Source organism: Pelophylax lessonae, assembly GCF_965119305.1.
Source record: "Pelophylax lessonae genome assembly, chromosome: 11".
NCBI lineage: Eukaryota > Metazoa > Chordata > Amphibia > Anura > Ranidae > Pelophylax > Pelophylax lessonae.
This window is the reverse complement of record NC_138778.1, coordinates 74,120,327-74,264,505: the sequence shown is the minus strand read 5'-3', so window position 1 is coordinate 74,264,505 and position 144,179 is coordinate 74,120,327. Positions and strand designations below refer to the sequence as shown.

Here is a 144,179-nt window from a genome sequence, read left to right as displayed (position 1 = left end):
TCCCCTCCCTGGGTGAGGTTATGAGCTGGCTTTTGCCACATGCTCTTAAGGGGGGCTTGTTGGAGTAACTGCAGGCTGCGGGGGGTTGAGCAGGGTTTCTCACCACCCTGGGGGTTGGTCATTAGGGGGAAGGATATCTTCTGGGCTCCCTGCTGCAGTTGTTGGGCTGGGGGAAGCGGATGGTTTAGCATCTGTGCCTCATGTGGCCGGATCTGGCCAAAAATAAGGCCGCGTCTTTGCAGCCTACTGGTCCAGAGCTATGTGGGGTGGCCCCAATAAGGGTAGCTGAAGCCACCACCCTCTGTTTGGGCATCCGCCCTCCCCTCCGCTGCCCCTGGGTGGTCTGCTTTGCTGGGGCTCGCACCCAAGCAGCTGGGAATCCACGAAAATTTAGTGAAGTTAGCTGAAGCCCCCTGCTCTTCTTTTGGGCATCTGCCTGGCTGGGATCCATGCACTTGCAGCTGGGCCTCCACAAAAATTTAGGCTGCGGCTTGCGGCCTACCAAGCGCCTCCCTTGAAAGGTGTGGAGCTGTGGGAGCGGATGTTTTTTTTGATGGCAGCCATGCTGCCATTATTGTGTAGGCCATCTGTCCCTTTTTAGTGCTGCAGGACCATCAGGGTACCCTGCCTGTGTGTCCGCATCACGGCGGGCGCCCCCCTTTTAAGGGGACTATTTCCTATTATGCGGGCCTCTATAGAGGGGCTCGGAGGGCGACCCCCTCGTTTTTTTGGGGGGGTCCAGTAGGTGGTCCTCTTTGTGGGATCACAGTCGGCTGCTCTCCCCTGATTATGTTTTCCCAGTGAATTTAGTTTATAGCGCCCCCCCCCCCCCCCCGCCCTCCCCTGTCTCATCTGTCTGATCAGAGCCTGAATCTGTTTTGGCCGCTGCGGATGCGAGTCACCCTACTGGGTCTGCGTCCATGCACCCCGATTGCTCAGATAGTGAGGCTGATTCTTCTGTTCCTCTAGCAGCGCATGACAAGGCGCTGGTGGATGCACTGATTGTGTCAGTGCGTGAAACTTTAAAAATGGAGGATACAGGTGGATGCTGCGTCGGAGGTGCCAGTCCCTTTTGGCACCCACATGCCCTCAAAAGCAGCGAGGGTGTACCCCTTTTCTGCTTACTTTGACAACATTGTCCAAATGTGGGGTTATCCAAAACGCACTCTTGTGGTCCCTAAGCGTTTTGCTATGCGTTATTCTTATGAGGATTCACTGTTTAAAAAGTGGACAGTCCCACCTCTAGTGGGCTCGCCGGTTTCCAGGTTAAATAAAGCTTAATTCTTAATTCCTGTTGAGGAGTCCCTGACCTTTAAAGATCTGGCTGATAGGAGTGTGGAGGCTCTGGCCTGCCATATGTTCACTGTGGCTGCTTCGGCACTTAGGCCGGTGTTTACTATTGCCCTGGTGTCGCAAACTCTGACCGAGTGGGCTAAACTTTTACGCTGGAACCTGGGGAGGAAACAACTTCCCCCTGCCTTTTTGCGGAGCTGGTGGATCAGTTGATCCAGGGGCTACAGTTTATCTGTGATACCTCTGTGGATATGGCTCCTTTTAATTTCTAGGCTGTCTGTATCAGCCGTGGTCCTTCAACCTATTATCTGGCTGAAATGCTGATCTGCGGACCAGACTTCTAAGAAGACCTTATCTGATCTCCCCCTTGTTGGGGATCACCTGTTTGGAGCTTCCTTGGATGACATCATAAAGGGTCTCACAGGGAGGAAGAGTACTCTTCTTCTGCAAGCTACCAAGGACAAGGAGCTCCATCGTAGACATGGGCCATTCTTCTTGGCTCTTAAGAGCCCATTTCCTCCCTCATGGTCTCAAGACATGGGATCAAAGCCCTTCAGGGCCTCCACCGGGAGTTCCAAGAGGACCTGGTCTGGCAAGCCACAAGTGGGCTCTTCCAGACCTGCAGATAAGGCTTCCTCTTCATGAAGGGGCGCTGTCACCCGTATCTGGGGTGGGGGGGGACGTCTTTGCTGGTTTCCGGATCCATGTACCTCCCTGGTACAGGACAAGTGGGTCCACAAAGTCATTCTGTCCAGCTACAAGATCAAGTTTGGTCTTATTCTCCGGAAAGGTTCTTCCCTTCCAACCTGCTCCTGTCCCAAGATCGCTTATGGGTTCTCTTTGGGGCAGTTCAAGAATTCTTACTTCAAAGGGTGATTACTCCACGTCCGACTTCAGGATGTTTTCAGGGGTTTTACTCAAACCTCTTTACAGTTCCCAGAAAGGAAGGCAAGGTACGTCCAATTCTGGACCTCCAAGGTGCTGAACTGCTTTGTGCAGGTACAGAAGTTTTGATTGGAGTCTATTCGCACAGTAGTGGCATCCCTACATCGGGGATTTTCTCGCTTCTGTCGACACCAAGGACGCCTACCTTCACATTCCAATATGCGCCGGTCACCAGCACTTCCTCCGCTTTGCCGTGGGCGAGGAGCATTATCAGTTTGTGGCATTACGGTCTCCCCTCGGCTCCTCGGGTTTTCACGAAAGTGTTAGCCCCAGTGCTAGCATTGGTGCGCCAGTGGGGGATCGCAGTACTGGAGTACCTGGACGATCTTCTGCAAGCAGAGCCTCTGAATGCTCTGATGGACAACTTGGAGATTACTCTGCGAACTCTGAGGGAGTTCAGTTGGATTCTGAACCTTCAGAAGTCTGCTCTGGTTCCGTCCACAAAACTGGACTATCTGGGTGTGACTCTGGACTCGGCCTTAGCCAGAGTGTTTCTTCCTCTGGAAAAACTTGAGACATTGCAGGAGGAAATTTAGCTTTTGTTGTCCAGCAGACGGTTCTCCCTCCAGGCTTGCATGACAGGGAAAATACTCCCCCCCCCCCCCCCCCCCTTGTACTGGACGGTTGTCACCACTGATGCCAGCCTGTCCGGGTGGCAGGCGTTCTTTGCAAAGATTGTGCTCAGGGGTTTGGACTCTGGAAGTCCAAACTCTGGGAGTCCAGCTTGCCGATTAATGTACTGGAACACAGAGTGATCAGACTTTGTCTGGATAATAGGACCATTTGTCTTCATGGGTGTCCAATACGAATTCAATCGGACAATGCCACGGCCATAGTCTATGTCAATCACGGGGGCACAAGAAGTAACCTGGCGGCTCGGGAACTAGACAGCATTTTAAGGTGGGCAGACCGATTCGTTCCAACCCTCTCTGCTGTACACATTCCAAGGAAGGTACAGAGGTTTGTGGCACAGTCTCAGGATCCTCTGGCCAACGCCAGACGCATTGGTGGCTCCTTGGTGTCAGTGTTGTTTGATTTACGCCCCCCCCCCCCTCAAACTTTTACCAAGACTCCTGTGCAGGATCAAGGCAGAAGGAATTCCGGTCATTCTAATGACTCCAGACTGGCCTCGCCGCTCTTGGTACGCAGATCTTGTACGGCTGGTCGCCGATGCTCCTTGGAGACTTTCTTTCAGGGAAGATCTGCTTCCCAAGGGCCAATTTCCATCCTGCTTTACAGCTGCTGGCTTTAACGACTTGGCTGTTGAAGTCAAGTGCTGAAGGATAGAGGTTTATCTGAATCAGTGATTCCTACGCTGGTAAAGGCTGGAAAATCTACCTCTAGGAAGATCTACCATCATACTTGAAGGACTTACATTTCGTGGTGTGAGTCTCTTGGGGTTCTTTCTCTCTCCTTTTCAGTGGCTCAGATCTTGGATTTTCTCCAACGGGGGGGTTGAGCAGCGCCTGGCCTTGAGTACCATCAAGGGCCAGGTTTCGGCTTTGGCTGTTTTCTTTTAACGTCCATTAGCCATACATTCCTTGGTGCGTACCTTTATCCAGAGAGTTCGACACTTGGCTCCTCCAGTGCGGTCTCCATTGCCACTGTGGGACCTCATTTTTGTTGTCGGTTCTCCAGAAACCTCCCTTCGAAAATATTCTGGAGGTTCCCCTGCTTATGTTGTCTCAGAAGGTTGCCTTTTTGGTGGCTATTACTGCTGCATGCAGGGTGTCCGAGCTGGCGGTGTTGTCTTGTCGATCACTTACCTGGTGGTTCTTCGTCTCTGTCTGTTGTTCCTTACAAAGGTCGTCTCTGGTTTCCATTGGAATGAAGACATTGTGTTGCCTTTCCTATGTTCCAGGCCTAAACATCCTAAGGAAATTGTCTTGCATTCACTGGATGTGGTTCGGCAATCGGGGTATACCTGGCAGCTACGGAGTCTTTTAGGAAGTCAGACTCTTTTTTTTGTCCTCACAGATGGACTTCAGAAAGGGTTGGCCGCTTCTGATGCGACCATTTCCAGATGGATCAGACAGACAGTGATTCAGGCCTATTCAATTAGGCGTCAGGTTCCCCCTTTCCCTGTTAAGGTGCACTCTACTCGGGCGCTTAGTGCCTCCTGGGCCTTCCGTCATCAGGCGTCAGTGATGCAGGTTTGCAAGACGGCCACCTGGTCGTCTGTGCACACTTTCACAAAGTTTTATAGGGTGGATATGTTGGCATCTGTGGATGCTTCTTTTGGCCACAAGGTTTTGCAGGCTGCTGTTTAGAGGACCTGGTACTTTTTGAGGGTGTACTGTATTGTTTTTTTCAGGTGAGCTCCAGTAGTTTTTAAGGTTGAGCCCCATGTTATCTGGTTTAGCCTTGGGAATTTTTTCTTGCTGTTCCCACCCCTCATGTTTGACACTGATTTGGGACATCCCAATGGTAAAGAAGATAAGGAGCTGTGTCTGTCAATGAACGAAAGAGAAAATGGGATTTTTGAGTTACCATAAAATCCATTTCTCTCATGTTCATTGATGGGCACAGCACCCACTCCTCCTGTGGAGTTGGCTTTCTCCTGACACTGCTTGTAACAAAACTGAGTGCCTATAGTTGAGGGTGGGAGTATACCCCCTGGGACTGCCTAATAGGCGTAGTCAAGCTTTTTCCTGCCTAGTGTTCTACTCCTGTAGGGGGCAGTATAACCCATTGGTCAAGAAGATAAGGAGCTATGTCAGTCAATGAACGTCAGATAAATGGATTTTACAGTAAGTCAAAAATCCCATTTTTTTTTTTTTTTAATAATGTGACCTTTGCACAATGGCAACATTGCTCCCCTTTTGCCCATGTAAAAAGCACAGGTAAAGCTTAGGTTCATGAATGAAAAATGCCCTATAAATGGAGGATGGATAGATAAATGTAGGTTTAGTCTCCTCTATTCATAGAGAGCAGGAGAACAGGAAGCAAAAGTACAGCTTCTCTCAAAGAAGGCTGAAAGGGTTTAGTTGGCCCTTTGGATGTATTACCCCTGTAGCACCAGAAGATCACAGCTGCAATGGTATGGAAGAGGCAGGGGAATGAAGACATCAACAAACATAAAACAGCACATGGGACACATTTTCATTCAGTGTAAATAACTTCCCTTAACTAAACTTAAGCTTTAAAAAACATGTTAAGGTGAGTGGACACCACAAGGCCTCCTCCTTTGATTTTGGTAACCGTGAAGAGCCCAAATCTTGCAAGAGGTCTCTACAACACTGATTTGGAATCCCAAACTTTCTGAAAAAAAGTTGGGGGTCTGTTTTTTTTTTTGGACTTTTTTTTTTTTAATCTACCTTTTTTTTTTTTTTTACGTTGGGGGGGGGGGGGGGGGGGGATACAAGATAAGCGGATCTTGCATTTCCACATTTTTTTAAAGTAAATCTTGCCAAAAAAAATTCAAATTTTTTTTTCCTGAAGATATTGAAGACATTTTTATGGACTGGACAGTGAAGAGAAGCAACAGTCTAATGTGGTCATGTCTCTGTTACTCTGTTCTCTCCTATTAACATGCGCCTTGCACAGCTTCTTCCTCTGGCAGTCTTAGCTCTGTTGCCCAAAAATTGCAAGAGGGTGATTCCAGGTCAAATTCTGGCACTTACGTTGCTCTAATAATGAATAGAGTGGCTTTAATATGTGACTTTCATTTCTGCCTGAAGGTCAGCTTTAGAACACCACAAAACTGCTTCAGGACAGGTAAATAGCCATAACTGGTGATTTATTCACATGCCAGTTATAAGAAGTTTTTTTCCCCAGACATTGGAATTGACATGCACCATGCAAAGCACTGTGGGGGGGAAAGCATTACTGCCAATAACAAATGTGATTTGGCCCTTTTTCTGTATGAATAATACAGTGTTTTTTCAGCATACTCAATAAATTATGATGTAAATGTGGATGTTGATTTGCTTGTTAAGTCTTATACTATCATGCTGGCACAATTAGTGCTCTTTGTGTGCAAACATTGCATAGTGTACCGCAAGCATAATCATTTGCCTTTTAGTAAACAGAAATGTATAGCCAAACTGCTGTTAATGCTCTCCAGCCCACTAGATTTAGATTGAAAAATTTTAAAAAGTAATAGGCATAGGACAAAACAAATAAAAGCCTTTAAGAAGCATGCAGACTTTTATTGTGTCCAATTAATAATAAAATAATCTTTCATGTACCTTTTTGTAACCACTATTATCTGTTTCAGGTGTGGCTTTTGCAGGCTCCAGTAGAAAGTTCACCATCTCAGGAATTCCCCAGGACGAAGCTCCTCAGTCATCCGAAATATATGCCAAGCTGGCTCTTCTCAGACTGTCAGCACAGCGGGTATGGGTAGCACTTTTTTTTTTTGTGATCAAGGCTAATAAATGTGCTGCAGTTTTATGCATTACATTGATTTTGTTAACGTTTATATCCTAAGTAGATTTTTTTTTTTTTTTAATTCTGTTTATTGAGATTTTCTCGAAAAATAAAAAAGAACATAACAAAGCCAATTGGGGCATACCCCGGCGAAACAATTTAAACATCTACACACTATTGAAACATATACGAACACCAAGACAATCTCAGCCCCGAAAAAAGGGGGGCCAAGACCACCAAAAAAAAAATAAAAAATTTGCACCTTCACTAAAAGTCAGGAAAAAATGAAGATTCATAACATGATGGATCATAACATTAAACCCGCTCCCCCACCACCCAGAACTCACAGGCCGTCACAACATTCCCTCCCATCAGAAATCCAAAAACACTACCACATGTGGGGTTCTCACGCAAAATGAGGGACAGGGGGGATCAATCCTGAATATCAGTTGTCAGAGAGGAGTTCACCCACAATTGCCACACCTTTTCAAACTTTCGAGGACAGCCTCTAGACATGTAAGCTGTTTTATACAAAGGCACCACATCATTAACCAGTCCCTTCCAGAAACTCAGTGCAGGAGGGAGTGCTGATTTCCACTTCAGAACTATCGCTTTACGGCATAGAACAGTAGAATGCCCACTAAGGTGCGTACCGCCTTGGAAGCCTGCATAACGTTTACCAGGCCCAGAAGGCAAGAGGCTACCGTCAGCGGAACTGCATGCTTCAAGGTTGGACACAAAGCTTGTCGCCTCCCGCCAGAAGCCCCCAACCACCGGGCACCCCCAGAAGATGTGGGAGAACCCTGCAGAATCACTGGGGCACCTCCAGCAGGAGGCCGAGGTCCCCGGGAACATACGGTGTAGACGTGCAGGGGTCAGATAAATTCTATGCAGTATTTTAAATTGAATCAACTTGTCCCTAGTTGCAATCAGAGCCCCGAAGGGACCTTCCCAGATCTCCTCCCAGTCTTCCTCGTCCAACCCGCCCCCCTCCGCATCCCATGCCGCGCGCAGGCCATCCAGACCAGTATGTATGGAAGGATGAAGCATCTTGTACGCGGAGGAGAGAGGCTTTTCTAGGGTACGTAACGGAGCCTCTAAGTTGTCACGCTCGAGGCTGGCAATGGGCCGCTTAAATTGGGTATGAAAGGCGTGTCGAAGCTGCAAATAGCGAAAAAAGAAAGAATTTGGTAGTTGAAATTTATGTTTAAGCCTATCAAAGGTAAACAATGTCGCTCCCTCACAGATGTCTGCAAGGAACTTCACTCCCCTGCCCGCCCACAAAGCGGGATCTGGGATAGAGCAAAATTCGGAAAGTTGAGAGTTAAACCATAAAGGGGTGTCGGGCGACCAGAGTGCCCATTTTTGGTTGGGCACCGCAATAATGGTATGCCAAGCCCTGACCACCGTCCGCATGGAGACGGTCAAGGAGGGATACGTGGCCCACGGTCGCCTGTATAAAGCATTCCGCAAAGTCTCGTATGAGCCCACAAACGCTGCCTCAAGGACCACGGACGCGTTGGTCTTATCTGCTGCCAACCATCCATGAGCCTAGACCAGCATAACCGCCATATAATACTTGTAGAAGTTTGGACACGCAAGTCCCCCCTGCGTCCATGGTCTGCATAACACTTTCTTGCTAAATCTGGCTGGACCCGGGGACCATAGAAATGTGGTAATAAGTGAATCGAGTTGCTTAAACAGAGACTTCGGTAACCAAACCGGGGAGTGTCGGACAATATAGAGTAGTACCGGAAGAATTTTCATTTTAATCAAATTAATCTTCCCCATCAGGGAGAGAGGGAGACAGGACGTGCTTACACCACTGAAGTTTGGGTCGCAGATTAAGAGCAACAAAATCATGTATATTAGAGGATATGCAGATCCCTAAATATTTAATAGAGCGGGTGAGTTTCAAAGGTAAGGCAGGGTCCCACTGAGCCTCCGTTCCCCCATCTATGGGAAGGACTAAGGATTTGTCCCAGTTGGTACGTAGCCCTGAAACAGAAGCAAACCGGTCAAGAATTAACAGTATTTCTCTCAGAGACGGTCCTGGATCTTGTAAAAAGAGGATAAGGTCATCTGCATACAGGGCAAGTTTCTCAACAATAGAACCCACTAGTATGACCCGTCCTCCAGGAGAACCCCTCATCACCACCGCCAGAGGCCCCATAGCAAGCGCAAATAGCGCCGGCGATAAGAGGCAGCCCTGTCGCGTACCCCTCCGAATGCGAAAGGGCGACGACAATCCCCCCTGTAATTTAATACAAGCCGATGTTCTGCAATAGAGAAGCCTAATCCATTGCAGAAACACCGGGCCAAAGCCAAAGAGATCAAGCACCTCCAACAGGTAATTTCAACGCACGATGTCTAGGGACACCAAGACCCTTGAGTCCGAGCCAAGGGGGGGAGCTGAAGATGAGTATACACCTGTCTGATATTAATGTCCGTGGATTTACCGGGCATAAAACCAGTCTGGTCCATACTAACCAGGGAAGGCAGCGCTCTCATCAGTCTGGTGGCGAGAACTTTCGTGAGGATTTTGAGATCGTAGTTAAGGAGTGATATGGGTCTGTATGAGGAACATAGAAAATGGTCTCTACCCGGCTTAGGGATCAGGACTATATGTGATTGGTACATGCTTAAGGTGCGTTTCCTGCAAGAACAACACATGTGGTTTGTGAGATTGGAGATATTTGAACATTAAGGACCTTTTGACCTTATCATTGAGGCCTCTCGCATTGCAAGAGACCAACCTCATCGTAGTACTCATGGGGGGTGCCAAGGAGCGCGCGCATAGAAAGAAGGGGGCAACCGACACACCCCAAAAGCCACGACAAGAAGCATCCGGAAGGGGAGACAGGCTCAAAAAAACAGAATTCACAAACAGTACGTGAAGGTGCATAGACACTAACCAAAACAAAAGAAACAGAAAAACATAGCAAAGAGCCATGGTGCTGCAAAAAAGAAAAAAAAAAAACGGAAGCAGCAAACACCCTACTGTCCAGTAGAACCCCAACAACTGTTACTAGGCAGTTTAAACCCAAAACTGGAAAGAACTACAAGCGTCTAGATGGCCACAGAACCCTGGACCGAAGCCAGGGAATGTCCGTAATAGGACCCTAGACGTGTCCCCCAAAAAAAAGGGGGGGGGAAGGAGAGGGGAGTCCGGAGGGCTATCCAAGAACAGTGCCGGCCAACGGCCTTGGACAGTCCAGTGAACCAGATAAGGCAGTCCTGGAACAAACAGGCAGGCAGGGGCTTTCACCAGCCCTTGCTCCAGGGACACATGGGCAAAGAGAAAAAATATAGAAAATCAGGGGTACTTGAAGGAAGGAGGGTCAGCAGTCATCCAGGATCAGGAGGCCTCCGCCAGCCACAGTCCAACAAAATAACCCCCAGGGAGGACGGAGGAAGGAGGGTAGATCAGGCATCCATAAAAGCAGCAGAGCAGGAATGGTGAGACTCACCGCAGGGTGAGCAACCAGGCGTCCGCATCGTTCAGGAGAATCAAAGAACTTGACTGATCCGGCAAGTTGTACACGGAGGCGACTGGGGTAAAGCATGAAATATTTGATTTCCTTATGTCGGAGCCTCCGCCGCACATCATTGAAGGTCTTTTTCTGGAGCTCCGCAGAGAAGTCAGGGTAGAGGTGGACAACAGCATTTTCATATGGCAAGGTAGCATGCTTGCGGGCCTCACTGAGTATGCGGTCTCTGTCACGGTAATTGAGGAACCGGACTAAAAACGGGCGAGGAGGGGCCCCAGGGATCGCACGACCCGTGGAGACTCTGTGGGCCCGCTCAACAACATATGTGGGCATCAGGTCCGTGAGATGTAGTAAATTTTTGAAGAATTGTTTGGCAAATTCAGCAGGCCTTTCACCCTCAGCCCCCTCAGGTAGTCCCAGCACCCTAACATAATTGCGCCTCTGGCGATTCTCCGCATCATTCGTTTTAGCCATCAGCATCTGGACCGTATGCTGGAGGGAAGACAGAGAAGCAGAATGCTGTATGGTCAGGTCCTCAACCGAGGAAATGCGCTGTTCAGTATCTGTGAGTCTCCCCCTGATTTTGTCTAAGTCAGCCCGGATAAAATTACACTCCTCAGCTAAATGATCTATGCGGGCCAGTAAGGAGGTTTTGCTCTGCTCTATGGCCAATAAAATCATGGCAGTGTCACTTGCCTGGCCCGGGATGGATGCGGATGGCAGGGCAGCCGAGTCCGCCGGGAGCTCCATGTTGGTAATCAGAGCACGTAGGCCTTCCAAGATGGCATCCGAAGGCACCGCCGGCAGGGAAGCTGGCTTCTGTTTCGTAGCGGCGGCCGAAGATTTGTGCCTCCCAGGCATTCCGGAAGTAGCCCGCTAGTGTCACGATCCTCCACCGGTCCGGTAAGGGGGAAAAAAAGTGGGTTTCAGGATGTAAGAGGAGAAGGATTACTCAGGGTCCCTGGAGCTTGAGGCAGGCACGTCTGGTCTGCTTCACATCCGGTCACGCCCCCCCAACCTAAGTAGATTTAAATTCAATATATTCATAAAAAATCCACACTTGGTCCACTAAAATAAAGAATAAAACTCAAATAGAAAAAAAAAGCAAGACAAATTATACCCTCGTCTTGAGCCACAATAAACTTTGCCGCATTACCCTCCAAAATTGTACCAACACAAATTTTAAATAAAACAAGTGTCCATATAAAGTCCTATGTACAGTGAATGCGGAAACTATTCCCAGCGCTTAACTTTTTCCACATTTTGTTATGGTACAGCCTTATTCCAAAGTAGATTTAGTTTAATATTTTCCTCAAAATTCTGCAAACAATACCCCATAATGACAACATGAAAGAAGTTTGTTTGAAATCTTTAAAACAAATTTATCAAAATTCTAAAACAAAAAAAATCCCATGTACATAAGTATTCACAGCCTTTGCTCAATACACCTTTGGCACCAATTACAGCCTCAAGTCTTTGAGTATGATGCTACAATCTTGGCACACCTATTTTTGGGAAATTTCTCCCATTCTTCTTTGCAGGACCTCTTAAGCTCCTTCAATTTGGATGGGGAGCGTCGGTGCAAAGCCGTTCTCACATCTCTCCAGAGATGTTCGATCTGGTTTAAGTCTGGGTTCTTGCTGGGTTACTCAGACATTCACAGAGTTCTCCCGTAGCCACTCCTTTATCTTGGCTGTGTGCTTAGGGTTGTTGTCCTGTTGGAAGATAAACATTTACCCCAGTCTGAGGTCCGGAGCGCTCTTGGAGCAGGTTTTCATCAAAGATGTCTCTGTACATTGCTGCATTCATCTTTCCCTCAAACCTGACTAGTCTTCCAGTTCCTGCTGCTGAAAAACATCTCCACAGCATGATGCTGCCATCACCATGCTTCACTGTAGGGATGGTATTGGCCAAGTGATGTGCAGTGCCTGGTTTCCTCCAGACATGATGCTTGCTTTTCAGGCCAAAGAGTTCAATCTCTGTTTTATTAGACCGGAGAATTTTGTTTCTGATGATCTGAGAGTCCTTCAGGTGCCTTTTGGTAAACTCCAGATGGCCTGTCATGTGCCTTTTACTGAGGAGTGGCTTCTATCTGACCACTCTACCATACAGGCCTGATTGGTGGAGTGCTGCAGAGATGGTTGTTCCACAAGAAAGTTCTCCTTTCTCCACAAAGAAGCGCTAAAGCTCTATCAAAGTGACCATTGGGTTTTTGGTTACCTTCCTAAGGCCCTTCTCCCCGATCACTCAGTTTGGCCGGGCGGCTCGCTCTAGGAAGAGTCCTGGTGGTTCCAAACTTCTAACATTTACAGATGGAGGCCACTGTGCTCATTGGGACCTTCAGTGCTGCAGACATTTTTCACATATCCCCAGATATGTGCCTCAATACAATCCTGTCTGGGAGGTCTACAGACAATTCCTTGGACTTCATGGCTTGGTTTGTGCTTTGACATGCACTTTTAACTGTGGGACCTTATATAGACAGGTGTGTGCCTTTCCAAATCATGTCCAATCAACTGAATTTACCACAGGTAGGCTCTAATCAAGATGTAAAAACATCTCAAGGATGATCAGTGGAAGCAAGATGCACCTGAGCTCAATTTTGAATAAAAAGCAGTGCATACTTATGTACATGCAATTTTTTTTTTCACCTTTTATTTTTAATAAATTTGCAAAGATTGAAAACAAACTTCTTTCATGTTGTCATTACGGGGTATTGTTTGTAGAATTTTGATGAAAAATTGGATTTTTGTACTTACCATAAAATCCATTTCTTGGAGTTCATCGACGGACACAGCACTCAATAAATCATAACTACTTGGTTATGTTGCCTCCTCCAGGAGTAGGACTGGGCAGAAAAAAAAAAACACCTGGCTATACCCATGGGCCATTCTTAGCTTGGTATATAACCCCCCTCTCTGCTCTAGGTAATCCGTTTAGTAGCAAGCAGTATTAGAAGTATCAAAACTCCTTAGAGGGGTGGGTGCTGTGTCTGTCGATTTTACGGTAAGTACAAAAATACAATTTTCTCTTTTGTTCATCAACGGACACAGCGCCCCATAAATCATAACTACTGGGATGTCCAAAAGCAGTGCCAAAAGGAAAATGAGGGGTGGGGAAAATAAACCCATGGCTAAACATAAGTGCCCTTAACCAGGACACAGGAGCCCCGTCTGAAAAAGAAAGGTTTAAAGAAAAAAAAAAACCTCAAGAGGAAACGGCACCTCAAACAGCAGCCTGCAAAACTTTGCGGCCAAAAGAAGCATCTGCAGATGCCAAAGTATCTACCTTCTAGAATTTCGTGAAGATATGCACCGACGACCAAGTGGCCGTCTTGCAAACTTGCGATATTGATGCCTGATGACGGAAGGTCCAAGAAGTATTCAGCGCCCGAGTAGAATGCGCTGTGACAGGGAAAGGAGGAACCTGACCTTTAATGGAATAGGCCTGAGTCCCCATCGGTCTGATCCATCTGGAAATGGTAGCCGAAGAAGCGGCCAGACCTCTTCTTGGTCTGTCCGTAACCACAAAAAGTGGGTCCGACCTCCAAAAGAACTTCGTAGCTGCCAGATTTACCTGAATAAAATGAACCACATCCAAGGTATGCAAAGCAAAGTCTTTGGGATGAGCCAGCTTGTGACACAAGGAAGGCAACACAATGTCCTCATTCAAATGGAAGTCAGAGACAACTTTGGGCAGGAATGATGGACAGAGACGAAGAACCAATTTATCCCTATGGACCATCAAATAGGGACTGCGACAGGATATTTGCCGCCAATTCCGATACCCTGCGGGCCGAGGTAATAGCCACTAAGAATGTCACATTCTGGGATAACGTAGACAAGGGACTCTCCCGAATTTTCTCAAATGTAGGTTTCTGGAGAACTGAAAGCACTTAATTTAAATACCATGGCAGCAAAAGAGATCGTACAGGTGGAGCCACATGTCGAACCCCCTGAATGAAGGTACTTGATGGTACTTGAGGCCAACTTCTGATCAATGCCCCATTGAAGAAAGGTTAATATACGAGCCACAGAAAAGGATTAAGCATGAGTGCCAATCGACTCACACCAAGAAATGTACACTTACCACGTACGATGGTATATCTTGCTGGAGACTACTTCCTCACCTTCACCATAGTAGGGATCACTGATCCAGACAAACCTCTATCCCTCAGTACCTGGCTTTCAATAGCTATGCCATTAAAACCAGTGACTGTAAAGCAAGATGGTAGATTAGCCCTTGGGACAACTGGTCTTCTCTGAGAGGAAGCCCCCAAGGGATGTTTACGGCCACCAGGACTATTGGAAGATCCTCGCTCTTGATTCCTCGCAGGAAGTGTGGAAAAAGCCTGAGCCAAATATAAAACTTGGCTTACTGTGGCCTTTGGGCGCCTGTGGCGTCTGCCAGAGGAACCCGTGATCTTGCCACGAACTTCGGTATCCTCCTGTGGAGCTGAACCTGCTAAAGGAGCTGCATGTAGGACTCTGCAAACCGAACTGTCTTGAACATGGATACCACCAGACTAAGAACCTATATCCAAATCCGGAGAGAGAACTATCTGTGTGACAGCAGCCAGTGAATCACGGCCTGTACTTCCTAAAATTTAGGACTACCCTGGTCAGAATTAGATTTCGACCTAGGTAGTTAAATTCCCTGGACAGGGATAAGGGGGGAACTTGAGTAGTTCGGACATTACCTGAACCTTTGCAAGAATTAAATCCACAGAAGGAGACTCAGGACCTAAAAAACCTGAAAAGAACAAACTTTGCCCCCTTTCTGGGTACCCCCAAAGGAAACATTTCCTGGATCTCCTTGGACGCTCACAACGAAGTCCACAGGGCCGGAAACCAGCAAAGATGCGCCCCCCACCCCAATAATGGGAGAGGGCAGACCTTCATGCTGAAGGGCTCTTGTCTGTGGGTCCAGAAAACCTAGCTCTAGGTTTACCAGACCAAGGATGCTTGGACCCTCCAGGGGAAGATTTTAAACATCTATTTCCTTTACCTGTATTCTCCGTCCCAGAAGCACAAAATAATTTTCTATGTGCTGAGAAGGAGGGCCCCCATCTGCGACAAGGCTTCTTCCCTTTCCAGGAAGAATATGGTAGGAGGGTACTCTTCCCCCCCTCCCCTGGGATGTACTCTTCCCCCCCTCCAGGGTAGCTTTAAACAGGCGATCGCCTTAAAAGGACAGATCAATGAGAGCTTTCTTAGAGGCTTGGTCTGCAGACCAATTCTTAAGCCACAGCACGCGCCTTATCACCACTGCTGAAACAAAGTTTGGACAGCACAGGAGCTGTATTCAAAGCTGCATCACAAATAAACTGCAGCCCATGGACCAACTGGTCCGCTAAATCAACATAAGCAGCGGGGACCTGCTCACCCCCCAGGCCCTGGTGCAAAATCTTTGCCACCAGTTTGGGTCCGAGACACCAGGGCTGAGCCAAAGACTGGCTGCAATGTCTAATCAGCCATAGTAAACATGCTGCGTGCCACAGCCTCCACTTTCCTGTCAGCCGGGTCCTTAAAGGACGGGGATTCCTTTACTGGGATCATGGTAGCTTTGTTCAACCTGGAAACAGGAGGGTCCACCACTGGTGGACTAGTCCACTTTTTTAAAAGTGACTCCTCAAAACGGTAACGTACAGCAAAACGTTTGTGGACCACAAAGGTTAATTTAGGTTGTTCCCATTCCTTACAGGAAAACCTGTCAAAATAAAGCATATAAGGAAACACCTTTTGGAGTGCGAGGTGACCTATGCATGCCAAATGACACAGTCACGTCTGTGGCTACATCAACCACATCCTCCAATGTTAAAGTCTCATGCACTGCAGTGAAAAGTGCATCTATCAGTTTAATTCGCTGCTGTGACCATGGAGGAATCATCCTCACTATCGGATGGATATGGGGGTGTGATATTATAGCCCACCTGGACGGGCCACTTCCACGGCGGCATCAGGATCCGAATCCGATGAGACGGGCTGAGCAGGGAAAGGCGGGGGATGCTTCCTCCTGGGACTTTGCCCATACGCCACTTCCACCCGGGACACTTAAGGACTGCAGGACCACCTTCAGTTCAACCATAGGGTTCCAAGGAACCTGCCACCTCCATGAGGGGGTCAGTGGGGGAGATGTGACCCTGAGGCTCCATAAGGAAAGGAAGACCTTGCAGTACAAAAACCCATCTTTCTCTATCGTTCATTGACAGATGCAGCTCCAAATTCTTCTTAACCATTCGGGTATGCTGCCCCCTACAGGAGTAGGACACTAGGCAGGAAAAAACTTTACCACGCCTATGGGGCAGTTCCCAAGGGCATACACCCACTCACTCTGCTATAGGATTCAGTTTGTTTTTGGGGTTAGGTACCTCAGGCCTAAGAGATTGGTGGGACTTTATGGGCAAGGTGTAGATAGTAGAAATGAGTACAATACTTAGTAAGAATTTGTTTACTGTATGTAAAAAACATATATATATATACAGTATACAATGGTAGTGGTGAGGGGTTGTAGACCCCTGAGTGAGAAGGGTGAGGAAAATGATAGAATAGTGACAGTGTGTAAATAGTGACTTAGGTAAGATAGGAAATTTCTCTATTTCGTTTAAGAGAGTTTTCCTCTTTTTGCGTCCCAACGCGTTTCGGCTCGCTCCTGGAGCCTTTTTCAAGGGTGTAAGTCACATAGTATTCCTGAAATAGTCAGATAGATACTCTCAGTTACATACATTTTGTTTTGCCGCAAGTAGAGATGGAGTTCCCTCATGAAACAGCGAGAGTGTTTCGCTGTTTCATGAGGGAACTCCATCTCTACTTGCGGCAAAACAAAATGTATGTAACAATATTTTATGGAGATACCATTGCTTGATATACCAATCAATAGGTATCACCAATTTGTAACTGAGAGTATCTATCTGACTATTTCAGGAATACTATGTGACTTACACCCTTGAAAAAGGCTCCAGGAGCGAGCCGAAACGCGTTGGGACGCAAAAAGAGGAAAACTCTCTTAAACGAAATAGAGAAATTTCCTATCTTACCTAAGTCACTATTTACACACTGTCACTATTCTATCATTTTCCTCACCCTTCTCACTCAGGGGTCTACAACCCCTCACCACTACCATTGTATACTGTATATATATATATATATATGTTTTTTACATACAGTAAACAAATTCTTACTAAGTATTGTACTCATTTCTACTATCTACACCTTGCCCATAAAGTCCCACCAATCTCTTAGGCCTGAGGTACCTAACCCCAAAAACAATACGACAGGGACGGCGGCAAACCACACACTAATCTATAGGTGGATAATGATCAAACAACCCCCAGAATAGGATTCAGTTTGTTTCTGCCTAGTCAGGAGTAAGGACCTAGTTTCCTGCTGGGACTTCTTCTACATGTTTTTTTTTATGTACAAAGGGAACATTTGGTGTAAATTTTATTTAGCTAGTTATGTTCCAGAGAGAACTACAATTAACAGCCAGACTGGGCATTCTAGATCCTTAAGGTCTCCCAGTCTGGCCAACGAGCTTGTGCAGGTCACAGCTCCGCACTAGGCCTCACCACGATAGAGCCACAATGGACGGGGGCTGGCCTGCCAGTGAAACACCATGCCGGAACGCACATAACCTGGTGCGAACTGAGTCGCAGAGTACCCCTTGGCTGTCAGCACCCCCACCCCAGGTGGAGAGGTAGTCTGTCCGGAGTGGGGCCCGCCCGAATGTCGTGGTATGGTGAGTAGTGTCCCCCATGTCGCTTGAGGTCTCGGGGTGGACACGGGCCCCTCCCCAGGACGGTCGGATCCTCGGGTACCCCCCATTCCCCCTGGCTCTTCTGTATGTGCCAAGGCCGATCTCCCCGCTAGTCATAGGGGGTCCCTACCTCAGTCGGCGATGAGGGTCCTCTGGGGGAGTCGCACTGATGCTGCTATCGAGTGATCTGCTGGGGGGGTTAATCCTGGTGGGGGGTCCCTGCCAGGATTCCCCCAATTCCAAATAATTGCTGGACCACTCAAGGATCCTGGAGGCCGCATGGCATGCCGTGGATGCCGCCATTTTCTTATAGATCGCTCAGCAGCCATTTTTTAGAAGTCCCCATTGAAATGCATGGGCAGCCATTTTGTTGTGGTTTACCAATTGAAATACATTGGGCGGCCATTTTCTCAGTGTCCGTGAACGCTGTACAGCAGGGAGTGGCAAAGCCTTTAGTCTAGTGCTATATAACAAAAACTATCAGCGCAAAAAAATATCAATAGTGAATGGTGCAATAAACAAAATGATATAAAGACCGGCTGCACACACTAAAAGTGTCTAAACCACACAATGTAAACTAAATAAACCAAAAAGTAGTGTTGCGCCAGTCATGTGCACACAGTGTAATAAAACTCAAAATCAGTGTCCATACATGTTCCAATGTCCATACAATCTACAATTTACTCTATAGTGCTGACCCAGGTACTTCCTCTTCCTGTGAGGATAGTTTCTGCACAATTCAGACCAACTCTTCTATCCTTGATATCGGGCGGTGGTGAGTCTATTGGGGGTCCCTGTAGGTTGTTCTCTCACCCTGCTATTGTAGTACTTAGTAACTGGGACTTTTAGTACCGCTGCGGCAGCAGTGTGGGGCCGTTTTTGTCGCAGTATTCTTAAAGTGACACTGCACTGTCCCCGGGTCCATATGGAGTCCCAGGAGCAAGTTTCACCTGCTGATCCATTCCTTGGGGTTGTGTGGACTTCTGGGTCGCAACCCCTGTCTGCTTTAAAGGCGGTTTTGGAAAACCTGGTGTAAAAAGTGGATTTGGTCTTAAAGGAGACAACTAGTAAAAAGCGCCCAATGCCCTCTCCTGCATCCTCGGATTCTGAGATTGATATGGCCGATGCAGCGGCGTGCTACACTGAGGATTCTGCGTATCGCACTCTGATGGTGAGAACAATATATCCTCATCTGCTGCCGTGCAGGAAAACGTGCTGGTGGAGGCACTTGGTGTCAGTACGGGAAACTCTAAAAATGGCGAATGATTCTGCAGCGTCAAGGACACAGGTGTCATTTGGCACACGCAAATCCCCCGAAGTCAGGCAAGGTTTTTCCCTTGTTCTAAACTTTTTGACAAAATTCTCTGAACAGTGGGGGCACCTCAAACACGTTAGTGGTCCCTAATCGCTTTAAGAGGCGATATCCCTTCGCGGACCAATAAACGGACCGTTCCACTGAAGGTGGACCATCCAGTCTCCAGACTAAACAAATCTACTGTGGTCCTGGTGGAGGAGTCTCTGGTCTTTAAAGACCCTGTGGATAGAAGGTTTGAGACTCGGTCTCGCCACCACAGTATCTCACAAAAGTGAGTACACCCCTCACATTTTTTGTAAATATTTTATTATCTCTTCTCCTGTGACAACACTAAAGAAAAAACACTTTGCTACAATATAAAGTAGTGAGTGTACAGCTTGTATAACTGTAAATTTGCTGTCCCCTCAAAATTACTCAACACACAGCCATTAATGTCTAAACCGCTGGCAACAAAAGTGGGTACTTCCCTAAGTAAAAATGTCCAAATTGGGCCCAATCTATCAATATTTTGTGTGGCCACCATTATTTTCCCAGCACTGCCTTAACCCTCTTGGACATGGAGTTCACCAGAGCTTCACAGGTTTCCACTAGAGTCCTCTTACACTCCTCCATGACGACATCACGCAACTGGTGGATGTTGGAGCCCTTGCGCTCTTTCACCTCCTGTTTTAGGATGCGCCACAGATGCTCAATAGGGTTTAAGTCTGGAGACATGCTTGGCCAGTCCATCACCTTTACCCTCAGCTTCTTTAGTAAGGCACTGGTAGTCTTAGAGGTGTGCTTGGGGTCGTTATGTTGGAATACGGCCCTGCGGCCCAGTCTCTGAAGGGAGGGGATCATGCTTTGCTTTGAGGGGACAGCACATTTACACTGTTATACAAGCTGTACACTCACTACTTTACATTGTACTCACTACTTTACATTGTAGCAAAGTGTAATTTCTTCAGTGTTGTCACATAAAAAAAAATAATAAAGTATTTACAAAAATGTGAGGGGTGTACTCACTTTTGTGAGATACTGTACATGTGATAGTGGGCTCAATACTTCAGTCTTCGCTATCACTCTGGTGTCCAAGACCATAACAGAATGGGCAAAGTTACTAAAATGTGACTTGGAAGCAGAACAGCTCCTTTTGGCCCTGGCAGAGCTAACAGACCAGATGGTCAAAGCTTTACTGTTTATATGTGATGCGTCTTTAGATGCGGCCCCACTTGTAGCCAGAGTATCCAAAGTAGGGGGTAACCATTAGACGCATGGTGTGGTTAAAAAGCTGGTCTGCTGACCAGGCTTCTAAAAAGGCTCTATCAGATCTCTCCTTCACGGGGGACCGCTTATTTGGGTCTTCCTTGGATGAACTGATCAAAGGACTCACAGGTGGGAAGAGTACTCTTCTTCCTCAATATGCTAAGGGCAAGTCACCGCGTAATAGACGGGGCCCTTATTTCACAGCACACAGTCAGCCCTTTCGTGCCTCCAGCATGCAGGAGAAAGGATCTAAGCCGTTTGGATCAACTGGGGGTTACAAGAAGACGTGGTCGGGTAAGTCAAGAGCAGGCCCTTCCAGATCTGCAGACATATCTCTGTCCGCATGAAGGGACGTCTGTTTCTTTCCGGAACCATAGACCTCCTTGATTCAGGACAAATGGGTCCATGAACTGATCCTATCGGGTTACAAGATCGAATTCCGATCCAGACCATCGGACAGATTCTTCTCGTCCAATCTACACCTATCTTCAGATCGGTTAAGGGATCTACGAGAGGCAGTACAAAATCTGCTGTCACAAACGGGTGATTGTGCCGGTTCCCTCTCTGGAACGCTTTCAAGGGTTTTATTCAAACCAGTTTACTGTTCCCAGGAACTAAGGAAACATGCGTCCAATTCTGGACCTCAAGGCTCTGAATCCCTTTATGCAGTCACAGAGGTTTTGAATGGAGTCTATTCGCACGGTAGTGGCGTCCCTACACCAAGGGGACTTTTTGGCCTCGATCGATCAAGGACACATATCTGCACATCCTTATTTACGCTGGACACCAGTGTTTTCATCGCTTCGCGGTAGGAGAGGAACAATATCAATTTGTGGCGTTACCCTTTGGTCTCACCTCCACCCCCAGGGTCTTCTGCAAAGTGTTGGCTTCGGTATTGGCATTACTGCAACAGCGGAGGATTGCCATACTAGGGTACCTGGACGATTGCCTCTTAAGGACAGACACCCACTCTGTTCTGGTGGGCGATCTGTCAATCACAATACGGACTCTACAAGAGTTCGGTTGGACCATCAATTTCACAAATTCTGCTCTGGTCCCAACCTCCGAATTGCTTTATCTGGGACTGACTCTGGACTCATCCTCTGCGATGGTGTTTCTCCCCCCCCCCCCCCCCCGCAGAGTATCTGCATGGGTGGCGCTATCCTGCCGTTCACCTTATCTGGTGGTCCACAGAGATAAAGTGGTACATCGACCTAATCAGTGGTTTCTTCCTAAGGTGGTTTCTAATTTCCATTTGAATGAAGACTTTGTGCTGCCTTCACTCTGTCCTAAGCCCAAGCATCCCAAGGAAATTTGCCTTGCATTCTTTGGATGTGGTTTGGGCAATTAGGGTTACCTGGCGGTTACGGAGTCTTTCAGGAAGTCAGACTCTCTCATGAAAGGACCTCAAAAGGGTTTGGCTGCGTCTGCTGTGACCATATCCAGATGGATCAGGCAGATGGTGGTACAGGCTTATTCAATTAAGGGTCAGGTTCCTCCTATCCCTATGAAGTCGCATTCTACTAGAGCGCTGAGTGCCTCTTGGGCTTTTCGCCATCAGGCGTCCGTAACACAAGTTTCCAAGCGGCAACTTGGTCGTCTGTGCACACGTTCACAAAATTCTACAAAGTAGATGTGTTTGGCATCCTCCATTGCTTCTTTTGGCCACAAGGATTTGCAGGCTGCTTTTTTTTAAAAGAAAATGTTTTTCTTTCTTTGACAGGACATGTTGTTTCTTAGGTGAGCTCCAGTTGTTCCTAGTTGAGCTCCATGTTACCAGTTGTTCCTGGTTGAGCTCCATGTTACCTGGTTCGCTAAGTTTGGCCTTTGGGAATTACGTTCTTTTCTGCGTTGTTTTCCCACCCCTCATGCAAATACTGCTTTGGGACGTCCCAATGGTTAAGAAGAATATGTAGCTGTCTGTCAATGAACGATAGAGAAAACTGGATTTTTGACTGACAGTAAAATTCTTTTCTCTGAAGTTTGACAGACGCAGCACCTGCCCCTCTATTTCTGAGTGGGTTGGGTTTGTTATTTGTATTATTCTGATACTGCTTGCAACAAAACGGAATCCTATAGCAGAGTGAGTGGGTGTATGCCCCCAGGGACTGCCCCATAGGCGTGGAAGCGTTTTTTTTCTGCCTAGTGTCCTACTCCTGTAGGGGGCAGCATAACCCAATGGTTAAGAAGAATATGGAGCTGCATCTGTCAATGATCTTCAGAGAAAAGGATTTTGCCTTAAGTCAAAAATCCAGTTTTTGCCACCACCACAGGATCCCCCCAAGGTTCAGGATACTTATCAAAAGAGAGAGAGATAACAGGGACCCCCCCCCCCCAAGGACTTACCCTACCGATCGGAGGAGCGCTGAGGATTCAGACCCAGCATCGCCATCGACACCATCCCTGTTCATATGTCCCGGGCACAGAAAGAGGAAACTGAGGAGGAAGAGGAGAGGCTTCAGTCATCTCCCGGACTAAGGGAAATTGGCCACTGTGATATCAGGCTACACAAACATGGTCGCCAGCTAGAGACCAGCCAGACTAAGGAAAAATGGCCACCATCAGCTACAGATGCTGAAACATGCTGCCAGGATCTTTTCTGCGCCCTCTGCAATGCTGCCTCCTCTGCAAGGGGACCCCCCCCCCCCGAAGGTAGGACACACGTTAGAGTAGACTTCGCTGCACACTATGCACAGGTGTCTGCACTGGGACAACCCTGCACTATACCCACACTGCAAACAGTAGGGCATGCACCTAGGGGTCTCCTACACTGGGACCCCTCCAACCTACCATGGCAGGATGCACATTATCCAAGGACTCTTACAGAGTGGGGATAGCGGGGGAGACCCCAGGGGTCGCCGCTGCATCCTCTGCCCTGGGACCCCCACCAGACTCCAGGTCCAGACAGGGGTGAAAGGGAGTGGGGGGAAGCCCAGCTCACTGAGGGATTTTAGAATGGGAGGAGGGAACTGTCCCTGGAGGTTACCTGCGCCCACCCCAAAAAAAAACGCTGGGGGGGGTTGGGGGGGGACTGTACTTACCCTTCCAAGGTGCGGGTAACACTCCAGACAGAATCCTTGCCACCGAAGTAGGGGAGCTGTCAGCAAAGGGACCTCTGCAATTCAGACCCAAGCCCGGTCAAATGCAAGACATTTAACTCGCGGGCCAGCCTCTGTCCGTGAGGCTTAGTCGCGGCCGACCTAGCGCATAGCTGTGGTCTGCACTCGCTTGCTGGCTGAAGGGGGGACCACTGGATCAAGATTATCCAGCCCGTCCCCCAGCCCCGCAGTTGATTGTAAATCTCCCAAGAGAAAAAAACAAAAAGAGATGTAAGGAAGGAGAAAAAATTGCTAGAGCCAGAGATCCCAGCTGGGAGCCTAGGTCCTTACTCTTGACTAGACAGATTAAAACTAATTACCTAGAGCAGAGAAGGGGGTTATATACCAAGCTGAGAACGGCCCATGGGCGTAGTAAGGTGTTTTTTGTTCTGCCTAGTCACACTCCTGCAGGAGGCAACATAACCCAGTAGTTATGATTGATGAAGCGCTGTGTCTGTCGATGAATTAAAGCGAAAAAATTAATTGAATCCATTTTGGAATAAGGCTGTAACATAAAATGTGGAAAAAGTGAAGCGCTGGGACTGTCTTCCGTATGCACTATAATGCAAGAAAGTGTCTTACTTCTAATGCTGAAAGAAGACACTTAGAAGACGACTCCCATAACACAATTTTCACCACCAAAAGCACCAGAGACTCTTTCCAGAACATTGGAGAATTCAGGAGGTCAAGCCACGCTTGTGTATGGAAATTCCCATACTGGATCCGTGAAACCACTATCCATACTTTTACCTTGCTTTTCTCCAGTTTTTCTACAAATTTTTGGCCTTTACCTTATAGCAACTCTGTCAATAGTTTAAAATTGCTCAGTCAAGGTACGCTGTAAAAGAGTGTAAATACTCACTCCTGCTATTCGTATGCTGCTGCAATCCTAACAAATTTTCATGTGAAATGTACAGGGAAACCATCACCTTCGGGAGTGTCAATATCCTGGGTCTCTTGTGTCTCAAGATCCCTGAAACACCAAGCAAGCTATTGGGTTTATAAATTCTTACCTCCTGTCCCTCACTACTGGCCTGTTACTGTAGTGAAAAGCATCACTGGCTATTTGTGAGGCAGGAGATGGGAGGCCAGAAACCAAAACCATGGTTGTTCGTATCTTTACCCTAGAAGTATGCTTGATATGCAACCATCTGGAGATGCCTGGTAAATAGTGTGACAGTTAACTTGATGTTTAGTGTCTACAGGTACACTTTAACCACTCCCCACCCGCCATATAGCAGAACGACGGCCAGAAAGTAGTTAAGTTATCCTGACTGGGCGTCATATGATGTCCAGCAGGAAAAGCCGCTTGCACACACGCGCGAGAGTGCGCAGATCGGTGGTGCAGTGTGTCACTCTGACACACCGCATCTCCGATCCCAGTAAAGAGCCTATGCCGTTGGCTCCTTACCATGTGATCAGCTGTGACCATTTACAGCTGGTCACATCGTAAGCAGGAAGGGCCGTTTATCGGTTTCCTCCATTAGCACTGACAAGGCGCGGGTAGAGGAGAGCCGATCAGAGACTCTCCTGACGGGGGGTCTGCACTGATAATCAGCAAATTGATTATCTGTGCAGACCCATCAGGGATGCCAATCAGTGCCCATTAGTAATGCCTGTCAGTGCCTCATCCGTGCTGCCTATTAGTGCCGCCCATCAGTTCCCATCGTTGTCGCCTATCAATGCCACCAACAGTGCCCATTAGTGCCCATCAATGTTGCATATCATTGCCACCTATCAGTGTTTACATATTAGTGCCTCATCATCAATGCCACCTCATCAGTGACTATTGGTGCCCCTCAGTGCAGCCTTATCAGTGCTCGTCAGTGCAGAAGAAAAAACTTACTTATTTACAAGATTTAAAAAAAAAAAAAAAAAAAAAGAAAAACTTTTTATTTGTTTAGCAAAAAAGAAAAAACCCAGAGGTGATCAAATACCACCAAAAGAAAGTGATATTTGTAGGAAAAAAAATGATACGAATTTTGTTTGAGTACAGTGTTGCATGACAGCGCAATTATCATTCAAAGCGTCACAGCGCTAAAAGCTGAAAATTGGCCTGGGCAGGAAGGGAGTGAAAGTGCCCTGTATTGAATTGGTTAATATGTGTTAACTTTGAAATGAACACCCTGAGACAGTCCTATTCAGGTATACTTATCATTCAGGAGAAAAATGTACCCCTTGTCTGCCTGCACTGCAGTCTTAGAAGTAAGGACTTCACACCACACATAATTACTGTCAGAAGGCTGAGCCAATTCTACTATTAATCATTTGGTTACCTTTTTCCAATTCATTTTAGGATCGGGACTTTCTAGAAGATGAGCAGCTTTTCCTAGAAGCTTTAAAGAAAACGAACTCTCAGACTATCCAAGGATGTTAAATGAATGCAAGATGTCAGCTTGCCTTGTATCTCAAAGAGAAATCCCTAGTATTATGTATTTATATTTTTTTTATACATTTTTTTTTATGCCTGCTCAATAAAAAGTCATGCTATAATTCAGCATTCTTAAAGAAGCCTAAACTGAATTTTTTATCAGATTGGGGGAACATTATAAAAAAAGGTTATTAGATTAGCCTATAATGTATACTGCTATGCTATGTAAATGGTTTGCACCTGCAAAGTAGGGCCAGAGATGGCTTTAACCACTTCCCACCCAAGGATGTTCCTGTACATCCTTGGGTTTCAGTGGCTATACCGGGATAATTCCTGCACCTACAGGCATCATCCCAGTACCGTTGTTTTCAGACGGCAATTCTTTACAATGCAGAAGTGATCCGAATGGCTAATTAGCCACTCGATCACTTCTGCGGGTGGCGGAAAGGGGTCCCACCCCCCTCCCGCCGCTGCTCCTGGGCTCACCAGTCCCATCACGGAGGCTGTACAGCTGCCCTGTACAGAGAGAGAGGAACTGATGTAGTTCCCCTCTCTCTGTAACCCTGGAAACCGGGAGCGATTAGTAATTAGTCACTTCCGGTTCTGCCCCTTTGTTTACCTGGCCACCAGCGGCCAAGAAAGCAGCAATCAGACCGATCTCGGTCTGGTCGGCTGCATAGGGGGCCAGAGAAGAGATTTGGGGTCTAATAGACTCCAAATCTCTCTATAAGGAGGACCTGTCCCGACCTATGCTGTCACAAGGGATGTCGTTTATCCCTTGTGCTAGCAACAAAGTAAGTACAAAAAAAGTGTAAAATAAAAAATTTCCCCATGCTTCTTCACAAATGCGAATGCATACGTTACTCCCACACACATATGTACACAGTGATCTCACCACACGTGAGGTATTGTTGCGAAGAGCAATAATTCTAGCACCAGACCTCCTGTGCCACTCTAAACTGGTAACCTGTAAAGGTGTTTAAAGCATCGCCTATGGAGAATGTTAAACACTGTAGTTTTCCTCCATTCGATGGGCAGACACAATTTTAAAGCTTGACATGTTGGGTATCTATTTACTCAGTGGTAACATCATCTTTCACATTATACAAAAAAATTGAAAAAAATTGGGCTAACTTTATTGTTTTTTTTTATTTTTATTCACGAATGTTTTGGGGGTTCTAAGTAATTTTCTAGCAAAAGAAAGTAGATTTTTACATGTAGGAGCAAAGTTTTAGAATAGGCTTCGGAAGGAGTTGGTTCAAGTGGCTCTGAAGGCAGAAGGTTTTTTACCTTAATGCATGTGTACAGGCACCCCCCTTCTCTTATACTTACCCAAACCGGATATTGATCCAGCAACATGCACATGATAGTGTAATGTGCCACTCGCGCCACTAGGTTTTTATGTTCTTTTAGTTTTAAGCCTGAGGGATAAGCATCTGTTTCAAAAAAACCCTAAGGGTAAATAAACAATAGAAAAAAATATACAAACAGCGCTAAATCCTTTCATCCAATATCACTGTATATATAATTATTAACTGTGTATATCTTCTAAAATATATTTGTGCAAAGTAGCATTTAAATTATCAGTAGTAAATTATTATAAAGTGCTTCAGTTTTGTGCTTACAGCCAATGTAAATGTGCTTAGTATGCGCAATCCATGTGCAAATTGCCAATAATATAAAGTGCAAGGTATAATGTGCAAAATATAATAACATATAGTATAATATTGAATTCAAATCACTTATTATTCAATATACAGGCTTCATACACATTTTAACCAATAAAATTCCATGACTTTTCCATGACTTCACGTAAATATTCATGACCTAAAGTTTCATGAAATGTCTATGTAAAATCCATGTCACACCCAGCATATTTTTACTAAAATAAATGACAATCTTTGTAGTGTACAATACCTCTGCAGTTAGGGTTTCGTTTCTGGATACAGCGCGACTAAAAATGGTCCCTTGTTTTACAGTGGATGAGATGGAAGCACCACTGCCGCAGCTGGGAGCGGGTGTCACTTCGAGCGCACGGGTGAAAAAGCTGAGAACTCTGATGTAGGGGGGACTCTGGTGACCAAAGACCACTTTCCACAGAGTGAATGCACTAAGGAAGGGAGGGGGGGGGGTCCGGATACAAGAAGGAACCTTTATAACAGTGCCCCCTTAAATCAGTGACCCCCCCCCCCTCAGACTGGCCGGGCAGCACTGTCACTGACCTCCTCTTAGGTGCACCATGCTCTGTTTTTTTCCTGTAGTCTCCTCTCCCCAGTCCACACATAGACATCTGACTTCTCCTGTGATCCCCATCCCGACAGCACTCCCACTTTTGACTCCTCTCCAGACCCCCTCAGACTGCAGACATGATAAAAGACAAGAGATGGTCAGAGATTACGGACATGATAGAAGAGATGGTTAGAGGCTGTGGACATGGTACAGGAGGTGGTCAAAGGCTGCGGACATGGTACAGGAGATGGTTAGAGGCTGCGGACATAATACATGAGGTGGTTAGAGGCTTGCAGGGGGGTTGGAAGGCGCAGGGGAGCGGAGAGCACTGGGGGGGGGGGCAGGCAGGGAAAACCAGGGGGGATGTAGAGCACAGGGGGAGGGGGGGAACTGGAGAGCACTGTCTGGGGGGGGCAGGAAATCACTGAGGGGGAGCCAGGGGGGGGGGGGACTAAGAGCACGGAGGGGGCTAAAAGAGCACTTAGGGGGGCCAGCAAAGGAAGTTGTATAGGAGGGGGATGGGGCAGCTGCATATAGAGGAATTTAACTTTCCATATTCCTAGTGCAGCTTCTGAGAGGAGGAGAAACAACATTCAGTGACATGAGGAATATGAAAGTTCAATTCCTCTCTATGCAGCTGTCCCATCCCATCCCCCTCCTATCCAGCACACGAGACTCCTCACTGACATTCCACAATAGACTCCTCACTGACATTCCACAATAGACTCCTCACTGACATTCCACAATAGACTCCTCACTGACATTCCACAATAGACTCCTCACTGACATTCCTCACTGACATTCCACAATATACTCCTCACTGACATTCCACAATAGACTCCTCACTGACATTCCTCACTGACATTCCACAATAGACTCCTCACTGACATTCCTCACTGACATTCCACAATAGACTCCTCACTGACATTCCACAATAGACTCCTCACTGACATTCCACAATAGACTCCTCACTGACATTCCACAATAGACTCCTCACTGACATTCCTCACTGACATTCCACAATAGACTCCTCACTGACATTCCTCACTGACATTCCACAATAGACTCCTCACTGACATTCCACAATAGACTCCTCACTGACATTCCTGACATTCCACAATAGACTCCCCACTGACATTCCTTCTGCCGCTGCCTTCTTCACACAGATGCGGGCGGCCCGATGGACACCGGCCTGACACCCCCCCCCCCCCCCCAGTGCGGAGATGCGGGTGGCCCCGCGGACACCGGCCTGACACCCCCCAGTGCACGCGCCCCCCCCCCCTCGCTGGTACGTCCCTGAGAGCGGGACAGTATAGCCACGATTTCTTATTTTCAGTTTCAGCGGATCAATCCGCCGCAGAGTTCCAAGCCTGTCACAGTCTATTCATATTGAAGAGACCAGTGATCAGGCTTCAGCTGTGCGCTGCGGCAGATTAATCCGCCTAAACCCGAAACACAGAAAATAGTCCCACTTACTGTCCCCGCTCCCACAGAATACAGGGGGCCCCAAGACAAAAATAAATAGTTGCACAACACAATTCCATGACTTTTCCAAAACTTAGTAAGTTTTCCCATTTTCCAGGACTTTTCCAGTCCTGGAAAGTGTCATGTCAAAATCCCACTTTTGACATGACACTTTCCAAATGAAATGACTTTTCCAGGATTTTCATGACCGTACGAACCCTGTATATATATTAGAAGGTGCTTTCTTGAGGTGATCTGGAGTGGGTGTGCAGGTGAGGAATCTTGTGCTCCCCTCTCAATACAGCCCGCACTTACCAGAGCTAAATACCCCTACAGGGGTGGCCAGAAACGTTGAAAAAAGAAGAGGGTTTTTTTCTGTGCCTGCCCTTGTAGCCTGGCTCCTGCTAGAACATTAATATCTTGTTCCTGTTTCAAGAAGCAGCTTTCATTGCTCAATGTGATGTCATCACAAGCATTCTTCCTTTATATATGACCTGGGATTACCTTCTATTACCCTTGGGATACCGATGTCCATTGATGTTTATGAGCCTAAATTGCACCCCTGAGAGATGATCTGAGAGAAGGACCACAGCTAAGGTTATCAGGGTCCAGGACCCCTGCCATACGGGAGTGAACCCAAATATTAACTACAAGCTGGCCACTCCTGTAGGGGTATTTAGCTCTGGTAAGTGCGGGCTGTATTGAGAGGGGAGCACAAGATTCCTCACCCGCACACCCACTCCGGATCACCTCAAGAAAGCACCTTCTAATATATATATTTTTGGACTTTGCACTTAACTACTTATGGACCTTTTTAAATGTTAAATATTAATTTAATCACCTATTGATTTATCAATTTTCACCGTCCAATTTTTTCCTTGATATTTTCTTGCTGAGCCACAAGTTTGTGGATACAGTGAATCTTCACACCTGTTACTTTAATATTTTGTTCCTTCATATTGTTGCACAAGTTTGTGGATTTTGCCATTTTTCACATTTGTCACCTTAACACCAGAATTGTAGCATTTGCACTTTGTCTATATTTAATTTATATATTTTTTTAAAAACCCACCAATATTACCATCAGAATAATCTATTTAATCTTATCCAGAAAATTTTGCACCACCACTCAGCACTTTATTTATTTGAGCAACTTTGATATATTTATTATCAGCATCTACCTGTTTAAAATTACCACTTGTCACTTTATTGCACTATTTGCACGTGATATATATGCCCTTTGTATATATGGTTCATGTGATACAATTTTTTTAATTACTTGTGATGAATATGTTGGTAGCAGGATTTGGATGACATTTTATTTACATACTACACCTTCATTGCTATAACATAGGCAGCGCCAATCACTTCACACACCCCCTAAACCTATTTACTATATATCCCTATTAGGGCTATATTCTGAAGTGGGCCGCAGCCTGATCCTTAAATCTCTTTCCTTAGCGCGGATTCTCTCTCCTTTTTTATACTATCTTATCAAAATTGGTTAAGAAACAATTTAACTTCAACAGTCCACAGTCATCATATTCATGGTCTATGCATGTGTTTCTCCAATGCAATGCCATACAACAAACATGAGTAATAAACTTACCCTAGGTCTAGCTGTAGACACTGGAATAAAGCTCTCAAAAAGGATCCCGAAAGGGAGAGGACTTCCTTGCTTCCAATGTTGGGCAACAGAGGTAGTAATGGAAATAAAGGCTGTGGATTCTATGTGATGGTTCTGGAGTTCAACAGAAATCCACCAAGCCCCAAAGTCGGGGGACAGGGAAAGAGGGAGGGGGGGGGGGAGGAAGTGGAGAGAGAGGGGGTTTGTGCCAGCACAGGGGAGACAAATCCCCAAAGGGGGGGGGGGGTATTCTAGTGTAGTGCCACTTAAATGAAGGCCTGGTGAGCGGCAAGTCACACGATCCCCAGCATTTGTCCCTCAAGGATCCCCACTAAAGGGCAGGCAAATAATGGGGAAACTTCGCAGGAGCTGAAAAATAAGAGAGGGGAGAGTATACAGATATCAACTATTGTCATCAGAAGAGAAGAAAAGGGTCCATCAAAGAAGGTCTCCATTATAAATGCTTACCCAGTTCCCCAGGTGTCAGGAGTGCAAGCAAATACTCGGATGAGCGATACATTCACTCTCCCAGGATCAAATGGTAGCCAGAGCAGTCTGGGAATAGGGCCGCTCCTTATATACTCACCTAAATTGGACTCACCTGTAAGTTGGGATAGTCAGTTTGTTTGGAGGAGAGACTAACTATCCCCATCTGGTCAATCGAGGGTGGAGATAAGCAATGGAAGCGGTGTATTCTAATCGAGATATTCCCCCTCCCCCCAGTATGTGTGTGTGAGAAGACATATTCACTCTATTTAATGAGGAACATCCCACAGCGCCTGCTAGGACCCCCCGGCCCAGCGGCGTCCGGCACCACCGCACAACAATGTGCTTGGTCATGTCAAACTTCGCCGGGCCGCCGACACGCAGAAATGCACTCCTGTATGACTTTCGGCGGAAGTGAAACGCAAACAAGGGAAGGCGCGCTGGGCGCGTCATCACTTAGCGCCAGCAAGAAGGCGGGGCCTGCATTTAATATGCCGAAACCATGTACGAGGACACCGGACGGTCTTTGCGTGACGGTGGGACAAAACCGCAAGGAAAAGGGGTGCAACAGCCATCCACGGCCACCACACTGGCCCACTCTGTTGGTTGATGCCATATACAGCATTTGGATGTGGTCGTTCATCAATTCCCCCCTGCATCTTGCACCTACTAAGAATCACATTAAATATTAATCACAGAAAGCTACACCCGGGAAGCCAATCCATATAGCCTCAAGGGATTCCCCTGATAGTGTGTGAGGATCAAAAATGCGATTCCTACACAAATCATCTCAGTATCCAAATTTTCTATATGGATAACAATGGTAGTAATAGAAAGAGAAGAAATAAAATATGTAGCGCTAAAACATTATGAACAAAGTCCATAAATAAAGTCCATTTCCACCAGTGATATTGCACGGCACCAATTTGCAGTAAAGTGAAAGGAATCCACCACCAAAAGGAGTGTTCAAAACACGCTTACCAGATAGTTATGTATATTGGGCCTTGAACTATCATAGAACTGCAACACACTCGGTGACGAATTGGACCGGACCTCTTCACAAAGATGAATCCCAGAATTGATACCTTGACTGTATACCTTAAGGGAGCCACTCAAAAGAAGGAAATAAAACCCCTCATAGTGCAGTAATTTCCATAAACTTTATTGGATGTAAAGCAAAGATATATAGCACTCACATTTGAGAAGGGTATAGTGTGCAAATCACACGCCGACCTGCGTGGTTCCAAATCAGTTAGCAAGGTTGCAGCCAATGTCCTCTACTGCATGTAGGCGTCCAGCAAGGGCGGCCCGACGTGGCATTTCGTCACATATGACTGACGTCTTCAGGGGCGTGGCCCCTCTGCTGAAGTACACCTATTTATGTCCATAAAGACGATCCAATTGGCTGGCTACAGCCCGGAAGCGGAAATCACCATCATGTGTCCCGCGACCCGGAAGTCTAACTGGCTAGCTACAACCCGGAAGCGGAAATCGTCATCATACGTTCCGCGACCCGGAAGTCTAACTGGAAACAGGAAGCGGAAGTCGCTGTCATACGTCCCGCGACCCGGAAGGTAAATAGAGCTCTGTATACAGGAAGGGAGTCACAATTCAATGTGTTCCGCCCTCCCAGAGAAAAATATGTCACCAAGAGTTTAAAAAGGCCGAAACTGATGATGACAAATAAATAATAAAAATTATTATGCACAATACAATCTAATCTGACCCCAAAATCAACTCCTAGAGGCAGATTATCTGTCGCAATATATGACAATGGCGCCACCTTGTGTTCAGATTTGGAACCTACAAGTACTACATATCGATTAAAACAACGCTAAAAAAAAACACTAAAATCATACCCAATACATTAATTACAATACACATATCAATTTAAAACAGCTTCATACAACCCAAATATAAAAAAATATAAATAAAGTGAATGGGCCATCAAGAATTTGCTATAAAAGCGTTAATATCCCACTCGATGTACAGTCCGTATGGTGTGTAGGATTTTAATCGATAAATCCAGGCTGTCTCCAGTTGGGACACCCCACGAGTAAGATTGCTCCCCCTCCAGTTAGGAGTAAATTTATCGATCCCCAAGAATAGTGTGCCCGTAGGGTCCCTATTGTGACACTCGTCATAATGACGGTACACACTATGCTTGGGGAAACCGCTTAAGATATTAGTGATATGCTCATTAAGGCGTACCCTCAACATCCTCGTGGTGCGACCCACGTACTCCATCCCGCACGGGCACCTAATAAAGGTATACCACATATCTCGTGGTGCAAGTGATGAATGGTTTTATTTTATGTGTGAGTTGGGTCACGCGAGTCACAAACATTTCACTTTTCTTTCGGCCCGCAGTATTGTATTTGCAGACGCTACAGGACCTGCATGGGAAAAATCCACACATATTTTGAAAAAAGGAAACCCGTTTGGGGGGGTTCCGAATATTCGGCGCCACCTGCAATCTCAATGGGGAGACACCCCTAAAGATCACAGGTGGCTTGTCGGGCAGAACGGGGCCCAAAACACTATCAGTTTTAAGGACATGCCAATGCTTCCGTAACATATTTTTTACTGAAAAATGTTGGGTAGAATAGGTAGAGAAAAAAGCGTGCTGGTAGGTATCATCCTTGGTTTTTACCCTAGGTACCAGTAGATCATCCCTATTCCGTGCACTTGCACGTGCAAGAGCCACATCCAATTCTACCTCTCCATACCCCTTCTCCAGGAATTTGGATCTCAAAGAGGATGCTTCTTTAAGGAAGTCCTCATATCTGGAGCAGTTTCGTCTCAACCTCAAGAACTGACTGACAGGAACGGATCTCAGCCAAGATGTTTGATGACAGCTGGAAATATCAATAAATCCGTTCCTCTCAGTAGTCTTGAAGTAGGTCGAGGTGATTATTTGCCCTTCTACCACCTTAATGTTAAGATCTAAGAAATGGATTTCCTCCCTACTCCATTCAAAGGGGAGTATGATGCCTTTATTGTTAACATTTAGGTTGGCCATGAATGACTCCAGGGATGCTTGATCACCGTCCCAAAGGAGGAGGATGTCATCGATGTACCTGCGCCAAAGCACTAGCTCCCGCCCAGGTACATCACGAACGACATCCTCCTCCCATTTGGCCATAAATAGTTTGGCCATACTTGGCGCATATTTAGCGCCCATAGCCACTCCTCGACTTTGACGATAATAAGTCTGATCAAACCAAAAATAGTTGTGACTCATCGCAAAGTCGAGGAGTGACATAAGGAAATCTCGCTGCAGGCCATACTTAATATCCTACGAGAAAAATATATCACAGCGCAAACAATAGTGTATGATAGTAAAGTGATTACGTTCTACTCAAAAAAACTCATAAAGTGCACCGTGCAATAATGTGCAAAAAATGGGGTGTAGTGCACTTCCGGTCTACGTCCTAGCGATACGTCACTTCCGGTGCGGTGGAACGCACGCCGAAACCACGGGGCGTTCTAGCGGCACCTGCTACCAGGAAGGACGAGAATTTTAACCTATATGCCTTTAACTTAGCAACGAAATGTGAGTTTATTTTCATTATTTGCACAATAAAAAACCTTCTATCGGATTTACACTATATGAGCATCCTTTTCTCCAATACATGTATCGGGGCATTTACATCTGTGGAGATACATTCGCCTTGGAGGAGTTGTAATAGCCGGTTCCTTACTAGGACATAAGCCTTGTCGATCTCTATTGCTATACAGCATAGGGGTCACCATTGTCCGGTAAGTGAACACCCAAAGGGGGAGGTCCGGCACTGGCTCACTGCACCACAAAAGATTGCATGTTTTGTGCACTTTCTTCCTGGCACTCCAGCACCTTTGTGAGACATTTTTTGGGACTGTGTACATCTTATCATCTACTGAGATCTTAAACAACTATTACATCTGGACTGGCACTTTATATTTATATATTTTAATTATATTTATATAGTATATGTTTACATGGTTTCTACACCCCATTTTTTGCACATTATTGCACGGTGCACTTTATGAGTTTTTTTGAGTAGAACGTAATCACTTTACTATCATACACTATTGTTTGCGCTGTGATATATTTTTCTCGTATTTATGAATTTTGGGTTACCACTATTTATGAACAGCTGCATTCTAGAAATTTTAAATATTGTCATTAGTTAATTCACTTATCTTTGCGCTGTATTTGCACTGCACTTCATACTTAATATCCTGTTTCAGATAGTATTCTACCGCCTCTCTCCCGTCATCGTGTGAAATGATCGTATACAACGATGAAACGTCGGCGGTAGCCAATATATACGAGTTCTTCCAGTTTAAACTGTTCAACTCGTTGATGACCTGCATCGAGTCCCGTAGGAAAGAAGGAGTCTTTACAACAAGAGGTTGCAAAAAGTTATCAATATATCTCCCCACCCGGGCTGTAACGGAATCAATCCCGCCGATAATAGGTCTCCCGGGTGGGTTGATCGGATCTTTATGCACCTTCGGTAAATAGTATGCCACAGGTGTTCTCGGTGCCGAAAGGTACCAGAAAGAGTTTCTCCTTCTTAGTGAGCAACTTATTCTGGAATCCATACTCGACCAAGGCACTCAATTCCTTTTTATATTTGATAGTAGGGTTTCCTGGTAAAACCTCATAGGTACCCCTATCAGACAGTAGTCTACACATTTCCTTGTTATAAGCGGTGGAATCTAAAATAACGCCTCCACCGTTATCGGCCGGCCGTACCGTTATATCCTCCCTATCCTTAAGGCGATCCAAACCCTTCTTAAACATGAGATTGGTGCCAGTACTCTTGATCTTCAGGGAATCAATATCCCTGGCCATCAAGTCTCTGAACACCTTAAGCGAAGGAGCCAATGTACCAGGGGGATTGACGGTGGAGGCATTGGAAAAAGTAGTAGACTTAACTCCCATGACATATTCTGTCCTGGGGTTCAATGGATTAATGAGCAGATGTCTCTTAATACTCATTTTTCTAACAAACTTATGCAAGTCAATGAATGTATCAAATTTGCTCAACTGTTTAGGAGGAGCATATTTCAGCCCATGGTTTAAGACAAATTTCTCTTCGTTGGATATGTATGCCGTACTTAAGTTAAAGAGACCTGCATCTTTAAGAACCGCCTCTTTTTTCTGTCTAATCCTCCTCCCCCCTCTAGTCCCTTTTACATTTTTTCCTCGCTTCCCTTTGGGGGTGTCCTGACGAAAAAAAACTGATTAGAGTTTTGGTTGTGGGCACCACCACGAGGGAAGAATTCACTGTTAGGGGGACCATAATTATACCCATGCTGTGTATAATCTTGATGCGGATGTCCCTGGAAGTTGGTGGTATGAGGGGGCTGCACCCAGCCACCCCCATTATTACCAAACCTCTCCAACTCAGGAAGAGGCCTTGTCATGTACCTCCCAGGTGAATCAGCATCTCTGTTTAGGGGTTCAAATCTGTTATTATTATATATCAGACTGTTATGTTGAGGTGGCGGTGGGCGACCTTTACCTCTACCTCTACCCCGACCTCTCCCACGTCCAGCGGACACCCATTGGGTGGTCTGGGGTTTAGGCGAGGAGGGGGCTGGAACTCTAGCAGTAACTTCTTTAGGTCTCACCACCAAAGGAACGCTAGATACCTCCATGTCTTTGTTCATAATGTTTTAGCGCTACATATTTTATTTCTTTTTTGTTATAACGTGGGAGAGGTCGGGGTAGAGGTAGAGGTAAAGGTCGCCCACCGCCACCTCAACATAACAGTCTGATATATCATAATAACAGATTTGAACCCCTAAACAGAGATGCTGATTCACCTGGGAGTTACATGACAAGGCCTCTTCCTGAGTTGGAGAGGTTTGGTAATAATGGGGGTGGCTGGGTGCAGCCCCCTCATACCACCAACTTCCAGGGACATCCGCATCAAGATTATACACAGCATGGGTATAATTATGGTCCCCCTAACAGTGAATTTTTCCCTCGAGGTGGTGCCCACAACCAAAACTCTAATCAGTTTTTTCGTCAGGACACCCCCAAAGGGAAGCGAGGAAAAAATGTAAAAGGAGGGACTAGAGGGGGGAGGAGGATCAGACAGAAAAAAAGAGGCGGTTCTAAAAGATGCAGGCCTCTCAGGCCTCTTTAACTTAAGTAAGGCATACATATCCAACAAAGAGAAATTTGTCTTAAACCCTGGGCTGAAATATGCTCCTCCTAAACAGTTGAGCAAATTTGATTTATTCATTGATTTGCATAAGTTTGTTAGAAAAATGAGTATTAAGAGACATCTGCTCATTAATCCATTAACTCCCATGACATATTCTGTCCTGGGGTTTAAGTCTACTACTTTTTCCAATGCCTCCACCTTCAATCCCCCTGGTCCATTGGCTCCTTCGCTTATGGTGTTCAGAGACTTGATGGCCAGGGATATTGATTCCCTGAAGATCAAGAGTACTGGCACCAATCTCATGTTTAAGAAGGGTTTGGATCGCCTTAAGGATAGGGAGGATATAACGGTACGGCCGGCCGATAAGGGTGGAGGCATTGTTATTTTAGATTCCACCGCTTATAACAAGGAAATGTGTAGACTACTGTCTGATAGGGGTACCTATGAGGTTTTACCAGGAAACCCTACTATCAAATATAAAAAGGAATTGAGTGCCTTGGTCGAGTATGGATTCCAGAATAAGTTGCTCACTAAGAAGGAGAAACTCTTTCTGGTACCTTCGGCACCGAGAACACCTGTGGCATACTATTTACCGAAGGTGCATAAAGATCCGATCAACCCACCCGGGAGACCTATTACAGCCCGGGTGGGGAGATATATTGATAACTTTTTGCAACCTCTTGTTGTAAAGACTCCTTCTTTCCTACGGGACTCGATGCAGGTCATCAACGAGTTGAACAGTTTAAACTGGAAGAACTCGTATATATTGGCTACCGCCGACGTTTCATCGTTGTATACGATCATTTCACACGATGACGGGAGAGAGGCGGTAGAATACTATCTGAAACAGGATATTAAGTATGGCCTGCAGCGAGATTTCCTTATGTCACTCCTCGACTTTGCGATGAGTCACAACTATTTTTGGTTTGATCAGACTTATTATGGTCAAAGTCGAGGAGTGGCTATGGGCGCTAAATATGCGCTAAGTATGGCCAATCTATTTATGGCCAAATGGGAGGAGGATGTCGTTCGTGATGTACCTGGGCGGGAGCTAGTGCTTTGGCGCAGGTACATCAATGACATCCTCCTCCTTTGGGACGGTGATCAAGCATCCCTGGAGTCATTCATGGCCAACCTAAATGTTAACAATAAAGGCATCATACTCACCTTTGAATGGAGTAGGGAGGAAATCCATTTCTTAGATCTTAACATTAAGGTGGTAGAAGTGCAAATAATCACCTCAACCTACTTCAAGACTACTGACAGGAACGGATTTATTGATATTTCCAGCTGTCATCATCCATCTTGGCTGAGATCCGTTCCTGTCAGTCAGTTCTTGAGGTTGAGACGAAACTGCTCCAGATATGAGGACTTCCTTAAAGAAGCATCCTCTTTGAGATCCAAATTCCTGGAGAAGGGGTATGGAGAGGCAGAATTGGATGTGGCTCTTGCACGTGCAAGTGCACAGAATAGGGATGATCTACTGGTACCTAGGGTAAAAACCAAGGAGGATACCTACCAGCACGCTTTTTTCTCTAACTATTCTACCCAACATTTTTCAGTAGAAAAATATGTTGCGGAAGCATTGGCATGTCCTTAAAACCGATAGTGTTTTGGGCCCCGTTCTGCCCGACAAGCCACCTGTGATCTTTAGGGGTGTCCCCCCATTGAGATTGCAGGTGGCGCCGAATATTCGGAACCCCCCCAAACGGGGTTTCCTTTTTTCAAAATATGTGTGGATTTTTCCCATGCAGGTCCTGTAGAGTCTGCAAATACAATACCTCGGGCCGAAAGAAAAGTGAAATGTTTGTGACTGGCGTGACCCAACGCACACATAAAATAAAACCATTCATCACTTGCACCACGAGATATGTGGTATACCTTATTAGGTGCCCGTGCGGGATGGAGTACGTGGGTCGCACCACGAGGATGTTGAGGGTAGGCCTTAATGAGCATATCACTAATATCTTAAAGCGGAGTTCCACCCAGAAGTGGAACTTCTGCTTTAGGGAGTCCTGACCCCCTGACATGCCACATTTGGCATGTCATTTTTTTTGGGGGGGAGCGGGTACCTAGTTTTGACAGGTACCCGCTCCCACTTCCGCTCGGAGCGCCGCGGCGCCCTGAACGGATGTTCTCCTCTCCCCCTCCCTCCCTGCAATCTTCTGGGACACGTCAGAGGTCCCAGAAGATTGCCGGCCAATCACGGCGCGCAGCGCGACTCGCGCATGCGCAGTGGGTACCCGGCTTTGAAGCCGCAAACTGTAACAGCCGGGTGCCCACAGCAGTGATGCCGGCGCCGAGGGAGAGGATCGAGGCTTCGGGCGGCCGCATCGCTGGACCGTTGCACAGGTGAGTGAATGGCTGGAACTCCGCTTTAAGCGGTTTCCCCAAGCATAGTGTGTCCCGTCATTATGACGAGTGTCACAATAGGGACCCTACGGGCACACTATTCTTGGGGATCGATAAATTTACTCCTAACTGGAGGGGGAGCAATCTTAACTCGTGGGGTGTCCCAACTGGAGACAGCCTGGATTTATCGATTAAAATCCTACACGCCATACGGACTGAACATCGAGTGGGATATTAACGCTTTTATAGCAAATTCTTGATGGCCCATTCACTTTATTTATATTTTTTTATATTTGGGTTGTATGAAGCTGTTTTAAATTGATATATGTGTATTGTTATTAATGTATTGGGTATGATTTTAGTGTTTTTTTAGCGTTGTTTTAATCGATATGTAGTACTTGTAGGTTCCAAATCTGAACACAAGGTGGCGCCATTGTCATATATTGCGTTGTTTTATTTTATTTTATATTGCGACAGATATCTGCCTCTAGGAGTTGATTTTGGGGTCAGATTAGATTGTATTGTGCATAATAATTTTTATTATTTATTTGTCATCAGTTTTGGCCTTTTTAAACTCTTGGTGACATATTTTTCTCTGGGAGGGCGGAACACATTGAATTGTGACTCCCTTCCTGTATACAGAGCTCTATTTACCTTCTGGGTCTCGGGACGTATGACAGCGACTTTCGCTTCCTGTTTCCAGTTAGACTTCCGGGTCGCGGGACACATGATGGCGATTTTCGCTTCCGGGTTGTAGCCAGCCAATTGGATCGCCTTTATGGACATAAATATGTGTACTTCAGCAGTGGGGCCACGCCCCTGAAGACGTCAGTCATATGTGACGAAACGCTGCGTCGGGCCGCCCTTGCTGGACGCCTACATGCAGTAGGAGGACATTGGCTGCTACCTTGCTAACCGATTTGGAACCACGCAGGTCCGCGTGCGATTTGCACACTATACCCTTCTCAAATGTGAGTGCTATATATCTTTGCTTTACATCCAATAAAGTTTATGGAAATTACTGCACTATGAGGGGTTTTATTTCCTTCTTTTGAGTGGCTCCCTTAAGGTATACAGTCAAGGTATCAATTCTGGGATTCATCTTTGTGAAGAGGTCCGGTCCAATTCGTCACCGAGTGTGTTGCAGTTCTATGATAGTTCAAGGCCCAATATACATAACTATCTGGTAAGCGTGTTTTGAACACTCCTTTTGGTGGTGGATTCCTTTCACTTTACTGCAAATTGGTGCCGTGCAATATCACTGGTGGAAATGGACTTTATTTATGGACTTTGTTCATAATGTTTTAGCGCTACATATTTTATTTCTTTTTTGTTATATACATATGCTCAGTGTATGATTTGAGTGTAGCTGCTTTGTCAATTATTTTAATGTGCGTTCAATCGCTTACTTTTTAAGTTTTTTAGCGCAACTATACCCATATTTTAGTAATAGAAAGAGGTATGTTACTCCTCCCAAAAACATCACTTAGAGTACACAATCACATGCATAAACATTACACTATTAAATGACATATTGAAAACACATAATTTTTCATTAGTGAATCAATAAAGGAATTGCATGAGGTTATAGGCAGAATGAATACAGACATAACATAAGGAAAGCGGAGCTAGGTCCCATATCAGAACTCTCAAGGATAGTATACGAGTCTAATTTTGTAGCAGACAGTTCGCTTATATCCCATTTTATCCCATGTTACATTCGATACAGGCTAAAGGCCAAATATCTAGGTATATGCTTAAACATAGAAATTTTCCACATGGGGAGGGGACTGTTTTTTTTTTTTTTTTTTTTTTTTTTACAGAGACTCTCAAGGGGGATATAACTGCCCTTCTAAAAGTAATACCGGATATATACCACCCATTACTTTTAGAAGGGCACCGTCCCTAAAAAGGACACAGTGAGTTTGTCGGACACACACGGGGAGACCCCTGTACCTTCCCTTGTGGGTCCTGTAAGTACATTAACCATCGAACCAGTATTAGTTTACCAAATGGCAATATTTTTACACTGAAGCACTTTGCGAACTGCCAGACTATAGCAGTGGTATACATGTAGCAATGCGAATGTGGATGTTTTTTTACGTGGGAAAAATGATGCAAAAACTCTGGCAGCTTATATACCGCCATGTACTCTGTATGAAACCTAAAAATCTCGAACTTCCGTTCAGACGGCACATCATACAAGTACGTGGTTGGCTCCCAAGCTTCACTTTTTTGGTTTTGGACCGAATCCATCCCAGTTCGCGTAGCGGGGATACCAACAAAACCCTACTTCAGCACGAACTGCAAAGGATTCTTAGTTTAGACCCCACATCACCACCAGGCCTAAATGAGGCATGCAATTTCAAACCCTTCCTCCAGGGTTTTTCATCAGGGGATATACATGACAAATCTTCTCCGTAGTTAGTAAACGCAATAACTTTTGCGCAAACCAATCAAAATACGCATATTGAGATATTTTTTACCAAAAATATCTAGCAGAAAACAAATTGGCCTAAAATGTAAAAAAATTTAGATTTTTATATTTTTTTGAGAATTTCATATAAAAGAATGTGAAAAATATAATTTTTTTCAAAATTGTCACTTTATTTCTTTATAGCGCAAAAAAAAAAAAAAGAAAATCGCACAGGGGATCAAATACCACCAAAGGAAAGCTCCGTTTGTGGGGAAAAAAAAAAAACATGTCAATTTGGTTTGGGTACAGTGTCGCACGACCGCGCAATTGTCCGTTAAAGTAACGCAGTGCCGAATCGCAAAATAGGGCCTTGGTCATTGAGCAGCCAAATCCTCCGGTCTTAAAGTGGTTAAGCATATACCCAGATATTTGGCCTTTAGCCTGTATCGAATGCAACGTGGGATAAAATGGGATAGAAGACAACTGTCTGCTACAAAATTAGATTTGTATACTATCCTTGAGAGTTCCGATATGGGACCTAGAGTTCCGATATGTCATTTAATAGTGTACCCAAAGTGATGTTTTTGGGAGAAGTAACATACATCTCCCTATTACTACCATTGTTATCCACATAGAAAGTTTGGATACTGAGATGATTTGTGTAGGAATTGCTTCTTTTGATCCTCACACACTATCAGGGGAATCCCTTGAGGTAATATGGATTGGCTTCTAGGGCATAGCTTTCCGTGATATTATTTAATGTGGTTCTTAGTAAGTGCAAGATGCACGGGGGGAATTGATTAAGACCACATCCAAATGTTGTATATGGCATCAACCACCAGAGTGGGGGCCGTGGATGGCTGTTGCACCCCTTTCCCTTGCAGTTTTGTCCCCCCGGCACGCAAAGACCGTCCGGTGTCCTCGGACCAGGTTCGGCATATTGTTTGCAGGCCTGCCTTCTTGCTGGCGCTAAGTGATGACGCGCCCAGCGTGCCTTCCCTTGTTTGCGTTCCACTCTCCGCTGGAAGTCATGCAGGACCGCATTTCTGCGTGTCGGCAGCCCGGCGACGTCTGACGTCACTGTGCACATTGTTGCGCGGTGGCGCCAGACGCAGCCATGCCTGGGGGGGTGCTAGCAGGCGCTGTGGGATGTCTTTCATTAAATGTGAATATGTCTCCTCACACATACTGGGGGGGGGGGGGGGGGGATATCTTGATTAGAATACACAGCTTCCATTGCTTATCTCCATCCTCGATTGACCAGATGGAGATAATTAGTCTCTCCTCCAAACAAACTGACTATCCCAACTTACAGGTGAGTCCAATTCAGGTGAGTATATAAGGAGTGGCTCTATCTCGACTGCTCTGGCTACCAATTGATCCTGGGAGAGTAAATGTATCACTCATCCCAGTATTTGCTGCACTCCTGACACTTGGAGAACTGGGTAAGCATTTATAATGGAGGCCTTCTTTGATGGACCCTTTTCTTCTCTTCTGATGACAATAGTGGATATCCATATACTCTCCCCTCTCTTTATTTTTCAGCTCCTGTGAAGTTTCCCCATTATTTGCCTGCCCCTTAGTGGGGATCCTTGAGGGACAAATGCTGGGGATCGTGTGACTTGCCGCTCACCAGGCCTTTAAGTGGCACTTCACTAGAATACCCCCTTGGGGATTTGTCTCCTCTGTGCTGGCGCAAACTACCCTCTCTCTCCCCTTCCTCCTCCCTCTTTTCCGGTTCCCCAGACTTTGGGGCTTGTTGGGTTTCTGTTGAACTCCAGAACCACCACATAGAATGCACAGCCTATATTTCCATTACTACCTCTATGTCGCCCAGCATTGGAAGCAAGGAAGTCCTCTCCCTTTCAGGAGCTTTATTTTAGTGTCCACAGCTAGACCTAGGGTAAGTTTATTACTCATGTTTGTTTTATGGCATCTCATTGGAGAAACACATGCATAGACCATGAATATGATGACTGTGGACTGTTGAAGTAAAATTGTTTAACCAATTTTGATATGTTCCTTTACATTTATAATGTTTAAATCCAGATTGATTGTTTGTATGGATATTTTTGATCACGGACATTTTTTGTGCCTTCTCCCCTGAAGAAGAAACTACAATTGTTTGGATTACTGTTTCCGAATCACCATCTACAGGCTCCACACATGCCCTTTTGTTGATTTGGTAACTGTATAATGGCACAGTTATTGGCACTAATCTGTCTGATGTACTAGTTTGTATGTAGGTTTTTATAGGACCTGGAGTATTTCATGTACCCAGTCCCTTTCATGTGATTTTAAATTATGGTGTATGATATGAAATAAACTTTTTGAATTTTTACTTTAAAACCTTTTTTTCATTGTGTGCATGGTGTAATTAAACCCAATTAGGGACCAATGTTTTCCTCTGCTTTTATGTCAATATGGACCAAAATCTCTGAGAAATGTTTCCAACACATTGTTGAATCTATGTCACAAATTAAGGCAGTTCTTAAAAGGCAAAAGGAGGGTTCAACCCGGTACTAGCAAGGTGTACCTAAATAAAGTGGCCAGTAGGTGTATATTCCTTCAATGTTACCCAACTTACTTGTCTGTTTCTGAGATTAGGATCTTAAGGATAAAAGCTTATCGATCTTGTACCATTTTAGTTTCTGGGGCCTAAAGTAAGAATACCAGTCCCATCATGGGCAGTCCAAAATATGCTCAATGTTGTAAATGAGGTTCAGTGTTGTAAATTAAAATAATAATTACTTTGTTTAAAACAAAAAGTAAAAAATAACTGATGTATCACATCACTAAAAGATACACGTTTAATGTATACTAAAAATAGACCAAACAAGTCGTATGGAAGATATAAAATTGAACTAATACAATCTTACATTTCAGTTTAAGAGGTTGATGTTTGAGATGGAAAATCTTTGTATTTACATTCCCATTACATAGTATTTCTGAACTGACAACAGGCATTTTTACAGTGTAAGGTTTTTTAATGGATGGACACATTTTCAATACATGCATAAAAATGCATGTGAGAAAAGAAAGTTCAATATTAGGTCTGAATGATGGTGATCACATTGACCTATTTATCTTTTCATTATGGCACATTGGGAAAAAAATAGATTTTTGTACTTACCCTAAAATCGTTTTCTCTGAAGGTTATTGACAGACACAGCTCCATATCTTCTTAGACCATTTGGGTTATTGCTCCTCTCATCAGGAATAGGCACTAGGCAGGAAAAAGCTTTACCACGCCTATGGGGCTGTCCCTGTAGGTATAACCCCACACACTCTGCTACAGCACTTAGTTTCGATGCAAGCAGTGTTTAAAATACCTAAAACCCCAGTTCACTCATAAGTAGAGGGCCGGGTGCTGCGTCTGTCAATGAACTTCAGAGAAAATGATTTTTTGGTAAGTTTCCAGTTTTCTCTATCGTTCAATGACGGACGCAGCTCCATATCTTCTTAGAAGATTGGGACTTCCCAAAGCAGTATTGCAGGAGGGGTGGGAAAAACAATGCAAAGAAGAAAGTAATTCCCCAAAGGCTAAAATTAGCCAACCAGGTAACATGGAGCTAAACAAGGAAAAACTGGAGCTCATCTAGAAAAACACAAACACCCTCAAAGAGAACAAACAAAAAAAGGTTTTCTTTAAAAAAAAAAAAAAAAGCAGCCTGCAAAACCTTGTGGCCAAAAAAGGCATCAGAAGATGCCAACACATCTTTGTAAAATTTTGTGAAGGTTTGCACAGACGACCAAGTTGCCGCCTTGCAAACTTGCATCACTGACGCCTGATGGCGAAAAACCCAAGAGGCACTCGGCGCCCTAGTAGAATGCGCCTTCACAGGGAAAGGAGGAACCTGACCCTTTAGTGAATAAGCCTGAAAAAAAAAAAAACATCTGCATGATCTATCTGGATATGGTCACAGCCAATCCTTTAAGAGGTCCCTCGGTAAGGACAAAAAAAACATCTGATTTTTGGAAAGACTCAGTGGGCGCCAGGTAAACCCTGATCGCCCAGACCACATCCATAGAATGTAAGGGATGCTTGGAACAAAGTGAAGGCAGCATGTGTTCATTCAAATGAAAATCAGAAACAACCTTAGAAAAGACTGATTAGGTTGGAGTACCACCTTATCTTTGTGTACCACAAAATAAGGTGAGCGGCAGGACAACGCCGCCATTTCAGACACTCTGCAGGCAAAATTGATAGCCACCAAAAAGGCAACCTTCTGAGAAAGCAGAGAAATCTCCCGAATGTTCTCAAAAGGAGGCTTTTGAAGAACAGATTATACCAAATTCAGATCCCACAGCGGTAGCGAGGATAGTCTCGGGAGAGCCATATGGCACACTCCCTGAATGAAAGTGCGAATCAAGGCATACGTAGCTAACGGGCATTGGAAATATATAGCCAAAGCCAGCACTTGGCCCCTGATAATGCCCAAAGCCAACCGCTGTTCAACCCCTTTTTGCAGAAAGGCAAAAAACCCTAGCTACTGAAAACAAGCGAGGGTGCACCTTCAATGATTCACACCATGAAATGTAATATTTCCACGTACGATGATAGATCTTCCTGGAAGTTTACTTCCCGGCCGTCAATAGTGTAGGAATTAGAGTCAGAAAGACCTCCATCTCTCAACATCTGGCTTTTAAACTAGGGATGGACCGATTATCGGCAACACTGATATATCAAGGGCCGATATGCACTTTCCCCAAAATAACGGAATCGGCCCCGGAAGTCACCGATATTGTGCGCGGTGCACAAGTGACGTCATTCTCCGCGCTGCACACATTCTGCCTTCTAAGTCCGCATCCCACTCCTCGGACAGCCTCGTGTGCAGCCAGCTGCAGTCCGGTCAATGTGCCAGCCACCCACAAGCCCTGGCCTCAGCCACCCACCACAGGGTGCCAGCCACCGACCCACAACAAGGTGCCAGGCCAGCTACCCACCCCACAACAGGGTGCCAGCAGCCAGCCACGCACCCCTCAACAGGGTTCCAGCAAGCCAGCCACCCACCACAGTGTTCCTGCAAAGCAGCCACCCACAACAGGCCAGGGTGAGTGACACCAAGCCAGCCACCCACCACAGGATGACACCAAGCCAGCCATCCACCACAGTGTTCCTGCAAGCCCGCCACCCACTACAGTTTTCCTGCAAGCCAGCCACCCACTACAGTTTTCCTGCAAGCCAGCCACCCACCCACAACAGGGTGTCACCAAGCCAGCCACCCACCACAGTGTTCCAGCAAGCCAGCCAGCCACCCATAACAGAGTGACACCAAGCCAGCCACCCACAACAGGGTGATACAAAGCCAGCCACTTACCACAGTGTTCAAGCAAGCCAGCCACCCACACTACCAGGCATCAGCCACCGACCCACAACAGGGTGACAGCAGCCAGCCACCCCACAACAGGGTGCCACTGCCAGTAAGCCACCCACACTGCCAGGCGTCAGCCACCGACCCACAACAGGTTGCCAGCCAGCCAACCACACTGCCAGGCGTCAGCCACCAACCCACAACAGGGTGCCAGCCAGCCACCCACACTGCCAGGCGTCAGCCAATGACCCACAACAGGGTGCCAGCCAGCCACCCACACTGCCAGGTGTCAGCCACCGACCCACAACAGGGTGACAGCAGCCAGCCACCCCACAACAGGGTGCCAGCAAGCCACCCACAGCAGGGCGCCAGCATTTATTTATGGACATTTGTTTGCACTAAGTCACCTATTAATTGCACTGTGCACTTTTATATACATTTGATGGTTTATTCATTTTATGTATTGGAGTGATATTTTTGGTAAGCAGCGTGGACACTTTATTTTTCATTATTTATTTAAAAGGCACACCCACCTTTTGTCAGCAGCAGCTTTTTCTTTACAGTTATTTGAGACAACACTTTTGCACAACACATCCACTATACTCTCATAATAGGAACATCTATCTGGTCCATAAGCGCGAAGTACTTCCCGTGTATTCAGCAGCCAGCCATTTTTGTTACCTTATTGTCTCTTTCAAATTGCAATGGAGATGGATGAAGACAGAAAAAGTAAAAGTGTGGTCTGGGACTATTTCTCGTCTCAACCATCCCCAGGAAAAGCAGCAGTGTGCAACACATGCCCAAACAATAAGCATGGGATCAGTAACTGCAAAAAACAAATATATGTCAAATCTTTGGGCCCATCTAAGAGTTCATCATATTCAATTTTATCATGCAGCACAGAAAAAACAATGAATATCAATGTGATTTTGAAATACCTCCTCCACTATCCCAGTCAACAATAACAGATATGTTTCAGAGAAAAAACAGGTGTCACTGTTTAGATTCAGAATCAGATGGAAGATCTGAACTGCTGGACAGAGTAATCACAGAGATGATGGTCACTGATAACCAGCCATTTACAATGGTGACTGACTCAGGATTTAAGCAGTTAATGTTCATACTTGATTGAGCCAAGCTACATACTGAATAGTGAGAAGTATCATCGAACCGAAATGCTGGGAAAGATTCACCAAAAGGCCATTGAGAAAGTAAAGGCTATGCTGCAACCAGAGAATTCTGGCAACTTACTCTCATTCACGACTAACTGCTGGTCAGGACAAAAAGAGTCACTAATAATTCTTGTATACCACTTCATTGACAGCGGATGGCCAAAAAGGCAAATTGGTGTTGAATACAAAAGTGATGCAAGGATCCCACAGAGCTGAGTACAGTAGAGAAATGTTTCTAGGCATGCTTAAAGACTGGGGAATCAACAAAGACGGAATGATGCTAGTGCTTCTTCGAGACAGCGGAGCAAAAATGCGGAAAGGAATGAGGCTTGCTGATATGTCAGACCTCAATGTTATATAGCACACAACACCCACCAACTTTCAAATGATGGTCTGTCAAGCCAGAGAGCTTTGATTGATAAATGTTTTGAGAAGCATGAAGAGATTAAAAATGTTGTGCTGACAAGTCTTTTGAATCCTCAATACAAGAACCATGCTTTCTCTTCTGATGATGCATTGGCCAAGGCAAAACAATGGCTGACAGAAGATATTCAACAGGAGGTTCCTGCCGAAAAGACAAGTCCAGAAAAGCATTTTTATAATCTGAAAGAGCAGCATGCTGCAAAAACAGAAAAAATGTCCAAAAAGACGACAACGAACAGAAGAGAATCTTCTTCATCGTGATCAAATTGATCATGACATTTTCAGTGTTTTATTGGGGCCTCATGCAGATGATTCTTCTGATTCTGCAATAATGAGCCTGGATAATGAACTTCATCTCTGTTTTCTGTGATCCTCTTCAGTGGTGGAAAAAAAATGAGGCACGCTACAAAAGACTTGCTTCCCATGCTAGAAGATACCCTTTTCTCTCTGCTCCTCTGTCCTCTTCTCCTCCTGTACCAAGTGAGCATGTTAATGAAGTGGCAGCATTATATGAAAAAAACAAGCCCTTTAACAGGTGAACATACACATGCTGAAATGTTCTGCTTTCTGCAGTATAATATTGTTCTACTTAACTGGTAACGGAGTAGTACTACTGTCCACTCCAATCCACTGTCTAGCTTTTTTTCTAGCAGTTTTGCACTGACTGCAGTAGTTGCAGTGAGTGCACTACTGCAGCAGTAGTCCACTGACTCCAGTCCAATCAACTGTCTAGCTTTTTTTCTAGCAGTTTTGCACTGACTGCACTGCAGTAGTGATTTAAAATTATTGCAGTGAGTGAATGAAATACTGCAGCAGTTTATGCATCATTCACAATCAGATAATATGAAACCCATGCCCCAGCAAGTGCAGTTTTCCTATCTGTTTTCATGCAGTTAAGGTGTGAAGAACGAGCTCTTAATGTTAAAAATGTTAAGAAATAAATATTAAACATGTTCAGTAACAGATTTGTGTTGAAATTTGTGGTCATTTTGCAAAATTTTTAATGTACAAAATATCGGATGCATTGGCCAAAATATCGGTATCGGCAAGGAAAAACCTATAATCGGTCGATCACTACTTTTAACATCCATGCCGTTAAAGTCAGCGACTGTAAAGCATGATGGAAGATTGGCCCCTGAGACAGCAGATCCTTCCTGAGTGGAAGTCTCCAAGGAACATCGGCGACCAACCTTACCAGGTCTGCATACCAAGACCGGCGAGGCCAGTCTGGGGCCACCAGAGCGACGGGAATCCCTTCCACCTCTATCCTGCGTAGAAGCCTCGGCAGGAGTTTTAGCGGAGGAAAGGCATAGATCAGCCGATACCGACCGCAAGGAGCCACCAGTGTATCAGTGGCGTCGGCCAGAGGATCCAGAGACCTGGCTACGAACCTCTGAACCTTCTTGTCGAGTCAAGAAGCAAACAGGTCGACGTTGGTGGTTCCCCACCGGACAGACAGGAGATGAAACACCTCCGTATGTAGGGACCACTCCCCTTGATCCAACACCTGACGACTCAGGTAATCCACATGCCAGTTCTCCACACCTGGGGATGTGCACAGCAGAGAGGACTGGAACAAATTTTTCCGCCCAAACCAGAATCTCTGCCACCTCACTGGCTGCCAAGACACTCTTGGTGCCTCCCTGATGAGTGATTTAAGCCACAGCTGTGGCATTGTCCGATTGAATCCGAACCTGACAATCTCGCAGTCGAGTCATCCATTGGCTCAGACAAAGCTTTATTGCTCTGAGCTCCAAAACACTGATCGGTAGTTTTGATGCCTTGGCATAGTGCTGGCAGCTGAAGCCACCACAACAGAGCAGACTTTGGATAATTTGATTCGGTTGAGCCACAACACAAAGACTTCAGAGATCTTTTTTCCATTTGACAAGAATCTCCCTTTGTAAAGGTCTCCTGTGGAACTGAGCAAATGGAACCACCTCGAAGGTTGATACCATCAGACCCAAGGCCTGCATGCAAATCCGCAGAGGACAGATTGTTTGCCAACAGCAACCGGGAAGAAAGACCCAAAGTGGAATCCAGAGTCAGTCCCAGATAATCCAGTCTCAATGAAGGTATCAGGGTGGATTTCTTGAAATTGATATACCACCCGAACTCTTGCAGGGTTCGGAGAGGGGACGACAGATCGCCCAACAGGGCTGAAAGAGAGTCCGCTCTCAATAGGAGATCGTCCAGATACCCCAGTACCACAATCCCCCTTTGGCGTAGCAATGCAAACACCGGGGCCAGTACCTTGGTAAAAACCCTGGGGGCAGAGGCGAGACCAAAGGGTAACGACACAAAATAATAATGCTCCTCTGCTACGGCAAAGCGAAGAAACTGCTGATGGCCAACGTGGATAGGGATGTGTACATATGCGTCCTTGATATCTATGGAGGCCAAGAAGTCTCCCTGGCGTAGGGACACCACTACTGTGCGGATAGATTCCATCTGAAACTTCTGTACCCGCACAGAGAGCCGCCGCTGAGAGAGGGGAGAGTCTGGTAACGTAGGTCTACGTCGCCAGACCTTAACGAGCCACTTTGCCGCAGTAGCAGCACAATGAGCAGTGGTAAAGTGGTTTAGCAACAGATTGGATTCATGAAAGACAGAAGTTGTCAAACAAACCTGATTTCTTTTAATGAGGAGGTAAGTAAAACCTTGGACAGAGGGGTGGCTGTGGACGTAGTATACTTGGATTTTGCAAAAGCATTTGACACAGTTCCCCACATATAGCTAATGTGTAAGGTAAAGTCTACAGGCTTGGAAAGATCAGTTTGTAGATGGATAGAAAATTGGCTAAAAGATAGAATTCAGAGAGTAGTGGTTAATGATTCCTACTCTGAATGGTCTAAGGTTATCAGTGGTGTACCCCAAGGTTCAGTGTTGGGACCCTTACTTTTAAATATGTCTTTATAAATGAGACAGGGTCTGGAATTTAACCTTCCTAGTGGTATTCCCAAGCGTGGCTCGGGGTTAAATTTCAGAGCCAAAAGCGGTAACCTCAAGCCACACTCGGGGTACCGCCAGAAGCATCGCTGGATCCTGTAAAAGAGGTTTCTGACCTTATCACCGGGATCCATTGATGTGTCCGGCGGTGTCTAGCGGCGGTTCTTCCTCCCGATCGTCTCCGTGCCCCGGCTTCCGTCTCCTGCGACGTGACGTTCGCAGGGGGGTGGAACCGGCGGCAAATTCAAATGTAAAAACACACCAAACACACTGATACCATTGAAAATAAAATAAAATCACATTAGTTTGCCCCCCAGTGCCCTTTCCTGAAGTTTTACTGTACTTTTTATGTAAAAATATATATATATATATATATATATATATATATATATATATATATATATATATATATATATATATATATATATATATATATATATATATATATATAAAATAAATGTATACAGTTGGTTTGGGCTGCTCATTCACAAGAATTCCATGCAAAATAATGGTACCGCTTTCAGCACCTAAAATCCAAAAGAATCATACCGCCAGGGAGGTTAAAAGTACCATTTCAGTCTTTGTAGATGACACAAAGCTTTGCAGTGGAATAACTACAGGATGTCACCAACTTACAAACTGACCTCAATGCACGGTTTCATTGGGCAACTATGTGGCAAATGAGGTTTAATGTTGATAAATGTAAAGTTATGCACTTGGGGGCTAAGAATATGCATGCAGCATACATACTAGGGGGAGGAGAACTGGGGGGATCCATAGTGGAGAAGGATCTGGGTGTTCTGGTAGATCCTAAGCTTGAATGAAAGAAGGGGGTGAGGTAGGCACTTCTCTGGTGTGTGTACAATCAAATAATAAACCGAAGTCAAATATGAATGCAATAGCAATGAGCACTAATAGATAAATATTCATACAATAAGAAAGTGCACGGTGCTGGATAAAAATACAACCAAGTGCTGCAAATGTGATGCCCTTCCTTAGCCACTAGAGGGAGTGGCGTGCACAAGATGCAAATGTGAAATGAATTGTTGGAGTGTCCTGCCACATCTAAATTTCCAAATGGAAATATTTAAATAAATAAAAAAAAATATATAAAAAAAAAAAAAAGGGGGGGGGGGGGGGGGTGATGCTGGCGCTTCTCTGGTGTGTGTTCAAATCAAATATGAATGCAATAACAATGAGTACTAATAGATAAATATTCATACAATGATAAGAAAGTGCATTGTGCTGGATAAAAAAATCAAAACCAAGTGCTGAAAATGTGATGCCCTTCATTAGCCACTACAGGGAGTGGCGTGCACTTATAGATATACAAAATGCAAATATGAAATAGATTAATAGGTGATATTAGAAGTGCCAATGTGCTATTAAATTGAATACCTCTATGATCAATTAACCCACGGGCATATTAAAGGTGATAATATAAATGAAAATAAATAAAACCAATACAATACACTTGAAGTGACAATAATCATAATAAATAGTGCTGGTTCGTGATAGAGATTTGACAGTCCAAAGTCCATACAATGGTAATCCTGTGTATTGCAGCTATTTCCAAATATCTGGAAAAGTGCCTGTGCTTCTTTAATCCTTATATGAGTGTGTGAAACCAATGGGGAGCCTTCCCCGTGATCCTGTGCTGTGAAGTATATCCAAACTTATGGTGATAGTGCTTTCTTCATCCTTAGAGCTTCAAGGCTCGTGCAGGTGCTAATACCCTATGGGTATGCACTCACCACAGTTTCTTACCCCTGCAGGGCAATGTAGCCTTTGTTGCAGTAAGGATGTATCCCTGGACTCCCCAGCTTTCCTACCGACTTCCTATGTTGCCATCACTCACATATGGAGAAAATATAGCGATACGCCCATAGTGTAGTATGTTAGGATAATTTATTTAATACAAGACAAATATCCACTCAGAGTTAGGCAGTAAAAGATGCGGTTCAGCAGACATCCGAGTCCGTGCGTTCCACGGCCCTCAAAAACCCTCTAGCGGAAGTGACGCAACTGGGTAGAAGATCCCGCTGTACAAACGTTTGGTTTGAACAACGTCTTCAGGAGCGGAGGCAACAAAGGCTACATACCCCTGCAGGGGTAAGGATCTGTGGTGAGTGCATAACCATAGGGGATTAGCACCTGCACGAGCCTTGATGCACTAAAGAGGAAGAAAGCACTATCACCATAAGTTTGGATATACTTGACAGCACAGGATCACGGGGAAGGCTCCCCATTGGTTTCACACACTCCTATAAAAGGATTAAAGGAGCACATGCACATTTTCAGCTATTTGGAAATAGCTGCAATACACAAGATTACCACTGTATGGACTGTGGACTGTCAAATCACTATCACGAACCAGCACTATTTGATTATTGTCACTTCAAGTGTATTGCATTGGTTTTTTTATTCATTTATATTAGCACCTTTAATATGCCCGTGGGTTAATTGATCATAGAGGTATTCCATTTAATAGCACATTGGCACTTCTAATATCACCTATTATTCTATTTCACATTTGCATTTTGTATATCTATAAGTGCACGCCACTCCCTCTAGTGGCTAAGGAAGGGCATCACATTTTCAGCACTTGGTTGTAATTTTTTATCCAGCACCATGCACTTTCTTATCATTGTATGAATACTTATTTATCTATTAGTACTCATTGTTATTGCATTCATATTTGACTTCGGTTTAATATTTGATTGAACACACACCAGAGAAGATCCCAAGCTTAATAGCATGCAATGCCAAGCTGTGGTTTCCAAAGCAAGCAAAGTCCTTTCTTGTATTAAAAGAGGCATGGACTCCAGAGAGAGAGATATCATTTTGCCCCTGTACAAATCATTAGTAAAGGCCCGTACACACGTACGGATCGTCGTCATACAAACGTCGGCGGACGAAAGATCTGCAGATTGTACGAGTGTTAGTATGGTGCCTCCGACAGCTGTCTGCGCACAATCCGCGGACAAGAGTCTTTCTTGCAAACATGAAAATTTTTGTCTGCGGACACCAGAACGGACGATTGTTCGCCTGTCAGTACAGAAATCAGCCGACAGACCGCAGATTTGCAAGACTGGGCATGCTCAGAAAATAAAAAACACAGGGAAAGTTAACCATTACATGACATCACTTCTGCAGTCAGCTGAAGTCTGCGGACAAAATTCTTGTGCTGTCCTTGTGCTGTCTTTGCACTTTTCAACAGACACCGACATCCCGGGGAGAAAAGACGAACGTTTGTATGACGACGATCCGTACGTGTGTACGGGGCTTTAGACCTCATCTGGAATATGCAGTTCCGTTTTGGGCATCGGTTCTTAAAAATGATATCAGGGAACTGGATAAAGTGCAGAGAAGGGCAACCAAACCGATAAGAGGCATGGAGGAGCTCAGATAATCGAAAAGATTAGTGGAACTGAATTTATTCTCTTGAGAAGAGGAGATTAAGGGGAGAATATAATCAACATGTATAAATACATAGGGGGTCCATATAGTGAACTTGGTGTTGAGGTATTCACTTTAAGGTCAACACAGAGAACAAGGGGGCACTCAGATCTCAGAACAGATTTGGTCTCCGAATACAGAAAGGTTTCTTCACCGTAAGCGCTGTGCAAATGTGGAATAGACTCCCTCCAGGAGGTGGTTCTGGCTAGCTCACTAGATTGCTTTAAAAAAAGGTCTGGATTCTTTCCTGGGTGTACATAATATAAATGGGTACTAATATTTATAGGTAAAGTTGATCCAGGGAATATCCGATTGCCTCTCGGGGGGATCAGGAAGGAATTTTTGTTTCCCCTGCTGTAGCAAATTGGATCATGCTGGGGTTTTTTCGCCTTCCTCTGGATGAACTGCGGGTATAGGATTTGTGTATATGGGATTGTATGGTTGGTTTTCTTTACGGTTTATTTTATTGTTTATTGGTTGAGTCAGATGGACTTGTGTCTTTTTTCAACCTAACTACGTAACGTTCACAAAGATTGGAACCTGCCAACACATGTAGATGGAGGGACAGACTCCACCTGTCTATCCACCGGGTCAGTAAATGCCGGGGATTCCTCCACCAGAACCACAGTAGACTTATTCAAACTGGAAACCGGGTGATCCACCTTTGGTGGCGCAGTTCATCAAGTGGAAACCGCCTCCGCATAGGGATAACGGCATTTAAAGCGCTTGGGCACCACTAGCATGTGCTTGATGCTCCATTTTTCATTAACAATATTGTCAAAAAAGCTCTGGACAAGGAAACACCTTGCCTGACTTTTGGGCTTTGCAAGAGCCAAAAGACACCTGCGTACCTGACGCTGTAGATTCATCTGCCTTTTTTAAAGTTTCTCGAACGGAAACTGAGTGTTTCCACCAATGCGCATTCCCACGCAGCAGCCGAAGACGACAGATCCTCTTCCCCATCAGAATGCGAAGAAACCGATTCATCCGGATAAGGAGCATCCGTGGCAACCATATCTGCCTCGGAATCTGAGGACACCACCGATGGAGGTAAAGGCAAAGGACGTCTGCGGCTATTAATACTCTTCAACACAAAATCTACCTTTGACACCAGGCTTTCCATGACTGCTGTAAAAGCAGAAAGACCAACCTAGAGGGTCCCGCAGCCGCACTGAGGGGGTCTGTAGGTAAAACATTGTCCTAGCGGTATCACAAATCCTAATCCAGTACAATCTGATAGAATGAGTAAGGAAAACCCACAGGGGACCCCAAAAAGGAAAGACGATCTGACGGAGGAAATGGAATAGAAAAAAATGCCTGGGTCATTGCAAGATCAAATGTGCCATGCCTGCTGCCTGTCCAGTGATCTGGACTACAAGAAAATGGCCGCCCCATGCATTCCTATGGGGAACTAACAGAAAATGGCTGCCCATACATTGTCAATGGAAAATAATGAGTATGAATCGAAAGTAAAATGGCGGCCCCCACGGACCCTCGAGGGGGGGGGGGGGGTTCCAAGACAAGTGGCATCGGAAGGTCCTTAACAAAAAGATCCCACCAGGTCGTCCGCCCACAGGAACGATGCAGCGGCCGTAATAATACTGCCCCCCAAGGTTGGATCCCACTGGGGGGGGGGGGGGGGTAACTGGGGGAGGGGGCCTGGTATGTCCGAGAGGCATTACTCACTATACCACGGTACCAAGTGAGCGCCACTCCAAACAGACCACCTCCCACCTGGGGTGGGGGTGTGGTCAGCCAGGGGTTACGCTCAGGACCTTTCAGGTTATCACATCCCAGTGAGAAGGTCCACTCCCAGGCTTGTCTCCATCCATTGGGGCTCTGTCGTGGCGAGGCCTGTGCTGGACGATAACCTGCTCACGCTCGCTCGACAGACTGGGAGACCTTAAGGATCTAGGTTATCCAATCGGAACCCCAGCTGGCTGTTGCTTGTAGTTCTCCAGGAACTGTAAACTAGTAAATAATAATTATATATAACAAAAATTTCCCTTTTAAATAGCTGAGACCGAAGTCCCAGCAGGGAACCAAGTCCTACTCCTAAACTAGGCAGAAACAAACAAAGTGCTGTAGCAGAGTGTGTGGGGGTTATGCCTACAGGAACAGCCCCATAGGCGTGGTAAAGCTTTTTCCTGCCTAGTGTTCTATTCCTGATGGGAGGAGCATAACTCAATGGTCTAAGAAGATATGAAGCTGCGTCTGTCAATGAACTATAGAGAATGTATTTCAGCCAATGGATAGGCAAAAACAGCAAACTAAGTGCAGAAGGTCCACAAAAACAAAAAAAGTAAATTGTGGGTTCAACAAAGCCTACACTTGAAGGGAAATAGGCCCTCAGGCCTTAAACCAGCCTTTACTCTGTGCAGCATGTGAAAAGTTCTTTACAATTTAAGGCTGCAAACAAACTTGCTTCATACAGGGGAGGTCGAGGAAAGCAACCCTGTGAGCAGGACGATTTTCAAAGTGGAGTTTCTGAAGAACCAACAGAACCAGGATGAGATCACCAGGTCACTGGGAGACAGAGGGAAAAAAAAAATGTGAGTAAACCTTGTACACCAAAAGCCCCTTTCACACTTGTACGACTTGAAAGTCAAGCGACTTGAAGCAATACCTGTGTAATCTTTAGGTCTATGGACCTGAAGTCGCATCAAAGTGAGACCAAAGTAGTGCAGGGACTACTTTAAAGTCGAACAGATATAAAATGGTACTCATTGGAAATCATGGGGTCAATCAAGTGTGAAAGGGGCCTTAGCCCTTCACTAGGAAAGGAAAGAGAGAGAAAGCGGAATTTTAAAAATGAACAACCAGAGGTGCTCTTTGACCTTTTTTCAATTTAAAACACTGCATTTGTTAACATCACAAATTCCCATTTGCAAAAGTATGCTTAAGACAATTTTCTTTCCTTACTGAAAATAGCAGAAAGTACAACTGGTCATCCTGAGAGGCTTTAGAATTATTCATTGCGGTTACTGATGGAATCTAGTTCTGCTTCTTCTAACAAAGATTTGTTAGAGGCAATTTTAACTTTCGTAATTGCCATCAGTCAAGTTGGATGTCAATGCAAGACTCTTCTACTCTGTCTGAAATTGACAGTTTCTCCAAATACTCTGCCATGTGGTACGATCAGAGATAGGTTTTGTATGCTGCCTGTGTATTGTTCCAAGGTGTTCTTCATCAGACTACTATATAATTGAAGTTTTGTTTTGGGCCACATCAGTGGCCTTATCAGTTAATAAAGTACACTGAATACCAACTTCTGCAGTTAGAGGACAATGTTGTGTTTCTTTATTTTTACATCCAAACAATGGTAAAGTACCACTTTTTTTGTTCTTGGTTTGGACATTTATATTGACCATTATGCCTCTTGATACTCTAAATCTTTTTTTGGGTCTTCCAAACAGGTTAGGCGTTGACGTTCTGACAGCATTGGCAACCATGAACATATTCTCGGTAGAATTAGGACATGCGTTTGTCAGTGATGAAGAATTCAGAGAATGCCATGGAGAGTGATCATCAGCAAGGAAAGAGGACTTATCCTGAACTTTAGCAGTATGAATTGTGCTTTCTTCTGCACAATGCCCCTCTGTAGTATAATCATCATCATCATCATCTAGATCGTCACTACTTTCACTTTTAATAGTAACATTGAGGTCATTTGTAAGGCAAGATTTATCCATAACTTCGGCAGCATGTACGGTGCTCATTTGGGCACAATGCTTCTTTGGATTATCATCATCTGGATCACCACTATTTTCACTTTTAATAATGACATTGAGAATGTGATCATTGGCAGGGGAAAATGTATTCAGAACTTTGGCAGCGTGAAATGTGCTTGCTTCTGCACAATGTCTGTTTGGAAGATCATCATCTGGATCATCACTAATTTCACGTTTAATTGTAACATTGAGAGTGTGATCATTGGCAAAGGAAAAAGATTTATCCAGAACTTTAGCAGTGTGAAATGTGCTTACTTCTGCACAATGTCTCTTTGCAGCAACATCATCCAAATCATCAATAATTTCACTATTATTATAAACAATGAAAAACATGTTTGGGATAGCATCTTTCTTCAATAAAATTTTACTGCCAACCTGGTGGTACATATCTGAAGAAAAATGTTTGGAACACATTCGATAAGAATCATTTTGCTTCCCTTCTATGATTTTTGAAACCGCTTTATCTAGGTCATTCTCCTCAAACTGTCCAGTATTCCTAAGCCATATTCTTATACGTTCTTTGTCCCTGGGAAAAACATGAAACTTCAAATTAGGTTCCTTTCTTCTCCAATGTGAATGACATGTTGCCACTATACATGAAGGCATATTGATCTATTTGTGGATTCTATTGGCCAGATAGTGTTATCTTGTAATATCCCCTTTAGTTATGTTTCTTCTGCTTTAAGTTGTGCAAGAAAAGGCAATGTGTAGTAAAATAAAAAAAATTTAAAAAATTGATCCTTGTAGAAACGGATGACACATATGATAATTTACTTGATATGCTGCTTGAATATGATGCCAAGTATTCTTTGGTCACTTTTTGTGGTCACTACATTTTCTTCAGCATACTGAACTAAAAGATTTTCAAGTGCGGTAGTTTTTTTTTCTCCCCAAAAAACTGTTCAAGAAATAACAACGTAATTAGAAACGTATAAAAATGCACAGATTTGGGAAATTAGAAGCTGCATGATTAAAGCAATTGGATACCCACCTTGAGATCCACTTGGGGAAAAGTAGCGTCATGCGTGCGCTTAAAAGCCTCTTTTGTGGGACATGGTCACCGCAATGTATCAGGAAGTAGCCCTCTTCCTTCTTGTAGTCTTTGGTTCATTGACCTGAATATGAAAGGCAACATTTTTAATTAAACAAAAACAATATCAACTTTAGGGGGGAAGACATGTCACATAAAAGAACTTGGTATTTATTTTGTGCCAAACAGCACCTGTAACATACTGCATTCATCTTGCCATCAATTCTGACCAAATTTCCTGTGCCTTTGTAGCTCACACATCCCCAAAACATCAGCGACCCACCTCTGTGTTTCACAGTAGGAATGTACCTTTCATCATAGGCCTTGCTGACTCCTCTCCAAATGTAGTGTTTATGGTTGTGGCCAAAAAGCTCAAATTTTGGTCCCATCATTCCAAATAACTTTGTGCCAGAAGGTTTGAGGTTTGTCTCTGTGCTGTTTGGCGTATTGCAAGCAGGATACTTTGTGGCATTTGCATAGTAAGGCTGCATTCACATGTCAGCGTATGGATCGCGGGCAGAACCGCCGCCATTCCGCCCGCGATCCGGAGATCGTTGCAAATCGCGGGACGCCTGTGCGTTGCCCGTGATTTGCAATAGCACCCCAAACGCTGAGCGATGTTGCCGCGATTTCCGCCTGCCGAATCGCTGTAACATCGCGCAAAAAAAAAAAAATTGCGGGACGCATTACGCCCAAAAAAGTACAAGAGCTTCTTTGGAGCGTATTGGGTCCCGCGATATTTTTTTGCGCAATGTTACCGCGATTCGGCAGGCGGAAATTGCGGCAACATCGCTCAGCGTTTGGGGTGCTATTGCAAATCACGGGCAACGCACAGGCGTCCTGCGATTTGCAACGATCTCTGGAGCGTGGGCGGAATCTCTGCGATTCTGCCCGCGATCCATACGCTGACATGTGAAGGCTTTCTTCTGGCGACTCGACCATGCAGCCCATCCCCTTATTGTGCATCTTGAATACAGCCACACCACATGTTTTCAGAGAGCCCTGTATTTCACCTGAAATTATTTGTGGGTTTGTCTTTGCATCCCGAACAATTGGAAATATTAGTTGGCTTACCCGACCGTGGTTTGGTTTCAATAGAACTCCTAATTTTACACTTCTTGATTAGAGTTTGAACACTGCTGATTGGCAGTCTCAGTTCCTTGGATATCTTTTTATATGCCTTTCCTGTTTTATACAGTTCAACTACCTTTTCCCGCAGATCCTTTGACAATTATTTTGCTTTCCCCATGACTCAGAATCCAGAAACGTCAGTGCAGCACTGGGTGAAAAATGCAAGGGTCTGTCAGGAGTCCAGAAACTCATTGACCTTTTATACACACACACACACACACACACACACACTAATTACAAGAAAACAGATCACAGGTGAGGATGGTTACCTTTAATAGCCATTCAAACCCCTTTGTGTCAACTTGTGTCCATGTTAGCAGGCCAAAATCACCAGGGTATGTAAACTTTTGAGTCAGGGAAGCTATATAAATAAGACTATATATACATACATACATACACACACACACACACACACACACACACGCTTAAAAAAACAGCAGATAATCACTACTATAAAATGGGTTTGTGCGTGTGAATATATAAATATACATACACACACAGTGGGTAAAATAAGTATTAAACACGTCACCATTTTTCTAGGTAAATGTATTTCTAAAGGCACTATTGACATACAATTTCCACGCTGACCCATGCAATCCATACATACGAAGAAACCAAAAAACAAAAGAGTTTAGAAATTAGGTTATGTGTAATAAAATGGAATGACAGCGGGGAAAAGTATTAAAACACGCCAACAAATTTTAGATTTCATACAAAATTCTTTGTTGGTAATAACCGCTTAAAGATGCCTCCTGTATAGGGAAACTAGTTGCATGCATTACTCAGGTTCATTCCAGAAATCTTGAGCACCTGGGCGTGGCCAGTCTATGGTGAAATGATGTTCTTTACACTCCTGGAATATGGCCCCAACAGTGCTCACTGGAACATTTAGAAGTTTAGAAATCCTTCTGTAACCAATGCCATCAGTATGTTTTGCAACAATAAGGTTGCGATGGTCTCGAGAGAGTTTTTTGCTTTTACCCATCATGAGAGGTTTGTGTTGTGTTGGTAATGAGACACCTTTTTATAGGCCATCAGTTGAGACTGAACCAGCTAATATTAATTTGCACTGACAAGGGGCAGGATTGCTTTGTAATTACTGATAGATTTTAGCTGGTGTCTTGGCTTTTCATGCCTTTTTGCACCTCTCTTTCTTCATGTGTTCAATACTTTATCCCTTTGACATTCAATTTTATTACACATAAATTTCTGAACTTATTTGTTTTGGTTTCTTTGTATGTATGGATTGCGTGGGTTGTTACAGACATGTAGTAAAAATTTCATGTCAATAGATCCTTTAGAAATCTATTTACCTTGAAATATGGCAACATGTTCAATACGTGTGTGTGTGTGTGTGTGTATTTATTCTCACACACACACACACACACACACACGTTTACAGTAGTGATTATCTGCTGTTTTTGTACGATAGAAGGGCTTATTTTAGTTTTCTAACCTCTTCTTGACAGGTGATATAAAAAGCATGCTGCTGCTTCTAAATGTCTTAGTGACAACAGTTGCATTTAACTTATATCCAGCTACCTGTCTATCACAAGGGAGTCTGATTCAGCTCCCACCCTCTCCAAGTTTTTTTTTTTGATTAGTCTAAAACAGCATTTCCCAATTGGTGTTCCGCGGAACCCTAACAAAATTGGAGTTCCGCGTCATTTTGCCACATCAAAGATGGCCGCCGCTACCTGCTTTTTCCGGAAGGTCGGAAAAAGCAGAGATCGCGCAACCACGATCTCATAAGATGGGCGGGACAATTCTGGACTGGGGGCGGGACCAGCACTGAGGCAGCTGCCTGAATGAATTTTTCACAGCAACCAGGAGGCAATTGGCTGCTAGGAGGTGGTCCTAGCAACCAATCACCAGCTTGCTAATATGAAAGGTTAACCCGGCAGCTCCCTCGTTCCATCCAGTGCTGCTGTGTCTCTGCCTTCAGTTCAGGATTGTCCCATCTCTTTCTCCTCACTCTGTGTAAGGTTCCAGGAGAGTGCATGGAGGAAAGGACATGGCTGTGAACTTGTGAAGGATGGGAAGCAGGGTCATGTAAAGGGGGCAGTGGTGTGGGGGGAGGGGGGGGTGTGTGAAGGGGACACTTGTGTGGGGGGGATGTAACAGGAGAAAGTGCTGGTGGGGGGGTGTTGTAACGGGAGAAAGTGCTGTGGGGGGGGGGTGTGAGAGGAGACGTGAAGGGGACACTGTTGTGGGGGGGATGTGAAGGTGTCAATGCGCTGGGGGAGATGTGAAGGGGGAGTGCTGTGGGGGGGGGGGCGATGTAAGGGGGAATTCTGTGGGGGGGGTGTAAAGGGGACACTGTTGGGGGGCAGGGGATGTGAAGGGAGACAGTGCTGTAAGGGGGGGGGGAGGTGAAGGGGCAGTGCTGTGTTACATAGTTACATCTATGTAACACAGTTACATAGTAGGTGAGGTTGAATAAAGACAATAGTCCATCCAGTTCAACCTGTGTGTGTGTGTGTGTGTGTGTGTATGGGATTGGAAGGGGCAGTGCGAAGGGGACAGTGCTCTGGGGGGGATGTGAAGGGGGCAGTGCTGTGTGTGTGTGTGTGTGTTTGGAAGGGGCAGTGCTGTGGCTGTGGGATGTATAGGGGGCAGTGCTGTGGGGGGGGGGGTGTAAAGGGAGACAGTGCTGTGGGGGGGATGTGAAGGGAGACAGTGCTGTGGGGGAGGGGGGATGTGAAGGGAGACAGTGCTGTGTGTGTGGGGGGGGGGGGGGATTGGAAGGGGCAGTGCTGTGAAGGGGGCTGTGCTGTGAAGGGGGCTGTGGGGGGGGGGGGGGATGTGAAGGGGACACGTGTGTGTGTGTGTGGGGGGGGGGGTGTAACGGGAGAAAGTGCTGTGGGGGCGGGGGGGATGTGAGGGAAGATGTGAAGGGGACACTGTTGTGGGGGGGGGATGTGAAGGTGTCAGTGTGCTGGGGGTAGATGTGAAGGGGGAGTGCTGTGGGGGGGGGGCGATTTGAAGGGGGAGTGCTGTGGGGGGGGGGGATGTGAAGGGGGCACTGTTGTGGGGCGGGGGATGTGAAGGGCGACAGTGCTGTGGGGGGGGGGGTGAAGGGGGCAGTGCTGTGTGTGTGTATGGGATTGGAAGGGGCAGTGCGAAGAGGACAGTGCTGTGAGTTTGTGGGGGGGGGGGGGGGTCTGAGAGATGTGAAGGGACAGTGCTGTGTGTGTGGGTTCGGAAGGGGCAGTGCTGTGGGCGTGGGATGTATAGGGGCAGTGCTGTGGGGGGGGGGGGGAAGGGGCAGTGCTGTGGGGGGGTGTAAAGGGGGCAGTGCTGTGGAGGGGGTGTAAAGGGGGCAGTGCTGTCGGGGGGGATGTGAAGGGGACACTGTTGTGGGGGGGGGGGGGGATGTGTAGGGAGACAGTGCTGTGTGTGTGTGGGGGGGGGGGGAATGTGAAGGGGACAGTGCTGTGTGTGTGGTTATTGGAAGGGGCAGTGCTGTGGGGGGGGGGGGTGTGAAGAGGACAGTGCAGTGCGTGGGGGGGGGGGATGTGGAGGGAGACAGTGCTGTGTGTGTGGGGGGGGGGGGTGTGAAGAGGACAGTGCTCTGCGTGGGGGGGGGGGGGGGGGAGGATGTGGAGGGAGACAGTGCAGGGGGGGGGGGGAGAGAGATGTTTAGGGGGCAGTGCGGTGTGTGTGGTGGATGTGAAGGGGACAGTGCTCTGGGGGGAATGTGCAGGTGGCAGTGCTGTGAAGGGGGCTGTGAAGGGGCAGTGCTTACCAGGTATAAAAAGAATTTGCCAGCAAAAGAGAGCATTACACTGTGCTCATTGAAAGGTTTGGCTGCGCTACTCTACAGCACACATTTTTTTGTTGGGGTTTCAAATTTTTGCTATACCACGTCAGGGTTCCACGGGAAATATTAATTGGGAAACACTGGTAAAAAAATCGAGCAACGAATCGATTATGAAAATAATAATTTGTTGCAGCCCTAGTAATGTTACTCACCATGAGGGTGTTTGAGAGGATTATCATCAGCTATGTGCTCCACAGCCTCTCGGGTGAATCAGTCACGGTGATGTTTCAGGGAAGTGCGTCTTTTTCTTCTGAATGTCTTGGGATTGCAGGCCTGTGTAAGCAAAGAAAATTTTTGGAATGGCAAAAATGGCACTCTTTGGGGAAGAGAAAAGTTGCATGAGAGAGGCGATATTATGCCTCATCCAAATATATCCTGAACTCACCTTATATTCCTTTTAGATTATACTCCCCCCCCCCCCCCAATAACAGCAAAGAAAAGCTGACTGAATTTTAAATTGATACCCAACCTATCATGCTTCAAAATTGCACACGCTGGTAGAATGGCGACAAACGTTGGTACATTACCAAACTCCATTGGTAACGGTTTAAAAAATGTCTACAAGTTACAGGTTTAGAGTTACAGAGGAGTCTAGGACTAGAATTATTGCTCTCGCTCTAACGGAAAGACCTCAGATCTCACATCTACCCTTAAAGCGGAGTTCCACCCAAAAGTGAAACTTCTGCGCTTTTGTTTCCCCCCCCCCCCTCCGGTGCCACATTTGGCACCTTTCAAGGTGGAACAGGTACCTGCTTCGCGCATGCGCAGTAGGGACCCGCCCGTGAAGCCGCAAGGCTTCACTGCCAAGTTCCCAGACCGGTGTTCCGTGAAAAAACCATACCCGTGAGAAAACCATACCCTCGTCACTTCCGGTGCACCTATGGAGGGTATGGATTTATCACAGTAGTGTGTGTAACGTTACACTTGCCGCCGTTACATTAAAACAGCTCCTCTGCAACATGGGTCATCTCCGCTCCTATCCCTGTCACTTCCCTGATCTCGGCTAATAAATATAAAAGCGGATCACGGAGCCAACATCTTATTTCATACACCCGCCGCTGCTTTTATATTTAGTAGCCGACATCTGGGAAGTGACAGGGATAGGAGCGGAGATGACCCATGTTGCAGCCGAACTGTTTTAAAGTAACCGCCGCAAGTATAACATTACACACACTACCGTGATAATTTCATACCCTCCGAGCATGCGCACTTGTCCACTTCTCTGCTGTTCAATGATGTATCCGGGGCTCTGAGCATGCGCACTGCTACGCTGCTCAGCTGTTTCTGACAGGAAGTGACGAGGGTATGGAATTCTAACGAGGTATGGTTTTCTAACGTTACACCGGCAATGGCGGCCGGAGCACCCGACAGCCGATGGAAACATCAGCTGCGGTGCTGACATCGCTGGACTCCAGGACAGGTAAGTGATCTAATATTAACCACTTAAGCCCCGGAGGATTTTCCTGCTAAACGACCAGGGGGTATTTTGCGATTTGGCACTGCGTGACTTTAACGGACAATTGCGCGGTCGTGCAACGCTGTACCTAAACAAATTTGACGTCCTTTTTTTCCCCACAAACAGAGCTTTCTTTTGGTGGTATTTGATCACCCGTGCGATTTTTACTTTTTGCGCTATAAACAAAAAAAGGAGCGTACATTTTGCAAAAATAATATTTTTCACATTTTTTTATATGAAATTCCCCCCAAAAAAAAATGTAAAAATCAAAATTTTTTAACATTTTCGGCCAATTTGTTTTATGCTACCTATGTTTGGTAAAAAAAAAAAAAAAAACGCAAAAAGCGTATTTTGATTGGTTTGCGCAAAAGTTATCGCGTTTACTAACAAAGGGAAAGATTTTTGTTGTTTTTTTTTTAACGTGTAATGGCGGCGATCTGCGATTTTTTTTGCGGTACTGCGACATTGCGGCGGACAGATCGGACCCTTGACTGACATTTTTGACACTTTTGGGGTTACCAGTGACATTTCTACAGTAATCAGTGCTATACATATGCACGGTTACTGTAAAAATACACTGGTAGTGAAGGGGTTAACTTTATTTGGGAGGGAGGGGGCTGTGTGTATCCCTAGGGGCGTGCTTTCTACTGTGATTGGCTGTGGCTTGAGCTGTAAGGACACTGATCAACGGATCTACATACTAGATCCGTGTGATCAGTGTCTTTACAGCGAGGAGAATGACAGGTGGCTTGTTTACACAAGCTGCCTGACATTCTCCCTCTCCCCCGCCGATCGCCGAGTGACCGGCAGACATCGGGTCCGCTGGTCACACGCGCGGGGGGGGTCCGTGACCGCGCGGGCTCGCTCCCCAGAGCCTCACAGGCGAGCGACGTAGACCTACGTCACTCTGCCTGTGAGGGGCTGACTGCCGCAGTAAATATACTGTGAGCAGTCGGCAAGCGGTTAAAAGTCAGCAGCTACAGTATGTGTAGCTGCTGAGTTTTAATTTTTGGAGGGGGAGGCAAAACTCAGCTTTAAAAAAAAAAAAAAATTTAGATAATTTTTTATCTGCAAGAAAAAAAGATGGGTCCTTTAATGCCGTTGGGAGAAAGAGAAGTATGACGTCACTCTGGTCCTCCAAGGCCATAGAGTTGAGTGGGGGCCATCTTGCCCTCACTCGACTTCCTGCCTAGGACTCCATCGGACCGGTGTTCCGTGAGAATAACCTACCCCGTGAGAAATGCCTACCCTCGTCACTTCCGGTGCACCTAACTCATTGAACAGCTGAGGGCCTAACAAGTGCGCATGCTCGGAGGGTATGGATTTATCACAGTAGTGTGTGTAACGTTACACTTGCGGCGGTTACATTAAAACAGCTGGGCTGCAATATGAGTCATCTCCGCTCCTTCCCTGATGTCGGCTACTAAATGTAAAAGCGGATCACGGAGCCGAGATCTTCGTGATTTAGATTTCATACAGGGAGTGCAGAATTATTAGGCAAATGAGTATTTTTGAGGATTCATTTTATTATTGAACAACCATGTTCTCAATGAACGCAAAAAACTCATTAATATCAAAGCTGACTATTTTTGGAAGTAGTTTTTAGTTTGTTTTTAGTTTTAGCTATTTTAGGGGGATATCTGTGTGTGCAGGTGACTATTACTGTGCATAATTATTAGGCAACTTAACAAAAATCAAATATACAGTATACCCATTTCAATTATTTATTTTTACCAGTGAAACCAATATAACATCTCAACATTCACAAATATACATTTCTGACATTCAAAAACAAATCAGTGACCAATATAGCCACCATTCTTTGCAAGGACACTCAAAAGCCTGCCATCCATGATTTCTGTCAGTGTTTTGATCTGTTCACCATCAACATTGCGTGCAGCAGCAACCACAGCCTCCCAGACACTGTTCAGAGAGGTGTACTCTTTTCCCTCCTTGTATATCTCACATTTGATGATGGACCACAGGTTCTCAATGGGGTTCAGATCAGGTGAACAAGGAGGCCATGTCATTAGCTTTTCTTCTTTTATACCCTTTCTTGCCAGCCACGCTGTGGAGTACTTGGACGCGTGTGATGGAGCATTGTCCTGCATGAAAATCATGTTTTTCTTGAAGGATGCAGACTTCTTCCTGTACCACTGCTTGAAGAAGGTGTCTTCCAGAAACTGGCAGTAGGACTGGGAGTTGAGCTTGACTCCATCCTCAACCCGAAAAGGCCCCACAAGCTCATCTTTGATGATACCAGCCCAAACCAGTACTCCACCTCCACCTTACTGGCGTCTGAGTCGGACTGGAGCTCTCTGCCCTTTACCAATCCAGCCACGGGCCCATCCATCTGGCCCATCAAGACTCACTCTCATTTCATCAATCCATAAAACCTTTGAAAAATCAGTCTTGAGATATTTCTTGGCCCAGTCTTGACGTTTCAGCTTGTGTGTCTTGTTCAGTGGTGGTCGTCTTTCAGCCTTTCTTACCTTGGCCATGTCTCTGAGTATTGCACACCTTGTGCTTTTGGGCACTCCAGTGATGTTGCAGCTCTGAAATATGGCCAAACTGGTGGCAAGTGGCATCTTGGCAGCTGCACGCTTGACTTTTCTCAGTTCATGGGCTGTTATTTTGCGCCTTGGTTTTTCCACACGCTTCTTGCGACCCTGTTGACTATTTTGAATGAAATGCTTGATTGTTCGATGATCACGCTTCAGAAGCTTTGCAATTTTAAGAGTGCTGCATCCCTCTGCAAGATATCTCACTATTTTTGACTTTTCTGAGCCTGTCAAGTCCTTCTTTTGACCCATTTTGCCCAAGGAAAGGAAGTTGCCTAATAATTATGCACGCCTGATATAGGGTGTTGATGTCATTAGACCACACCCCTTCTCATTACAGAGATGCACATCACCTAATATGCTTAATTGGTAGTAGGCTTTCGAGCCTATACAGCTTGGAGTAAGACAACATGCATAAAGAGGATGATGTGGTCAAAATACTCATTTGCCTAATAATTCTGCACTCCCTGTACACCCGCCGCCGCTTTTACATTTACTAGCCGAGATCAGGGAAGTGCCAGGGATAGGAGCGGAGATGACTCATGTTGCAGCCCAGCTGTTTTAATGTAACCGCTGCAAGTGTAACATTACACACACTACCGTGATAAAACCATACCCTCCAAGCATGCGCACTTGTCAGGCCCTCAGGCTGTGAGCATGCGCACTGCTACGCTGCTCAGCTGATCTTGACAGGAAGTGACATGGGTATGCATTTCTCACGGGTAGGTTTTTCTAACGTTACACCGGATCTGTTTCCTAGCTACTGACGGCACCAGTAAGTGGGGAAAACCGGTAAGCGGTAGGGGGTACCTCTCCCGCCGACAATAAAAGTGATCCTGCTGCGAATCCGCTGCTGGGACCATCTTTTTTATGCTAAAGTGGACCGCCTGCCGTTTAAAAAAAAATAAAATACCGGGGTTATGGCAGCAGCGATCTGCTGCCATAAGTCGGTATTTAACGTCAAAGTAACAATGTAAAAATGCGGCAAGCGGTGCCACCCTGGTGGGGTAGATCACCACACTAACATCACTTAGGTCCAATTCACACCGGTGCGTTTTAGCGCAGCTGTAAAACGCAGATAAATGGAAGGACATCTGAAAAACAATTTCCAATTTTTCCTATTAACACCATGACGTTACATTGTGGTAAAACGCATGTCAGCAGACATTAAATCGCAGCCAGAACGGATGGAAGTGTACATGCATTTTAGCGCATGTCTGTGTGAATCGGCCCTTTGTATGGTGACCAGCCCACTAGGGTGAACAGGAAAAAAAAAAAAAAACCTTTAAGTGTACCCAGCTTTATTTACACTGGGTAACAAACAATCCCCTCTGATCACTGGAATACCCTTTTTACTTACCTAAACCTCCACTCCTCCTGGGTTATCCTATGGCTGGGCCCTCCTGATGCACTCTCATAGCAGCAGTGTGAGGACTATGTGGCCTCCTATTACTATGGCTCCTCATATTGGAGATCGAGGCCAGCTCTGCTGTACCCCACCCCCACAGCATAGAACACAGTGTACCCCACCCCCACAGCACAGAACACAGGCAGGAGAAAGGAGGAGGGGGTGGGGTGACACCATGGGGCGCTTGGTGTCACAGCTGCAAAAGCTAACGGCATAGGAATAGATAAACGGACTTGCAGGGACCTACTGAGGAGGTATTGGGACGTCTTTGCCGTTTCCAGCATGCACAGGGTGAGGAAAGGGGGGATTCCTCCACAAAGAGAGACACACAGCAACAACAATACAGCTTCTGTGCATGTCTGCTCTCCGCAAGGAAATGTCACACGCTGCTGACACCCACAATCTCATTCCATGGACATTCCACAGCACACTGTATATATACACCGCTCACCTCCACATACAAGGACAGCGGCTCTCCCACCGGCAACCTGGACCCCACCATCACATCTCCCACGTGACCGCAGTACAGCCACGCCTACAGGAGTCAACGAAAGGCTCCTCTCCATAGCCCCACCCACCTAGCATAGCGTGTGTTGTAACCACGCCCATTCAATCAGTGAGCTGTGCGGGGTGACAGGAAAGATGGCGGCGCCCTTGGTGAGAGTGATGAGGAGACCGGTGTCAGGGAGGATGATCAGTACGGCGGGTAATCAGAGATTTGCTCTACGGACTGTTCGGGCAGTGGATTACATAGCAGGGTGGAGCTGTAGTCCGCATTATATGTGTGATTATAGGATTCATAGTATAGACCTGTGCATAGTAGTATATGAACAGACTAGGGATAGCGATAGGAGCTTACTTCACACCCAGTGCTGTATCTTGGCCTAGGCCAGGGACATGCAAACTGTGGCACTCCAGCTGTTGCAAAACTACATGTCCCATCATGCCTCTGCCTCTGGGTGTCATGCTTGTGGCTTTCAGAATCTTGCTATGCCTCATGGGACTTGTAGTTCTGCAACAACTGGAGGGCCACAGTTTGCCTATCCCTGGCCTAGGCCAGCACTTGGCAGGGTGGGGGCAGCAAAAAAGCTGCTCCCCCGCAGGGAAAAAAACAGCCTCCTCCCAGCTCTCACACGAAAAGAGTCCCCGCCGGTTTGCGCTACTTTTTTTAGTAAAGTGACAGTCTTATGGGGCGAATTGGGCCAGAGGGCAGGGTCCAAGAGGCAAATCAGTCTCTGGCACCCCCATAAAGCGGTCACACTGCTACCTGCCGGTATGATAATACCAGCCGATCAGGACATTCGGGCAGGCCGCCGACCACACTTAATACAACTGACCCGATGCCTGCCAATGCTAATAAGTGTGGCACTGCAGACTAATGCTCCGCCTACCCTCCTCCGCCCCCAGGTATGGCGGGCATCATGTAAATAATATAATTTCATTTCTTTAAGACCCCGTTCATACTGGGGCGACGCTACTTGCCGGGGCGACCTCGGAGCGGCCGGCACGGACTTCTTAACATTGAAGTCTATGCAGGTCGCTCCGGGTCGCCCCAAAGACGCTTTTTCTAAGTCGGAGCGACTTGTGTCGCTCCTATTAGAATGGGTTCACAGCTTCTCTATGGCAGGCGACCAGGTCGCCCCAGTGTGAACGGGGTCTAAACATCCTTGTCCTTTAGCGAACATACTGAATTGCATAATATACAATGAAGACTTTTAATTGTATACGATTTCAATAATATTTTGGACTTGCCTATTGCAATATGTCACTGGATTAGTAAGATTACTCTTTTCTTATAAGATATTTAGATATTTGTTGCCACTGATTATTTCACTTATTTGTATAATGACTATGGACTTCCTATTTATTATACAAATAAGTGAAATAATCCTATGATTACAATCAGTGGCAGCAAACACAAGTCCAAATATCTTGAAAGAAAGGAGTAATCTTACTAATCCAGTGACATAAGGCTTCACTGATGGGCACTGATATGCTGCACTGTTGGGCACTAATATGCTGCTCTGATGGCCACTGATGAGGCAGCAATGGTGGGTACTGATAAACTGCGCTGATGGGCACTAATGAGGCTGAACTGATAAGGCAGCACTGATGGGCACTAATGAGGCTGAACTTATGGGAACTAATGAGGCTGCCCTGGTTGGCACTGATAGACTGTGGTTGTGGTCTGTGGTTTACAGATTACAGGGCGGGTAATAAACAGGAAGGGGTGTGGCCTTGGCAGAAAGAGGTGGGTCATAATTAAATTAGGGGGTGCACAAGTTTAGTCAGGCCTAGGGCAGCACAAAACCTAAATACACCACTGTTCACACCTGCAAAGACCAACGCCGGTCAGTGAGGAATTACAGTTTGATACCCACTATGGCACCCCTATTTTCACCAGTGACACAGACAAAGAGGCGCTCGTTTGACCCCCCCCCCGCTAACAGCGATAGCAGGACGCTGTTTGCCCCCCCCCCCCCCCCCCCCGTGACACAGACGGCAGAGTGCTGTTTGCCCCCCCGTGAGACTAATGACTGGACACTGTTTGCCATCCCCCCCCCCCCCCCCCCCGTGACGCTGACGCCAGCATGCTGTTTGCCCCCCCATGACACTGACGACGGGACACTGTATGCCCCCCTGTGACGCCGACGCCAGCACGCTGTTTCTCCCCCCCCCCGTGACACTGACGACGGGACGCTGTTTGCCTTCCCCCCATGACACTGACGACGGGACGCTCTTTGCCCCCCCCCCCCCCCGTGACACTGACGATGGGACGCTCTTTGCCCCCCCACCTGTGACACTAACGACGGGACGCTCTTTGCCCCCCCCCCCCCATTACAGCGACGCCGAGGCGCTGTTTGCTCCCAACTTTTTATGCAGTAGCAGCATGCATATTGCATCCTGATTAACAGGACAGCTGGTTCTGCATTGTACTTGTTAACATAGCAGTGCCCACCTACATTCCATTACTGGAAAGAAAAGGACAGTCCGACATCCAACTGACGCAGATTATGGAGTCATTTTAAGGAATTGATTCTTTTTTTGGGGGGGAGGGCAGTAATAATCGTGTACACCACAACGCAAATACGATTATAAAATATTTTCCTTGTGGCTCCATATAAATCTCCTCAACTATACAGGGAAAACACTTGTTAATATTGAGACCCCTCTAGCAAACGTGGAGTATGTTGCATGAAAGGCCTTTTGGACCCAGGACTTTTTAAGTGCTAGGAGTTTGCTGCCAACAAGATGCATCTCTAGGAGTAAAAATATATAGGGGGGGGGGGGGGGGTGCCATTTAACATACTGGAAGAATAGAGCCCTTTGAAAATGTGGAATTAAGGCCACGTACGTGTTGTTTCAAAGCCATAATGAGGACAGTAGTACTCTGAGGTCAGTAGGGGCAATTGGACGCAATAGGGACGTCCAATGAGCAGCAAAGGTAAATGAAACAGACAAACAAATTACCCATGTGCACCATGGTGCTTACCCTGCCTATGCCTAGCCCCATCCCAGACAAAAACGAAGGAGGAGAGCAGGTTGAGGCCTATACCCAAAACATACAACCTAAACCGGGAAAAGCAAATACACTATGTCCAGTAATATCCCGAGGTTGCACAAACAAGGTCCATAAAGACATGGATGAGCGAGCGGAGACTGCAAGCCAGGCCTTCTAGTCCACATCAGTGCCTGACCTCACAAATGCTCTTCTGGAAGAATGGTTAAACATTCCCATAGACACACTACTAAACCTTGTGGACAGCCTTCCCAGAAGAGTTGAAGCTGTTATTGCTCAAAGGGTGGGCAAACTCAATATTGAACCCTACGAACGAAGACTGGGACGCCATTAAAGTTTGTGTGTGTAAAGACAGGCGTCACAATACATTTGGTAACCTACTGTATGGTATATATACCATAGTTTGTGGACTCTGTAACTTTCCTACAGACTAAATCCGGGGTGGGTAACCTTTTTTCTGCCAAGGGCCATTTGGGTATTTATAAAATCATTTGGGGGCCGTACAAAATTATCAACTTAAAAATGTGCCTGTTATATTTGGTCAAACATTTAATTAACTCACCCCTAATGTGATGGCTGCAACTGCTTCTATTTGGTGAGGTGTGTGATGTTAGCTGGTATTGATGATGTTGCTACTCGCAACTGTTTTTCTAGGTTGGCGTCAGTCAGTCTGGAGCGCAGTTGACTTTGTGGTGGTAAGTTTTGAAAAGAACTGTTGGTGGGTACTGCTGGTGGGTATAGCTGGCTGGTACTGCTGGTGGGTACAGCTGGCTGGTACTGCTGGCTTGTACTGTGCTGTGGGTACTGCTGGCTCAGGCTGGTACTGTGCTGTGGGTACTGCAGGCTGGTACTGCTGGCTCGTACTGCTGTGGGTACTGCTAGCTCAGGCTGGTACTGCTGTGGGTACTGCTGGCTGGTATTGCTGTAGGTACTGCTGGCTCAGGCTGGTACTGCTGGCTCAGGCTGGTACTGTTGTGGGTACTGCTGACTCTGACTGGTACTGCTGTGGGTACTTCTGGTTCTGCCTGGTACTGCTGTGAGTACTGTTGGTTCTGGCTGGTACTGTTGGTTCTGGCTGGTACTGTTGTGAGTACTGCTGACTCTGGCTGGTACCGCTGTGGGTACTGCTGGTACTGCTGTGAGTACTGCTGGTTCTGGCTGGTACTGCTGTGTGTGCGGCTGTCGGGAAATGGTGGCTAGCAGCGGCCCTGCCTTGGAGGAAGAGCCAATGTTTCCTGTATTGGTCACAGACGGAGTACATTTGATATCACTCTGCCTGTGACTCACTCAGACTGTCAGAACAGAGCCGGTGTTCCGTGAAAATTACCTACCCGTGAGAAAAACCTACCCCTCGTCACTTCCGGTGCTCGGCACTGTATGTAACGCAGCGGTTACATTAAAACAACTGTGCTGAAATACGAGTCATCTCCGCTCCTGTGCCTGTCACTTCCCTCATCTCGGATAGTAAATATAAAAGCGGCGGCGGCTGTATGAATACATAAATCACGGAGCCGAGAGCCGCTTTCATATTTACTTGCCGAGAGCAGGGAAGTGACAGGCACAGGAGCGGAGATGACTCGTATTTCTGCACAGCTGTTTTATGTAACCGCCGCGTCGGTAGGTTTATTTCACGGTACACCGTGATCGTTTCATACTAGTGCGCATGCGCACTAGTAAGCTCATCTGTTCTTCCATTAGGTATCCGGGGCTCTGAGCATGCGCACTGCTGCGCTGCTCAGCTGTTTCTGCCCGGAAGTGACGAGGGTAGGTAATTCTCACGGGGTAGGTAATTCTCACGTTACACCGGAACTATACAGGAAGAATCGGCTCCATTCTGACAGATCAGCTGAGAGACACAGACTTAGCTGCACGGGGGGCCAGACCAAATCACTTCGAGGGCCGCATACGGCCCCCGGGCCTTAGGTTCCCCATCCCTGGACTAAATAATATACACTGATTTGGGTTATTTTCCATCATTACTGAATGTGGAAAATTTTGCTTTTCATCTGGAAATCAAGGTTCCAGAGTTTGGAGGAAGAGCGGGGCGACACAGAATCCAAGTTGCATGAGGTCCAGTGTGACGTTTCCACAGTCGGTGATGATTTGGGGAGCCATGTCATCTGCTGGTGTTGGTCCACTGTGTTTTATGAAGTCCAAATTCAGCGCAGCCCTCTACGGGAAATTTCTAGAGCACTTCATGCTTCCCTCTGCTGACCAGCTTTATTGAGATGCTGATTTAATTTTCCCGCAGGACTTGGCACCTGCCCACACTGCCAAAATTACTATTGCCTGGTTTAATGATCATCGTATCACTGTACTTGAAGAAGATAGAGTATGTATCAGTGCAAATGCCTATAAAAGATATAACATACAGCAGCTGAACTTATGGTCAATAGACTAAACCAAAAAATAGGATAATAGTGCAGCGCTTACTAATGTTGCTTAACAAAGCAGCTCCTAAAAGATTAATTAAGAACAGATAAAAGTTCAGGTAAAGGTCCATGCAAAAAACCGTGAATGGAAAGGTGCTCTGAGACATATGTCATCTGGTATGTAGTACATGTGATCCAGTGTGCATATCCTCCACCGTAAATGCTGGCCTCTCACCTCTTAAACAGCCCCTTGAGTTAACAGAAGGGTCACACACACTTTTTCCTTTATTCCTTAAAGATATAAAAAAAATATATCTCTGAACAGCATATCCGATCTGTATCCAAAATCCTCAGACCCAGAATAGCAGACCCAGCAGAAAAGTCTTGTGGTTTCAATCATCCATATAAAAGGCATAAAAGGAATGGAAGCGGATCATAATGTTTACCGTTAAAAACGCAAATTTATTCACATAAAAAGGGGCCTCTTACTTGAAAAGCACTATAGACCTAGTGCATGGTGTGTACAGCTTGTTTGTAATATCCGAAAGACAGCGAGGGACGTCACCGATCCTCCCTTTCCTCCATACGCGTTACGTCCCAAGGGGAGGGACTTCGTCAGTAGAATACGGAGGAGGAGACGACACCCATGTATATAGGCACAAGTAAACGGCGATTGGCTATCAAGCTCAATCGTCGTACCCATGGCAATGATGATGCCCTGACCGCTCCAAGACCCAGAGAGGATAACAGTACCTGTACTGAATTAAAACAATTGGACCAATTTTATAAGGTAAAATAAATATATAAAAATATATACATTTATCAAGTGTATAAAAGTGTGTATGTATGTGTGTATATATATATGTAATATATATACACACATAAGAGGGGAGTGCTGCTTGTAATCGCTGTCTTACAGTTCGCATTTGTACAGATAAAAAACATGTATATAATATATACATATCACAAAAAAGCAAAATTAACCACTTGCCTACAGGGCACTTTCACCCCCTTCCTGCCCAGGCCAATTTTCAGCTTTCAGCGCTCTCATGCTTTGAATGACAATTGCGCGGTCATGCTACACTATACCCATATGAAATTTTTATCATTTTTTTCACACAAATAGAGCTTTCTTTTGCTGGTATTTAATCACCTCTGGGTTTTCTATTTCTTACAAAAAGAAAAAAGACAGAAAATTTTGAAAGAAAAAAAGTTTTTTTCTTATTTTCTGCGAGCAAATTTTGAAAATAATTTTTTTTTTCTCCTTCACTGATGTGCGCTGGTGAGGCGGCACTGATGGGCACTAATAGGCTGCACTGATGGGCACTGATGAGGTGGCACTTATGGGCACTGATTAGGTGGCACTTATGGGCACTAATGAGGAGGTACTAATATGCCGCACTGATGGACACTGACGGGCGGCACTGATGGACACTGACGGGCGGCACTGATGGACACTGACGGGCGGCACTGATGGACACTGACGGGCGGCACTGATGGGCAGCACCATCAGTGCCCACACTCAGTTCCCATAGTGCTGCTAGTCAGTGCCCATCAGTGCCTAGATGAGCAGGCACTAACTGGCAGCACTATGGGCACTGATGGGGGGCACTGTGGGCACTGATGGTGGGCACATATTGTATTTTATTTACCTCTTGTGTAATCAGGGCACTGGTGATCAGTGCCCTGATTACATTTTTCTGTGTCCCCTAACCGCTGATCGGCTCTGCTCTTCCTCACAGGCAGTATCTGTGTGAGGAAGGAGAGCTGGCAATGAGAGATGATCTCATATGTTTACATTTGAGATCATCTCTCATTGGACATTCCGATCACGTGGTAAATGGTCGCTGTGATTGGCCATTCACCACGATCTGTGATTGGCTGTGTCCAAGAGACACGGCCGACACAGATTTTCCCTGATGCACGCTCGCGGGAGCGCGCGGGGAGCCTGTCACTGGGAGGCCGTTTAAAGACGGCCTCCCGGAAATTAGAGCCCACGCTGTAGCCGTCTTTCGGCTATAGCGCGGGCGGGAAGAAGTAAAAAAAGGTACCGATCTGAAATAAAACAATTTAAGTCAAAATCAACATTTTACCCCCTAGGAACCGCAATCCTGGTTTCATATAGCCAATATGACTCACGGCGGCTTAACTGCCTAATGTAATTGCCACCTCTTTTGTATCACTATATTTGATTGGCCAGCAAACTCGCCTGACCTAAATCCCATGGAGAATCTGTGGGCTATTGTTAAGCAGAAGAAGATGAGAGGCACCAGGCCCAACCATACAGACAAGCTGAAGGCCGCTATCAAAGCAACCTGGGCTTCCATAGCACCTCAGCAGTGCCACAGGCTGATCGCCTCCATGCCACACCGCATTGATGCAGTAATTCATGCAAAAGTAGCCGCAGTATTTAGTGCACACTATACTGTATATGGACATACTTTTCAGTAAGCAAATATTGCTTTATTAGAAACTTTTTTTTTTTTTTTAATTGGTCTTCTAATTTTCTGAGCTGTAAGCCATTATCATCAAAATTAAAAGAAAGAAATGCTTAAAATATATTAGTCTGTGTGTAACACATCTTTATAAAATATGAATTTCACTTTTTCAATTGAATTACTGAAATAAATTTAACTGTTTAATGATATTCTCTAGGGATGCACCGAAATGAAAATTCTGGACCGAAACCGAAAATGCAGGATGCCCTTGGCCAAAAACCGAAAATGACTTTTTCCCCCAAATTTTTTTAAAATAGATAGAAGAGGGGCATACACCAGAAACAGGCAGCGATGTACACCTGTCGCTGCCACCCTGTCACAGTATATGTACTGTGATGGGTTGGCAAGTGGTTCATTTAATTATCAATGGTATTTGTATTATGCAGCATGAGGGGGTTAATGTATTGCCACTGCTGGTCACACTCATCTATTAGTGACCAACCAGTGGCAGTTAATTAACCCCTTTGTGCTGCATTAGTGCAACCAGTATCAGTGTTAATTAACACTGGTTGCACTGATACTGGTTGCACTAATGTAGCACAAAGGGGTTAATTAACTGCCACTGGTCGGTCACTAATGCATCAGTGACCAGCAGTGACAATACCTTAACCCCCTCATGCTGCATAATACTAATACCATTGGTAAGCTGCCTCTGCTGAGTGCTCCTCCTGTGTCCTTCATTCAAAAGAAGCGCCTTTGGCCGGCGGCCCGCCTCCCGGTGATGTCACTACTACGATCTGTGTATGAATGAAGTGACACACTGGGCGGGAGGGTGGTCGAGCGGCTGCTAATAGATATAACTATGTGAGCCTTCACTCCCCTGTCAGCGGGACTGTGTGTATGAATGAACTGACCTGACACCAGGCGGGGTGAGCGGCAGCTAATAACTATAACTATGTGAGCCTTGACTTCCCTGTCAGCGGAGATACATGCCTGACAGGGAAGTGAAGGCTCACATAGTTATTAGCAGCCGCCCTCCTGCCCGGTGTCAGGTCAGTTGATTCACACACAGTCCCGCTGACAGTGACGTGAAGGCTCACATAGTTCTATCTATTAGCGGCCACTCGCCTGCCCTCCCGCCCGGTGTGTCACTTCATTCATACACACATCGTAGTAGTATGGACGTCATTGAGAGGCGGGCGGGTGGCCGGCCAGAAGCGGAACTTTTAAAACCTGCGCTGCGCCTTCCTCCTTCCTCACGGCGGCCATATTAATTTCGGCATTGTTAACCCATTATCGGCCGAAATAGGATAGGCTCATTTTCGGCCGATAATTTCAGTGCATCCCTAATATTCTCATTTCATGATATGCACCTGTATGTAGGTGAACACACACTTCGGGGGCACCTGTGTACAAAAACACAAACTGTGATGCTTGTTACATATGGTTTCCCATGCTGAAGTGAGAACAATAATTCTGCGGCCAATGTTCTAGGTTAACTCTAAACCAGCCTTTTTCAATCAGGGTGCCTTGAGGTTTCTTCAGGGGGTGCCTTGGCAAAATGTCTAAAATTTGCCCTAAAATTGTATACAAGCCGGTGGGTGGATGGAACCTGCCTTTTAGTTACACAAAGCCACAGGTTTTCATTTTACACCATTGCAACTTCTCTAGCTATGAACCTCCTAATCACCAATGACATCAGTTGATAAGCAGGATGTCAGTTGCCTGCATATCATCCTTGCTTGACCCTCCCTTGCCTCTTTCCATTAGCTTTGGGGTCTCAATAGCTAAGTGATAGAGAAAAACCGAGGAAGAAGAGAAACATTGGAATACTAGTCAGTACCAGTTTGCAAAAGTGTATTTGCTTTGGATGAATAAATCACCTTTTATGTTGGATGTCCTACATGTATTGATGTTGCTACATTGTGTAAAACTATTAGAATAATTTTTACATTTTAGAATGGGATGCCTCGAGATTGGCCATAATTTGAACCAATTCTGGACTGGAAGGATTTGCCCCCTTAATGACCAGGCCATTTTTTGCGATTCCTCACTGCGTTACTTTAACGGATTATTGCGCGGTCGTGCGACGCTGTACCTAAATAAAATTGATGTCCTTTTTTTTCCCCCCACAAATAGAGTTTTCTTTTGGGGGTGGAAGAAAAAAGTGCAGCGCTAATGAGTGTACATAATATACAAGAGTACAATTGAACATATATATATATATACAGTGGGTACGAAAAGTATTCAGACCCCCTTAAATTTTTCACTCTTTGTTATATTGCAGCCATTTGCTAAAATCATTTAAGTTCATTCTTCTTCCTCATGAATGTACACATAGCACCCCGTACTGACAGAAAAACACAGAATTGTTGACATTGTTGCAGATTTATTAAAAAAGAAAAACTGAAATATCACATGGTCCTAAGTATTCAGACCCTTTGCTGTGACACTCATATATTTAACTCAGGTGCTTTCCATTTCTTCTAATCATCCTTGAGCTGGTTCTACACCTTCATTTGAGTCCAGCTGTGTTTGATTATACTGATTGGACTTGATTAAGAAAGCCACACACCTGCCTATATAAGACCTTCCAGATCAAAATGCATGTCAGAGCAAATGAGAATCATGAGGTCAAAGGAACTGCCTGAAGAGCTCAGAGACAGAATTGTGGCAAGGCACAGATCTGGCCAAGGTTACAAAAAGATTTCTGCTGCACTTAAGGTTCCTAAGAGCACAGTGGCCTCCATAATCCTCAAATGGAAGACATTTGGGACGACCAGAACCCTTCCTAGAGCTGGCCGTCCAGCCAAACTGAGCTATCGGGGGAGAAGAAATATATAAATGGCGCAGCGCTAAAATGTTAAAACCAATAAACAAGAGCAATGTCCATATTATTCTATATATCTGTTAATGTCCATAATGTCCAAAGCCAAGAGTGAGGTAAAGGTGACCCGTGTTTGAAAAGTTGAACAAATCACCAAACATGCGTGATTCCACCACCACAGTTATTGCCAGCCTCTCACCTCCATACACTGACCACAAGGGCCGTTGCGCTTTATCATAGACTCTGGTGAACTCCTCCTGTCCCAGTCTTACAATCATGGATACCTCAGCAGCTCAGCAGATCGGTATTGATAATCCACATGAAAGGATAACAAGGACATCTAGTGCTCTCCGTTTTATAATGGTACATTTATTAAGAATAAAAACATACTACTCACAAAGATGGCACTATTCCTAGTGCATCGGGACCAGCATAAAATACATCAGAACGGTGTGCTCGAGCGTGTGGTCCTCTCGGAGCGTCGCGGGTGACTCTGCCAACCACTAACTACACATGAATAGGGTGCAGTCAGCCACTTGATCAGCTGTGAAGTCGATGTAACCGGGGAGGATGAGGAAGTCACTGAGACTGTGGCATCTCCTGGATCGATGGTTGGGGTCACCTGATACTGTAGCATCTCCTGGATCTATTGGGGGGGGTTACCTGGGGCTGTGGCATCTCCTGGATCTATGGGTGATCACCTGGGACTGTTGTATGATCACCCATAGATCTAGGAGATGCCACAGCCCCAGGTACCCCCCCCCCCCCCCAATAGATCCAGGAGATCAAGTGGCTGACTGCACCCTATTCATGTGTAGTTAGTGGTTGGCAGAGTCACCCGCGACGCTCCGAGAGGACCACACGCTCGAGCACACCGTTCTGATGTATTTTATGCTGTTCCCGATGCACTAGGAATAGTGCCATCTTTGTGAGTAGTATGTTTTTATTCTTAATAAATGTACCATTATAAAACGGAGAGCACTAGATGTCCTTGTTATCCTTTCATGTGGATTATCAATACCAATCTGCTGAGCTGCTGAGGTATCCATGATTGTAAGACTGGGACAGGAGGAATTCACCAGAGTCTATGATAAAGCGCAACGGCCCTTGTGGTCAGTGTATGGAGGTGAGAGGCTGGCAATAACTGTGGTGGTGGAATCACGCATGTTTGGTGATTTGTTCAACTTTTCAAACACGGGTCACCTTTACCTCACTCTTGGCTTTGGACATTATGGACATTAACAGATATATTGAATAATATGGACATTGCTCTTGTTTATTGGTTTTAACATTTTAGCGCTGCACCATTTATATATTTTTTGCCTGTTTTGCATTTGTTAGTATTGACCAATACCGGTGTTCAGCTGCTTTTTCTTATTCTTACGGATTATAGCGCTGAATAAGCCCTTGCATTTTTATCGGGGGAGAAGAGCCTTGGTGAGAGAGGTAAAGAAGAACCCAAAGATCACTGTGGCTGAGCTCCAGAGATGCAGTCAGGAGATGGGAGAAAGTTGTAGAAAGTCAACCATCACTGCAGCCCTCCACCAGTCGGGGCTTTATGGCAGAGTGGCCCGACAGAAGCCTCTCCTCACTGTAAGACACATGAAAGCCCGCATGGAGTTTGCTAAAAAAAAAACACCTGAAGGACTCCAAGATGGTGAGAAATAAGATTCTCTGGTCTGATGAGACCAAAATAGAACTTTTTGGCCTTAATTCTAAGCGGTATGTGTGGAGAAAACCAGGCACTGCTCATCACCTGTCCAATACAGTCCCAACAGTGAAGCATGGTGGTGGCAGCATCATGCTGTGGGGGTGTTTTTCAGCTGCAGGGACAGGACGACTGGTTGCAATCGAGGGAAAGATGAATGCGGCCAAGTACAGGGATATCCTGGACAAAAACCTTCTCCAGAGTGCTCTGGACCTCAGACTGGGCCGAAGGTTTACCTTCCAACAAGACAATGACCCTAAGCACACAGCTAAAATAACGAAGGAGTGGCTTCACAACAACTCCGTGACTGTTCTTGAATGGCCCAGCCAGAGCCCTGACTTAAACCCAATTGAGCATCTCTGGAGAGACCTAAAAATGCCTGTCCACCAACGTTTACCATCCAACCTGACAGAACTGGAGAGGATCTGCAAGGAGGAATGGCAGAAGATCCCCAAATCCAGGTGTGAAAGACTTGTTGCATCTTTCCCAAAAAGACTCCTGGCTGTATTAGATCAAAAGGGGGCTTCTACTAAATACTGAGCAAAGGGTCTGAATACTTAGGACCATGTGATATTTCAGTTTTTCTTTTTTAATAAATCTGCAACAATGTCAACAATTCTGTGTTTTTCTGTCAGTATGGGGTGCTATGTGTACATTCATGAGGAACAAGAATGAACCTAAATGATTTTAGCAAATGGCTGCAATATAACAAAGAGTGAAAAATTTAAGGGGGTCTGAATACTTTCCGTACCCACTGTGTGTGTGTGTGTGTGTGTGTGTGTATATATATATATGATATTGTGAAATAAAGTAAAATACTGAAATAGGGCTTAAATAAAAGTCCCAAAGAAGTGATCCATCTTGTTGGTATACATATATAAATCCAAACATGATGAAAAAAATCCCAACGCCAAGTGAACAGTAAAAGTGGGCTCTCACCAGATCAAATGGGTCTGAATTGCCATATAGCAAACAGACCTGTTCAGGCTTTACAAGGTGATCCTGATTCCTCCTACGATCATTCCCATGGAAGTCGTTTTCAGCTCATAAGGTGGAAGGCAGAGGGATGAAAGTCTCTCAAGACCAGATGACACGAAAACCAGAAAAAGGAGTGCACATAGCGTAATATTGCTAAAAACTTTTAATGAAATAAAAGGAATCGCACTTACAAGAATCGCATGGTAACAGGCAATGTATTAAAATGAAGTTCTACTGCAAGCTCCTGACGCGTATCGTCCGCACAATCATCATCAGAGGATATTGCAATATCCTCTGATGATGTCTGTGCGGATGATACGCATGGTCTTTTGAAATGATCACAGAGACTTGTGATCCTATATAGAATGATCACAGTCGCTCTCTGATCATTCAAGACCTAAGAACGGTCAGCTGTGCTTACAATAGCTGACCGTCTTTCTCTCTCAGCGGGGAGCGATCACAGGTGGCAATGGGAGCCGCCCGCCCCCACCGGCGGTGCGCGCTCGCCCCCTAGCTGCAGGCGCGCGACCGTCAGAGCTACGTCGGTTCGCGCAGGAGGGGCTGCCTGCCGCAGTAAAACTGCTTCGGGCGGTCGGGATGTAGTTAAAGGGTGCCTTGACTGAAAAAAGTTTAAGAAACACTGTTCTAAACTGATAACCTGTACAAGGTTTGAAGTGTCTCCTAGGGACAGTTTTAGGTACTGAAGTTTCTTACCATTGTGGATGCAGCATTTTTAAGACTGTTGGGTGTCTGTTTACTTGGTTCTACCTTGTCTTTTATATTTTAACAAAAATTAGGTAATATATTGCATTTGTTTTTACATTATGTTATTTACCCATAAAAGCTTCCCTTGTACGCACATCCAAAATGCCCGAGACTACTTTTGAGTGCCACCATCTTGGATGGGATGTCAGCATCCCCTAGCAGACTCAGAGCTGTCACATTCTGTAATATTCCCTTTGCTCCTCCCTCAGAAGATTTAGGGAAGTGAGGTACAGAGTAGCTGGGCTAGCAAAGAGAATAATTAGACCTTAAAAAGAAGAAAAGGCTATGACGTGCTAGGAGGGAGATGGCTGTGCTAGGGTAATAAATATTTGAGAATATGTATTTTCTGTTTCTGTTATATATTGATTCTTGTGTTCTGGTGTTCACAGCTGCTCTTTGCCGCCGAGTCGCTCCACTGGGTCCTCTTCCTAATGAGCAGTTTGAAGGTGAAGACCTGGAATCTCTCAAGAAATATCGCAGCTTTAAAAGGTATAAAAGAGTAGCTGAGGCAGAAATGAAAAAAACGGTTTGGTGGAAGACATACAGACATTATCTGCAGCCCACAGATGGTAATGTATTAAAGCAGATGCTCATTTCCAGTTGAACCATGCTGCTGTCACACCTACATGTTTATTAAGGCCCAGTTGAAACCTCTTGATTTAGCCTCGGTTCACATTTATGCGATGCGGGAAGGCTGCGAATCCGCAGCCTGTTCCCGCATCGCACACGCACCCCCTGCAGTTCACACTGCCATATGCGATACGCTGGGGGTGTCAATGTAATCTTAACGACACCCCCAGTTTGATCGCATATCGCAGTGCGATCGTGCAGTTCGCACAGGATCGGATCGCACAAGTGTGAACCGCTGTGCGATCCGATCCTGATGCGGCTGCCAAAAAGGGTCCCTGTGCGTGTTTGCTGCGGTGCGAATTTAGCCATACAAACTGTATGGCTAAACTCGCACCGCACAGCCGATCGCATGTAATGTTGGAGCAGTGCGCTCCGACATTACATGCGAACCCCGCACACGCACAAGTGTGAACCGGGGCTTAATAGTGTAATGCAATCAGGCTGCATATACATTATTAAATATATGGCTTTTTTTTTTTTTTATTTAAACAGTTAGTGGTACAGCATGGGCTTTAATACCCTGTGCTGCAGCACACTGGAGAATCAGACTCTCCAGTGGTCTGCCTTGCCCCCTGCACACTGCTCTAATCAACAGTGCTGCTCATAGAGTATGAGGGAGTGTGAGACTGCTAGAGAGCTGGGCTGATGTGTTTACTGATGAGCAGCAGTCTGACTTTCCTACATGCTGACAGCACACAGTATTTTAACGCTTATTCTTGCACTTGGCAATCTATAAAAAAGCATTATTATTACTTTAACCACTTAAGCCCCGGAGGATTTTCCTGCTAAACGACCAGGGGGTATTTTGCGATTCGGCACTGCGTGACTTTAACGGACAATTGCGCGGTCATGCGACGCTGTACCTAAACGAATTTGACGTCCTTTTTTTCCCACAAACAGAGCTTTCTTTTGGTGGTATTTGATCACCTGTGCGATTTTTAGTTTTTGCGCTATAAACAAAAAAAGAGCGTACATTTTGCAAAAATAACAATATTTTTCACATTTTTTTATATGAAATTCCCCCCAAAAAAAATGTAAAAATCAAAATTTTTTAACATTTTCGGCCAATTTGTTTTATGCTACATATGTTTGGTAAAAAAAATTGCAAAAAGCGTATTTTTATTGGTTTGCGCAAAAGTTATCGCGTTTACTAACAAAGGGAAAGATTTTTGTCATTTTTGGTGTTTTTTTTTTTAACGCGTAATGGCGGCGATCTGCGATTTTTTATTTATTTATTTTTTTTTTTTTTTGCGGTACTGCGACATTGGGGCGGACAGATCGGACCCTTGACTGACATTTTTGACACTTTTGGGGGTACCAGTGACATTTCTACAGTAATCAGTGCTATACATATGCACTGTTACTGTAAAAATACACTGGTAGTGAAGGGGTTAACTTTATTTGGGAGGGAGGGGCTGTGTGTGTCCCTAGGGGCGTGCTTTCTACTGTGATTGGCTGTGGCTTGAGCTGTAAGGACACTGATCAACGGATCTACATAGTAGATCCGTGTGATCAGTGTCTTTACACCGAGGAGAATGACAGGCAGCTTGTTTACACTAGCTGCCTGCCTTTCTCCCTCTCCCCCGACGATCGCCGAGTGACCGGCAGACATCGGGCCCGTAAGTCACACGCGCGATGGGGTCTGTGACCGCGTGGGAGCGGGAGCGCGCCTCCGCGCCCGCGCGCTCGCTCCCCAGAGCCTCACAGGCTAGCGACGTAGACCTACGTCACTCTGCCTGTGAGGGGCTGACTGCCGCAGTAAATATACTGTGAGCAGTCGGCAAGCGGTTAAAGTCTTGCTTTATGTAGATTTATTTAACACTGACAATTTTAAACATCAATAACAAACGAGACCCATGGGATTTCATTCTGTCGTTCTTCTGACATGCTTCTTACTATGGCTAAAACCAGTATATCATCCCATATCTATAACCAGGGCTGTGGAGTCAGTAGATAAATGTTCAGACTCCTCAGTTTTTTGTACTCCCGATTCCGACTCCTCTGTATTAATATGTATTAATCTTTCAACACTGACTTGGGTGGGTGGCATTGCAGTAACTATTCTGGCCACATCACTAATGATCTCTGGATAAACAAGGAGGGCTTCTTCAACAGTAAGTTTTGATGAGCGATCATACTTTTCAACTTCTTTTAGTGCTTTATAAAACTCCTGTTGGAATTTTTTTATTTGGACATTTACTGGTTCTGTAACGCTCATGCGACGTCGCTTTCCTTTAGCAACTTCCATTTTGTCTAAGAAGGAATCAAATTCTAATTATTCGTTTGAAGAAGATGATCCTGAGTTACCACTATTGCTTAAAAGAACTTCATCCTGTGTAGGTATTTCAGGTCGTAATCCTTTCATGCGAACTGCTACATCCTAGAGTATGCCCTCAGCTATTAACCCTCCATTTTTGTTAAGGCGATATAACAGGCTCTTCCATTCCAAGAAGAATTTAGGTTATATTGTCACATTGCAACCTCTTGGTGACAGTGAAGGGGTGAGAAAGAAGGTTCTCCAGCTCTTTTGTTTGTGTCCCCTGGCTTTCAGTTAATGCAAGATTTTCATTGTCCATTTCTTCTATGAAGTCTTTAACTTCTTGTACAAAAGTTTTTATTTTAAGAAGAGGCATAAACATACATCAAAAACATGGTACATGTGTACAATAAGACAAAAGAAAATGGAACGCATGGGAACAGATGGCAGCAAAACATGATACCGACATATGGCGTGAGCCAACCGGAAAACATCACGGACCAAATAATGGGTATCAACAAGTGGAAATGCATAAATAGGGACCTAAAATCCCTTAGTGCTTCACAAAGCAGGAAGACTAACAAAATGAAAACTTCTATTACGTTCCAATGAGCAAACAGGGGCTGGGCCTGAGAGTACCGAGCCAGGAAGGAAAACAACATGAAAAGACAAGGAAAAGAGAGAAAGAAGGAGTGAAAAAGTAGGACAAACAAAGAGAAAAACGACAAAGAAAGAAGACTAGAGAAAGGGTGGAGAAGGGGAAGAGGGGGGAACGAGTCCTGCGGGGCGAGCGTCCAGGAGGCTTTAAAGGGAGAGAAGGGTGGTCTGGAATCTGGAAGGGGCAACATTCGAAATCCAAGGGTCCCACACCTTAAGAAACTTGGCGTGGGAATCAGAAACTATCGCAGTCAACTTTTCATTAACGAGGATATCATTCATACGGTTCTTGACCGCCTCAAAACTAAGCAACGGGGTCTTCCAAGATCGGGCAATGGTCAGTTTCGTAGCTGTAAACAAATGCTGAGCCAACTGACGTTGTGTACGAGTCAGGTCAGGTATAGGTTTACACAAGAGTGCTTCATATGAGTCCCTCTTCAGGGTAACTTGAAAAATATTACGGAGCAAGGCATAAATCCTAATCCACAGTCTGCACACCTTGGGGCACTTCCACCAAATATGAGCCATAGTCCCTTCCTGAGCACATCCCCGGAAGCACAGGGGGGAATATTAGGGTATAAATTTAGCCAGCCTAGCCGGGGTATAGTACCACCGGTAAAATACCTTATATGCATTTTCCAGAATCAAGACATTTCGGGAACATTTAGAGAGAGCTGCCGTCATATGCCGCCAGTCTTCCCCGTCCAACCCGCCCCCCAATTCTAGTTCCCAGTTAGAGTGATAGACTGTGAAAGAGGGTGTATCGCAGGCAATAATGGAGGCATATAAGAGGGATATGAGTCCCGGCGAGTGGGGCCGTGCCCTGCAGAGGCTTTCAAATGGCGTAAGCGTATAGGGTAAAGGTCTATGTTTAATGAGTTGCTGAAGAAAACTATGGAGTTGCATATATCGAAAATGTTCTCGCAAAGGTATATCGTGCGAAGAGCGGAGGGCCCCAAAAGGGAGTATCCTCGTGGGGGTAAATAACGAGTGGACGTCCACGAAGCCATGGTCCGTCCACCATGAAAACACGCGTGGATTAGCAAGACCAGGTGGAAACATAGGGCAAGGGAAGAGACGCAGTAAGGGTAAGTGGGGGGAAATCAAATTGGCTGAGTACTTGACAGAGTCCCAGAGGCGGAGAGAGTGAAGGAGGCAAGGGCGCAAGTCCGGCGGTCGGAATTTAATTTTAAAAAATCCACTTCAGACCCGACGCATTTCAGGTGCAAGCACACCTTTTATCAGGGGTATTGATTGTGGAGCTGTGTAGTTTCATACACTAACATAATGAAGAAACAGATTATAAGCTTTTTGTTTTTGACATCTGTATAAATGAGTGATACATACATGTAACATATTATTGTACAATGTTACATAATGTATTGCCTTATTTAGAAGTTCCTATTGTTGAAAAAGCCATTTAAGATAAAAAGCATTGAAGTAGAAAAAGGAGAGGGGTGAAAAAAATCAACGCTGTTGACAGATTGCACTGATGTGGCCACCGTATCAAGGAGGGGCAAGATAGCCAACAACCCAGACACGGATCACATGGAGGTCCCAATAAATAGGGCCAAAGGTGTCCCAAGATGTTAAAAGTAGGTAAATCTGTACAAAACAATATAAAAAATGATATGAGAAAATGGAGGGAACTAGTAGAATGATCAAAAAAGTTGATAATGAAGTTAATTAGAAAATATATATGTACACAATCGTTGAATGTATATATTAAATCCGAGGTGAATGGTTAATAGAAATTAAGTGCAAGAAAGGATTTTCTATGTAATTAAAAATAACTGATGCATACCTATTGTAAAATCGCAATTTTAGAAATATTGCCAGGGAAATCTATAAGCAAATGGAACCGTCCATGGCCGTTGAAATTCCTCCAGTCACTGATATATTCTCCTAGATGGGATGTAATGTAGAGGGTTGAATCAGGCAAAGATGGCAAATCAAAGGAAGAGATAAGTCTATAGGACCTCTAGTATAATCATCCCAAGCATAAGAACTTGCATGTCAGCCGAATCGTATCAATGTACGCCTCCTAAGCTGCAGCTCACCCACGAAGTGGGTGCTGTTATATGAAGCATGGGATGCAAGCGCGGTGCACAGTAACTTCCGCGCATGAGAAGGAGATAGGCCAATGGGGCCAATGCTCCATATAACGAGAACTTCCTATAAATAGGAGCTTCTAAATAAGGGTATGTAATACTCTACATTTACGTAAGATTGTACAATAATATGTTACATGTATGTATCTACACACTTATTTATACAGATGTCGAAAACAAAAAGCTTATCATTTCTTCATATGTTAGTGTATGAAACTACACAGCTCCACAATCAATACCCCTGATGAAAGGTGTGCTTGCACCTGAAACGTGTTGCGTCTAAAGTGGATTTTTTGCAATGAAGTTCCATCACCTGCAGCGTATTATGTATAAGCCGTGAATGTTTTTATATTTGTATATTATCAAATTGATTGTCGAAAGGAACATGTTTATGCCTATTTTCATGACAAAATAAATATATATTTGTATACTCCTTTGAAGGTGTGGTTTCCCTTATAGTCCCACCCCCAGGGGGTTTGCTATTTTCAGTGTAAATACCCAATTGCATTTTTAGACTATATTTTATGGTATCCAAAATCCCCTAGGCTTTCATTAGCCACTCTACAACCCTCACCCCCCCCCCCTCCCCCAGGGAGGGCTGGCATCATGATCTGCAAAGATACTATTATACCTTTTATTTGGTGTATGTAGACTGGTGGTTATGTCTGCAGTTTAACAACATGGCTACAGGTAAAAAGTCCCCCCCCCCAGCCTTCCCTTATACTAAGCCCGATCTCGATCCAGCGATGTGCACGAGAGCAGTGGCTCTCTGGGCCCTCTCTCTCCTCATTGGCTCAGACACAGCACCAGGTGCCAATGGCTCCCACTTTTGTCAGTCACAGCCAATGAGGAGGGGGCGGGGCTGAGATGCACTTTGTGTGTCTATGGACACACAGGCAGCTTGGGAGCAAGCATGCACAATTGCCCCCATAGCAAGTGGCATGCTATGGGGGCACTTGGTAGGGGGAGGAGCCAGGAGGGGAATGAAGAAGAATTGGGGCTGCTCTGTGCATAACCATTGCAGTAATCCATAGGCTTGCAGTAATGGATAGGCTATAGCGGGGGAGTTTTGAGTTTTTGCTTGGTCTTCCCGTGACATCACTCCCATAGTCCTGAAATGGGTTATCTTTGCCATACTAGATGATTTTTTTTTTCTTCTCCCTCGGTTAGTTTTTTTAGATTTATGTTTTCTCGGATGGTTGATCAGTTTGTTCTCTAAAGCCATTGACTTCATGAGAGTGCATGACACTGGGTGATGTCTCCTAATCTGTCTTTTCAGAAAACTGGATAAAATTTAAGTTTTTGTGTCATACTGTATGCAATGTATAAGCTGATAAGTCTATACGTCCTTTTTTTTTTTTTTTTAAAGTGGATCCTCACTCTCCCAATCAACATTTATTATTTCTCTATCGTTCATTGACGGATGCAGTTTCTGACGCATATCAGTAGAGGTATACTGCCCCCTACAGGAGTAGCACACTAGGCAGAAAAAAAAAATTTGGGTACGAAATGGGAGCAATGTCCAGCACAGCATTGCAAACAAATGCCTATGGGCAGTCCCAGGGGGTATACCCTCTCTCTTCCTGCATAGGATGTTCGTTTTAATGTGCCTAGTTAGGAGTAAGGACCTAGTTCCTTGCTGGGATCTCTGGTCCTGGCAAAAAAATTTTTTCTTTCTAGATAATTTTTTTTAGTACGCTTTTTCTCCAGATTTTTTTCCTGTGAGATCTACAAGCAACTTTGCCGAATCTGGGCGACGGGCTGGATGTATAGCTAGCTCCAGTTAAACGTCTCGCCAAGTCGCATACGGCCGGGTCTACATAGTTACATAGTTTGTGAGGTTGAAAAAAGACATCAGTCCATCCAGTTCAACCTATGGTGTGTGTGTGTTTGCTGTTAACCGTACATTTTATACCCCTGTATGTTGTGGTCTTTAAGATGCTCATCTAATAGTTTTTTGAAACTATCGATGCTCCCTGCTGATACGACTGCTTGTGGAAGAGAATTCCACATCCTTACTGCTCTGACAGTGAAGAACCCCTTACGTATTTTAAGGTTAAACTGGTTTTCCTCTAGTTTTAGTGAGTGGCCACGTGTCTTATTGTATTTCCTTTCTCTGAAAAGTTTGTTCCTTATGCTAGGGTCGCCAGTACAGTATTTGTAAATTGATATATCTCCCCCCCCCCCTCAATCGTCTCTTCTCCAGAGAGAATAAGTTCAGTGCTTGTAGTCTTTCCTCATAGCCGATGCCCTCTATTCCCCTAATTATTTTTGTTGCCCTTCTCTGGCCTCTCTCCAGTTCCAGCACATCCTTCCTGAGGACCGGTGCCCATAACTGGACAGCATACTCCAGATGTGGCCGGACCAGAGTCTTGTAGAGAGGGAGAATAATCTCTTTATTTCTGGAGTGAATCCCCTTTTTTATACATCCCAGTATTCTGATGGCTTTGCTTGCAGTGGCTTGGCATTGCATGCCACTGTCAAGCCTGTGGTCTACCAGTACCCCCAGGTCCTTTTCCTTCCTAGACTCACCCAGAAGTTTCCCCCCCTAGTGAGTAGCTTGCTTTCGTGTTTCTGTCGCCCAAGTGCATTACTTTACATTTTTCAACATTAAATCTCATCTGTCATGTAGTTGCCCACCCCATTATTTCGTTCAGATCCACTTGTAAGGTTTCCACATCCTGCATAGAAGATATTAGCATGCTTAGTTTAGTATCATCTGCAAATACTGAGATTGTACTCGATATCCCCTCCTCTACATCATTTATGAATAAATTAAACAGGATTGGCCCCAGGACAGAACCTTGGGGGGACCCCACTTTCCACACCCGCCCAATCCGAGTACTCCCCATTAATCACCACCCTCTGGACTCTCCCCTGGAGCCAGTTCTCTATCCAGGTACTCACCCTATGGTCCATACCTACCTTCCTTAGTTTGTACAGTAAGCGTTTGTGGGGAACGGTGTCAAAGGCCTTTGCAAAGTCAAGATACACCACATACACAGGCTTACCTTTTATCTAGGTGGCAGCTCACTTCATCGTAGAAGGTTAATAGATTGGTTTGGCAAGAATGATTTTTCATGAATCCATGCTGATTACTACTAATAATACCATTTTCATTACTAAAGTATTGTATGTGGTCCCTTAACATCCCCTCCAAAATCTTGCAGACTACCGATGTTAGGCTGACCGGCCTATAGTTACCCGGGATATATCTCGGCCCTTTTTTAAATATTGGTACCACGTTGGCTTTTTTCCAATCAGCTGGCACCATACCTGTCTGTAGACTATCCTTAAAGATCAAGAATAATGGTCTGGCAATCAACTAGCTGAGCTCTTTAAGAACCCTCGGGTGCAAGCCATCTGGTTTATTTATTTATGTTAAGTTTCTCTAGTTTAGTTCTAGGTCTATCTTCTCTTAGCCATGGCGGTACTTCCTGAGGTGTATTATTTAGTTTAGCCTTACAAGCTGGGTTAGTGTATCCCCCCCGATTCTTTTGTGAAGACTGAAGAGAAGAAATTATTTAACACTTCCGCCTTTTCTCTGTCCTCTGTGGCCATATTTCCTTTGTCGTCTTTTATGGGGCCAATGTGTTCTGGCCTCGCTTTCTTACTGTTTATATACTTATAAAGAATTTCTTGGGGTTCTTTTTACTCTCTTCCGCTATATGTCTCTCGTGTTCTATTTTAGCCGCCTTGATTTCGTCTTTACATTTCTTATTAGACTCTTTGTAATGCTTGAATGCTGCCAATGACCCCTCAGTCTTGTATTTTTTGAAGGCCTTTTCTTTAGTATTAATATGCATTTTTATGTTGGAGTTTAGCCACCCAGGGTTTAGTTTTGCCCTTTTAGATTTATTTCCCTTTGGAATGCACTGGCCAATCCCTTTGTTTAGTATGCTCTTGAAGCACTTCCATTTTTCCTCCATGTTCTTTGTTCCCAGGGTTCTATCCCATTTGATATTTTCTAGCAGAGAGCGCAGTTTTGGGAAATTGGCTCTTTTGAAATTCAGTGTCCTTATATTATCCTTGTGTTTCCTATTACTATGATTAATACTGAAACTAATTGACCTATGGTCACTGTTTCCTAAGTTGCTCCGTATCTCTATATCCGTGAACAGGTCTGTATTGTTGGTAATCAGTAGGTCAAGTACCGCATTGTTTCTTGTTGGTGCGCTCACCATCTGACTCATGAAATTGTCCTGGAAAACATTTAGGAACTGCCGAGCCTTGGCTGAATGCGCGGTTTCTTCTGCCCAGTTTATATCTGGATAATTAAAGTCCCCTATTATAATGACATTTGCCATCCTTGCTGCCAATCCTATCTGTAAAGGGAGGTCCGCCTCCCCCTCCTCCCTCTGGTTTGGGGGCCTATAGCATACGCCCAATATTACTTTCCCTATAGTGCCTTCTCTTTTAAGTTATACCCATAGGGATTCAGCCTCTTCCATAGCTCCATTATTAATATCATCCCTCATATTTACCTGTACACTGTTCTTAATATACAGACATACCCCTCCCCCCTTTTTACCTTCTCTATCCCTGCGATAAAGGGAATACCCCTGAATGGTCGCCATCCAATCATGAGAGCTGTCAAACCAAGTCTCTGTTATCCCCACAAAATCTAAGTCCTCCTCAAACATCAGCAGCTCCAGCTCTCCCATCTTGTTGGCCAGGCTTCTGGCATTGGTATACAAACCTCGTAATTTTGACTGGTTGCATATATCCTCGTTTGATGTTGTTTTTAGGCTGCTCTTATGATTTTCCCCATACCCACCTTGGGTTTAGGAGCTCTGAGCACCCTACTGTCCCCATTTGTGCCCTCTGAATCTTGCTCCCCGCTGGCTAATTCTACATCTGTAGCCTCCCCCCCCCCCCCCCCAATCACCTAGTTTTTTTTAAAATAATTTTTATTGATTTGTAGGAAAAAACAGTGAACAGTAACAAACAGTTACAAAAAAACAAAGGCAGACAATTGAACAACAACTTCCACCCAATCATACCACAACGCTCCCCCCCCCCAAACCAAAACAAACCAGCACCCCAAATAAAGCCAGGAGAGTCGAGGTCTGGAGGTCGGTGTAGGCCAGCGCCAAAAGAGCACCCAGGCCAACCCCGACCCCCGGAGAGAAACGCTCCTAAGTCCTATAGCATGAAACAACAGATACAATAATGAAAAATTCAAGAAGTGTAATGCTAAAGGTCATATGCAGGGCCAGTGTCTAATGCACCCAGATAAGAAAAATATATCAACCTACAGTAGCCGAAGATTCAACCCATGCCCTCCAAACCTTCTCAAACTTCTTGGGGCAGCCTCTTGACACATATGTTGCTTAGTAAAGTGGCAAGACCGCATTAACCAAGCCCTTCCAAAATATCAGGGAAGGTGGAGTCACCTTCTTCCAATGTAATAAGATTGCCTTTTTTGCATAGAACAGGAGGATGACCAGTAAAGTTCTGTGTGCTACCGAGGGAACCACCTCTTCCACAAGTCCCAAGAGACAAACCCTCGGGGTCAGCGGGATCTGAGTCAGCAGCACGTCCGTGAGACAGGCCGCCGATACCCCAAGGCTCCTGGAGGGCCCGTAACCCAATCCTGGGAGCCCCCGGTGACCACAAGAAGGAACTGATGATGCTATCTAGTTTCTTGAAGAATGTCAGCGGTACCCATAGCGGAGAATTACAGAGGAAATATAATACTACCGGCAGAAATTTCATTTTAAGTACACTAATACGACCCAATAAAGAGAGTGGGAGTCGCTTCCAAGCCAGTACATGTTGGAGTCTAGACACTAAAGGTTCAAGGAGTAGTAATCCTGGGGGTGCCTAGTAACCTTGATACCCAGGTAAGTAAAGGTATCCACCCAGCAAAGCGGGAGGTCCCCAGCAGTAGAGAGTCGGGTACCCTCATCTAAGGGCAAAATTGAGGACTTACTCCAGTTGACCCGAAGTCCGGAGCATTGGCCAAATCTGTCCAAGATAGACAGGGCCGCTCTCAACGAGGGGCAGGGTCCTCGAGGAACAATAACATATCATCTGCGTATAACGCAAGGCATTCTCTAATGGAACCCACCCTGATCGAGCCAACGGCTGGGAGCTGCACAGTGCAATAGCAATAGGCTCAAGTGTGAAGGCAAAAAGGAAAGGGGAGAGGGGGCAACCCTGTCTTGTCCCCCGTCCCACCTTGAAGTATGGAGATGTGAGGTAGCCTAGACGGATAGCTGTTCTAGGGCCCGTGTAGAGGAGCCGGATCCAAGTCGTAAAGTTGGGTCCGAACCCCATGAGATCCAAGGTCTTGCGCATGAAGGTCCAATCGACTGAATCAAAGGCCTTCTCAATATCTATGGAGACCACCACCCGCTGGCCTGAATCGTCCCCAGGGAGTTGAACATGAGTGAACAACCGCCTAATATTGGTATCAACCGACTTACCCGTTTGATCAGGGTCTATCAATGAATGTATGACCCCAGCCAATCTATTGGCTAGGACCCTCGTCAGGATTTTAAGGTCCATATTCAAAAGGGCGATAGGGCAATAAGAGGAGTAGTCCAGTGGGTCTTTACCAGGCTTCTGTAATAGCATCATTTAAGCATCTAACATGGAAGGAGGAAGTTCCCTGCTCTCTAGACAGTGTTGCAATAAAGAACTTATTTGGGGCGATAACTGTTCCGAGTAATGTTTATAAAAAGCAGCGGGAAAGCCGTCAGGGCCTGGGGCCTTGTGAGGCGGGAACTTTTTTTCACCTCCGAAGCCTTGATCGGTTCGTCTAAGAGGGCTCTCTCCTCATCTGACGGGGTCGGGAGGGTGATGCTCCCCAGCAGCTCAGCCGTAGCCGCGGGGTCGCCACCCAGCAGTGGTGCATACAGGTTCTCAAAATAATTATGAAAAGTCTCCAAGACGTCCCGAGGATCCGACTGAACACCCCCCCCCCCCGCACCTCTAATAAGTGGGATATTTACCGGGGCCCTCTGGTCAGCCACCAACATTGCCAGTAATTTACCATTCTTGTCTCCTTGTGCAAACACAGATTCCCGCATGTTTTTGGCCTCAGTGTGGGCGAGATCAGAGACGTGCAGAAAGAGAAGGCGTCTCGCCAGCAACGCCACGTAGCTGGAATCAGATGGCGAATAAACGTACTCCCCTGCCCGTCTCCTCTCCATATCCTGTAGCATACGAACTTCACTTTTATGATCCTTTCTAGCAGTCTTAATGGCCGAGATACTCTCCCCTCGTCACCGCCTTAAAAGCCTCCCAAACCACTCGCTGGTCCGCCGAGTCAACATTCTCCTCCCAATATGACTGAATCGACTTTCCAAAGTAAGAGGCGACCTGATCCTGTTGGAGGCAGCCAGAAGCCAACCCCGCACTCCAGCCCCCAATTGGAGGTTCACTGTCAAGAGCAGCGGGTTGTGATCAGACACCCCTCCAGCCAAGTATTCAGAGTCAGTCAAGAGGGACTGCAGACATGCATTACCAAACGCCAAGTCAATCCGGGCAGACGAGTGGTGAGTAGTGGAAAGGCGAGAGTACTCCCGCAACAGGGGATGCTTCCATCTCCAAAGTTCAGACACGCCCACCGCGGAGGCTCAGGTGAGCAAATCCACGGAGGCAGGCTGGTTGGGGTTGGAAGTATCCAGGGAGGCATCCAAGATGGCATTAAAATCCCCCACAAACAACAATGGAAGATGGGTATAGGCAGCTAACTTATCAGTCAAATCATATAGCAATTGTATTCCCAAACGGAGGAGGTACATATACAGCTACCAACAGCATGGTAACAGAGTAGATATCCAGAAGCACAGCCACATATCTGCCCCCCAGATCAGAGACCACCCGTTGGATCGGGCAAGGAATGGATTTACTAATGAGAATGGAGTCCCCCCTGGCATAAGTGGAGTAGGTGGCATGAAATGCCCTCTGTATCCACGGTCTCCGAAGAGCAAGAATCATGTTACCATCCAGGTGAGTCTTCTGCAGGAGGATGACATGCGGCTTGATAACCTTCAGATACTGAAAGACACTGGCCCTTTTAAACTTATTATTCAATCCCCTCACATTCCATGAGAGGAGTCTGATATTGTCAGCCATGAGAATCAAGAAAAAATTGGTGCATGAACCAAGAGGAGGCCCGGGGCCAAAGAAAAAGTAGTATGAATCCAGGAAAAAAAAGCAGAAACCCTCAAATGGACCCCTAAGCGTTCAGGAGTAAAAGAGTTCAGGTGCTGGTGCAACAGTCCCCATGCCATCATACCAAAAGCCAACAAAACAGTGAAGAAAAAGGGAAAAAGAAAAATAACTAGAAAAATAGTCCGGTACGTGGCTTGAATCCCAAACTTCCCAAAAAACTGTGATTTACGGCGATCCTCCAGTGTGAGAAGATGACAAAGACCGTCCCGATGGAGACTCTGGTGAGTCCGGATTGCCAGGTGTGCTGAAAGGGCAAAACACCCCCCACAGTAGCCAAACATAATAGGCCAAAACTAAGGGTCCGGCAGTCGGGCAACTTGGTGCAATCCCCAAACCACAAACTTCCAGCAGGAAAGAACAGTCAGGAGGCTAGCCAGGACATCTGCATGAAAAGGGGGCAAAAATAGCAGAATTATAGGTAAGGATAACTCCCAGGAAAGCAGAACCCCAAATCCGAGCTAGAAGCAACAGGGGACGCAGACCGTCTATCCAATCCGAGGCTTCCTGCGGGGAATCAAAGAACTTTACTGAGCCCTTGTGTTGCACCCTAAGCCTACTGGGATACTGCATGCTGTAAGTGATCTCTTTGGCTCGCAGGCGCTTCCTGACTTCAGTAAAGGAACGCCGTCGTCTTTGTGTCTCAGCAGAGAAATCGGGGAATAACATGACACGTGCATTCTCAAAATGAAGCTCAGGGTGTTTCCGCGCCTCAGACAGAAGCATATCACGGTCCCTATAATTAAGGAATTTTACCAGGAACGGGCGAGGGGGGGCCCCGGGTGGTCTGGCCCCAGCCGGGACTCTGAGCTCTTTCCACAACGTAGGTGGGGGGTCAATTTTCCAAGGAAAGTAGCTGCTTAAAGAACTGTTCCGCAAAAGGAGCCGGCCTAGCCCCCTCCACCCCCTCAGGGAGCCCACCACTCTTACATTATTCCTCCGTTGACGGTCCTCAGCGTCGTCAGCGCGGTGTTGTAACGATTTCACTATGCCCTGCAGCTCTGTCAGTTGAGCCGTGTGTGCATGCGAGTAGTCCTCCACCTAAGAGATTCGATCCTCCTCCGCAGTGAGTCGCCCCTGAACTTATCCAAGTCATGGCGGATGAGCGTATACTCCGATGCCAAATGATCGATCCGGACCATCAGTGCCGCCTTACAGCCATCAATGGCCTCCAGGATCGGGGTAGTGATCGCCCACTGGTCCGCAGCCGACTCCGGAGCAGTGTGCTGAGAGGCCCCGGTAAGCAGGGAGTCAGCAGGCCGCTGTGCCTCCATGCCGCACATGCGCCGCAGTTCCTCTGTGGAGACATCGGCGCCAAGATGGCGGAGGTGGAGCCCTGGCCCTGGCCTTTAGTGGAGCGGGTCTGTCGCTGGTCCTGGGGCGGCTGCCTTTGCGGCTTAGAGGACGAGGATGGCATTGCTGGAACGCCGGGAGGTTCCCCCTCAAGGTAAGGTTAAGGGAGCAGCCCACCAGCACACCGAAAACGGAGATTTAAGCAGGATGTACAGAGAACTCCGGTCAGCCACTTCTAACCCCATCACATCCGGCCATGTCCCCCCCATCACCTAGTTTAAAAGCCCCTCTAACTTTTTGGCCTTCCTCTCACCCAGTACGGCTGCACCCTCCCCATTTAGGTTCAATCCGTCCCTACCAAAGAGCCGGTGGCCAACTGAGAAGTCGGCCCAGTTCTCCAGGAACCCGAAAACCCTCTTTTCTACACCAGCTCCTCAGCCACTTGTTAACTTCCCTAATCTCCCGCTGCCTTTCTGGTGTGGCTCGAGGTACAGGTAGTATTTCTGAAAATACTACCTTGGAGGTTCTACTCCTCAACTTAGCGCCTAGGTCCCCGAAATCGTTTAGGACTCTCCATCTTCCTCTGCCTATGTTGGTACCCACGTGTACCATGACAGCTGGGTCTTCCCCAGCCCCATCCAATAATCTGTCCACCCGATCCATGATATGCCGAACCCGAGCGCCCTGTAAACAGACTGTTCGGCACTCACGGTCTTTGTGACAGATTGCACGGTCTGTCCTTCTAATGATTGAGTCCCCTACCACCAGCACCTGTCTTTCCTTTCCCTTTCTCCTGGCCTCACTGGAGGAGTTCTTCCCCTGGCAGCTGGGGGGGGGGGCGTCGCTCTGCTCCAGCAATGCTGGTCCCTGACTGGTTTCCCCAATATCACGCAACGGGGCGTATTTATTGGGGTGCTCCAGCCCAGGATCGGCCTCCTTGCCCTTTTCCCTTCTACCCTTCCTAACTGTCACCCATCTACTCTGCTGTGATGCCTGCACCTCAGTTTCTCCACCCACCTCTGTGCAGGCCCTTGCCTGCACCTGACAGGTATGATCCCAGCTCTCCTTCGGTATGGACATTCGTCTCAGTGTTACCAGCTGCTTCCCTAGATTCAGGACCTGAGCTTCCAGGGAAGCAATGTGCTTACATTTTGTGCATTTGTATTCGCCCTCGATCGCATGATCGAGGAACGTATACATACCACAAGATGTACAGTGAATCGCATCTCCACACCCGTCGGGCATTGTATTTTACTAATCTAATGGGGATTCAGTAATTTAAGTCTTTCCTGTCTGGCTGTTTCCTAGCTTCCTAACTCTACTTTCTCATCCTCTGGTACTCCGCTACACTCCCAGACACTCGCAGGTACTCCCAAACACTCATCGGTACTCAGACACTCACAGTCGCAGGTCACAGTCAGTCGCAGGTCACAGTCAATCGCCTACAGTCCCTAGCTATTCCCCTCTGGTCCCCCCCCCCCCACCAGCTGCCGAACAGCTGATCGGTCACCTACTCACGTCCCTGCTGCTGTTCCGGGTCACCAGCTCACTCCCAGTTCTTCAGCCATTCTGTCCACCGCCATTCGGTAACTTTACACAGGTGGTCACAGGCTTCCCCCGGAGGTCTCCCGCACCCGGCTTCCCCCGTAGCTCCTTCTCACTCACAGCACACTCCCTCACAGCACACGCTGCACGCACACACACAGCTTCCGGTTTCTCGGCTTCTCTGCTTCTCACAGCGCCTCCCCTCCTCACAGCGTCTGGACTCGAGTCACAGCGTTCTATTTGGCCGACAGCCCCCCCACTTCGATGAAGAGTGGATTTATCGAGAGATGGCGCCCACCATGGCGCCCCACCCTCCTCCCCTGGCAGATTTAGAGGTGGACGCGGGCCCCTCCCTGGTATGGTCGGACCCTTACATTCCCTAGTTCCCCTCTGTCCTGCCATGCAACCCCTCTTCTACCTGCCCCCCCTCCTCAGACTGGGGGCTATTGGGCCTACTCCCGGGGGCTGGGACTGCACTGCGGGCCGGATGTGGGGGCGGAGGATGTGCTGCCAGCGCCAGATCGTGCAGGGGTCTCTACCTATTCCTCCATGGCCCACCCCTGCTGATCGATCCCGTTTTGGAGTCTGGGGTGTCCCAACGAGGGTCTTCAGCTGCTCTGCAGGCCGTGCTGGGCCGCCATTTTCTTGTAGCCCCATGTGCGGAGGAGATCAGCGGCCATCTTGGTACACCCGGCACTGCCATTTTGCGGCGGTTCTCTGGCCCACAATATGTACTCCCTGGCAGGGTCTGCACTGAGACCGGTGTTCACGGTTGCCCTGGTCACACAAACATTGACTGAATGGGCTAAGTTACTACGCCATGACTTGGAGGGAATACATCTCCCTCCTGCCTTTTGAAGAGCTGTTGGACCAGCTGGTGCAGGGGCTGCAATTTGTTTGCAATGCCGCGCTGGACACTGCTCCCATTTCGGGCCGACTGTCTGTTTCGGCAGTAGTTCTCCTCCGGCGTATACTTTGGCTAAAGTGCTGGTCTGCGGATCAGACTTCAAAGAAGGCCTTGACTGATCTGCCTTTTCAAGGAGATCGCCTGTTTGGAGCTACCCTGGATGACATCATTAAGGGTCTCACAGGGGGGGAAGAGTACCTTTCTTCCACAGGCTAACAAGGGTAAGGACCCTCGTCGCAGACTGGGTCCCTCCTTTTCAGCACACAAGAAGTTTTTTCGCCCCCTCAGGGTCAGTCGATAAGGCAAAGCCCTTCAAGGCTCCCTCGGGCGGTTCCAAGTGACCCTGGTCTGGCAAACAAAAGTCTGGTTTCACCAGACCTGCGGACAAGACCACCTCGGCCTGAAGGTACGTCCTCACCCGTATCTGGGTTGGGGGGACATCTTTGCGGGTTTCAGGACCTGTGGCTATCCTGGATACCAGACAAATGGGTTCAGGAGGTCATACGGTCCGGTTACAAGATCGAGTTTCAATCCGTCCCTCCGGTAAGGTTTTTCCCTGCCAATGTGTGACTGTCCTTGATCGCTTGCTGGCACTCTCTGGGGCAGTTCAGGACCTGGTACAACAGGGGGTAATATTTCCGTGTGCAGAAACGTTTCATGGCTTTTATTCAAACCTGTTCACGGTTCTCAGGAACAAAGGCAAAGTGCGTCCAATCCTGGACCTGAAAGCCCTAAATTTCTTTGTGCGAGTTCAAAAATTCAAGATGGAATCGGTGGTGGCCTCCCTACACCAGGGGGATTTCCCGTCCTCCATAGACCTCAAAGATGCCTACCTTCACATCCCAATCTGTGCAGGACACCAACGGTTTCTCCATTTTGCCGTGGGAGAGGATCATTATCAGTTTGTGGCATTGCACTTTGATCTCGCATCTATTCCTCCGGGTTTTCACAAAGGTGTTGGCCGTGATCCTGCCGCTGTTGCGGCAGCAGGGGTTATCGGTCCTGGGTTACCTGGACGATCTGCTTCTCCGTGCGTAATCTTCTACGGTGCTGGAAACAAATTTGGAAATCGCCATGCGAACTCTGGAGGAGTTCGGGTGGATTCTGAACCTTCAGAAGTTGTCCTTGTTCCCTTCTATAAGACTGGACTACCTGGGTCTGACTTTGGACTCGTCCTCAGCCAGGGTGTTTCTTTCTCCGGAAAAACTCCAGACTGCGGTCCAGGTGTTGCTGTCCAGCAAATGGTCGTCCCTTCAGACCTGTATGAGAGTTCTGGGACTGATGGTGCCATCCTGCAAGGCGGTCTCCTTCGCTCAATTCCACGCGAGGATCCTCCAGAAGGAAATCCTTCTCAAATGGAACAAGAAACCAAATTCCCTGGACATTCAGATCCAGCTGATTCGGGTGACCAAGGAGTCCCTGATCTGGTGGCTTCGGTCCCCGATGCTCAAGCATGGGAAATCCTTCCTCCCTATATATTGGACAATTGTCACCACGGATGCAAGTCTGTCCGGATGGGGAAGAGTTCTCAGCAGGTTGTCTGCTCAAGGAGTCTGGTTCCTGGAGGAATCCAGGTTACTGATCAATGTTCTGGAGCCGCGAGCGATCCGGCTTTGGCTACTCCATTGGACGGAGTACCTGCAGGGTTGTCCTATGCACTTTAATTTGGACAATGCCACGGCCGTGGCTTATGTCAATCACCAAGGGGGCACCAAAAGTGTCCTTGCAGCCCTGGAAGTGGCAGGCATCCTTCATTGGGCGGAATGCTTTGTTCCAGCTCTCACCGCTGTTCACATTCCAGGAGTGGAAAAGTGGAGGATTACCTTAGTCGACAGGCCTTGGATGCAGGGGAATGGTCCCTCCATCCGGAGGTGTTCCAGCAGTTGTGCCTTCATTGGGGCACTCCAGATGTAGATCTGTTGGCGTCTCGGGTCAACAGAAAAGTACAGAAGTTTGTGGCCCGCTCCTGGGACCCTCTGGCAGACGCCGCTGATACGCTGGTGGCCCCATGGGGTCATTATCAGTCAGTATCTTGCTGCCAAGACTTCTTCGCAGGATCAAGGCGGAAGGGATTCCTATCATTCTTGTGGCTCCTTACTGGCCTCGCCGAGCTTGGTACGCCGACCTGGTCAGGCTAGTCACAGACGGTCCTTGGAGACTTCCTCCCAGGGAGGATTTACTGTCTCAAGGACCAATCATCCATCCTGCTTTACGGTCGCTGGCTTTGACGGCTTGGCTGTTGAAAGCCAGGTGCTGAAGCACAGGGGACTGTCTGCTTAAAGCAATGAAAGCGACTTCTAGGAAGATTTATCATTGTACGTGGAAGTCGTATATTGCGTGGTGTGAGTCTCTTGGGGCTCCCCTTCGCTCTTGCTCAGTGGCTCGGATCTTGGATCTTGGCTTTCCTTCAACGAGGAGTTGATCACAAGTTGGCATTGAGTACTATCAAGGGTCAGGTTTCGGCCTTGGCAATTTTCTTCCAAAGGCCATTGGCCACCCATTCCCTGGTGCGTAACTTCATCCAGGGGTTGCAGCACTTGCTACCTCCGGTGCGACCTCCATTGCCACCTTGGGACCTTAATTTGGTGATTTCGGTTCTTCAGAAACCTCCTTTTTGAAAGTATTCGGGAGATTCCCCTGCTTACCTTATCCCAGAAGGTGGCCTTCTTGGTGGCCATCACTTCTGCGCACAGGGTGTCGGAACTGGCGGCAATGTCCTGTCGTTCTCCCTACCTGGTGGTTCACACGGATAAAGTGGTACTTCGTCCGGATCTGTCCTTCCTTCCGAAGGTGGTTTCCAGTTTTCACTTAAATGAGGACATCATGTTACCTTCTTTGTGTCCTAAGCAAAAACATCCTAAGGAATTTGTGCTGCATACTCTGGATGTGGTTCGGTCAATCAGGGTGTACTTGGCGACTACTGAGTCTTTTCGTAAGTCAGATTCGCTGTTTGTACTCACGGGTGGTCCAAAGAAAGGGCTGCCTGCGTCTGCTGCAACTTTTTCCAGGTGGACCCGACAGACAGTTGTGCAGGCTTATTAAATTAAGGGTCAGGTTCCACCTTTGCCTGTTACGGCGCATTCTACTCGGGCGCTTAGTGCTTCCTGGGCTTTTCGCCATCAGGCATCTGTGCTTCTTCAGGTTTTTAAGGCGGCTACTGGTCGTCTGTTCACACCTTTACCAAATTTTATTAGGTGGATGTGCTGGCATCTGCAGATGCCTCTTTTGGCCGCAAAGTTTTGCAGGCTGCTGTTTTAGGGGGCTTTTTGGCCTTCCTTGAGGGTTTTTACTGTTTGTTTTAGGTGGGCCTCATCTTGTTGTTCTGATGAGTCCTGTGTTGGCTATGTTTAGCCTTGGGGACTTGTTTTTTTTTTCTGCTGTTCCAACCCCTCATTTTTTTACACTGCTTTTGGACGTCCGTATTGATATGCATCAGAGACTGCGTCCGTCAATTAACTTAAGAGAAAAGGATTTTGTGGTAAGGCAAAAATCCAGTTTTTTAACCCTTATGTTATACCCTAGCATAAGTAAATGGATAGGAAAATATATATTTACTTGTTTTTCTTTTTCTTTTTTTTTTTTTACATTTCTTCAGTTACTTCCTGGTTTCCATGCCTAGGCAAATGATGACATATATCCCAGGAGTCTTCAAGTGGGCAGGAGAGGAGGTGGGGTTTTCTTAGCTAAGCACACTCTCCAGCCTGCCTACTTGAGTAAAAGGCAGGAAGTAAATGCTACATGAATTATTTGCCCTTACTTAAGATGGTCCTAGTAGTTTTTCAAAGAGATTTCTCACCAAAATAAAGCATGGAGACATTGATGGATAGATGAGTTTGCTTTGAATATAAAAAATGTATTAAATAGTGTTTTTGGTTTGTGGTGCTCAGATGCAGTGAAGATCCGCTTTAATAAAGAAAAAGTGAAAGAAAATAATGCACATTAATTTTTTATTTTATTAGGTCGAGTAATTTAACCTTAACCACTAACAGATCCCTCTGATGGCCAATGTACACATTTCTTTAATCTAGTATCAAAAATGATTTACAAATTTGTCACTGCTTTAATGACTGTGTACTCATTGCAAATTTGCTATATGTAAAGCAGATTGATTTGGCTTAAACAAAGCAGGTCAGGTGTTTGTTACCAGTAATTAAACTTTTTTGTGTTTGTTTTTTTCCCCAGATGGAGTGCCAGAGAAGGTGGATATCGGGCTACCCTATTTAAAACCATCTTTAACAGAATTAAAGAAAGCCCGGAAGAAGATATGGAAGGATAACCAATGTAACCCAGAACTAGAAAGAGCTGCACGTCACCGTACATGTATGTTATCTGGTTTGCATAGTTTATGGTTTTAGCTATGTATGTTACCAAAGATTTCTTTCCTTAACTGTGTCCTCCTTTTAATGCAAAGTTTTGGACAGTGTTTACCTATAATTTCTGTCATGTTTAGTTTGTTGTCCATGTCCGTATTCCATAGAGTTGGGCCAAAGACCCCCCAGTTTGGATACCGCTAGAACTCTCAAACATCACAAAAGTGCAGGCCCAAACCCAATTGAAGTCTATGGGACCTGAATTTGAAAAATCGAAAGTCCCCATTTTGAAGGCTTATATGCAAGTTATTCGCCATAAAAATATGGGGGCCCAGATACTGCCCTGGGGGACATGTATCAATGCGAACATTTTATTTTAAAAAAAGATTTACAGGAGCAGTGATTTTAATGATGCTTAAAGTGAAACAAAAATTCCTATAAATATAGTGCCTGGGGGGGTCCCTTTAGTCTGCCTGTAAAGTGGTGCATCTGTACCATGTATAGAACCTGCTGCAGCAAAACTGATATTTCTAAAGAAGAAGAAAATGACATTTAAATTGCCGGCATTAAAAAAATGTGGAAAAAAAAAAAAGGTGTTCGCCCAACACTACTATTCAAATTTCAGTACTTCCTCCTCTACCACTGGATAAGAATGTGGTGGGAAATATACCTAAAGGAGACATAGACAGCTATAAAAATCGAACAAAGGGTCAGAACTGTTTCCACTCAAACTGAAAAAAAAATGGGTTTCTACTTTAAATCTGTAAAAGAGGAACTGAACCTTGGAAGCAATGCTCCAAAAAGTCAGGCAGAGGGCAAAAGACACCAATGTTGCCTGTGGTCTCCCAACAGCTCTTTCTCCCATTACTAACTTGCAATACCTTGTTCTGTACGGTTTGTGTAGTGATGGCCATCTGGGTCGAGGCAGGGCATGTCAGAGCCTCTAAGCAAGGAGGACATCACCAAATCTCACTCACAAATTTTCTGAGAGTATCAGTCAAAGACAGAAATGCCTGAGATCTCATACTACAGCCATACAGCTGTGAGGTTGTATGCACAACTGTGCCTGGGTACACGCGCATATCAGGAAGATTTTAAGAAAATGCATTTTTCAGGATACCACTTAGGCACAGGTAACCTTTCTAAATGTTCCCATTAATGTAGCAGATCTTCGCTTTTTGAGCGTAGTTCCAATTTAAAGGGTTATTCCACTCACCTATACTGATACTTTGATAATGGGTAGATGCTGACTGAACAGTCGGCAACTGCCCATAGTCTCTTAAATGGACAATCCCCCCCCCATTCACACTGAATTCAGATACGATTTCATGGACAGATGTCAATGCAAATTGTACATGAATTTGCGAAAAATAGTGCATGAACTAAGAGTCGCTCCTTCAAATCGCACGGATTAGGACCCTAGTGCCATAGAAATATGTTAGATGCGACTTCAGGTGCAATTTGTAAATCGCATGTCGCACCGGTGTGAACAGGGGCTTAAAGATGAATATTGGGTGAGAGATCTGTCTTGTAATAGCCAAGGCAGGTGGGGGGGCTTTGAGAATTTGCATAAATAGAAAGAACTCACTGCTAGGTCTCAAAATGCATATGAAAGCAATGAGTGATTTTAACCTCTGACATTGCTCTGAAACCGAAAAAATATAGGGCTTTAAATGGACTATCCCTTTATGTTGCTGAAGTTGACATCCAATTAGTAACTTTTAAAAACCTAAAGGAACAAGTTTCCATAATGCCACTGTATTTGTTCTACTATAGTGCACATACCCCTGGATGAAGTTCGAGCAGAATGGGAACGAACGTGTGGCCCACATCACATCCAGAGAGTGGCTGAACATTATGCAATATATAAAGATCTCTTTGGAGACGCCACCTTCGTTCCTAGAGTTGCTCTTCATGTCCAATATAATGCAGGACATGACACAGTTATGCCTGTCTATTATGGAAATGTGGTGACTCCATCTGAGGTAAGTGTCTTCCTATTGTTTTTAGTTCTGGGGACTAACATAATACTAGTTGATAACCTTTGTTTCTTCAGTCCACAGTGGCTCCAGAGGTGACATTTGACGCACAAGAAGACTCTTTGTGGACACTTCTTTTTACAAATCCAGGTTTGGATTTATATATTTTATATATTTTGATGGGTGACACTGTGAACCCCTTGCCAACCGCCCCACGTACATTTTCTGCGGGACTGGGGCTCCTCTGCACAGAATCGCCTACACCCGCTCGCGCTGTGATTGGACACAGCGAGAGCCAATCAGCGGGTCCATTCAGGATTGTTCCCGATAGCTGTTCTGTTAGTAGGGAAGATGGAGATCCTGTGTTTCTGCTAAGCAGGAACACAAATCTTTGCCCCCACAACAAGCACTCCCTAGGAACACATTAAACCTTTTAATCGCCCCTGATGTTAGCCCCTTCCCTGCCAGTGTCAGGACTGTGACAGTGCATATTTTTTAGCACTGATCGCTGTATTAGTATCACTGGTTCCCCAAAAAGTGTGACTTGGTGTCAGATTTACCTGCCGCAATGTTGCAGTCCTGCTAGAAGTCGCTGATCGCCGCCATAAAAGTAATAGTAAAAAAATTCCATAAAAATTTCCCATAGTTTGTAGACGCTATGACTTTCGCGCAAACAAATCAATATACACTTATTTGGGTTTCTTTTTACCAAAAATATGTAGCAGAATACATATTGGCCTAAATTGACGAAAACAATTAGATTCTTTACATTTTTTTTATTGGATGTGTTTTCTAGCAGAAAGTAAAACATTTTTTTTTTAAAAATTGTCAGTCTTTTTTTGTTTATTGCGCAAAAAAAAAAAAAAAACCACAGAGGTGATCTAATACGACCAAAAGAAAGCTTTGTGGGTACAGCGTCGCACGACCATGCAATTGACAGTTAACGTAACACTGCCGTATCGCAAAAAATGGCCTGGTCATGAAAGGGGGGTAAACCTTCTGGAGCTGAAGTGGTTAAAGAAAAAATCCTGTCATTGTCTGCCTCTGATACCTAATGGAAAACTGTGTTGCTCTTTAACCACTTCCGGACCCCACTTCCGTACGTGTGCATGATTTTGTACATGTGACGTAGGAGGCGTGCCCACATCGGCGGAGCGCACCTCCCGCTGTGATTGGAAACAGCGGGAGCCAATCAGTGGGTCCGGCAGTCGCGATGACAGCCGGACCCGGCGGAATGACAGAACAGTGGTCTGCCTATGTAAGCAAGGCAGACCGCTCTTCTGTCAGGGAGAAAAAGGGAGATCTCGTGTTTCAGCTAAGCTGAAACACAGATCTCTCTTTCCTTCAGTGCATCCACTCCCCTCACAGATAGAAAGCACTCCCTAGGAGCACACTTAACCCCTTGATCGCCCCTGGTGTTAACCCCTTTCCTGCTAGTGTCATTTAAACAGTAACCGTGCATTTTTTTTTTTTAGCACTGATCACTGTATTGGTGTCACTGGTCCCCAAAAAGTGTCAGATTTGTCAGCCGCAATGTCGTAGTCCCGTTACAAATCGCTGATCGCCGCCATTCCTTGTAAAAACAATTTAAAAAGTCTATAAATGTATCCCATAGTTTGTAGACACTGACTTTTTTGCGCAAACCAATCAATTCAATATACACTTATTAGGATTTTTATTTGCCAAAAATATGTAGCAGAATTCATATTGGCCTAAATGCATAAAAAAAATTAGATTTTTAAAAGTTTTTTTATTGGGTATGTTTTATAGCAGCAAGTAAGTTTTTGTTTAAAGCGCAAAAAAAAACGTAAAACCACAGAGGTGATCAAATACCACCAAAAGAAAGCTCTATTTGTGTGGAAAAAAGGAAATAAATTCTATTTGGGTACAGCGTCGCACAACCACGCAATTGTCAGTTAAAGCAACGCAGTGCCATATCGCAAAAAATGGCCTGGTCAGAAAGGGCGCAAAACCTTCCGTAGCTGAACTGGTTAATTCTCTCCACTCTCTGTTATTTTTTAGATGGCCACCTGAGGGACACAGGCTCAGAATATGTGCACTGGCTGGTGTAAGTACTCTTACCATTTACTGTAAGGTAAAGAAGCTTTTATTCTGTGCTTCGTTCTCCCCCATTTGTGAATTAGTGGCTGTTTCTTTCAGGGGAAACATTCCTGGGAACCAAGTGCTTTCTGGAGAGGAGATCTGTCACTACTTTCCTACATTCCCTGCTAAAGGCACTGGTTACCATAGATACATATTCATCTTGTTTAAGCAAGAGGAACGCATCGATTATACAGAGGAGATGCGACCAAACCCATGGTAAGTCTGGAGTGCTAGTTACTTGTGTTCAGGGAAGTAAAGCAGAAAAGAGAGACCTGTCTGTAGGGGGGGGGGGGGGGGCTGGCAGGCAATCTTCTCTATGCTGTTCAGCCTCTTTGTTGGGTAAGAAGTGTAGACCTTCTATTCTAACACTAAAGACTAAATCGTAGAATGGAAGACTGTCTTGCCATGCATTATTTCTTTATCAACGACGAGGTATTTGTGGGGTGGACAAGAGGAGAAACAATGGTAGAGGAAAGAGAATGGGAGGGGGGGGGCGTGATGTTAACGGTGGGTTATGGAATACCTGTACATGCATATTTCCACCCACATTTGGTTAATCCATGTCCTGTACAACCTAGCAATACCCCGATCTAAGCCTCTGCATATCAGAGTCATAAAGTGAGGCTCTTGAGACGCTGATGTTGGATGCTTGTAGTTTAGTGTATCCTGGTAGCACAATTACTGCCTGACAATAATAAGGTGTTTGGTTTGATTCTAATGATATCACTGCATGGGTTTTTGCAGGTTTCCTCCTATAGTCCAAAACATGTTGTCAAGTTAGGAAAGTAGTAATCGTGTGTTTTAAAGTAATGCAGTCTCTGCTCTACAAATAAATACAACTTTGGCTCAACCGTCAAAACTTTTTTTTTTTTTTTCTTAAGTCAGATTTTTTTTACCAGGTCTTTATTTCCCTTCACTTCCTGACGACAGAGTGATGGGAAAACAGGGCACCACTAAAAAACACATTTTCTCTATCGTCCATTGACACACAGCCTCCATCTTCATTAGCTGCCCCCTGCAGGAGTAGTCTAGGCAGGAAAATGTAAATGTACACATCCATTGGGCCATCCCCACAGGCATAACCCACACACCCTCTGCTCAGTTAACCAGTTTTTCTGCCTAGAGGAGGAGTAGGACCTAGGTTTCCTGCTGGGACTTTGGTCTCAGATTTTTTATTATTTTCAGAATATTTTGTTTTATTTCTCTTTGCTAGCTAGTGTTTAAGGGGATCCTCCTGGTGATCTACAAGTAATGCCGGCTGGGGTTTTGCACTGGATAATCTAGATCCTTATGGTCCCCCCAGCCTGGCCTACAAGCGTGAGCAGGTTATAGTCCAGCACTAGGCCTCGTCACAACGGTGCCCCTTTCTGGATGGGGACAAGCCTACGAGCGGATTCCTCACCAGAATGCGATGACTTGGAATGCCCTGATTCGCAGCATAGTTCTCGGCTGGCAGAACCCCCACTTCGGGTGGGAGGGGGTCTGCCCAGAGCGGAGCCCACTTGGTCCATGGTATGGTAAGTAAATGTGACCCCCCCCCCCCTTGCCCCTGGTGGCCTGGGGGGGGGGGGGATGTGGGCCCTCTCCTGAGGATAATAGGACCTGTAATTCCTAGAAGATCCCCCTGGCCTGTCAGGTACCCGGCCTCTGTGCCCTGTCTCCCGCCCCCCCCCCCCCCCGCGGGGGGCTATGTAACTGGGGCGCCTGGCATCCTGAGGGCGGTTGCAATAGTACCTTGTTGCTTGATGGGTCTTGTTGTAGACCCTTGAGGTCTTCATTGTGGGGGTCCCTGGCCGCATGGCACGCCATGGCTGCCGCCATCTTAAGTGTGGGCAATGTGTATATTTTTCCCATTGACTTGTTTGGGACAGCCATTTTCCCTGAGCTTCCTATTAAAATGCATTGGCAACCATTTTTGTGTAGTTCTATTGAACTGCACTAGCAACGTAACCTTTTACATCCAGGCCAAGGTCACTTCCTGTGATTCTTCTTCCTGCTGTAGGCTGTTCAGGAGGGTTCTCTCTGGAGGTGGTACAGTACTGGGGTCCTTGCGGGCATATCCCCGCACACTCTGCTGTTAGTGTATATTTCAGGGGGAATCTGCAGACCACTACAATTGGTGGTGGGAACCGCGATCGGTGCTTCTTAAAGTGACAGTACTCCGTTTTTCTGTAACTTTGATTATGGAGCCCCAAGCTGTAAATTCACCCTCAGACCCACTCTGTGCTCTTCAGACAGTCTGGATCGCAGTCGCTGGCCACAATTTCAGCAGCTCTGGAAAACCTGGCAACAAAAGTTGATTTTGTCATGAAAAAGGTTAATAGGAGAAAACAGCCACTGCCTTCTCTGTTCAGAGGCTAATGTGGTCGCCCTCTACCTGAAGGGTCGCTGTCCTCGCAGTCAGATGGTGAAGTGGGCCTGTCTTCTTCAACTGCAGCGCGGCAACGCGCTTTGGTGGAAGCCCTGATTATTTCAGTGAGGGAAACTTTAAAATTGGCTGAGGAGCCCACGTTGGCAGGGACAAGGGTGGCCTTTGACTCCTGCAAGACCCAAAAGTCTGCCATGGTTTTTCCCTGTCCCGAGACTTTTCATGATATTGTGAATGGCCAATGGCGGCGCATTATGCACATGCTAGTTGTGCCGAAACGCTTTAAACGCCAGTATCCTTTTGCTGATACGGTCTCCAATCGTTGGACGGTGCCACCTAAGGTGGACCACCCTGTTTCCAGGTTGAACAAACCTACCATTGTGCTTGTGGAAGATTCCCCGTTTTTTACGGATCCGGTGGACAGGCAGGTGGAATCCCTTTCCCACCATCATTATGTGTTGGCGGGTTCCATTTTGAAACCGGTCTTTGTGTATGTTTTGGTATCGCAGACAGTTACGGAATGGATTAGGGTTCTAAAATGAAATTTGGAGCCTGACGTAGTTCCCCCCCCCAGAACTGACAGAACTTGTGAGCCAGATGGCCTAGGCCCTGGTGTTCCTGTGTGATGCGTCCCTGGATGTGGCTCCACTCATGGTCAAAGTTTTGGCTGTGGGGATTGCCCTACGGCGCACGGTTTGGCTGAAGAGTCGGTCGGCTGACCAAGCTTCCAAGAAAGCCCTGACGGATTTCCCTTTTCTGGGAGAGCGCTTGTTTGGCGACTCACTGGATGAGTTGATCAAGGGTCTGACTCGCGGGAAGAGTACTCTTCTTCCTCAATCCTCTAAAGGTAAAACATCCAGTGCTAAGCGGGGTCCTTCCTTTACTGCCGTTTAGAGCTTCTTGAGGGTCTATGAAGCACTGGGGCAAGTCCAAGACCAGTCAGTCCAGTGCTGCGGACAAGTCATTTCTGGGATGGGGGGACGTCTGCGCTTCTTTCGGGAACCCTGGACTTCGTTCGTTCAAGACAAATGGGTTCGCGAACTGATTTGTTCCGGGTACAAAATCGATTTTTGTTCCAGGCCGGGGGACAGGTTTTTTCAGTAAAATCTTCACCTGTCTCCAGAGCATTAGAAAGATCTTCGGGAAACTGTGCAGGACCTCCTGGCTCAAGGGGTGATCGTGCCGGTTCCTCCACAGGAACGCTGTCAAGGTTTCTATTCAAGCCTTTTCACGGTGCCAAAAAGGAGAGCAAGGTGCGTCCAATCCTAGATCTCAAGGCTCTGAACTGCTTTGTGCGGGTGCAGAAGTTTTTAATAGAGTCCATTCGGTGGTGGCATCCTTAAATCAGGGGGATTTTCTAGGCTCCATTGATATCAAGGATGCATATCTCTACGTCCCCATATTCGAGGAACATCAGCGATTCCTCCACTTCGCAGTGGCAGAGGAGCATTTTCAATTTGTGGCGTTACCCTTTGGTCTTGCCTCTGCTCCCAGAGTTTTTACCAAGGTCCTGGACCCTGTGCTGGCCTTGTTACGTCAGAGAGGAATCTCAATTTTGGGATATCTGGACGATCTCCTGCTGTGAGCAGACTCTCATTTAGAGCTGTTGAACAACATCTCTATTACAGTTCAGACCCTTCAAAAATTCGGGTGAACGATCAATTTCAAGAAATCTGCTCTATTGCCATCCGTACGGGTCACTTATCTGGGGCTGACTCTTGACTCCGCTATTGGGTGGGTTTTTCTCCTCTTGGACAAACTTCAGAAGTTGCAAAGAGCGATTCAGGTTGCTGATGGAAGCCGATCAGTCCTTCCTGCGGGCCTGCATGAGGGCCCTGGGTCTGATGGTGTTGAGGTTTGAAGCTGTCCCATTTGCACAGTCTCATTCCAGACCTCTGCAGAAAGAGATTCTGGGAAAATGGAACAGGGACCCTCAGTCATTGGACCGGAAGATTTGTTTGAGTCATCTCACGAAGTCGACCCTATCCTGGTGGATCCAATCTCCTGCTTTGTGTCAGGGCAAGTCCTTCCTGCCGCTGTTCTGGACGGTGGTCGCCACGGAAGCCAGCCTGTCAGGCGGGGGTGGAGTGCTGGGGAAGCTCTGTGCCCAAGGAACTTGGGCATCAGGAGAGTCCTCCTTGCCGATCCACATTCTGGAGCTCAGAGCGATTAAGCTTTGCCTGTTCCACTGGACGTGCCGGCTATGTGGTTCTCTGGTTCGGCATTGGCTACAGTCAGACAATGCCACACGGCTGTGGCTTACATCAATCATCAAGGAGCACCAAGATTCTGGTTTGTGCGGAAGCCAATGTTCCAGCTCTTTCCGCAGTCCACATCCTGGGTGTGAAGAATTGGCAAGCGCATTACCTGAGTCGTCATTTGTTGGATCAGGGGGAATGGTCCCTTTTTATCCGGAGGGGTTTCACCTCCTGTGTGTCTGGTGGGGGACTCCGGAGGTGGATCTGTTTGCGTCTCTCAACAGAAAGGTCCAGAGGTTTGTGGCCAGGTCTCAGGATCCTCTGGCTGACGCCACAGACGCTCTGGTGGCTCCATGGAGCCAGTATTGGCTGATTATTGCTATTACTCCGCTCGTACTCCTGCCGAGGTTTCTTCGCCAGGCGGAAGGCATTCTGGTCGTTCTGGTGGCACCAGACTGGCCTCAGCGATCTTGGTGCCCAGACCTAGTAAAAATGGTCATAGATCCTCCATGGAGACTTCCTCTGAGGGAAGATCTACTCTCTGAGGGACCGATCTTCCATCCTGCTTTACGGTCACTGGCTTTAACCGCTTGGCTGTTGAAAGCAAGGTGTTGAGGGTTAGAGGCCTTTCTGACTCGGGATTCCTACCCTTTTGAAGGCCATGAAGTCTACGTCCAGGAAGATCTGTCATTGTACGTGAAGATTGTACATTTCATGGTGTGAATCGCTGCAGCTGCACCCTCGCTTGTATTCTATAGCTAGGGTTTTGGCCTTTTTACAAAAATGGGTTGAGCAGCACCTGGTGTTGGGCACTATCAAGGGTCAAGTGTCGGCCTTGGCTATTTACTTCCAATGTCCATTGGCTAATAATAGCTTGATTCGCACTTTTATTCAGGGGGTGCGTCATCTGGCTCCTCTGTGGAGATCTCCATTACCCCCCGTGGGATCTCAAACTGGTTTTGTCAGTTCTTCAAAAGCCTCCTTTTGAGAATATTGGGGAAATTTCTCTGCTTTCCTTGTCGCAGAAGGCTGCCTTCCTAGTGGCTATTGCTTCGGCTCGCAGAGTATCTAAATTGGCAGCGCTGTCCTGTCGTTCACCTTATTTGGTGGTCCACAGGGATAAAGTGGTTCTCCGACCGAATCCGTCTTTTCTTCCTAAGGTGGTGTCGGATTTTCATCTTAATGAAGACATTGTGTTGCCTTCCTTATGTCCAAAGACTAAGCATCCCAAAGAATTTGCCTTGCACTCTTTGGATGTGGTTTGGGCGGTAAGAGTTTATCTGACGGTTATTGAGTCCTTTTAGACAATCTGACTCTTTGTCCTTATGGACGGTCCTCGCAAAGGTTTGGCTGCGTCTGCTGCCACCATTTAGAGGTGGATCAGGCCGACAGTTGTTCAGGCTTAAATAAATTAAATGGTGCAGCGCTATCACAAATAATCAAGAAGAGTATGAGACAATGTCCCAAGGTACGGATATGGTAATTCATGCACATATTTGAATGACTTTGCTCCACTCCGCTTGTCCGTCACCCAGTCACACTAGCTACTCACCTCAAGATTAACCCCTGTGTCACCAGACGGGCCAATAAAGCTTGTACTCTCATAACATCACAGATGAAATAACCATAGATCAGGATAGAGCCATCAGTCCTCTTCCCCAAACAGACAGGCTTCAGTTCACAGACAGCTGGTCAATGGTCCATATAAAAAGTAAAGGTCAAAACATAGTGCTTATACTGCTAAAAACAACCTTTTATTTGGCTTCCCACAATAAATATAAAATTACCTGGTCAGGCACTATACCAAGTGCGTGGTCACTATACCAAGTGCGTGGTACAGAGCGATACAGTGTAGTGAAAAGACAGTACAGGAATCGCGGTTGACGTCACTGGCTTATTCACTCAAGGGTCAGGTTCCCCTTTTCCCTGTGAAGGAGCATTCTACTAGAGCGCTGAGTGCCTCTTTGGCTTTTCGCTATCAGGCCTCTGTACAAGTTTGTAAAGCAGCGACTTGGTCATCTGTGCACACCTTTACAAATTCCACAAGGTGGATTTGTTGGCATCTTCGAATGCCTCTTTTGGCCACAAGGTTTTGCAGGCTGCTGTTTCGTAAGAGACTGTTTTTTGTTTCCCTTGGGGGTCTTTAACCTGGGTGAGCTTTTGTTGTTTGGTTGAGCTCCATGTTACCCAGTGGGCTAAGTTAGTCTTGGAGTTTACGTTACTTTCTGGTTGTGTTCTTCCCACCCCTCATGCCTACACTGCTTTGGGACGTCCCATTCAGCTAATGAAGATGGAGGCTGCATCTGTCAATGGACGATGGAGAAAACAAGATTTTTTGTAAGATCTTACCATAAAATCCTTTTCTCTGAAGTCCATTGACAGACGCAGCACCCACCCCTCTGATATGGGGATGTTTTTTTTCTTCACTGCTTACAACTAAACAGGTTTGCTGAGCAGAGGGTGTGTGGGACATGCCTGTGGGGATGGCCCAGTGGATGTGTACATTTACATTTTTCCTGCCTAGACTACTTCTGCAGGGGGCAGCATAACCCATTCAGCTAATGAAGATGGAGGCTGCGTCTGTCAATGGACTTCAGAGAAAAAGATTTTACTGTAAGATCTTACAAAAATCATGTTTTTTAGTGGTTTGAGGAAGGTTATAATTTTTGGCAATGCTTTTGTTGTTGTCTGTGACTTTCCTTCCCTGTGACAACTACACCCTTTGTTTTGTAATTTGTTTTGTACAGGTAATACATAGACAAAAGTGGGGTGACAGTCAGAAATACAAACCTGGCAGAAATGTTGGTGGAATTATAACCCCCCCATTTAAAAATGTGTACTGCAGCACCTAAAGTGGTTGTAAACCTCAGACATGAAATATGAACAAAGCATATACCTCTATAGTGTGTACTTATCTCCTTTAGGAGCACTAAGTGTCATTTCTGCCTGCTGCCCCGTTCCTCTGCTAGCTGCCTAAAACGCTTCTAAATTTTCCTGACACCAAGAGAATAATGGTGACAGGTGAGGGACTTTCAGCAGATTGACAGCCTCAACTATGTTCCTCTGAGCTGCGTGGAGGGGGTTGTGTCTTCCCTCCAATCTGCTCTTCGAACTCTCTTTACTGAGCTCTGCCGAGTGTAACTTGGGCTCTCCGTCCCCTTTTTCTGGCAGCTCAGACAAGCTTTAAAATTTAGCATTTCAAACTGATGTAGAGCACAGAAGACTGCAGACAAACAGGTATAACTTGTGTAGGAGGATTTGTTTTTAATCTGTGTATCACCTGAAACCATTCACTTCACTGGGTATATGCAAGTATTTACAACTACTTTAGTTATATGTGTATCTGCACTTAACATTATCCCTTATTCCCCCTAAAAAACCCCACAAATACCTGTTGAATCGGTCGGTGAGTCTACCTAGTGCAATTTCCTGAATGGTGGGGCAAGTGCCATGTATGCAGTTTTTTTTCATGTGGGGGAGGGACATTGTGTGGCTGCTCTTTATTTCTCTATAGCAAAACAAAGGGTGATTTTATAAATCAGGTGACCGCGCCTAGGAAACACAATGCTAATTAATTATAAATTATACTGGTGAAAAATTTATTTTCAATTGTGAAGTTGTTAGTGAGCTGCTAGTCCTACAAACAACACGTGTTTAATGAATATTAGCAAAAAGGAGGGACAGCGCTCACAAATTAATTCATCTAAATCCCATGTGATATGCAAATATCTCAAAAAAAGGTGCACAGTGCAATTTCAATGTATACAAATGAATTCAATACATTAATTCCTTATATATCACATTCCAATAAAGTGACCGTGCATAGTGCCAAATACCATATAAAAGTGACAATGCATAAATCCTGAAGTAAAAATATTGGAGTAAAAATATATATATATATCTTTATAGTCTGTGTGCAAAAAACGAGTGCAAAAAATATATATAAGTGCTTTAACCGCTTCCATACAGAGCAGTTAGACCCCCTTCCTGCCCAGACCAATTTTCAGCTTTCAGCACTCTCACACTTTGAATGACAATTGCTCAGTCATGCTACACTGTAACCAAACAAAATTTTTATCATTTTTTTCACACAAATAGAGCTTTCTTTTGGTGGTATTTGATCACAACTGGGTTTTTTTCTTTCGTGATATAAGCAAAAAAAGAGCAAAAATTTTGAAAAAAAAACACTTTTTTTTTTAGTTTCTATTATAAAATTTTGCAAAAAATTAATTTTTCTTCATACATTTGGGCCAAAATTTATTGGAATATTTTTTATCACACCGTATTTGCGCAGCGGTCTTCCAAACGCAATTTTTTGGGAAAAAATTCACTTTTTTGAATTAAAAAATAAGAAACCAGTAAAGTTAGCCCAATTGTTTTCCATAATGTGAAAGATAATGTTACGCCGAGTAAATAGATACCCAACATGTCATGCTTCAAAATTGCGTACGCTCACGGAATGGCGACAAACTTTGGTACTTAAAAATCCCCATAGGCGACACATTAAAAATTTCTACAGGTTGCTATCTTAGAGTTACAGGAGGAGGTCTAGGGCTCAAATTATTGCTCTTGCTCTAACGATCGCGGCGATACCTCACATGTGTAGTTTGAACACCGTTTACATATGTGGACGGGGTTTCCGTATGCATTCGCTTCTGCGCGCAAGCTCACGGGGACAGGGCGCTTTAATTATTTCTTTTTTTTTTTTTTTACTATTTATTTTATTTATTATTTTTTATTTTTACACTGTTTTTTAAAAAAAAAAAAAAAAAAAAAATTTATCATTTTTATTTCTATTACAAGGAATGTAAACATTCCTTGTAATAGAAAAAGTCACGACAGGACCTCTTTTTTGTGAGATCTGGGGTCAAAAAGTCCTCAAATCTCACAAGTACTCTAAAAGATAGAAAAAAAATAAATAAAATAAAATGAAAAAAAAATAAAAAAGGGACCTTTAACCACTTGCCTACAGTGCACTTTTACCCCCTTCCTGCCCAGACTGATTTTCAGCTTTCAGCGCTCTCACACTTTGAATGACAATTACTCAGTCATGCAACACTGTACCAATAAAAAATTTGTGTCCTTTTTTTCACACAAATAGAGCTTTCTTTTGATGGTATTTAATCACTACTGGGTTTTTTATTTTTTGTGCTATAAATAAAAAAAGACTGAAAATATTGTGAAAAAACACATTTTTCTTTGTTTGTGTCATAAAATTTAGCAAATGAGTAATTTTTCTTCACAAATTTTGGCCAAAATTTATGCTGCTACTTATCTTTGGTAAAAATAACCCAAATAAGTGTATATTATTTGGTCTTTGTGAAAGTTATAGAGTCCACAAGCTATGGTGCTATTCATTGAAAATTGATCACACTTGATCACACCTGATGTACTGAAGGCCTATCTCATTTCTTGAGACACTAAAAAGTCAGGAAAGTATAAATACCCCCCAAATGACCCCTTTTTGGAAAGTAGACATTCCAAGGTATTTAATAAGGGGCATGGTGAGTTTTTTGAAGTTGTAATTTTTTCCCACAACTCTTTGTAAAAAAAAAAAAAAAAATTTTCATTTTGCAAATTGACGTATTAACAGGTTATTTCTCTCACACAGCATATGTATACTTGCAACTACACCCCAAAACACATTCTACTACTTCTCCTGAGTATGGCGATACCACATGTGAGACTTTTTCACAGCCTGGCCACATACAGAGGCCTAACATCCAAGTAGCACCGTCCGGCATTCTAGGAGCACAAATTACACATATCATTTCCTGACAACCTATCGCACTTTTGAAGGCCCTGGAGCACCAGGACAATGGAAACCCCCATAAAATGACCCAATTTTGGAAAGCAAACAGCCCAACGTATAATTTTTGAGGCATAATGAGTCTTTTGAACTTGTCAATTTTTTCCACAAGTTTTTGGAAACTGTGGAAAGAAAATGAAAACACATTTTTTTTTTTTTACACAAAGCTGTCCATTTATGCAATATTTCTAACACATAGCATGTACATAGCAAAAATTGCACCCCAAAATACATTCTGCTATTCCTCCTGAGTATGGCGATACCACATGTGTAACACTTTTACACAGCCTAGCCACATACAGACGCCTAACATCCAAGTAGCCCTTTTCACAAAGTTGTCCATTTATCCACTTTAAGACTGGGCCTATTTTTGACACTTGGTGTTTACAAGCTAAAATAATTTTTTTTGCTAGAAAACTACTTGGAACCCCCAAACATTATATATTTTTTTTATTTTAGCAGAGACCCTATAGAATAAAATGGAGATCGTTGCAATATTTTTTATCACACCATATTTGCGCAGCAGTCTTCCAAATGCAATGTTTTTGAAAAAAATTCACTTTTTTGAACTAAAAAATAAGAAAACAGTAAATTTAGCCCAACTTTTTTCCATAATGTGAAAGATAATGTTACGCCAAGTAATTAGATACCCAACATGTCATGCTTCAAAATTGCGCATGCTCACAGAATGGCGCCAAACATTGGTACTTAAAAATCCCCATAGGCAACATTTTAAAAATTTCTGCAGGTTACCAGCTTAGAGTTACAGAGGAGGTCTAAGGCTCAAATTATTGCTCTCGCTCTAACAATCGTGGAGATACCTCACATGTATGGTTTGAACACCGTTTACATATGTGGGCGGGACTTGTGTATGCGTTTGCTTCTGCGCGCGAGCTAATGGGGACAGGGCGCTTTAATTTTTTTTTCCTATTTATTTTATTTATTATTTTTTTATTTTTACACAGTTTAAAAAAAAAAATGTTTTGATCATTTTTATTCCTATTACAAGGAATGTAAACATCCCTTGTAATAGAAATAGGCATGACAGGTCCTCTTTATTGTGAGATCTGGGGTCAAAAAGACCTCACACCTCACAACTACACTAAAAAAGAAAAAAAAAAAACCATTGTTGAAAAAGGAAAAAAAAAAAAAAACGGCCCTTTAAACCGGTTGCTAGGCAACGACTTTTGACGTAGCTCCGGTCCTCCAAGACCATAGAGTCGAGTGAGGGCCATCTTGCCCTCACTCGACTTCCTGTCTCTAAGGATCCGGGACCGGATAGTTTTCCCCGCTGCCGGCGGGTCCGGTAAGCTGGGAAAACGTCTGGGACGCGGCGGGAGGGGGGGGGCACCTCTTCCCCCTGCACCGTAAGGGTAATTCCGCGGCGAATCCGCCACTGGGACCACCCTTTTCTAAAAGCCAACCGCCCGCCGTTTAAAAAAATACCGGGGTTATGGCAGCTATCTGCTGCCATAACCCCAGTATTTAGCTTTTAATGGCCGACGCATATAGTCGTTAGGCGGTCGGTAAGTGGTTGCATGTATATGGCAAACAGGTAACGATGACTGATGGGGTGACAGGTGACTGATGGGGTGACAGGCGACGATGACTGATGGGGTGACAGGTGACGATGACTGATGGGGTGACAGGTGACGATGACTGATGGGGTGACAGGTGACGATGACTGATGGGGTGACAGGTGACGATGACTGATGGGGTGACAGGTGACGATGACTGATGGGGTGACAGGTGACGATGACTGATGGGGTGACAGGTGACGATGACTGATGGGGTGACAGGTGACAATGACTGATGGGGTGACAGGTGACGATGATTGATGGGGTGACAGGTGACGATGATTGATGAGGTGACAGATGACGATGATTGATGGGGTGACAGATGACAATCACTGGTGGGGTGACAAGTGACGATGATTGATAGGGTAACAGATGACGATGACTGATGGGGTGACAGGTGACGATGACTGATGGGGTGACAGGTGACGGGCGATGGTCACCGATGGGTGACGGGCGATGGTGCACGGCGGTACTGATGGCAGTCTCTGGTGACCAGTCACACGTAGACTGACGAAACCGGTCGGATCCACGCATTACACCAACGTCACTTCCGGTTCCTTGGAACGCAGCCGGAACGCAAACCTACATGCAATGCTGTAACTGCTCTTCCATATACAACCTGATGTAAGTGGCTCCAACTTTCTTATATTTAACTGTGATTACATACTACACCATGGAGTTTTTTCTTCTTATATGATCGGGTTGATTGTGGTCTGAGGAGAAGCATAGAAGGAGATTAATTTAGCGGACCGAGTGGAGAGATCCATATATAAGCTGGGGCCGGCATTCCATCCATACTGGGATTCTGCACACAGCATACCACTTACCAATGCTAGACCCCAAGAGGCCATCTGGTAATTGTGTTATACATCCGGTGGTGGATTTCCCTTTCTTCTCCTTTCTCATCACGATCTAAGGAAGCACTCCTGATAGGACACTCGGGCACTTTAAAGCACCTATATATATTTTTTTGCACTCGTTTTTGCACACAAAGACTATAAAGATATATATATTTTTCTCTTAAGTCCTCCGACAGTCGCCGCCACTTCATAATCTTCACTATTGGGGTATTGACCTTTTCTCCATAGGAGTAGCTAGGCAACAAGATTTGTTAATATAAAAGCTTTTAGCATATCACACCCCTAGGGGGCGGTCCCCTCAGTCAATACCTCCCTGCTTCCTGCATTCTCAACTCAGTTTCTAATGCCTAGCTTAGGAGTAGCTGGCTGATCCTGTGCTGGGGCTCTCAGTCTCAGCCTTCTATCCTCTTTTTGATTTTATTTTGAGTATTTTTCTCTTTCTTTTACTAGCTGTTCTTTTTCTCAGCATTAGTTTAGTTTCTTCGGATGAAGATGATCATGCGGAGCTGGGTCTCGGACTGGCCACCCTAATTCCCAGGGCCAGGGGTTCCCCAGCCTGCTATCGAGCGTTCAGTCAGGTTTCCCTGGCATATTGAACGACCCATCCCTGTTCGCTGCAGGGATGCTGCCTGTGAGGTGGCATACCTCACTGGACGCCATTTGCGGTTTCGCACCGCAGTTCCACTGCGTCCTGGCTGCGACACTCCCTGTCCTCAGTACAGCGGTTTGGTCGCTGGAGAAGGCTCCCCACGCCATCCGGACTGGTAAGTGCAATTCTATGTGGGGACCTGTCTGTTTTGGGTGTCAGTCTGTGACTGTGTGACCCTGCATGTCTGTGTATGTGCTGAGCTCCCTGTCAGATTCCTGTGTGGAATAGCTGCCTTTCTGTGGGCTGCGGGGGGGGGGGGGGGGGGCTCTCCCGCTCTGCTATGTGTACTGTGTGGGCAGACTGGGCTTAGACATGCTGTGCGGCGGCCGCTATTGCGGTCCGCCATTTTTTTGCGGCAAAATTGTGGTGACCGGCCCTGTGTGGTAGGGCACGGTGTTTTGGCGCCAAACGCCGCCGTTTGGCGGCGATCGATCGTACAGCCACATGTCGGCACCATTTTCTCGTTGCCCAAAAATGCCTCAGCCGAGCGGCCATGTTTGTGTAGCCTGCAGAGGCTTTATAGGGCGGTCAGTCTTTACATCACTTCCTTTTGCTCTGGGACAGCGATCGGTGGCAGCAGCCTGTGTGGTCTCTCCAGGTTTTTACCTTTCATTATCCTGTATTTCCCTGCTCAGTGTTCTTATCCCTGTGGGGGTCGGTACATACTGTAGTGTGCGGTGGGCTACGCTCGCCGCGGTCTTAAAGGGGCAGTACTCCTTTTTCCTATTATTGCTGGGGCATGGATTCTCAGGATTGCAAGTTTCCTCCCACCTTGGTGGGGGGCCAAGGGGCTGCTGCATCCCCCGAGGGGGCTGATCTGGCTGCTATTGTGGCGAACTTGGCTTCTCAGGTGCAGATGCTAATGGCTGATCGATCAGCAAAACGGCCCAGATTGTCTATTTCCTCTGATTCAGAGGGCGATGGGGCTGCTATGGCTGGAGTGCCCTTCTCAGGGTCTCGTTCATCTCTGGACCTTGGGGGGTCTGAGGGTGAGGCTGAGGTAGAAGGGGTTGATAATTCTCCCCCTGGCTCGCCTGAAGAGCTTGCACTCATGGATGAGTTGGTTGCTTCTATCAAAGAAACACTGCATTTGCAGGATGAACCATGTCTTCCTGCTTTGATGTCCTCTTATGGGACGCAAAGGAAGGGCAAAACAGCGCAGGTTTTTCCCTGCCCTACGGAATTTCAGCGCGCTGTTGATGAGCAATGGCGCAATTTAAAGAAGCCTTTTACTGTGTGTAACAAAAATGGTGGATAACAACAAAATTTATAATTCAGGTATACTGGACAGCCACTGACATATCTCATGAATATTTAGAATGAAAGCAGGCACCAAGAGCAGTTTTGATAAAAAAGCATAAAACAAAACTTTACTGGACATCGTAAACACAAAGCTTCCTTAAACATCTTAAAATTTACCATTACTGGACATCATAATACATAAAGCTCCCTTACACATAAAAGTTACCATGAACAAATACACTTTAAACATACAACCCTTTTCCCAAAATATATGAAATTATACTTAGCTCTGATGGTGGATTCAGCAGCTTTCCAATGGATCTCTGCAACAACAGGACCAAGAGGTCCTCGCCGCATGTTTTCTCCAACTACCAACAAACAAACAAGCCAGGCTCCATTATGGATGTTTTTCTGTGTGACCCTCCAGAGCGAGGGTGAGAGGAAAGAGCCTTTCTCATGCAAATTAACCCTTTTTTATAGGACTGTGCACAAGAAACCGCCCACAGGATGTGGTCATACCTCTTGTCCACTCATCAGGTCATTTTGAGTGAGGTCATCCACACATGGCTGCACCCCCCCCCCCCACAAGCACATGGTTCATTTAATATGCGGCAGCCATTTTAGAACCACCTGTAGGTGAGAGATTATTATTATTATTACACATGTATTGGGAACATTTGTAAAAAATTCACAACTGATACAATCCACCTGTTGATCCCATACATTTGCAATAATTACCAACATTACAAACAATTACATACATTTCTATTTCTTTACAAAAAATGTCTACAACATGCACAAGCTAATTATCTTAAGCATGCACAATGTGTATGCAATAAAAAAAAAAACTTCTTAAAATTCTATCAAATTTAAAACCAGACTTGTTCCTTTTGCTCCTAAACCAATCAGACTGGTTTATTTGCATATCAATGGGGAGGGCCATAGCTTGCAAGAATCTATGGCCTGAAAATTGAAACTCCATATTATGGCAATAAAGTCACTACAAATAAACCATGGCAGCACATACCACCTGTTGACTATAGCATGTGAATCTTCAAACTTTAAATAGGGTTAGCAATGTCCTTGGCAGTCTGTGGAAAGAAAATCCCAAATGATGAAAGTTCCTTGTCCTCCTCCTGGTAAATGATGAAAGTTCCTTGTCCTCCTCCTGGTAAATGATGAAAGTTCCTTGTCCTCCTCCTGGTAAATGATGAAAGTTCCTTGTCCTCCTCCTGGTAAATGCTCAGATGTAAGTCCACTGCAATTAAGCCACCATCAGGAAATCATCTGCATCTTCCTCAGGTTCCCATCTTCTGGTCTGTCCCATCCCATCCGGTTTGGTCCTGGTCCACCTCTCGATGCTCGGTACCTTAATAGAATTAGAGACAAAGCGGATTATATGTTCCTTCCACCTGTGCCAAAAAACATTGCTCACTGCTCACATTTAACTGCAAAACTGTTATAGGGTGCCCACTGTTGCCTGGTTACATTTTCACTGAAAGGCTTTGACTTCCACTGACATATCTCATGAATATTTAGAATGAAAGCAGGCACCAAGAGCAGTTTTGATAAAAAAGCATAAAACAAAACTTTACTGGACATCATAAACACAAAGCTTCCTTAAACATCTTAAAAGTTACCATTACTGGACATCATAATACATAAAGCTCCCTTACACATAAAAGTTACCATGAACAAATACACTTTAAACATACAACCCTTTTCCCAAAATATATGAAATTATACTTAGCTCTGATGGTGGATTCAGCAGCTTTCCAATGGATCTCTGCAACAACAGGACCAAGAGGTCCTCGCCGCATGTTTTCTCCAACTACCAACAAACAAACAAGCCAGGCTCCATCATGGATGTTTTTCTGTGTGACCCTCCAGAGCGAGGGTGAGAGGAAAGAGCCTTTCTCATGCAAATTAACCCTTTTTTATAGTACTGTGCACAAGAAACCACCCACAGGATGTGGTCATACCTCTTGTCCACTCATCAGGTCATTTTGAGTGAGGTCATCCACACATGGCTGCACCTCCCCCCCCCCCCCACAAGCACATGGTTCATTAAATATGCGGCAGCCATTTTAGAACCACCTGTAGGTGAGAGGTTATTATTATTATTACACATGTATTGGGAACATTTGTAAAAAATCCACAACTGATACTGTGCCAAGTAAGTTCAAGCTGCGTTATCCATTTACACCCACCACTGATGAGCGTTGGTGTGTGCCGCCTCAGGTGGATCACGCGGTGGCGGTGTTGAATAAATCTACTGCGATCCCTGCTGAAGATACCCCGGTTTTCCGGGACCCTACGGACAGGAGATTGGAGTCTCTTGCCCGTCATGCTTATACGGTTGCTGGTTCTATGCTGAAGCCTATTTTTGCTTCCATTTTGGCAACCCAGGCTATTGCGGATTGGACGCAGGTGCTCAGGCGCACCCTGGTGGCTGACTCTGCCCCGCCAACAACATTGGCTATGGTGGATCAAATTCATCAGGGTGTCATGTATTTGTGTGATGCGGACTTGGATTTAGTCCCTTTGGCTGCACGCCTCTCAAGTGTGGCGGTATTGAACCGTCGCCTGATATGGCTGAAATGTTGGTCGGTTGACCAATCCTCTCGCAAGAATTTAGCTAATTTGCCCTACGCGGGTTCTCGCCTTTTTGGCGAGTCTTTGGATACGCTGATAAAGGGAATTTCGGGGGGTAAGAGCACTCTCTTACCCCAATCTCACAAGAATAAGTTTGTTCGCGGTAAGAAGAATACCTCGTTTAGGCCCTCTCAGGGGTCCTTTCGTGCCTTTAGGTGGCAATACAAGGGCAAGCCCTTCAAGGGCCAAGGCTCCCAGAAGAAGCCGTGGGCGGGTAAGCAGAAGTCCGGCCAGTCCGGGTCCGCTGCCCATGCCAATTCGGCCTGAAGGGGCGCCCTCACCCGTCTCTGGGGTGGGGGGACGTTTGCTCGGTTTTCTTCAATCCTGGCTGGCCCGCATTCGGGACAGGTGGGTTCAGGAAATCGTTCGATCTGGATACAAGATCGAGTTTCTCTCTCGGCCGGCGAGCAGATTTTTTCCCTCAAATCTTCAGCTGTCTCCGGAGCGTTTATAGGATCTGCACCTGGCGGTGCGGGACCTGCGAGCCCAGGGAGTGGTGGTTCCGGTGCCTCATCGGGACAGATTTCGGGGGTTCTATTCCAATCTGTTCACTGTGCCCAGAAAGGAGGGCAAGGTACGTCCGATTCTGGACTTGAAAGCTCTGAACCGCTTTGTGCGGGTTCGCAAGTGCCGCATGGAATCCCTGCGCTCGGTGGTGGCTGCCCTGGTTCCGGGGGAATTCATGGCCTCCATCGACTTGAAGGATGCGTACCTTCACATCCCCATTTTCGAGGGTCACCAGAGGTACCTTCGATTCGCCATTGCGGAGGATCATTACCAATTCGTGGCGTTACCCTTCGGTCTCGCTTCGGCTCCGCGGGTTTTCACCAAGGTGCTTGCGCCGGTCCTGGCTTTGTTGAGAGCCCAGGGCATCTCTGTCTTGGGGTATCTAGACGATATCTTGATTCGGTCTGCGACCAGTCAGGGCCTGGTGAACGACCCGTCCGTCACGATGCAGACTCTACAGGAGTTCGGTTGGACGATAAATTTTCCAAAGTCGACGCTGTGTCCGTCAGTTCGTCTTCCCTACCTGGGGATGATCCTGGACTCTGTTCAAGCGAAGGTCTTCCTGCCGGAAGACAAGCTCCGGACACTTCAGGACGAAGTCAGGTCCCTCAGGGGCACTCAGTGCTCGTCCATCCGGACGTGTATGAGGTGTCTGGGATTGATGGTCTCAGCTTTCGAGGCGATCCCCTTCGCCCAGTTTCACACACGGGATCTTCAGGCGGAGATCCTGGCCAAGTGGGACGGGCGTCCGCAATCTCTGGATCTGCGGATTTCGTTGAGCCGCCTCACCCGAAGGGGTCTTTTGTGGTGGCTCCAGTCCCCGGCGGTGTCGGGGGGCAAGTCCTTTCGTCCTTTGTCATGGACGGTGATCACCACGGATGCCAGCCTGTCGGGCTGGGGTGGTGTTCTGGGCGTTCTGTCCGCCCAGGGAACTTGGTCGGGGGAGGAATCCTCCCTTCCAATCAACATTCTGGAATTGCGAGCAATAAATCTCTGCCTTCTGCGTTGGACGGAGAGGCTTCAGGGCTGTCCGGTTCGGGTGCAGACGGACAATGCCACAGCGGTGGCCTACATCAACCACCAAGGGGGCACCAGGAGTGCCCGAGCGGCTCGGGAAGTAGCCGACATTCTGTCTTGGGCCGAGACGCACTTCCCGGCGATATCTGCAGTTCACATTCCGGGAGTGGAGAACTGGCAGGCGGATTATCTGAGTCGCCAGACCCTGGACCAGGGAGAATGGTCCCTTCACCCGGATGTCTTTCAGATGTTGTGCGCGAAGTGGGGTTCCCCAGATGTGGACCTGTTCGCGTCTCATCTGAACAACAAGGTGAAAAGGTTCGTAGCAAGGACGCGCGATCCTCGGGCAGATGCCTCACATGCGTTAGTGGCGCCCTGGCATCAGTATCGTCTGATGTATGCCTTTCCACGATTCAGCTGCTGTCCAGGCTCCTTCGCAGGTTGGCCTCGGAACCGCACACGGTGATTCTGGTGGCGCCAGACTGGCCTCGCCGGTCTTGGTACGCAGACCTCGTGAATCTGGCGGTCGGCGCTCCGTGGCGTCTACCTCTTCGAGAAGATCTCCTGTCTCAAGGACCGATATTCCATCCTGCTTTACAGTCGCTGGCTTTAACGGCCTGGCTGTTGAAAGCCAGGTCCTGAAGGATAGGGGTCTCTCCCCTGAGGTCATTCCCACTTTGATCAAGGCTAGGAAGGCCTCTTCGGGGAAGATTTACTACCGTACTTGGAAGGCGTATTTTGCCTGGTTTGAGTCCAGGGGGTACTCCCCTCGCTCATACTCGGTATCGAGAGTGTTGGCCTTCCTTCAAACGGGCGTGGACCGGCGTTTGGCGTTGGCCACGATTAAGGGTCAGATTTCTGCGCTGGCCGTTCTCTTTCAACGCCCTGTGGCGTCTAATTCTTTGGTTAGCACCTTTGTTCAAGGGGTGCGGCACTTGGCCCCTCCTCGGAGGGATCCCTTACCTCCATGGGACTTTACCCTTGTTCTGTCCGTGTTACAGCATACTCCCTTTGAGAAGATCAGGGAGATCTCGTTGTCTCTGTTGTCCAAGAAGGTTGCCTTTTTGGTAGCGATCACTTCGGCTCGCAGGGTGTCGGAGCTGGCGGCCTTGTCCTGCAGCTCTCCCTACTTGGTGATTCACTTGGATAAGGTGGTCTTACGACCTAACCCTTCTTTTCTTCCGAAGAGGATCTCGGAATTTCACCTCAATGAGGACATTGTCTTGCCTTCGCTTTGCGCAAAGCCTAAGCATTCAAAGGAGGTGGCTTTGCATTCCTTGGATGTTGTTCGGGCGATCAGGGTTTACCTGTCATCGACGAAATCCTTTCGCAAGTCGGATTCTCTATTTGTTCTTCCAGAGGGTCCTCGGAAGGGCATGGCAGCGTCGGCTGCGACCATCGCCAAATGGATCAGACAGACCATTGTGCAAGCCTATGCTTTGAAGGGGAAGGTTCCTCCTTTCCCTGTGAAGGCGCACTCTACCAGGTCTCTGAGTACGTCTTGGGCCTATCGTCATCAGGCTTCTGTGGCCCAGGTGTGTAAGGCGGCGACTTGGTCGTCCGTTCACACCTTCTCCAGGATGTGGAAGTGGATGTTCAGGCATCGGCAGATGCTTCCTTTGGCCGTAAAGTTCTTAGTGCGGCAGTGCCTTAGGGTCCCTTGTTTGGGTCCTTGGCTGTTGGGGTATTTTTACCCCTAGGTTACTTGTTCTTTCCTGGGTTGTTGCTCCTGTTGAGCAAGTTTTTTCCTGTTGCCCAGTTGGTTCTCTTACTTTGGTAATGTTCCTTTCTCTGCTGTGGGTACTGCGTTGCTTTAGGCACGGCTGCGTTTTTCCCACCCCTCATGTCTACACTGCTCTGGGACATCCCCATTAGTGAAGATTATGAAGTGGCGGCGACTGTCGGAGGACGTAAGAGAAAACGGAATTTTTGTAAAATCTTACCGTAAAATTCCTTTCTCTGAGTCCTCCGACAGTCGCCGCCCCCGCCCCTCTTTTGGGGTTTGTTTATGTACTCTACTGCTATGCTACTGAAACTGAGTTGAGAATGCAGGAAGCAGGGAGGTATTGACTGAGGGGACCGCCCCCTAGGGGTGTGATATGCTAAAAGCTTTTATATTAACAAATCTTGTTGCCTAGCTACTCCTACGGAGCAAAGGTCAATACCCCATTAGTGAAGATTATGAAGTGGCGGCGACTGTCGGAGGACTCAGAGAAAGGAATTTTACGGTAAGAATTTACAAAAATTCCGTTTTTACTTCAGGATTTATGCATTGTCACTTTTATATGGTATTTGGCACTATGCACGGTCACTTTATTGGAATGTGATATATAAGGAATTAATGTATTGAATTCATTTGTATACATTGAAATTGCACTGTGCACCTTTTTTTGAGACATTTATTTGCATATCACATGGGATTTAGATGAATTAATTTGTGAGCGCTGTCCCTCCTTTTTGCTAACTTTCTTTCTCTATACTGATTTTATGTACCCTACCGAGGAGGAGTCCTCTAATGCTGCTGCTTAAAGGGGTGCTCCAGCCCCCCTCCTCTCCCTCCACGGAAAAATTAAGACTTCTAATATTAGGGCACTTGCCTGTCCTGGAATCCAGTGATTTCAGCATCCCAGCTGATGTTTCCATTGTCTCTCGGTTGCTGCTGCTGCCATAGCCTGTAAGGGAAATCGTCAGTGAAGCCAAGGCTTCACAGCCCATTCCCTACACGCATGCGCGAAGTGCGCTGCGATTTCTGAATGGCCCGGCAGCAGGAAAAGAGGAGGTGGGGGGGTGACGAACTTCTGACAGCCCTCTCCGCAGCAAGGGCCAACGGAAGTGGGGACAGGTACCTGTCAAAAATAAGTACCCCCCCTTCAGTGCCACATTTGGACATGGATAAGCAGAGTTCCACTTTTGGGTGGAACTTCGCTTTAATGTGATCTCACATTGGGTTCATTACCCTCCTCCCCTTTTTTTTTTTTTTTTTTCTTTTTTTCTTTTTTTTTTATCTCCCTTGATGTCACACATACAGTGCTTTGCGAAAGTATTCGGCCCCCTTGAACTTTTTGTTCTTTTGCCACATTTCAGGCTTCAAACATAAAGATATAAAACTGTCATTTTTTGTGAAGAATCAACAAGTGGGACACAATCATGAAGTGGAACAAAATTTATTGGATATTTCAAACTTTTTTAACAAATAAAAAACTGAAAAATTGGGCGTGCAAAATTATTCAGCCCCCTTAAGTTAATACTTTGTAGCGCCACCTTTTGCTGCGATTACAGCTGTAAGTCGCTTGGGGTATGTCTCTATCAGTTTTGCACATCGAGAGACTGAAATTTTTGCCCATTCCTCCTTGCAAAACCACTCGAGCTCAGTGAGGTTGGATGGAGAGCGTTTGTGAACAGCAGTTTTCAGTTCTTTCCACAGATTCTCGATTGGATTCAGGTCTGGATTTTGACTTGGCCATTCTTACATCTGGATATGTTTATTTGTGAACCATTCCATTGTAGATTTTGCTTTGTTTTGGATCATTGTCTTGTTTGGAAGGCAAATCTCCGTCCCAGTCTTTTGCAGACTCCATCAGGTTTTCTTCCAGAATGGTCCTGTATTTGGCTCCATCCATCTTCCTATCAATTTTAACCATCTTCCATGTCCCTGCTGAAGAAAAGCAGGCCCAAACCATGATGCTGCCACCACCATGTTTGACAGTGGGGATGGTGTGTTCAGGGTGATGAGCGGTGTTGCTTTTACGCTAAACATATTGTTTTGCATTGTTGCCAAAAAGTTCGATTTTTGGTTTCATCTGAACAGATCACCTTCTTTTACATGTTTGGTGTGTCTCCCAGGTGGCTTGTGGCAAACTTTAAAACGACACTTTTTATGGATATCTTTAAGAAATGGCTTTCTTCTTGCCACTCTTCCATAAAGGCCAAATTTGTGCAGTATACGACTGATTGTTGTCCTATGGACAGAGTCTCCCACCTCCGCTGTAGTTCATCCAGAGTGATCATGGGCCTCTTGGCTGCATCTCTGATCAGTCTTCTCCTTGTATGAGCTGAAAGTTTAGAGGGACGGCCAGGTCTTCGTAGATTTGCAGTGGTCTGATCCTCCTTCCATTTCAATATTATCGCTTGCAGAGTGCTCCTTGCGATGTTTAAAGCTTGGGAAATCTTTTTGTATCCAAATCCGGCTTTAAACTTCTCTACAACATTATCTCGGACCTGCCTGGTGTGTTCCTTGTTCTTCAAGATGCTCTCTGCGCTTTAAACGGACCTCTGAGACTATCACAGTGCAGGTGCATTTATACAGAGACTTGATTACACACAGGTGGATTCAGTTTATCATCATTAGTCATTTAGGTCAACATTGGATCATTCAGAGATCCTCACTGAACTTCTGGAGAGAGTTTGCTGCACTGAAAGTAAAGGGGCTGAATAATTTAGCATGCCCATTTTTTTAGTTTTTGATTTGTTAAAAAAGTTTGAAATATCCAATAAATTTCGTTCCACTTCATGATTGTGTCCCACTTGTTGTTGATTCTTCACAAAAAATTTGTTTTATATCTTTGTTTAAAGCCTGAAATGTGGCAAAAGGTCGCAAAGTTCAAGGGGGCCGAATACTTTCGCAAGTCATTGTATGCACTTGAGAGGAGGGATGGTGGGGATCAGGGCACTACACTCGGAAAGAACTTGCATATGTTTGGAGAAGAGCCTGAATCCGTCTGAGCTGGATTTGGTATACATGGGGCTTCAAGTGGTACTTTAACTCTTTCAAATACAATCCAACACTAAAAAAAATAGCTGGAGTTAGGATGTAATTATTTTTATCTGTAGGGGGGAAATCTTACATTCACCTTGCTTTCAATCTAATACTGAACTCTTTACCAGTCACAGTCTGAAGCTGAGGACTTTTAAGACCTTGGATTTCTATAGGAAATATGAGCAGAAGTTAACTCCTGGAGGCCTGGCTTTCTTCCAGTGCAAATGGGACGATCATGTTACCCAAGTGTTTCATCAGTTATTAAGTAAGTAGAGCATATAAGGCATCACATTACACTGCTAACCATAGATCCTACTGTTTCTCTATCGTGTGCTTATATCATTGTGCTACTCTTTTTCTAGTAGTATCCTTTCCTCTACTCCTAATTTGTACCTTTGAGGTTAAAGTGACTCTGATAATGGGTTTAGAAGTTCAGTTCTGGGCTTTCAAAGAGTAGTGTGGATTGCAAAAGAAACCATCTTATTTAGCTAGATGGCTGCAGCACTGATCTAAGCTGCAGCTGTTCCCACTCTACCCTGAGAAGTGAGTGATCAAAGGCCGCTGATCGTTCGGTTCTCATGAGTACAGAGTGGTGACTTCCAGTCACTGTTCTGTGCTCTGCCCCTCCAGCGCTCACTGGGGTGCTGGACTGTGGAGGGGGCAGGAACGGCTGGCTCAGGCTCTCAGGGGCGCACTAAGAGGCTGAGCCAGCTGGCGGTCAGGTATCTTGGTGGATCCTGACTTTATTGTCAGGAACCCTGCAGAGCCTGGACCAGCTCTGACATCAGCCGACAGCGCACTTTAATGTATAGGGAAGAAAAAATCCTTTAAGTTGCACATTGCTGCAAGCCCTATGTGAGAGCAGCCTCAGCCTGGGCTCCAACCAGGCTACACCCGTGATGCATTTCATTCTGCCCTCGGATCCTTTGTTTCAAATGCCAGTTATAGATTGGGGTGGTTGCCACTTTTTTGTACAGTTGGATGATTTGTGTGCAGGGACGCAGGGGGATGCCTTTGCTACCATTGGGCGTCACGTACGTACCTGTACCTTTTTAAGGAGGGTGGGCTCCCTCCAGGCATACCTGCCCTTAAACTATCCATTCTTAGATGTACTCCTTCTATGGAGGCTCTGGAAATTTAGAGTTAGTACCACAGTATTTACAGAGGTCCCTTGACGTGTGCACAGTGACTTATGCATATGTTTGCAAATGTGTGCAAACAAAACCCTCTGTTTTTAACGTAGACTGTTTAGGGCTAATTTGATTGTTTTGTAGGCTGGTCGGTAAATGGGCTGGCAAATTTATTGTTGTGGTGGTTGCCACTTTTTTGTACAGTAACCCCTAGCTCTGCTGATTCCCCCTGCTCGGTAGTAGGCCCCAGCTCTGCTGATCCCCCGCTCTGTAGTGGGCGCCAGCCCTGCTGATCCCCCCCGCTCGGTAGTGGGCCCCAGCTCTGCTGATTCCCCCTGCTCGGTAGTGGGCCCCAGCTCTGCTGATTCCCCCTGCTCGGTAGCGGGCCCCAGCTCTGGTGACCCCCCCCCGCTCGGTAGTGGGCCCCAGCTCTGGTGATCCCCCCCGCTCGATAGTGGACCCCAGCTCTGCTGATCCCCCCGCTCGGTAGTGGGCCCCAGCTCTGCTGATCCCCCCGCTTGGTAGTGGGCCCCAGCTCTGCTGATCCCCCATCTGGTAGTGGGCCCCGGCTCTGCTGATCCCCCCATCTGGTAGTGGGCCCCGGCTCTGCTGATCCCCTGCCTGGTAGTGGGCCCCGGCTCTGCTGATCCCCTGCCTGGTAGTGGGCCCCGGCTCTGCTGATCCCCTGCCTGGTAGTGGGCCCCAGGTCTGCTGATCCCCTGCCTGGTAGTGGGCCCCGGCTCTGCTGATCCCCCATCTGGTAGTGGGCCCCGGCTCTGCTGATCCCCCATCTGGTAGTGGGCCCCGGCTCTGCTGATCCCCCGCTCGGTAGTGGGCCCCGGCTCTGCTGATCCCCTGCCTGGTAGTGGGCCCCAGCTCTGCTGATCCCCCGCTCGATAGTGGTCCCCAGCTCTGCTGATCCCCCACTCGGTAGAGGCCCCAGCTCTGCTGGTCCTCTGCTTAATTGTAACCCCAAGCTCTGCAGATCCCCCGCTCGGTACTGGGTCCCAGCTCTGCTGGTACTCTGGTTGTAGCCCCAAGCTCTGCTGATTCCCCGCTCTGTAATAGCCGCAAGCATTGCCAATTGCCCGCTCAATAGTAACCCCCAGTTCTGCTGATGCCCTGGTCAGTAGTAACACCCAACTCTGAAGATCCTGTTTTTTTGATCCTCCTCTCTGGTCCCCCTCTCGCCTCCATTGTATTTTGCTCCCACGCTGAGCAACGCTTGTGACATTGCTAGACTATCCTGCCCCCGGACCCCCAGCCCTGCTTATTCTCCACTCAGTCCTCTCTCTCCGGTCCCCGCTCACCTTCCGCTATAGTGTTCCCTACTTGCACACCATGTGTGCCGTCTGCTAGTTGCTCACCTTCCTGCTGGTCCTCTCTGCAAACCAGGTGGGACGTCTGCACCAGACACTTCCAGAATATATACACATGAACCAGAAGTGACCGCTGATGGTGTCTTTCCAGGTCACGTGTTGGTTTCCCAGTGCATCCTGGGATATCTCATACCTGCACACCTCCAAAGCGAAGCACACACTGAATAAAAGCCCCTCAAAAGCTGCAGGTGCTGTTCGCGAGCTTGGTCATAGACTTCTTTGGAGGTTTTGGAGATGCTTTAAAGAACCAAGAAAGTGACAGGGTATAATTGTTGAAGAAAAGCAAACGCAATGTGTAAACAGGACTCTAAGCTTATATAAAACAGGAAAAAGTCCACGCTAAGTCAAGTAAAAAGGCGAGCAGCCACCTAACCAACTATGATACCAGCTGTAAATGATCAATATAAATAAGTGGCGCTAAATCCTAATAGTGCATTCATGGATACTCATATGGTAAATGTGGCATGAAAACATTTAAACGTTCAGTGAATAAAATATGAGCAAAATATATCATTAAAAAATATGTAGGAAAAAAAAAATCAATCTTAAGAAAGTGATCATAATGTAATGAAATGTGTGCAAAATCCAGTATTAGGTGATCATAAAGTCCTTTCAGTTAAAAAGTCCTTTTCAATAATAAACAAAAGAGAGTCCATAAAGTGTAAAAAGGTGTATAAGTAACGTTGATTGATGAAATCCACCACCAAGCGACAACACTTAGCATACGCTTCTTACCAGATAGCGTAGACCAATAATTTATAATGGTCATAAAAGCACAAAATAACCTGGCATCCGAGATAGGTAGGTGGTGGCTGCTCAGCAGCAGCTCCAAAGAGATTGGGGAAAAAAAAATGAACTAGCATAGAAGCCTGCTAACATTTAAGTCCTTTTTATTTAAAATATGTAAGAAATACCTTTGATAAGTTGTAATCAGGCACAAATGAGTCAAAAACCGTCAGACTGTCCACTCATGAAAAAGGAATGCCGTGAGTAAGGGCTAAGCAAGTCTTCAGTAGCAGCCAATCCCGATGCGTTTTTATCATCGGTGACCTCTTTCCAGGGGCAGGCAGAACGTCAGATACCACGCTTCATTTAAATAAATAGTAACACACATTGTGCAGTAATTGGTTAAGCTAGAAAGACAAAGGATCGTATGCAAATAGATTATATGGTACATAATTGGGTGCGCAAAAGATACTGCTACTTCTAGTGGTTAGAATCCATATGGCCAATTAAAAATCATAGTATATATCAAGTAAAAATTATTTGCAAAGAATCACATGCTAAACAAATATGGTACGTAGTTAAGTGTACAAAAGGTGCTGCTTCATCAAGTTCTTAGAATCCATATGACAAATGAAAGAAGCAAGCTAAAAAGCTCAGCCAACGGTCTGTTGTTTACAAATAATCCATGACTAGTATTTATAAAAAATAAAACATAAATAATCATTAAAATATAAATTATATATTCGCGTAAGTCCCGGTTCACATTTGTGCGAAGCGGGAACGCTGCGAATATGCAGCGTGATCCCGCATCGCATCCGCACCTCTGGCAGTTCACACTGCCATATGCGATACGCAGGGGGTGTCAATTAAAAGTTAACGACACCCCCAGTTGCAATCGCATATTGCAGTGCGATCTGAATGTTCGCACAGAATCGGATCGCACTAGTTTGAACCACTATGCGATCCGATTCTGCTGCGGATAAAAAAAGCCTCATGTGCGTGTTCATTGCGGATGCGGTGCGAATTCAGCCATACAAAGTGTATGGAAAAAGGGAAAACTGCGCTATAGATATCAAAAGAAAAAGAATAGCAGCAACTTAATATCTGACAAACATCCAGGAAAACAATATGTGAGGGAAGCTGCGCTAAATGACAAGAACCATACGTGATAATAGGTCCAAAAAAAGTCCCAAAAAAATATATAATATAATGTGTGTGTGTGTATGTATGTATATATATATATATATATATATATATATATATATATATATATATATATATATATATATATATATATATATATATATATATATATTGATGAATCAACAAAAAAGTCCAAAACTTCAACCGAAAATACACAGGTGCAAACAATGAGTGTAATTACTGCTTACCAGATGCAGCAGTGTAATGAGCCTTGAGCATATATGGCCAAGCCGGATGGAAATCTATGGGGGATTCCTCACCAACGATATCCGACCCAGAAGCACAGATTGGTGGATATTGGAGTAAAAAGCAAATAAAAAAACATAGCATGATACTGTATATTGAAAAATATGTAATAACCACTCCCGTGTGTATCAGGAAAAGAAAGTGCTGATAGAAACCACCACCGTCACAGGCAGCAGATCTCATTATGAGATCTTGTATTAATTACTATGTAAGGGGTTGTTCTCCGTGAGACCTGAGAGCTTTTTTTGCCCACAGTAGTCCTGTTATAGCATTGATACTATTCTGATATTGATATGTGGTGCATAACCCTTTATTTATATATACACAATTGACAACGTACTATTGCATGTTTGAAAATCCGGGTCTATTTACTTAAACCTTATTGATCTGTATAATACGGCGGTCTATTAATTTCTAGACCATAGTTAAGATGGCGACATGGGATTTAGCTCTTAGGTCGCGCGGGGAGGATACTCTCCTCGGTGTGATGTTATTTAAGAGGTGGCGTCAGTGCGCCGCCCGTACCTTGAGAAACCATTTAAATGATTTAGAAAGGTGGATCTAGCCGCAGGGGCCTCTATAACATTTGGGGCCAGCATATCCCGCAAATTGGGAGTACCCTTAAACACCCAGGCGGGTGTTTGAAGCTGTCCGGCCGGCAGCTTTGATTCAGCGCTAGTATTCGTACTTTCTGTAAGTGCATTTCTTTTTTACTTGTTCTTAAATAAATGGTTTTACACTATGGGATTCTCCATTACTATCATTTATATGTGACCATCGGAGTCCTATATGCGGGTCAGCCTCACTGAATAAGGGACCGGACTACTCACAGTGAACAGGAATATTTACCCAGTGCCATCCGGATTTGGGATATATGCAATATTATTGCCTATTTCTGGTAAGCGGGGATATATGGTGACGGTCCAAACGGGGTCACGAGTTGATTTGAGTGGTTACCTCACACCTGACTTACCTGCACAAATCCGGTAATTCGATTGCGAATGTGGTGGTGGCTCATTTCACGGCATAATATTCCATTCATTTGGGATTATATAGATTGATCTGCCTATTGTATTTTTACTTCTGGTAAGCTGCCTGTGATGGTGGTGGTTTCTATCAGCACTTTCTTTTCCTGATACACACGGGAGTGGTTATTACATATTTTTCAATATACAGTATCACGCTATGTTTTTTTATTTGCTTTTTACTCCAATATCCACCAATCTGTGCTTCTGGGTCGGATATCGTTGGTGAGGAATCCCCCATAGATTTCCATCCGGCTTGGCCATATATGCTCAAGGCTCATTACACTGCTACATCTGGTAAGCAGTAATTACACTCATTGTTTGCACCTGTGGATTTTCGGTTGAAGTTTTGGACTTTTTTGTTGATTCATCAATATTTATATATATATATATATATATATACATTATATTATTGGGACTTTTTTGGACCTATTATCACGTATGGTTCTTGTCATTTAGCGCAGCTTCCCTCACATATTATGCAAAGTGTATGGCTGAAATTCGCACCACGCACACGAGATCGCATGTAATTTAGGAGCAGTGCGCTCCGAATTATATGCGATCTCCGCAATCGCACAAATGTGAACCGGCACCAATAAGCTTTTTTTTTTTTTTTTTTTTTTGTGACCTTTGCATTGACTAGCATTTAGAGCACTTCAAAAAAAGCAAGTCCAGTGCCACATTTTGAAGCAAGTGTAAACAAGCCCTTACTATTAATGATATATTTCATTTATGTTAACTTTCCTTTTTTTTTTTTTTTTTTCCATTAGATATGAAGGAACCTATCTTCGAACACCAGTTCCCACCAAGATATCACCCGCCACAGAAAAAATTTCCTCATGGGCAGCCTCTCAGATACTTGGACAGATACCGAAACTCAGATGAACCCACCTATGGGATTTATTGATACAAAAATGGTTCTCAGAGAATTACTTTTTTTTTTTGTAATGCCATGCTCAATAACTCATAAAATAATGGCTGTTCTGCATCTTTCATAATTGTGTTATTATTTAATAATCTTCTAATACTATGTTACCAGATATCACGTGGAGCTAATATTATGCCCTTTCAAAGACGTCATTACAAAGCAATAAAGGTCAAATACATATTTTCCACTTTTAGATTAGAGCTATACGGGTAGTTTTTTTCTCTTCCTAATAAGAGTTTTAAAGCTGAAACCGTATATATAGCTCACAGCTTTTCTGAGATAAATGTTTAAGTTACCAATACATCACTATCAGCTTCCAATGCTTTCATCAATGTCTGGAAGCCTGAAGGAGGGATTCTTGATGTGTCATACATCATTTGCCCCATATCTATCCATGGCTCACAGAACTACATTTCCTGAGTCCTCTTCTAGGATGGCTTACAAGAGAGGGAGAGAGGCTCCTACCACCTAGCACAGGAGGAATCACATTATCCGCATTACAAAAAGAAGCCTGACCCTCATGATATGTGCTTCCCCTGGCCGGACAAGACCACAGAACTATGTTGTTTTTGCTGTCATGCCTTTGTGCTAGGGGGCAGGGGCCTTCCGTCTAGGATTCTCTTAACAGGAACAGTGGACCTGGGCAATATCTGTAGTGGGGGCTCTCTCAGGCAGTCCTAGAGGTCAGCTTTAGAGAAAATAGGGGACCCTCTCCCTGTATTGTCCTCAGGGGATCTTTGTGCGGGGTAAGAGACTGCCTGCATTTTGAGGATGTAACTCTAGAGGGAGTTCATGTCCCATCTGTGAGGTGCCCACTGGGAGTTGGGCTTTCTACCATCCACATTGTCGACAGCGCTCGGGCTATGCGAGTCAGTGGGCAACAGCTGATCTGATGACATCACTTCCAGTATGGTCAGAAGTGACGCTGGCGGGGTAAAGGGCCCTAGCAACCATTTTGGTTATGGGAAAATACTGGCCTGGATGCTGGGAGTTCACAAACATGCCCTTACAGCCTAGAGCAGGAGCCCGATCCGCAGCACCATACCGGGACCCAGGCTGGAGGACTTAAAAGGACCAATAGAAGTCACATAATGGCACAGACTGTTTTGGCCCCTGGCTTGACTGGGACGCTATGGAGGTGGCAGCAGCTGAGGACACAGCTCTGGTTTCTCAGGGGAACTCTGGTCCTAAGGTAGGAAAGTTGAAGGAAGCGTGTTCATCTGTTTTCCTACTCCCCACTGAAAGGGGCACTAGGGGTTGTTAGGCTGCTCTATTTCAGCTTGGCTGGCTCTAGGGGTGGTCTAGTCTTGGGTTGAGGTACTCCCCAGTCGGTAAAGGGGGCACGGATTGGAGGGTTTTATTTTTTCTATCCATGCTCATCAGAGGATTCTTTGAATCTCATCCAAACAATCCCTGATCTGCTTTGTTTGCTACTTTGTAGGACAAAGACTTGGAAGAAAAATAAAGTAAAGGGTGCATGGAAGTGCGTAAGAATAAATGTGCCGCTTATAAGAAAAAAACGTTCTTCTTCCTGGAAGAAAATCCTTTGCCACTAGTGTTTAGATAACCTGGTGAAAAAGGAGGCAGGCAAAATACAAAGATTTTTGTTTCCATTGGTTGAGAATGTGCTTAAGGCAACTTCTGAAACCTTGGTCCTGGAGGTAGAGGAAACCAAGAAACTGTCAGTTAATGATCAGGTATGTGCAGGATGACAGGCTAAACAATCACAAACGTTTCCAGTACAATACACATTGAAAGAAACCATTCTCCAGGAATAGAAAAAACCCAAGGGGAGGGTTTTCTTCCCAAAAACTTTAAAAGATTTTCCTTTAAAGAAGAGGATGCCAACTTCTGGAATAAATGCCCTAAGCTAGATGCTCCTTTATACGAAGTTTCACAAAAATCAGAATTGTCTTTTGCGGATGCTGACTCGCTCAAGGGTCCAATGGATAGGAAGGCTGAAGGTTACTTAAGAGGTATAGGAGGCCACCTCTAAATTTTAAATCATCCCTGGCCACAACGTGTGTAGGGCATACTTAGGATCTTTGATTGAAACCGTTATGTACGCATCTAGAGGGGATCACCCAAAGAAGAAATGCTGGAGGCTCTTCCTGTATTGAGTAAGGTGGTGGCTTACAATGCAGACTCTTCAGCTGAATCAGTGCAATATACCGCTAGATCTACTGCGTTAATCAACAAAGCCAGAAGGGCTATTTGGTTGAAGTTTTGGGAAGGAG

At 45.8% G+C, this 144,179-nt stretch overlaps 3 protein-coding genes and 1 long non-coding RNA gene across 4 annotated transcripts in view; 2 read left to right on the top strand and 2 right to left on the bottom strand.

Moving 5' to 3' along the window:
• The window catches only part of FBF1 (Fas binding factor 1), a gene marked incomplete at its 5' end in the record, with an annotated part of 191,679 nt that extends 165,690 nt beyond the window's left edge, over positions 1-25,989 (top strand). Inside the window, 2 exons of the mRNA XM_082272785.1 lie at positions 6,458-6,576; positions 25,810-25,989. Of these exons, the coding sequence (XP_082128911.1) occupies positions 6,458-6,576; positions 25,810-25,890 (200 nt within the window). The 3' untranslated portion in view covers positions 25,891-25,989. The remainder of the gene's footprint in view (positions 1-6,457; positions 6,577-25,809) is intronic.
• A 33,040-nt stretch (positions 25,990-59,029) lies between these two features.
• On the bottom strand, positions 59,030-60,449 carry LOC309567057 (uncharacterized protein). Its single transcript, XM_082272380.1, has one exon. The coding sequence runs from the start codon at positions 60,278-60,280 to the stop codon at positions 59,141-59,143; it is 1,140 nt and encodes a 379-aa protein (XP_082128506.1). The 5' UTR covers positions 60,281-60,449; the 3' UTR covers positions 59,030-59,140.
• A 231-nt stretch (positions 60,450-60,680) lies between these two features.
• Positions 60,681-71,617, bottom strand: LOC309566780. The gene is made up of 3 exons (XR_014225898.1): positions 71,535-71,617; positions 65,811-65,931; positions 60,681-60,789 (listed from the first exon to the last, which is right to left on the bottom strand). It is a non-coding gene; the product is annotated as an uncharacterized lncRNA (long non-coding RNA).
• Positions 71,618-71,716: 99 nt separating this feature from the next.
• Positions 71,717-142,006, top strand: MRPL38 (mitochondrial ribosomal protein L38). Its single transcript, XM_082271383.1, has 9 exons — positions 71,717-71,789; positions 86,081-86,260; positions 107,458-107,595; positions 109,362-109,570; positions 109,642-109,714; positions 111,587-111,632; positions 111,725-111,883; positions 135,434-135,570; positions 141,785-142,006. The coding sequence occupies exons 1-9, from the start codon at positions 71,726-71,728 to the stop codon at positions 141,919-141,921; spliced, it is 1,143 nt and encodes a 380-aa protein (XP_082127509.1). The 5' UTR covers positions 71,717-71,725; the 3' UTR covers positions 141,922-142,006.
• Positions 142,007-144,179: the final 2,173 nt, after the last annotated feature.

Excerpts from the sequence above, each read along its gene's own strand:
- MRPL38 (XM_082271383.1), top strand. The coding sequence starts at position 71,726 with ATGGCGGCGCCCTTGGTGAGAGTGATGAGGAGACCGGTGTCAGGGAGG. Across the intron at positions 109,571-109,641 it reads ATGTGGTGACTCCATCTGAG|TCCACAGTGGCTCCAGAGGT; the intron begins GTAAGTGTCTTC and ends TTGTTTCTTCAG. Across the intron at positions 135,571-141,784 it reads AGTGTTTCATCAGTTATTAA|ATATGAAGGAACCTATCTTC; the intron begins GTAAGTAGAGCA and ends TTTTTCCATTAG.
- LOC309567057 (XM_082272380.1), bottom strand. The coding sequence starts at position 60,280 with ATGCCTTCATGTATAGTGGCAACATGTCATTCACATTGGAGAAGAAAG.